Source organism: Lactuca serriola, chromosome 4, assembly GCF_051521515.1.
Source record: "Lactuca serriola cultivar US96UC23 chromosome 4, Lser_US96UC23_V15, whole genome shotgun sequence".
NCBI lineage: Eukaryota > Viridiplantae > Streptophyta > Magnoliopsida > Asterales > Asteraceae > Lactuca > Lactuca serriola.
The window spans coordinates 318,122,411-318,266,589 of record NC_136411.1 but is presented as its reverse complement, the minus strand read 5'-3'; the positions used below and the strand labels follow the sequence as shown (position 1 = coordinate 318,266,589).

General features: G+C 37.5%; 2 protein-coding genes and 1 pseudogene across 2 annotated transcripts; 2 read left to right on the top strand and 1 right to left on the bottom strand.

Moving 5' to 3' along the window:
* Positions 1 to 65,347: 65,347 nt before the first annotated feature.
* On the top strand, positions 65,348 to 88,857 carry LOC145099533 (E3 ubiquitin-protein ligase SINAT3-like; annotated as a pseudogene).
* A 30,564-nt stretch (positions 88,858 to 119,421) lies between these two features.
* Positions 119,422 to 120,632, top strand: LOC145097322 (GATA transcription factor 19-like). The gene is made up of 2 exons (XM_079034860.1): positions 119,422 to 119,988; positions 120,074 to 120,632. The coding sequence occupies exons 1-2, from the start codon at positions 119,638 to 119,640 to the stop codon at positions 120,374 to 120,376; spliced, it is 654 nt and encodes a 217-aa protein (XP_078890986.1). The 5' UTR covers positions 119,422 to 119,637; the 3' UTR covers positions 120,377 to 120,632.
* Positions 120,633 to 120,658: 26 nt separating this feature from the next.
* On the bottom strand, positions 120,659 to 124,482 carry LOC145097321 (sugar transporter ERD6-like 4). Its single transcript, XM_079034859.1, has 18 exons — positions 124,136 to 124,482; positions 123,987 to 124,049; positions 123,802 to 123,891; positions 123,641 to 123,700; positions 123,480 to 123,545; positions 123,319 to 123,384; positions 123,096 to 123,236; positions 122,920 to 123,012; positions 122,756 to 122,836; positions 122,564 to 122,648; positions 122,404 to 122,450; positions 122,252 to 122,314; positions 122,100 to 122,159; positions 121,708 to 121,773; positions 121,402 to 121,461; positions 121,191 to 121,305; positions 120,958 to 121,075; positions 120,659 to 120,885 (listed from the first exon to the last, which is right to left on the bottom strand). The coding sequence occupies exons 1-17, from the start codon at positions 124,346 to 124,348 to the stop codon at positions 120,963 to 120,965; spliced, it is 1,482 nt and encodes a 493-aa protein (XP_078890985.1). The 5' UTR covers positions 124,349 to 124,482; the 3' UTR covers positions 120,659 to 120,885; positions 120,958 to 120,962.
* Between the last annotated feature and the right edge of the window lie 19,697 nt (positions 124,483 to 144,179).

Genomic DNA, 144,179 nt, shown 5'->3' with positions numbered 1-144,179 from the left:
AGTGTTTGGAAAATATTGTTTAACGCTTATATAATAATAATAATACTAAGACTAATAGTTGGTCACGGTAAATATTAAACTAAAATTTAGCGATAATAATGCTAGGTTTCGTCAAAGGAAAATAGAATCGTTAGAAGCAAGCGCTGCCCGATTTTGGAATCATCATCTTATCAAGTGAGTGCATAGTTACTTTCAACTTACACATAGATATGAAGTATTTTATATAAATTACGTGCTATGTGTGCATATTATCTGAATACTTGCTATCTATGCTAGATGAACGTTGTTATACATGTTTTCAATGATTTAAACTGTATATGTATTTTATATCTACGAAAATGTTGGGGTAAATCATGGGTAGATGCAATAGGTGATGTGTGATAAAATGATGAGAGGCCTCGATGTTGATGTTGTTGATTCTGTCATCTAGCGGAGTATGGATGACGACCACGGACTCTTCTAGACAGTCCAGTGGAACACTAGCAGGCTCGCAACCTGTAGGTGTTTGTGAACGATATGTTCACCGGTGTACTCCATCCCCTACATGGTTGCCTTTAGGACATTTATTGCTGAGGAATCCCCTTAGCAGTAGTGTCCGTCCCGATGATGATCCTTAGGCTAGGTCCCTTATGATAGGTGTTTAGGGACGTAAAGTGAGGATAACGGGAACGGGTAATCGGGTTATTGTTGATCGATGAAATTAATAAACTTATTTATTGTGGGTTGAAAACCCTATGTGCTCACCAGGCTCCCAAGCCTGACCCACTCAGTTTTATGTATTACAGGTAGTGGCGCATGAGCATAGGTGTGATGTTTTGGACGAGGGATTACGGATATAGGCCTGTAGATATGAAATAATGTAGTAAGGCTTATATTGTACTGTTTATGCTTTTGATCTGTACGAACATGACATCCCGAGTCTTTTAATGAAATACATTTCTATGGAAATGCTTTTGATAAATCTTTATCATATTTTTGTTTTGGGACAAATTCCGCAATACTTTCATTTAAAATGTAACTCTGATTTTTAAACAAAGCATAAACAAACCGGTCTTTTCTGGCCGTGATTTTGGGGATGTCACAATATATCACAAAAAGGGTCGGCCTAGGTGCCTTCGACCCATTGGTATGGTGAGGAGACTCACCTCTCAAAAATGCTAAGCTGATGAGACAAGATTAGATAAATCCCAATACACAGCTCCAACTCAGCTGCCTACAATCATCATGTGACTAGTCTTATCAAAATCCCAAAATACCAAAAATACCGTTAAGGTCAAACTTGGTCAACCCTGGTCAAAGTCAAGGTCAACCGTCCATGTTGACCCTACTCGTCGAGTGCATCTAGCAAATCGTCGAGTTCCTACAATGTTTAGAAAACCGGGGGAAAACCCTAACCAACACGCCGAGTTATCTCATCAACTCGCCAAGTTACCCGTCAGATCGAAAATGGGAAAAAACCCCGATCCAACTCATCGAGCTATTTTATTAACTGGACGAGTTTACTCTGCAGACCGAATACGAGAAAACCCGCTCCAACTCGCCGAGTCGCCAGGGCAACTCGTCGAGTTTTCCCTTGTCTTAACATAATCAGTCCTTCCAGTCGAATCCAAACCTCCAAACTACAGATCTAGTCCCTTAAGTCCAAAATACCACGTAAAGTTGCAAACTTTACGTGCATGCATGGCCTCAAATGGCTAAAACACTCAAACTAGGATTCATACAATGTTTAGGACATGGAAAATGGCCTAGACTAGGTAAAGGGAGCAACTTTATGTCCATGAAGACCTAGAGGTGTCCATATTTGGAACCATGTCCTCATGACAAGTCCAAATCAGAGTATGACACCCTTTTGCACCAAAAGTGACCATATTCTTTCATAAGATGAGATCTAAGCAAATAGAGATCAAGGTAACAATTTTTTACCTCCAACTGTATGCTAACACCAGGTAGATGTCGGATCTAAAGCCCTCTCCTCACTTCAATCTCTTCAACCTTCAAGTTTACTTCCAAAAAGCACAAGATTCACTCTCCAAAGCTCACACACACTCATGAAGACACTAAAATGCGTCTAGGGTTTTTCTCTGGACAGATAGGACGATGAGGGAGGCCACAAATGACCCATAAGTTCCTTAAATAGGGGTGACAACTCTCGGCCCAACCTATAACCCGACACTGACCCAACCTGAAAATAAACAAGTGTGGGTTGAGATTTTTGAACCGCCAACCCACCAACCTGTTTATTTTATGGGTTGGGTTGGGTTATCTGTTTGGATTCGCGGGTCAACCTGCCAACCCGTATATATATATATATATATATATATATATATATATTACATTTAAAAATGATATATTTAATTATTAACGAACCCATATACTTAAACGGGTTATATGGGTTGGGTTGGGTTGAGGTTTCCAACCCATCAACGCGTGACCAGCCAACCCGTCAACCCATATATTATATGGGTTGGGTTGAGTTTATGTTTTCTGACCCGCCAACCCGAACCTAACACAATTACCAGGCCTAGTACAAACCCTTGAAAATTAGGGTTTCTCTCTACAGTACCTACTCGTCGAGTAGACCCTAGTCCTGCATCCAAAATCGATCTCTACTCGTCGAGTTGGGCTCCCCAACTTGTCGAGTCCCGATACAAAATCTTAAAAAAACTTAGAAAATAAAATGGTATGTGAAACAGGCGTTACAAATTTACAACCTCTTGAGAAGAATCAAAGTCTTCAAAGGTTGTAACATTTTTTCTTTCTGTGGTTGTTAAACTTTCCATGCTTTAAAATATGATCATTGGTGGGTTAAAAATAGTTTTAACTTTATTACTTTTTTAAGATTTCGTTGTCATTTCTAGTGTTTTTGGGAAAACGATTTTGAATAAAACCCAACAAGAGATTCACCAACTTATTAACTATATTTGACATATATTGCATATCGAGTTGCATACCAAACTAAAACGGTGAACCCTCTACCGTCTCATCCTCAATGGAACTACTAAAGATATATATATGTCGTGTCACCACCTCTATTACTTAAATATATACATATCTTAAGTGTATGTAATGTTATATGGTTCCACTAGTATGTGTCATGATCCACTAATATAGTATCTACTTAATGTGACCTCCAACAAACAATCGTTCAAGAAAGACCAAAAATCACAAACATCATAATTTGGAGCTTAGAAAATACGATTTCCTGATATCTAAATATTGAATGAGATATTTCCGTAGATAGCTCCTATTACAAAGTATACAATGAAAAAAAATCAACTCAAATGTAGTTTGTATGTGAAATTTATGAATGATCAAAGTTGGGTTTTTTATATATAATTTGTACTGTGTATCCTACTTTTGAGTTAAAATATATGATTTTCTGACCTCCACTTTAAGAGTTTATCATGTCATTGGTTGTCTTTGTAACTAAAAACACAACGATAAAAAAATCAATTCAGACGAACTTCGTATAAAAGAGTTATAAAATTTCAAAGTTCATGAAAATAAATAGCAAACCAAATGGATTTTCATAGATGGTTGCATGCATAAATTATTGCTATTTTTGGTATTTTCAGCTTTTTTGTTATTTGGTGAAAAAACATTGTGAAAAGTGGCTATTTTTATCATTTTCTTATATTATAAATGAATTTTCAAATTTTAAAATTAAGTTTTTGATTTTTTTTTTCTATTGCGACATTAAATATCAAACATCAAAGTAGTGAAATTTGTGGGTTTGGAATATTGAGATATAATAATAATAATAATAATAATAATAATAATAAAACAATGAATGGAGTTGGTCAGTTTTATGCAGAGGGTGTCAAATCGGTTTCAGTTAGGCTCCTTCTCTACAAAACAACAAGCGGTTGGAGGAGCCCAACCCCAGTCTCTCTGTACCATTCCTCCCCATCACGTGAAACACTAATGGTTGGCGCATGAACCCTCACAGCCCTTATATGCCCTTCTTGTCAAAATAACGGCTATTCCACTTCCAACGATAACCACAACAAATATGATAAAACAATTTAAATGTTTTATTATAATATAAGTTAGATCTCTTGTTTGTTTTGAGGTTCTTCTATTATTATACCGGTTATCAAATAAATTACTATGTATATTATATTTATCTCATTAGACAAAATTCATCAACCAGTTTAAAAAGCTAAAACGGGGTTTGTAAGACCAACTCTAATGACACCATTTTAGAGGTTATTTTCACTCCAATCAACCTTCAAATATCATATTATTTTTGTGTTGATTCATTTTTTACACCAAATATAAAGGCTAAAAATAAAAACCTCTAAAAAACATCATTTTAAAGGTTGGTTAGAGTGAAATCATCATTTTTGTGTTAAACCATCACCATTTTTGTGTTTATGGTTGAAGAAACTCTAAACCAAACAAGCTAAACTACTCTACTAAGAAAGAAAAAAAATTGGGTAACAATGTTATGAAAAAGCTCATCATTCTTTTGCTTTAAAACCCCCAAAAGCAACTTGTTTTATAACATCCAAAAATGCAATAAGGTTATCCGGAGTGGGGAGGGCTCCACGCGTGAGCTGCTTACGTGGAAGCCCTCTCCATGCGTGAACACCGCCCCTGGCTTTGGTGGGTTGGTCGTGGCTTGGCGATGATGACGGAAAAAGATGAAATATCTGATTGGTTGGTCAATTTTTGACCGTTGAGCATTTAATAAAAAAATATATGTTTTTTTAATTTAATTTCTCTATATATACATCAATTTTACACATATTTTTCAAAACAAAACTCACAAACTCTTTCAAATCAAACACATACATTCAACAAAAAAAATGGATGATGATTCTGATGACGAGTTGGTATTGCACACACTATTGTCTGCGGCACAAGACACGGTTCGTGATAGAGTCGAGTTCACATAGCGAGAAGAAACATAGAAAATGGATCAACTGGGATCGAGAGGCGACAAATGAACTTTTGGTACATGATTATTTTGCCCCTGATAGTTTATATGATCTATCGAAATTTGAATAACGTTTTCGTATTAGTAGAAATTTGTTATTACGTATAGCTAGAGATTTTGAACGTAATTATGAATTTTTCCAATTAAGATGAGATGCTAAAGGTAAACGTGGTTTTACTACAATACAAAAATGTACGACCGCTCTTAGACAATTGGGATATGCCATAGCCGTAGACGCCTCTGATGAGTATTTGAAAATGTCTGAGAGGCCGCTCTTAGACAATTGGGATATGTCATAGCCGTGACATATACTTGTGACATCCGGCTAAAAGTGATGTTGAACAGTTATATGTCGCGCATCAAGCTAAACATGGTTTTGTAGAGATGTTTGGTAGTATTAATTGTACACATTGGGAGTGGGCAAATTGTCCCAATGTGTGTGTAAGTCCCTAAATTCGCCTGTGTATCAATCAGATCCGTTTGATGGTGCGGAATCCCAATCAAACGGATGATGCCAGATCACAATAAGAAGAGAAGGAGAAGAAGAATAATATGAATCTTTGTAAGTATTGATATGAATGAAGATCCGGATACAAAAGATTCACACACACATAAAAGCTCCTGTTTCTCTCTGGCCATAAACTCTCTAGGGTTCATCAATCTCTACTCCTCACCCTAACACCTATATTTATACTTGGAGAACATGGGCCGGATAACATGGGCCGTAAATGGGTTTACGGCCGTAAGGTGTTTACGGCTGTAAACTCAACCGTAAACTCCAAATATATTACAGAAAAATATAATTGCCCAGAAAAGCAAAGTATAAACCATATTTTGACCCACCAATCTCCCCATTGGTTTATAGCTTTCTTTTCTTAAATGACCCAACAAGCTCCCCCTAAAAAGTAGCTGGCTCTTCTTGTTGATCTTCATTGGGAGATTGGCTTCAGCTTTTAACTTCAATGAATGACTTCATCTTGGGCACTTGGGCAATTCTTTAGGATTTGGAATTGAACGCACATTGGGTGAGGATGCTTGATGTACTGATTCTTGAAAGATGACGCCTTCAGCTTGAGAATCTTTAGAGAGAACAAATCTTCTGGATCACTTCAGCAGATACAAAGATAACAACAGACTGATTGAGGAGGCTTCAATGCAATCTGTCACATAATCTTCAATTTTAGCTTCACCTTGCTTCTGGGGTTGAAAGATTGAATGTCGAAAGAATAATCTTCATTTCTTGCTCCTTAGAATGAGAATTCTTCGATGCTCGCGGACGAGGCTTTGGCTCAGAAATCTTCAACACAAACTCCATGAGTCTCATCTATACCTGAAATCACTTTTCACGACAAAACAAAACTAAAAGAAAACTTAGCATACAAATTAAAACAGAAACAAAAATATTTTTGGATTTTTGATTTTTCTGAACAAGAAATAAAACAGAAATAACACTATTTTTGGATTTTTAATTTTTCTTTGATTTTTGATTTTTTTTATTATCCCCTAATATTTAAATTAGAAGAAACTATGAACAAATTTAACAAAAATAAAATGATATCTAACTTTAAGAATGATTCGGGATCAAAGTTGTTAGACAGCCTTTATCCATTTATCGGTACATTTCATATTCACATCTTTGTCTGGTCGATCGTCAGTATTGTTGTCCACTTAAACACGAAAAATTGTGACAAATTTAGGACATACTATTTGTTACAAGACAAGGTGAACTTAAGTTCCTAGTAATTATATATGATCATAATTCCTTAAATACTATATCTTAAGGACCATTCATCTGACGACGACCAGGGATATTGTAGTCCACCTAAATTGAGCAGCGAGATCTATAGACAATCTTTGAGTGTTCAATTTTAATTATACTGGAACATGTTTCCCGCTTCCTGATATGCCCCAGCCATCAAGAACTTCCAGAGTACTCCTTACACCGGGTGAGCAAACAACCATTCAGAGAGATGATAGATTCAGAATTCTATAACTTATTACTTCAGAGGGGTTGAGAAGAAGAAGGTTGCATATGCTGTGTACCAGGTCGGATTAGAAGTCACGCAAAGGAGACAGCATATGGCTAACAGATAAGAAGTATTTCACATATATAACATGCAGAGAAATAGAGTTGCATATGTTGTGTACCAGGTCGGATTGGAAGTCACACAAAGGAGACAACATATGACTAACAGACGGAAAGAAAGAAAATGATATTCTACAGACCTAATTTATTGGAATTTACCAGTCGCCCCATCCAACCGGAATTAAGGACAGAATCCGCACATCGAGGAAAAGTTAAACCACGGTTCCAAGTACGGGTTCATTTAACGTGACGATTAGATTCCCATATATATCTCCCTACTCAACCTATCCGAGAGTCGTATTGTCAGGCTGAATGAATCTAACTAGGTCAAGATTTGTCAAGTTTATAAATTTCCTAAGTTCAGCTTTGCCTAGTCATGTCCATTTAAAATTTTTCGTGCCTACTAACGCATCAAACCAAAGCATAAACCCTTCAACTTCGGGTACGTTACGCGGACTCAGGTTTCCTGCTATCACTTGATAATATCACTTCCCAAAACATCTCCCTCAAGCACACTTCATAACCAACATTTTTGTTTTTTTTTTATTTTCTGATTTTCTAATGTTTTTGGATTTTTTTTAAATTTTCTAATTTTTGTTTTCTTTTTATTTCTCCCCCTAAATTTGTGCATAGGAGAGAAACGAAAATAAATGCGCAAATTTAAACTATCCTAAAACAAAAATTAGTCTTTAAAGCGAATTAGCTTAAGAAAAACTCAGGAGTATAGAGAAGAAAACTCAAACCGTAAGTCACCGATTGAATTTGCATCCAGAAGGTCTGAGAACAACACGCGTAATCTCAGAACAGATCCAAAAATTCTTCATGTCATTAAGCACTAACTCCATGTGATCCCTTCTTTCCTTTCCCGCAAAGGACACAAACTCTCGAACAAAGTTAAGAGTGATGTATATTTGAGAGATATCCCCTATCATATGCCAGGAGCAGCCACTACCAACAAACTGAAGTCTGATGATATGCCTCCATAGCTGCTCTGACACAGAGCGGGATTAATTGGTCTTTGGAAACCAATCCATTTTGAAACTGGGTCGACCTTTGTCATCAATGCAGGGTACTCTCTCCCATGACATATCTTGCTTATCACAAACAGAAGACAATGAAATATTAGAGTCATTATAAGATTTGGGAGTTTTCACTTTTGGTACCCATCTATATTCGGGTTTAACCCATTTCTTGTTCGATCCGATGGGTGCCTCGGCACTTGCTTTGGAACTTGAAGTCGGCTGCCGAGATGACTTTGACCTAGCCAGTCTTGGTTTTACAGGAGCATCTCTTGAACTAGACTTCTGGGCCAGCATTCCCTTCTTGTTCTTGGGAGTTGGATGCTTGGCCTTGTGAGTTTGATTCTTGGCCTTGGGAGTTGAATTCTTGGCCTTCTTGGCATTCCAGTCGGCGTTATCTGAACGTGAATTGAGGTGTTTCTTTTGAAAAATCTCCGTCTTGGCGCCGTCTGCCAGCCTTGTGCATAGTAGGGAACATATGCGCGATTAGGACAATTTCTGGCAATGTGTCCAGGTGTTCCACAATGAAAACAAGTCTTTTTCTTCACTGTGAAGTTATCTCTTCCTGCCCCTGGTGGTGTATCTTTGCCTCGTTTCTTGTTGTTCCCACATGCACAATTGCAACAGGCACTTTTTTGCGTTGGAATTGGAGGCCTGTATTTCTCAACATCAGGTTTGTTAGGAGTAACAGATTTAGAGTTCAAGGGGTCGTTTGTTTGATCAGAAGAACTCTCATTATTCTCATCCTCTACTACTTTACCTGCACATCTAACAGAAACATCAGTATTTTCAATATTAATAACTCCTCCTGACACAAATCCAGCTCGTTTGCCATATCAAAGATGTGGCTCCCTGTCAGTTTTGTCTTGTGTCATAGGGATGGATGTGTAGTTATGATTATAAGGAGGAGGTACACTATCATACCCTAGACCCTTGTTTTGATTTTCTTTGAATTTTAATTGGGTTTCATATAAGGACTCGACTATCTGACTTGACGCAGTATAATTTTTAAAGCTGACATCTGTTTTTCCACACTTAATTTTTAAAGCGTCAAGTTCTTCGGTTACAACAGCAAGTTGTCTCTTAATATAATCATAATTTTCACACTTGTTGCTATACTCTTCCTGAAGCTTCCTAAAGTCCTTGGTTTTGCTTCTAATTTAGCCTTCAGGGGTTTGTGTCCTTTCCTGAGTTGATATCCTTCATATCTCAAGTCCTCAACTTCTCTTTTAAATAAATCAATTTGTTCCCGAAGAAATTTAATCGTGGCTTCACAAGCTGGAGTACATGTAACCTCAGTGACCGGAATGTTTTCAGAACTCATTGTTTCTTTACACTTCAAAACATCAAGTTCTTGAATTACATCAGCAAGACTAACATGATTGAGATCTTTTGTCTTCTTGATGATAGCCACGTTCATATCCCACAATTTCGGAAGTGAATTCAATAGATTTTTGTTTATCTCAGATTTAGACAACAAGATCCCAGCTATATTCATCTCAGTAGTAAGTGTGGTAAATCGCTGCAACTGAGTTTCGAAGGTTTCTCCAGGAATATAATCGAACATGTTGAAGTTTTGTCTTAACATCTCTTGACGACTCTCTTTCATGTCTTTAAATCCCTCGTAAACTTCAAAAACTGTTAAAAGCACAACTAGAAGTCAAATTTAAAAATGCCCTTTGACTAAAAACTTCAAAAGTCAACCTTAAAAGTCAAATTTAAAAAGTCAAACTCAAAAGTCAAACCGAAAAAATAAATTTGAAAATTTAAAAGTTAAACGAAAAAGTCAAAGCTTAAAATCAAAGGTCAAACCTGAAAGTCAAAATCAAAATATTAAATAAAAAAAATCAAAAATAAAAGTTAAAAACAATTTTTTTTATATTTTAATTTATTTTATTTTTTTATTATTTTTTTTTATATATTTTTATTATTGAAAATGAGGTTTTACAAATAAAAGAAATTGATTTTGGGGGTTAAAAGTGTCAAAATTCGAAATTTGGTGCGAAAAGGAGTCTTTATGAATTAAATTCGGAAGGAAGGTAACAAAGGATCACGTAGCCGAGTTGGATAAGGCGCGAGGTTTCGTTGGCAGGAGACCCGGGTTCGATCACCTGCGCCTCCAAAGTCGCGTCCTAATTTTTTTTAAATGCGAAGCGAAGGGTGTTCTTGCGAGGCTGCGCTTGCGAGGCTGAGTAAACTGGTGCGAGGCCGTAAACCACCGAGGCCGAGTCCAACGCCATAAACTCCGAGCCGCAAGCTTGGACCTTGAACCTCGGGCCGCAAGCTCGGACCGTGAACCTTCGGAACCCTAGCCGCCGGCCGCAAACTCCTCGCAAAAAACACCGATTTTTCGACTTTTTTGCTCCAAAACTCGATCAAAAACCCTTTTTTATGAAAAACACGAAGAACAAACCCCCTTTATTTTTGCGAGATCTATCCAAAAACGCAAAAATATTTCGAAAATAAGATCAATAATGCTCCAAATCTGATAAAATTGATTGATACAACTTAGCTCTAATACCAATTGTAAGTCCCTAAATTCGCCTGTGTATCAATCAGATTTGTTTGATGGTGCGGAATCCCAATCAAACGAATGATGCCAGATCACAATAAGAATAGAAGGAGAAGAAGAATAATATGAATCTTTGTATGTATTGATATGAATGAAGATCCGGATACAAAAGATTCACACACACATAAAAGCTCCTGTTTCTCTCTGGCCGTAAACTCTCTAGGGTTCATCAATCTCTACTCCTCACCCTAACACCTATATTTATACTTGGAGAACATGGGCCGGATAACATGGGCCGTAAATGGGTTTACGTCCGTAAGGTGTTTACGGCCGTAAACTCAACCGTAAACTCCAAAAATATTACAGAAAAATATAGTTGCCCAGAAAAGCAAAGTATAAACCATATTTTGACCCAACAGTGTGGCGTGGTCAATTCACGCAATGTGATAATGGGGTCCCTACTGTTATATTTAAGGTGGTTGTTTTCACATGACTTATGGTTTTGGCATGCATTCTTTGGTATGACGGGGTCCAACAATGACCTGAATGTGCTTCAAGCGTCTTCGTTATTTAACAATATTTTGCAGGGTAAAGCACCAGACATGTCATACATTGTGAATGGAAATGAATATAAGTATGGGTATTACCTAGATGATGGGATATATCCATATTATGCTGCAATTGTCAAGTCATATTCATTTCCAGCCGATGAAAAACGAAAATTGCTCAAGTTAGCACAACAATATGCACGGAAGGATGTGGAATGAGTGTTTGGAGTCCTAAAACAAAAGTGAAACATATTCAAACATCCGGCACGAACATAGGATAGGGAAAAACTAATGACGGTGCTGACTGCTTGTGTTATTTCACATAACATGATAATAGAAGAAGAGGGCATGGCTATTGTTCATATACCGGGAATGATATACTTAATCCACCTGCAATAATACAAGTTGGTAGCCCGACATACTTCTTGTAACATCCTAAGTCCAGGTATACCTTGCAACCCTTGATCTTTTGAGTACTTTTCCATTTTAGCCCCCTTATTGAGAAGAAGTGGTGAATGAGTACGCGGGGCGTACGTGAGTGTACGCTCAGCGTACTCGTATGCGTGCTTTTCACGCGGAAGCCACCTAGTACGTTGGGCATACCAGAGGATACGCTGGGCGTACTAGGCCCAGAGTGAAAATCCTAATTTAGGGTGAGTCCCCTATATAAAGGATATGACGGCCTCATTCTTGGCCACCATTCTCAGACAATAAACCCTCTTGTTCCTTAAACCTTTTGTTCTTGAGCTTGTAAGTGCACTTGAGAGCCTTTAAGAGTCTTTATGTGTTCTTGAAGTGAAGGAGAAGCTTTGGAGAAGAAGGAGTGAGAGTCCATGCCCTTGGATATGAGCATATCTGTGTTGGGAGCTTCACATAGAGGTATAAAGCTTCAAGCTTTCTTACTCTTTTGATTTGTGCATCATAGTAGAGTATTTTAGGGTTTTTGTCCCAAAAGTTGGAGACTTTATGAGATATTGATCTCCAAAGACTATGATCAACCCTTTTGAGTGTATTTAGTGGTGTAATGTCATAAAAAATCCAATCTTTGACGTTGGAATCAAGCCATGCATGAGTTATGAGCTTTTTGAGATAAGAGAGTGACTGTTTTGTGTGTTTGTGACCATATCAACCATGCAAAGGCTTAAAGTCACTGACTTTATGGAGTAAGAGCTATTAGGGAGTCCAGATCTGAGATATGAGCCAAGGTCTTAACTGATTAAGACCAAATGAGTCAGAAGAGTGATACTGGGACGTATGCTGGGCATAATCCCAGTACACGCAGCGTAGGGGTCGAGCATCCTTGATGCCTGCATGGCAGATGAGTACGCCCAGTGTAGAGAGCCGGTACGCGCAGCGTACTCCCTGTCATTGACTTTTTGGTTGACTTTTAGGGTTTGGTCAATTTGTGCACTATTAAGCCCATGAAGGGGTAAAATGATCTTTTACCCTTCTGTGAGTTATAGAAGAGTTAGTCTAGCTTCATTAGAGTCGTTACTAATTAGGGATAATTATCGTATGTGTTAGGCAGAGGCTAGACCAGTGATTCGAGTTCGAGATTATCTAAGTTCTTATGAGGTGAGTATTCTCACTATACTTTACCATGAGTGGTATATGTGTGTGACCGTAGGGTCTTATGTGCTTATTGAGTTATGTGATATTATGCATTTTTTCTGTGTGATATGTATGCTATATTTTGTGTTTACTAAGATCAGACTGGAGGGTCCAACCCGAGTTGTGGGACCGGAGGGTTTCCACCAAGACAGGACCGGAGGGTCCAAACCGAGCTGTGAGACCAGAGGGTCCCACTGAGACACATTGATCGTAAGGTATTACTAAGTTATAGCCTCGAGTGGCTAAGGATCTATGTGTGGTATTTTGGGGAACTCAGTAAGCTTCGTGCTTACCGTGTTATGTGTTATGTGTTTCAGGTACTTTCGAGGATCGCAGGAAGGCACCGGTTTGATTGTACACACACCTGAGCTAGAGATATATTTTTGGAGAATCCTGGATTTGTGAAAATGTGACATGTGTTTTATTGTTTTTGAAAATGAAAATTTTGGTTTAAAAGTTTACGTTGTTACACTTCTCTCGGGTTTTGGAAATACAAAACTGTGAAACACATCACAATCTACGTCACGATTTAACCGATAACATATAGGAAATACAATTCCTAAGGGGCAAATGACGATGAAGACGAAGAGTATGAGGGCATTGAAGACGAGGCGAGTGAGGACATTGACGACAGAGAGCAGGGGACTTTCGACTCTAGGGACCTCACAACGTCCAGATCTGATGTCCAACTCTAAGAAGGTGTTCAAAACCCTCAAGGTCCCCCATAAAAGATGGAAAGGAAACCCTAACTCTAAGACCATGATATCTTCACAATCCTTGCTTGGAATCCTCCTTTCCTCTAACAAAATGCACCCAAAAATCTCAAGTAAAGCTCAAAACTTTCTCGAAAGCTCAAGGGGAGCGATTAGGGTTTCTTCTCAGTGAGGTGTGGCCACAAATGAGGCTATAAGTGCCTTTAAATAGGCCCCAAGCCCGGGGATCTAGGGTTTCCATTTACAGCGCCTACTCGGTGAGTCTACTCTTGGACTCGTCGAGTAGGTTATTAAACTCACGTGGCCATACCTGCTTCTACTCGGCGAGTTATAGCGCCAACTCGTCAAGTAGATCAATGAACCTCAAAAATAAATAGTTAAAATGATATACTTGGGAATCCGGATGTAACAAATCAAAAACATCCATTTGAATCCAAACTCCTGAGTGAGTCCAAAACCTAATTCAATACAACTCAGATACTCAATTGTGGGTTTGAAACCCTAATTGATGGGTTTTGGTCATAAGACATCCTATGTGCTCATACAAACCCTAATTCTTGGATCTAGGTTTCTCTATTGTACATGCTTTGAATCCAAGACTATAAACCCTAATTCTAGCATATGGAAATCGATATTAACATATAATTAGGTTTATGATATTACCTTGATTGTTATGTAGCAATAACAATCCTAATTCCTCCTTGAATTGACCTTGGAAGGCTTAGAGTCACAAGTGTCACTCCTCTAATGGCTTACAAACACCAAGAGCAAATGGAGAAGGTATAAGGAGAGAGGGGAGGTATTGAATTCGTTTCTAGGACCTCCTGGGAAGGCATGAACGAATTCATTAGCCTTGGGGGGTCTTTATATAGGTGTAGAGATTAGGGTTTTAGTCCTTATCCTTATCTAGTTGTTTGCCCACCAATTTATTGGGCCTGGGATACTTATTGGGCCTGTAATAGTATACATGTTAAATGGACCTTAGTTGTCCTTTTACATATATATTGGGCCCGGGATAGATACTCTCATTCCTTTTGAGCCTAGAAATAGTTACATGCTTAGTGGGCCTTACTTGACCACTTACATGTTTATTGGGCCTGGAATATTCTCTGTATGTTTCTTTTCGTGTAAATTTGATTAAGGATCTAGTGAGACATTTCAGTTGACACCCAATGAGTGTACGATCGTAGCCTATAGTTATAATCAGGGTCTCTTGGAGGGAGAGCGGGAGTTTGTGTATAGATCTATATGGGGGTGACACCCCACACCTGAGTTGTTCGCTACAGTTAGACTAGACCAGTCTAGGGTGACAAACCTTACCTTAAACAATTTGGCGTCTAATAGACGTCATGACAGGAGAAATTGTCATTATCAAGTATGGTTATAACGGCTCACTTAGAGGAATTAAATTTATAAAATTTACGGGAAAACTGTTCTCTTTTCTCTCTAGTTTACTTGGTAACATACTCGCGCTGGTACTCAACCTCGGGTGTTGAGATTCCAGTATTCTCTTACGCAGACAACATCGGGTTGTCTGGGGATCATGCTCTTTACATTCAGAAACCTTCTCTTGTGGATAACACTGTATTATACTCGCGTTGGTACTCAAACATGGGTGTTGAGATTCCAGCATTCTCATAAGCAGACAACATCGGGTTGTCTAGGATTATTCTCTCTATACTCTCACAAACGTTAACACACATGCATTAATACAAGATCGGACACAAACATATCAAACTGTTTTTTAGCAAATATCGGATTTTCTAGTATACAAAGTAATACAAATCATTTTTCTCAAACATGCTTATGAACTCACCAACATTTTTATGTTGTCCTTTTTAAATTAACTTGTATTCTCAGGAAACGTTGAGTAGGTTGGGCAGAAAGAATCCATGGATATTTTGTTATATTTTGTTTCATCATACTTTGACTATTTTGGCATGTAATATTCAAATACAATACTCGATGTAAACTATGAATGTTGTTATGTTACATGTGTGATGATGATGATGTTATGTTTCAATTATATGCTATATGATGATACTACAACAATGAAGTCACCCAAAGCCCCCGGAGGTTTCCGCCGTCTGGTTCGGGGGTGTGACAAAAGATCACCAAAAATGGAGTTGAGACAAAGAAGTTATGATTGTTTGAAGTTGGAATGGAATTGGGTGAAAACCTGTTCTCACGAGGTAAGAAACATATTTTCACGACGTAAAGGTTCTCATGAGGTGAGAAGCAGGCTGTCACAAGGTAAGAACTGTGTATCCCAAGCCCACAAATATTTTTAGGGTTTTCAAGGTATTTAAAGGTAAGGGTTCATATTTTAGGTTATTTTCTTAGCCTCCATCACCTCTAGAACCCCTTGGGAAACCCTAGCCTCTACCTTTAAGATTTGATCTTATCCCCTCTTTTCTCTCCTTTTTTGGATGCTTTTTATGTTATTTTAATGAAATTTAAAGATCAAGAAGGTTCTTTTGGTTGCAAGGAATGATGCTTCAAGTTTGGATCCATCAAAGACACTTTATTTTCTAGACTGTTGTAAGTATAAGGTTCCAATCTAGCTATCTAGTTCTTTAGATATTGTCATTTGGGGTTTTTGTAACTTTTGGTCTGTTTTATGGATGAACTTGGAGTTGAGTGGACTCCAACATATTTTAATCAGTTTGGAATGTTTCTTGGACCTCATGGACTAGGAATGTTGTGATCTTTTGCCTTCCCTTGTAACTATGCAAGTTATATTGGTCCTTTAGGCCATTTTGGTGTATTAAAGTTTAGATCTTGAAAGATTGTGGCATTATTGTGGATAAAGTTGGAAACTTTATCCATCTAGACATCTTGTTGATTCGAATCTAAAAGTTGGATACTGAGACTTAATGGATTAAGTTAAGATAGATGCATTTTTGGGTCCCTTTGAGAGTTAAAGTCTACATCTTGGCAGTTTTGGACCTTCCTAATGGATAAATTAGGAAACTTTATCCATTAAGACCTTGGAAAGGATCAAATCTAAGCTTTGGAGCTTTTGAAATCAGAAGGAAATGGATTTAGCTTGTTTGAGTTGCTCATACCAGTCCCCACGATGTGGCCTTAGGCTGACTTGGTGTGGCGACTGGGGAATCAACGATTGTTTTCGCATTTTGTGCCCACGACGTGGCCAAGGAAGGCCACGACATAGAGGGCTGTTGTTGGCAATTCTTACCTTAGCCTTGACGTTGACTTTTGACCAGTTTGACTTTTGGTCAAACTTGAGTAGAATTGAGCATTTCACTATGGATTGGTTTCAGTTTGGCTTTAGGAACCTTGGGTTGGCTGTTCTATTGTTGAGGTAGCTGTTGGGCTTCTTTTGAATAGTTCAAGTGAGTCTCTTCATTGTGCATGTTGGTCGAAGCCACCAATGTCAGCCCGTTAGATTACATTTGTAGGGTGCTAGTTGTCTTTATGACTCTTGCATGTGTTTTTATGTACGTTGGGCGGGGCCCATTATGAATATCAGGTGGGGCCCGATATATGTATGGTATGTGGTATTTTGGGTAACTCACAAATCTTTATGCTTACAGTTTATGTTTAAAAATTTTCCAGGTACTTCTGGTTTCAAAATGAAGGGTCCGACTTGATCGCACTGCATCCCCTAGAGATTTATTTCACATTAACTGTTTATGATTTTACTCTGATTTTTTTTAGAATACTTTTACTCTGATCGTTGATATTGCCATATTTATACCTATTTTTAGGCAATATTTAAGTACATTTTTATATATAAGTTGGTAATTTGTTTAGAATAATGATACTTATGGGCTTAAATGTTATTTGCAGACAAAAAGAAGACATTTTGAAGAAAAGGGACTAAAAACGTTAAAGGAAGAAACTTTGGGAGTTAAAAGATTAAAGGACAAGAAAATTAGGAAAAAGCGTCTTCACGTCATGAGAACTGGAAGATTCACGACGTGAGAATAAGTTCTAGAAGATATGTACACGGGTGAAGGAATCCTTGACGGGCACGGTTATCTGGAACCACGACGTGAATTATTAAAATCAGCAGATATATATATCCTTAACCATTACGAATAGAAGAGACTTTTGGCTTGAAAAAGGGATTCCAGAAGGCGATTTTCAGCAGAAGAAAGGTTCTGGAAAGAGGTTTTCAACACCAAAAGAGTGACGGTCCATAATTTAGTTTACTTATTTCTTATCTAGAAACATGTTTCACTATACTTTGATTTGTGTTAGTGTGTTAGTTGCTATTATGAGAAGTTGAATTTAGCTACTCTTGTTTAGCTAGATGAAGCTTCCAACTTATGAATAGCTTAATTTTTATGGATTTATTTAGTTGGTAAATTGTTTGTGTTTGATTTATAGTCACCTAACATGCTTGTGTTTGTTTCTCTAGTTGCTTAATGTCATGTTCTGTGTAGTTTAGTGACCATTAATTGCATGAACTTGTTTACCTAATGATTTAGTGAACATTAAATTGTTAGAGCTGGGATTGACCAATAGTTAGTAATTAGAGTAAATAAACTTAGTTGTGCTAGAGAATGTGGATTGTGACTATAATTGCGTTTACATAATAAATCTTACATAGCATATTCATATTCATAATTGGTTCTGTGTTTAATTGTGTGGACCATACATAGTTTGACATGAATTAGTTAATTATTGGTAAAGTTAGACTTAAATTACTAATAAAATTAAAACCAACTTGATAATCCATAATCATTAGCAAGCCATAAGGACGAAGTGGATTCGAACTAGACAAGAGTGTTTTTACTTATTGATTGAATTTGAGTTAAGTTCGTCTGATCTTGTAAAATCAGATAAAACCCTTTCTAAACTTGTTAATAATTAGGTTAATTTGATAGCAAGTAGATTAATTAGTAACACCGTTCCCTGTGATCGACACCCGACTTACCCAAGTTATACTATAATCTGACTAGGTACACTGCCTATAAGTGCATAGTTAGTTTAAGTTTGTTAGGTTATAAATAATAAAATTAGTGGGTACTTTCGTGCACATCAATCGTCTTTTAGAACAATGAATGAATGGTTTTGACTTATTTAAAATTGAAATTTTTACGTAGTATTTTTGGGATATTACATGGTAGAAAATGTGGTTCTTGGGGGAATCAACATGATCTCTTCACTTACACAGGCAGTGGCATCTCGAGGTTGGCTTATGGATTATTGAGCGACATTTCATGTGTTTGGAAGCGAGTAGATCAATACTTATGGTCATGTACATGAAGGAATTATGGTGGTGTGTGTTGATGGCCATAAAGTGAGTGTTTGCGGAATTGACACGGTGGTCTTGAAATTCTTGAATAGTCAAACAGTTTCCCTTCGAGATGTGTCATGTTCTTGGAATCTCGAAGGGACTCGTATTTTTTGATAAGTTTGAAAATAATGGCTACAAGTTGGTGAATGAGGATGGTAGCATGGAGCTTACCCAAAATGGCCTCATTGTTGGTCAAGCCATCAACTCGTGGAATGTATCGACTTTACCTAATTGAATATAGTGGGGATCATGGAGGATTTTGGCCTGGTGTTTCTATTTTAGATGTTGATTTTAGTGATAATAATAATAATATTGGGGTTATTGTCGGTAATAGTGCAGCACCGATAACAATGATGTAATTGGTTTTAAAGCGAATTAAATAATGTTTTATGATTATATCCATTGTTCAGTTTCTTTATGACACAAATGTTTAGCAAAAATAAATATTGAAAAAATTAAAAAAAAAACAAACTAAAGGTATGATAAAAGTAAACAATAAAGATTTTGGTAAATATAAAACGTGTGTAAAATCTAAGTTTACTAAGAATTTTGTTTAGTATTAAACGTGTTAGTGATAGGTTTTGTATATACTTTCTAGATTAATTATCATGGAAGTAGAAACATATAGTTTTTAACCCAAGGTAAGCAAACACTAAAACCTACAAGGATCTTAAACCTAATTGTTATTAAAAACTACATGAGGGATAAAATTTTCTAAACTTTAGCAAAACCAGTTTTGCTTGAATACCTTTGATATAGATCGAATTCAACAAGCCAGGGAAGGGTAAGCAAAGTTGATTGTCTCTATTGGTTCACACACGATAATACCAAACTATTCGATGTAAGAAAATAACCCTTGAAATTATAGAGATTTACCAAAAAGTTATAGAGAGAATAGAAACTCTAAGAACTCTTTAGAGTGGGTAGCAAATAATGAGGTGCATGGGAGGGGTATTTATAGCTTTCAATTGCTTGCAAGTAAAGCAAACTTAAATACTTAAATAATCCAATTTAATCCAAATTCAACTTCCTAGCTTATCTCAAGCTATGGACAAAAATTATAGGGTTTATCCCTTAGAATCTCGTTCCCCCTCTTTAGAGTTTTCGAATGTTCCAACTTATTTAACTATTGAATAATTAACATTCAGTCCCTACACTTTTAATTAGTACAAATTCATTTCAGATTAATTCTAATTAAATCCAGTTAACTCCAAACTAGTTTCTAGATAATTAATCATCACATGAATAATTAATAAACTATTTGTATCTCTCTTACAACATTCAAATACTATTTGGTTCATTGAGGGCAACCCAAAAAGGACCCTAGTATTAATGGATAGTCTTACCAATTTAGTTATGGCATTGAACTTTATTCCAACATTCTCCTACTTGGACAATTCATAAACTACAATTAGTCACAAGGCTCCCATTCAATCAACAAAATGTGCTTCTTTAGAAACTATCAAACTCTGAATCGTATTTTGAGAGATAACCCTTTAGATAAGTGATTGGTCAATCCTTTGTTCTATAAGATATCGTATGGACATGAGACATGGATATGAATTAATCTCATGGTCCAAGATTATGTTTCCCGATATCTGATTTTTGATGACCTTAGTAGACTTACACAATTGAACACATCAATATAGTCCAGGTTGGCCCAACACTATAATGTCAACATCAAATCACCGAGGTCCCCAGAGATATTGCTTTTCCTATTAAGGCAAAAGGAACGAATAAACTTTGACTACATAATCATAATCGACTCATCATGTCATACACGGACATACATTTTATAACATCCATTTACAGTAGCGTTTATTTAATACCAATGCATAACAAAATGGTAAATTATAACTTATGCAACTCTGCTCGAAGAATAGAAGATATTATCATCTTAGAATTACTCGTGATTGAATACATGAAGTAATCTCTAAGTGCGGGTTTTCCAATACTTAAAATCTCTATTTAAGTGCTCATGAGTGTTAATCGCAATCTCTATGCTATGTCAAATTACCATAGAGTATGAATGACTATGGAGGTTTTAAGTAACTTAATACCTTGGAAATGGATTATAAGCATGAAAAAATGAAACAAAATAATAAACAATTGAATATGGTAGTTCAGTAAGTCGTATCAAATCTCCATTGTTTAATCACCAATATCAATTACAATTTATTATTCTTACATTGTTTTAAAATATCAACTAACTACTAAAGCTAATATCATCTCTAATATATATTCTCTTAGCATGCTCCAAGTGCTTGGTTTTACTCAATTCCTTCGTGAATGGATCAGCCCGATTATCCTCTAACAATACCATATTCACTAAGATGTTACTATCCTCCACTCTATATCTAACATAGTGGTATTTCCTGAGTATGTGCCTTGACCTCCCATGATTCTTAGGTTCTTTAGTCAATTTGGTTACACCTTCGTTATCACAAAAGATATTCCATGGCATCTTGGATTGATGGAACAAACTCAAAGTCACAAATGAAATTCTTTAACCATGTCGCTTCCTTTTGAAACTTCACTAGCTGCAATATACTCGGACTCACAGGTTGATTCTGCCACTATCTTTTTCTTAAAATTTTTCCAAGTCACTGCTCCACCATTCAATAAGAATACCAACCAAATTGTGAAAAATTCTTATTTATATCAGTTTGGAAACTAGCATCACAATAAACAATCACTCTAAGTTCATATTTGCCACCAAAAACCAAGAACATGTCCTTTGTATTTCTCAAATACTGAATAAGGTTATTCACCGTTGTCCAATGAATTCCTCCAGGGTTTTCTTGATATCTACTCACGATGCTTAAAGCATATGAGACATCAAGACAAGTACACGTCATAGTGTAAATGATCGGTCCTACAGTCAAATCATATAAGACTCGACTCATTATGTCCATTTCGTCATCATTACCGGTACATTGAGTCTTACATTATGATGCATTGGCAGATCCCCTTTCTTGGAATTTTCCATATTAAAACTCTTAAATATTTTATCCAATAAGTACTCTAGCTAAGTCTTATTATACTTCTTGCTCTATATTTGTAAATCCATGTTCCAAGAATGTATGTCGCGTTTCTTAGATCCTTCATAATGAAACATTTCCCAAGCCAAGAGTTCACTTCTTGCAAAGTTGGGATATCATTTCCTATTAGGAGTATGTCATCCACATACAACATTAGAAAGTTTACAACACTCCTATTAGCTTTGACGTACATGCATGACTCATCTTCACTTTTATAAAATCCAAACTCTTTTACCTTTTCATGGAAGCAAAGACTCCAGCTACGAGATGCTTATTTAAGTCCATAAATCGACTTTTCAAGCTTGCACACCTTATCAGGATACTTGGCATGCTCAAAACCCTATGGCTAAGTAATAATACGCCCCCCAGTAAGCTTCACATTAAGGAAAGTAGTTTTGACATCCATTTACCATATCTCATAATCATAAAAGGCAGTTATGGAAAGCATAATCTTAATTGACTTGATCTTAGCGACTAGTGAAAAGGTTTCATTATAGTCAATATCTTGGGTTTGAGTATATCCCTCCACCACCAACCTAGCTTTAGACGTGTGTACATTCCCTTCCATGTCGGTCTTCTTCTTGAAGATCCATTTACAACCCACTATCTTCAAATTGGGTGTATGGTCAACCAAATTATAAACTTGGTTATCGTACATGGATTAAATTTCGCTATACATGGCCTCTTTCTTTTGGGAAGCCTCATAGGCTGCCATCGATTCCTTGTAGTCAACTGGCTCATTCAAATTTACAAGTGTTTTATCACTAATAAATGTGTCCCCATCCGTAATAATATGAAAACTATAGAACTCAGGATGCATACTAACTCTACTAGATCAGCGAGAGGTAATGAATTATCAACTGGCTCAACAAGGTGTCACGGCCTCAGGTTGAGTACTAGTGTCAACTAAAGTCTCCTCATTGGTTGATTCTTAAATTTTATAGGATCAATTGCACTCCTACAATCATCTTTGGAAATTAGTTCTTATTCTCAAAAGACTCCTCTTTGAGCTATAAATACCACATTTTCACTAGGTATGTAAACCAAGTAACCAAATAAATTATGCCGGTAACCAATGATAATACACTTCTTGGCTCTGTCTTCAAGTTTATTGTCACACCCCCGAACCGTCAGAAAAACAACGACGGAAACGTCCGGGGGCGGGTGACGTCATGCGTAGTATCACAACAATCGTATCATAACAATCAAAGTAAACACAACCATTACATTACGATATGAATATTTACATCTGTTTTGAGAACATAGTTTGTACATATTAGTATATAGCAAAAGATAAAGACGAGACTCCAAAAATGTTCCGTCTTCTCCAAAAGCTGGCAAAGTACTTGTTTATCGTTGCCCTGAGAATACAAACGGTTTTGAAAACGTATCAGCATAAATCTGGTGAGTTCATAAGCATGTTTTTGTATTGAAAACTAGTCACTAAGTTTGTGCAATTAGTTTCTTTCCATTATAAGTAAAATGTCGATTATATCGAAAACCATTGTTATCAAGTTCTGAAATATGTATGCATGCTTGCCAAAAAAATCCAATATTTTCTAACATGTTTGTTGGTTTCTATATGAAAAGTATGTTCTATTTGAAAACCCTGGATACCACCAGTATGTAGTGTAATATCTATTTGAAAACCCTGGTTACCACCAGTATGTAACGTAAGTTCTGTTCGAAAATCCTGGTTACCACGAGTATGTATAGTAGTTTTATTACTTAAAATAAAACCAAAGGTTGTGTCCCTGGAATTCCCTCCAGTAAGTAGATAGGTAGTTTTATTAATTAAAATAAAACTATAGAAGAAAGAAATCCCGTAAACAAAGGTTAGTTTATACTTATTGTGAGTTGTATAACCATACTAATATGACCGGTGACCTCCTTGACGTTTCTTCAGGCGTCGTACGATTACAAAATTTGTCACCCCATGCGTGCCCACCTAACTGTAGCTAGCAGTTCAGGTGTGGGATTGTCGGTCCCGAATAGATCTACTCACAAATTTCATGCTCTCCCTCCAGGAGACTCTGGTTATACGACCGATGAGGATTTATTAGTACCCCGAGGAGCATAACGAAGATAAGTCTCACAATCATGTATTAACTAGTTTACGTGTCGTTCGGTTGTTCTAAAATTCGAAATCGTTCGTAACGGTGTAGATTATAAAAAATTATTTAGCAAGATACTTTAGTTTTGTATTTGTAGTAATGGATAAACTAAATCTGACATAGTTTATATGTTTGACTTTGCATGAAGTTTGAATCTGCAAGACTAGTAATGAAATCCCAAACTATACCCATTATAGTTTGAATGGTTTGTTGCGTTTAGGTACTGTTTTGAAAACTATGCAATTATGATTAGAAAACGTCCCTTATGCTCCACATATTACAAAAGGGATAATTATATCTAAATGTTTGATAGAAAACCGTTGTAATTGCATCAATTTTTAAGTTATGAAAACCTTTATGTTTAGCTTGTATTCCCCCCTGAAAACATGAAAAACTCAGAAAAGTGTAGGGGTATGAACTCATTGTTTCATGTAGGATTCGAGTGTACAATCGATATGGATGCTAAGTGTTAACTGATGTTTCGTATGCAAGTGGACCCTATTAACATATGGTAACACATATACGTATTAGATTAGGGTATTTCATGACTAAACATGATGGGAAAACCACCCTAAGGTCTTGGAAATGCTTGTACTAAGTGTTCTAGGTCCCACACTTAGTGATTTTTGCAAGTTTAAGGCCAGATATGAGCATTAAAGTGGGTGTAAGGCCATAAAGATGGGTGTACGGCCGGAGTGTGCGATCAGGACGTGTGTACGGCTGCACATAGGAGTGTGCGGCCGTACAGAGGGTGTGTGCGGCCAAAGTGTACGGCCAGGGTGTGTGTGCAGCCGTACAAAGGGTGTGTGCGGTTGTACACCTTCAAGTGACGAAGAACACGAAGAATATGAAGAGTTTCAGGCTTAGATTTAGGTGTTTTACCTGTATAACAAGCTAAATGATGGAGTTCTTCACGTTTTGAGGCCTTTGGAGTGTTCTTGGATGAGATATTTAGAGAGAGAAAGTAGAGTGCAGCCAAAAGAAATGAATGAATGGAGGGGTCACCCACTATATATAGGGATGAGTGTGCGGCTAGGGCATGAGTGTGTGGCCGCACACCCATGTGTTGACTCATTCCAGATCTCATTTCCGACTGTACTTAAGCTTAGAACGCCTAATCGAACCCTTAATCGGAGTTAAAAGGTGACGGAATCGAATTTAACATTGATAAAAATATGACCAATCGTACAGAATGAAAGTTTCGGGTTGTCACATTTATCTTGAGTCTCACGCCTAACGAGGGCCTCATAACCCCATACCTCGATATATGTAAGTGAAGGAGATTTTCCACTCCACATTTCATGTGGTGTTCTTGATACTTTCTTGGTTGGAACAACACTTAGGATATTGGCAGTCGTCCTTAAGGCATATCCCCGTAATGATATTGGGAGTGAAGATTGACTCATCATGGAATGAACCACGCCTAGCAAGGTTCAATTTCCCCTCTCAGCCAAACTATTGAGTTGTGGTGTCCTGGGAGGATTCGATTGTGAAACTATTTCTCATTCCTTGAGATAGTCGTTGAACTTGATAATAAGATATTCTGTTCCCCCTATCGGATTCTTTCCCAATTTATACTCTACTTTTTGTTTGAACTCTTTGAACTTTTCAAAAGTTTTTTACTTATATTTAATCAAAGAAACATAACCATATCGATTGTAATCATTAGTAAATGCCACACAGTAGCGATTACCATCCCTTGTGATGGATGTGAAAGCTCCACATACATCGTTATAACCAATAGTTCTGATACTAATCTGTCACACCCCTATCCGCCAGTGGAAATGCCGAGGTGCACGACATGAATCAGTGATCACAATTATTGAACATACATCGGATAGTACAAAAAGAATCTTGTGTAATAACCAAAATAGAAATTACATCGACAATGGCTATTGCTTAGTCACTACACACACCTAACAATTTGGCGTCTATAAATGTATGCTACAATAACGAAAAGTATTCTATGCAAACTCTTCAGACCTGTCAATAAACCTAAGAATACATGTATTAAGATACATCAACAAAAAATTTTGGTGAGTTCAACAGGTTTTAACACAAAGTACTTTTATAAACAAAAGTGTTTTATAAAATTTATCTAGTTGTCCAGCTTTTATAAACCTGTACTTTTCTATCAAAAGTATAAAAAAGTTGAGTATTAAAAGTGTATTTGACTCGTTTAGAAATATCGTTTCTTCAAATCCAAAAGTACAAAATTTAACAAATACTTCAAGCTTATATCAAAATTTACGATTCTCATTAACAAAATGTCTTTTATATAAAGAGTTTTAATACCAATTTATATAAAACAAAGACATTTCATCCTTTGTGAAAACGTAAAATAACCAGCCTTACTCTTAAATTTTCATACAATAAATTTTATAGTTTATATTTAAAAGTCCTAGATTTTGAGTTTACAAAACTAGTAAGGTCGTGTTGTGGTAGTTATTAAATGTTTTCTTACTTAATTTATGGTATTGACACTACTCGTTTTTATTCTCAAATTATCCCGCTACATACAACCACTTTCAACTAATATAAGTGAACAAAAACCATGTATAATTCCAATATCAATTATATACGGTAACAAAACAAATTTGTGATCTATAATGAGCTCATAACCGAACTATGACACTATATGTAACGACCAAAAATTTCAACCAATTTAAAATTTTCGAAAACAACCCGATTCCATTAAACTTATTACAAAAAGGTTTTCAATACAATTTATTTTAACTATTCCCAGAATCTCATCACAATATAAACACGAGGAGCGGTACGATCACGCCTTCGCCTTGCCACGGTCTCCTGAAGAACCTGAAAAACATTAAACCACAACTGTAATCCCGAAAGCTTAGTGAGATATCCCCAAAATACCAACCACATATAACATACACGCATAACATGCCATAACATATCCGATCACAGAACAGCCATGCACTTCGGGTCTACTGTGGGACTGGTCCACCGCACCGGCCAACAGTCCACCTGGTCCACCCTCCGAGTCTAGCCATATACCTCGAGTCTACAGTGTGATTGGTCCGGCCGCACCGGGCCTTCAATCCACCTGATCCACTCTCCGAATCTAACCACATACATCGAGTCTGCAGTGTGATTGGTCCGCCCGCACCGGGCCTTCAATCCACATGGTCCACTCTCTGAGTCTACAGTATGACTGGTCCTCCCGCACCGGGCCTTCAGTCGTCCTGGTCCACTCTCCGAGCCTCGGCACGTCTGGTCCGCCCTCTTGGGGCCTACAGCCTATCCGGACCACTCGCTGGGCCTTCGGGACAACCGGTCCGCCCTGGGTATCTTGGCCTACAGCACAAAGCAGGACTCGCCTCAACCCAACTCCAGTCCAAACAACCATGTGCACATATACATACAATCATATAGCAATTCACAGTCAACAAGCAGATCAAACATATCACATAACATATCATCATCCTAACCAGGATACCGACCTAACCGGTCACTAGCATAGCATCACCCTATCTCTCAGGATACCAATCTCAATCAGGTCTCTAACATATACCATCCTAGCTACTAGGATGCAAACATATCAAAGCAACAACATAACAACAACTACCCGGATCTCAATCCGATAAGGGCTGGCCTTGGTGTCGTAGACCCTGTTGATATAGTGAGGATAACTCACCTCGAAACTGCCGGCTGAAAGGATAAGATCCCGCTGCTCCAAACTCTGACACGAACTCCTCCACTGAACACCAAAACACTCAACTCAATAAATACCCTGAATTACCAAAATATGTCACACCCCAAAACCAAGAACGGCGGAAATGTTCTGGGGCGGAGGACGTCATGTATAGTATCACAACACAGTAAATGTAAATAAGCAAACAACATCATCCATTGCATTAAATAAATAATTTTAATACAAGTGTGTTATGTACAGTTATAGACACCAAAATAATGAAACACAAAATAATATGAGATGAGTCTTGAATGCACTCCATCTTCTCAAAAGCTGGCCTCTGTACCTGTCTACTGATGACCTGAGAATACAAGTTATTTTGAAAGAGTTTATCAGCATTAAGCTGGTGAGTTCATAAGTATTTTAGTGTCAATGTTTCTTGTAAAAACGTTTGAATCTGTCTCAATGTATAAGTTTGTAAAAATGTAAGCAAATGTTTGAAAGTGTTTGTAAAAGTTTGAATCCCTCAGAAAATCCTATATTTTCTATAAAAGTAACCTTCTACCGAGGCTAAACTGTTTTGTGAACCTGTCTGTTGTAAAAGTATGTAATTACCCAAGTATAACTATCATTTGATAAAAATATAGTTTGTACATTAATGCTTAAGTGAGGTTATCACTAAATTATGTAATGGGTAATTCATTATAGTACTGTAGCTTTGTATAATAAGACTACTGCTGTACTAATTATTACTACCTTAAACCGGATTTATATTAAGGTATATTGTGATAAATTGCACCATGCTATCGACTGGTAACAACGACATAATGAATGGTCGTAATAAAATAATGACGTTTGGCACCCGCAGACCTGCAGGTCCGGCTGTAGCTAGCAGCAAGGTGTAGGATAGTCAATCCAGTATAGATCTATACGCAAACTCACGCCCTCTCTCCAAGAGGATTCTGGCTACAACTCGGGACATGACATTTAAGGCATGCACCGATACAGTGGATCACAATTGATATCGTATTCATGTATATGTATTGTTTCTCGTATATCTGTATATGTATTGTTTCTCGTATATCTGTATATGTATTGTTTCTCGTATCTCTGTATATGTATTGTTTCTAGTATATCTGTATATGTATTGTTTCTAGTATATCTGTATATGTATTGTTTCTAGTATATCTGTATATGTATTGTTTCTAGTATATCTGTATATGTATTGTTTCTAGTATATCTGTATATGTATTGCTCCTGCGTTACCCCGATGGTAACCAGCTAATGATGTACTGATGAGTATGAATATGGAAGTACTTTTATGTCTATACATGTATATGTGATATATAAGTAATATGGAAACGACCTTCGGATGGTCACCCGAAATCCCACCAGACCACATCCAAATCGAGGAAAAGGAAATAGGGCGGATGGCATTCCTAAGCCTTTTGAACATTATTTATATATCTATACATATATGGGCATGCAATTGTATATATAAAGCATAATTAAGTTTTCATAAAACATTTTGAAGCATAAATATAATTTCAAGAGAAGATTGACTTGATGTCGATCTATAAATCATTTTGAAAGCATAAGCTGATAAAGCAGTTTAAGTATAAGAAGCATTTGATTGAATCACAGTCTATAAGTAAGTTTGGATAGTAAAACAGTTTGTAAAACATTTCAATAGTAAAACAGTTTGAAAAGCAGTTTGAACAGTGGTGAAAATCGTTGTTTTCCTAGTTATTAATCACATGTGATTAAACACAATCACATGTGATTGAAGCAATAACTTATAAGTATTAGACTTGTATCCCCCCCATAACGTGTTTTAAAACATTTAAAATCATTTCAAAGGTTGATTCAAGGGGTATGAACTCACTTGTGGTGAGTCGTTTGAATTGCAGTGTCGGCTACCGTGCTAGGTGGCAAACGGAGACTGGTTTACACGCACGAGCCTAGTTATCATATAATAAGCATATATATAACTAATTAGACAATTAATAACTTAATAAATAAGTTAATACACATAGGAAACATTTAAACACTTTTATGAGTGTTTATGGTCCAAATGGTTGCATCTAAGTTGCTACGGGACAAGGCAAAAGGGTTTGAAACATCAAATAGCCTTGTATAGGAGTTCACCACCCAACAAACCCCACACCTTGGAGTTTACGGCCGTAAACTCATGGGTTTATGGCCGTGAACTCCTCAAAGGGTGGTTTTGGGTGTTTTGTGGTGTTATCTTGCATCTAGAACACTCCTAGCTTTGTTGGAATAATACATGAAGTAGTTTAAGGCTCTTAGAACACTCCATATGGGAGTTTACGGCCTAAAGTCATTCACCCTAGAGTTTACGGCCGTAAACTCTTGGATTTTAATTGTTTTGAGGCACTTAAACATCAAGGATGGCTTCCGTGAATTTATCTAAGGCTAATGGGGACAAGAGGCACACTTTAGTGCCTTCACTTGGAGTTTACGGCCCAAGATATGTTCCTTGGCCGTAAACTCCTTTCAAGGAGTGGTTTTTATGTGTTCTACTCTCCATTCTAGTCCCAAGGGTTAAAGGTAAATTGTCTTAAGGCTTAAGGGTTGCTTGGAATGATTTTTACCCTACAAAAAGGGGTTTACGGCCCAAGAGGAGTTCTTGGCCGTAAACTCCTACTAACTTGTGATTTTGATGAGATTTTGATGTTCTAAACAAGCACAAGTACTAGTAGTTAAAGTCCTTAAGCATTTGGGGAAGTTTTAGGGCACATTAAGCCCTTGAAAAGGGGTTTACGGCCCAAGGAAGTTCCTTGGCTGTAAACTCCTAGAACTTGTGTTTCTTTGAAGCTTTTTGGTCTATAAAGATCATACCCTATCTCCTAAACAAGTCTTCTAACAAGGAATCGGGACTAGGAAGCATTTATGTTCCATTTTGGAGTTTACTCCCCAAGAACGTTCTTGGGCGGTAAACTCTCGGATCTTGATATCTAGATATGTAATTTGTGTTAATAAGCATCTAACAAGTATTGAAACACATTTAGAAAAGTAAACTCACAATATGGGATGAAAACCCGAAGATCCGTCAGAGAGAATATGGCTTTTCTCTATTTGGAATTGTGAATAATGAATTAATTTCATTCAGAAACTATTTATAGTCCTGGAATATTTTGGCAGAAAATATTTTTATTCCTGATATTGGACTGTAACATTATGAAACTTGAAATGCCCAAGTTTCACAAAACCAGGAGTATCCACTCTCCTGATATCATCTAAAATATAAACCCTAAAGTACACGAACTTGTTCGGAAAAGCTTGAAAATCACAGAAACTGAACTAGCTTCTATTGAATAGATGAGGTTCGTACAATTGGAAATTTCAGGTTGTCACATCATCCCCCTGTTAGAGGGAATTTCGTCCCGAAATTAGAATTTAAGCAAATAAAAGTTACAAACAATTAAGCGAAAAGATGAGGGTATTTCAACTTCATCTGATCCTCGTGTTCCCAAGTGAATTCCGGTCCTCGCTTGGCGTTCCAGCGAACCTTCACGATAGGGGTACGGCTTTGTTTCGTCTGCTTGACTTCACGGTCCATGATCTCTACAGGTTCTTCCACGAAGTTGAGGCTCTCGTTGATCTCGATCTCGTCGAGTGGGATTACGAGAGTCTCGTCGGACAGACACTTTTTCAAGTTAGATACGTGGAATGTAGAATGTACGTTACGCAGTGTGTCGGGTAGATCTAGTTTGTAAGCTACGGGGCCGACTCTGGCAAGAATCTCGAAAGGCCCTATGTACCTCGGATTAAGCTTCCCACGCTTGCCGAAGCGTATCAAGCCTTTCCAGGGTGAGACTTTGAGAAGGACTCGGTCTCCCACCTGAAATTCCAAAGGTTTTCTTCGTTTATCAGCGTAGCTCTTCTGTCGGTCACTAGAGGCTTTCAATCGTTCACGGATCTGAACGATTTGCTCTGTCGTTTCCCGAATGATTTCCGGACCGGTGAGTGTACTGTCGGAAGCTTGCCCTCTTGCTAATTGGGTATCACCAACCTCAGCCCAGCACAGAGGGGATCTGTACTTGCGGCCGTAGAGAGCTTCGAATGGAGCAGCCTTGATGCTTGTGTGATAACTGTTATTATAGGAAAATTCGACAAGGGGTAAATGAGTATCCCATGCCTTCCCAAAATCAATCACACAGGCTCGCAACATATCTTCCAATGTTTGAATGGTTCTCTCACTTTGTCCGTCGGTCTGTGGATGGTAGGCTGTGCTCATGTCCAGCCTTGTTCCTAGGGAATGTTGTAGGGATTGCCAAAACCTTGAGGTGAACCTACTATCTCTATCGGAGATAATGGAAATAGGTACACCATGCAACCGTACAATTTCCCTGATGTATGTTCTCGTAAGTTTCTCCATCTTGTCGGTTTCTTTGATAGGTAGGAAGTGTGCAGACTTGGTCAATCTATCAACGATGACCCATATGGTGTCAAGTCCACCCGTCGTCTTGGGCAACTTGGTTATGAAATCCATAGTGATCCGCTCCCACTTCCATTCCGGGATCTCTGGTTGTTGCAGTAAACCAGCCACTGGCGCCGCTTCATATTTAGATTCGACTGATTCATCAAGTACCTCAGGCTCTTCTGATCTGTGTAAATAGTACAACAGACCCCATAGAGGTAATGCCGCCAAATATTAAGGGCGAAAACCATGACTCCCAACTCTAAATCATGTGTCGGATAATTCACCTCATGAGGCTTCAGCTGCCTCAAAGCGTGCGCGATCACGCGACCCCTCTGCATCAAATTTCCCCCAATCTTATGATCAAAGCATCACAATAAACCTTAAAATCATCAACACCCTCTGACAGGGTCAGATTCGGCGCCTCGAACAACCGCTGTCTCAAAGTTTCAAAAAATGCCTATTGCTTAGGCCCCATCAAAATGTAACCATCTTCTTTGTCAATTGGGTCAATGGAACGTCTATCTTGAAGAAATCTTGGATGAATCTTTGATAATAACCCGTTAAACCAAGAAAACTCCGAATCTCATACGGATACCACGGAACCTCTCACTGCATCACGACCTCAACCTTGGCCAGATCGAGCAGAATACCATTCTGGTTGACAAGGTGCCCCAAAAACTGCACCTCGCGCAACCAGAACTCGCACTTGGAGAACTTTGCGTAAAGTCTCTCCCTCCTCAAACTCTCCAGAACTTCCCTCAAGTGGTCCTCCTGCTTCTCTTGAGTCTTGGAATAAACCAAGATATCAATGATGAATAAAATTACAGACCGATCCAACATTGGCCTGCACACACGGTTTATGAGAACCATGAACGCGGATGGAGCATTGGTAAGCCCAAAAGTCATCACCACGAACGCGTAATGACCATAACGAGTCCGGAAGGCAATCTTCTACACATTCTCATCCCTGAACCGCATCTGATGATAACCCGATCGCAAATCAGTCTTTGAGAACCAAGATGCACCCTGAAACTAGTCAAAAAGATAATCAATCCTCGTGAGTGGATAATGGTTCTTCACCATTACTATATTTAGCTCCGGGTATTCGATGCACATACGGTGGGACCGATCCTCTTCTTTACAAACAAGATCGGTGCTCCCCAAGGAGAACTGATCGGTCGAATGAACCCCTTGTCAAACAGCTCTTGCAACTATGTAGACAACTCCTGCATCTCTGGAAGAGCCAACCGATATGGTGCTTTTGCTATCGGAGCCGCACCAGGAAGCAGATCAATCCTGAACTCAACCTATCTCTCTGGAGGCACCCCGGGCAAATCCTTCAGAAATCCTCTGGGAACACATTTGGGTAGTCCCGCACAATCGGCAGATCATCCACAATCGCCTTACCCTTATGTTGGGTATCCATGACATAGGCAACATAACCGGAATATCCCTGCTAAAAATAGCTTACGGACCTCGCTGTTGAACTCAAAATCGGCCCATACTACGATCTTCCCCATGAACCAGTAACTCTCCCCCACTCGAGATCTGCACCCGTACCAATTTCTGTTCACAATCAATCGCTATCCCATTAGGGTTCAACCAATCCATGCCCATGATAACCTTGTTTCCACATAACGGATTGTGAACCAAATCCACCAAATACTGCTCAGTAAACAACTGAAGAGTACAACCCCGATGAACTCTCGCAACATGAACAGACCTCTCATCAGCAATCTCAACATGAAGAGGACAATCCAACTCCCTAGAAGCTCCAACAAATCTATTGCAAAGCGCAAGCGGTACAAAAGATCGTGTAGCCCCCGAATCAAAAAATATGAATGCAGAAATATCATTCACAAGGAACAATCCTAAAATAAAACACATAAACAAACGCAAGCGATTCAATATAAATAAAGAGATAAAGAGAAGATACATACCCTTTACCACATCAGGAGATACATACACCTCCTCGGTCGTCAACTGGAAAGCCTTAATCTTCTCCACAGGTGCATCTGCCTGACCCTGGCGGCCACCAGTAATCTGAAGAGTTGTAGGAGTGGGTGCTGAAACCAGTCCTGCGGCAGCTAAACTTGGAAAAGGGCCTTCTTGTAGCCCCTATGATCGCAATGAAAGAAAATTTGATCAGATACGAGGGTCGTGGTAGCAATACAATCCCTACTATAATGACCCGTCTGGCCGCACTTGAAGCAGCCAGAACTACCAACCCTACATGGTCCCTCGTGCGCCTTACCACACTTGCTACAGCAGCTCTGACCCTAATGGCCTCTCATTCTAGACTCAGATACCTTGGCCTCTTGCCTGAACCCTCAGAATTCGGCACAAAATGTGGCTTCCTCTTCTTCTCCATCACCAGATCAATCTCCCTCTCCCTAGCTCGCACTATCATATCGTCTAGCGTCTTGCAGTTAGATCGGCTCACAAACTACCAAATGTCATTCCTCAATATCTCATGATATCGGGCCTCCTTCGTCTCCTTATCCGCCACATACTAGAGGTGGAAATCGTGTCGTGTCGTGCCGGGTTTGTGTCGTGTCGAAACACTAAACGGGTTGAAAGTGCTTGACCCTAACCCGACCCATTTAATTAACGTGTCGTGTCGTGTCAACTCGTTTATTTTCGTGTCGAGTTCGTGTCGGGTTTCGGGTTAGGGCTATACCTTGAAATATATCGTGTCATGTGAGGTTCAAAGATTGAGCATGTTGAAAGAGTAGGAGTTGGGTAGGCGAAGAGGAAAAACTAATAGTTTGGAGGCAGAATAGATGAAGTCATAGCAAGTTTAGATGAAAAAATTAAAAGAGTGGGAGTTGGGGAGGCGGATGAAAAGGTCGCGAGGATGTGAGAGTGGTGAAAGAGACTGGGTAGTTTGGAAGAGAATGGAAAAAGTGAAATTAAGTCTTAATCTAGACGACCAAGTCATTTCAACATTACAAAACGACTCAATTCGAAGGTTTTCTTTTACTTATGGTCTTGGTTTTGTATCTTTCTATTTTATTTAAATAATTCAAAATTTTGTATATAAATAAACGGGTCATTTTCGAGTCATATTCGAGTTGAAATTCTCAACCCAAACCTTACCCGCTAAATTTTCGTGTCGTGTCGTGTCAACCCGTTTATTTAAACGGGTTGAAATATCTTACCCAAACCCGTTTATTTCATGTCGGGTTCATGTCGTGTCAATTTTTGCCACCTCTACCACATACTACGGAACCAGAAGCGCCCTACCCTGAAACATCACAGTAATCTTACCCACCATCTCCGTAGTTTGGCAGAGATCCTGAAACTCTCACGCCAACTGTTGCACCTCGATCACTGATATGTGTATTTATATATATATTTTTATTCATTATATCTTAATATTTTGGCGTTTATTATTCTCTTTTAGAAATAAAACGTACTCATAAATGCTTTGAATTATGATTTGCAGCTATTATGTTGTCGATAAAGCACAAAAGAAAAGACTGAAGCGGAAATCGGGCTTAGATCTAAAAGAAAGGAAAATGCTGGATGAACGACTACGCCCCGCTTAATTCACAAGTACGCTAAGCGTAATGGCTAAATTCAAAGTACGCCCCGTGTAATATAAGTGTACGCCCCGCGTAACGACTGGAATCAGATAACTCTAATCGCGTATAAATCTTTACTCCGCCCAGTGTACGTAAGTCGGTTACAAGGGTTATAAAAGTCGATTATCAGCTAACCAGACTGGGGGATTCGACTACCAACCTAATTTAGTCGATATTAAACTTCTGTAAAGCCGTTTTGAGGGTCTAGAAGGCGGCCGGAAGGCCGTTAAGCTAACAGAAGCGAAGATCGGAAGGATTGGAGAGAAGATACATATCGGTAATCATATGGGTTGTTAACGTGACCATGTTTAGCATTCCATTGTGTTACTATTTTGTATTTAGTTTATGATTTAGGTGTAAAAAACCTTTTACTTTGCGTTTATGATTGAATGAAACTTTGATTATTAGACTAATTGCTATATTGAATTGTTTGTTTATGTTTAATTTATCTTGTCAAGCTTGTTAAAAGATCCTTACGTATTAATGATAATTATTTGCTGTTAATTGTTAAGTAAATTGAGTTGTATGAACATCTGCTAGATTGCTTGTCTCTTATGATTTTGATGACCATCAAGATTATAAGTCTAGGAATAACGAATGTGAAACTAGGATCAACTTGGGAATAAGTAAGTTAATGTGTGAGCCTTGTTTGATGACCATCAACAAAAGGTTAATTAAATGACTAATTTGATTAACTATATTTACAAGTCTTGCTTGATACGAGCTGAACACTAGGAAGCATGTTAGTTTAATCAATTGATCACTGTTTGAATTGACTTGTTTGCTAAAGGATTAGTTATAGTGAACGCGAATCTAATCATTTTAGGAATCGGTGAACATGAATAAATGAATTTGTGTATGCAATTATCTATGTTTTTTAAGGTGTAATTTATCTAAACCAAAGTACCTGAAGAGATTTGCTTTCCTGTTAGTTTATCGAAAGTTGTTAATTAATTGATAGTTCGAGATTTATTAAACTATTTCTTTATTCTTTTCGTGTGACCTGTAACCTATAATCAAATATTTTAAATTAATTCACCACCGTTCCCTGTGATTGACACCCGACTTACCTAAGCTATATTGTAATCTGACTAGGTACACTGCCTATAAGTGCATAGTTAGTCTAAGTTTGTTAGGTTATAAATATTAAAATTAGTGGGTACTTTTGTGCACATCAAGTTTTTGGCGCCGTTGCCGGGGAACGGCTTGTCATTAATTTAGTTTATTTGATTATTCCTGTAACGTCCCAAAATTCAATACCAAAGATTTCTTTTAATAAAACCTTACTTCAAGCAAAGACATCATTCCAAAACATAATCCGAGTATAAGTTTTCAAAGCACATGCTCATTATCAGAGTAGACATTCCCAGGCTGACTAGTCTATGGTGTGTGCCATGCGATCACCTCGAGCTCCTCCCTCCGCTACCGGAAGTACCTGAAAACAAAACTGAAAACCGTAAGCACGAAGCTTAGTGAGTTCCCCACCTTACCACATACCATGCATAACCACATACTGCACATACTGGGCCACGCCCGCTATCCGGGGCCTCGCCCCCTACTTCGGGCCTCGCCCGCTACAACAGCTCCGCCGCTCCAGGCCCCGCCTGGCTTCAAGCCCCGCTCGGATACAGATCTGTTTCACTTAGGCCTCGCCTGTCACAGGGCCTCGCCCACTAACATATAATAGCACATAAACATATCGCATAACATCACATAAGCTAAACATATACTAACAGCTCTTGCTCTAAGGCCTCGCCTATCTCTGGGCCCCGCCTGTGTCCTGCTACTGATGAGTCATGGAACCTCGTCCATACTCCTGCTGATAGTGAGATACGGGCCCAACCCACCCTCACTCCTTTCCTAACTTGGGCCTCGCCCCTGGACTGCTGCTACTGAGATGTGGAACACCATCCACACTCTGCTATTGGTGAGATACGGGACCTCGCCCACCCTCACCTCCCTACCAGGCACATACAAGCATCACACAGACAACAAGTATAAACTATCGCATAAACCATTCCTTGGGCACCCGCCCTCTATCATTGGACCTCGTCCGAATATCATACTAGCATACTATGCCTAGGGCTAACCCTGGGTCTTCTACTCATAACTACATGGGCCGGCATTGTGGCCGTAGACCCATTCATACAAAGGGAAACTCACCTGATACTGCTGAACTGCTGCTGCTAACCCTTTGACTGCTACCTGACCACTGACTCCGACTGCTGCTCCACTAGCTCCCCGAGCTACCAATATCAATACCACACTTAGATAAACTGACCCCCGACAGACAACCAAGTCAACTCTGGTCTAAGTCAAAGTCTTGGTCAAAGTCAACCTTCCAGGTCAACCCTACTTGCCGAGTCCACCTACTGACTCGCCGAGTTCACATACTCATGGTCCTTCCATTCGCGACATGACTTGCCGAGTTAGCCCCTGACTCGCCGAGTCCACTGATTCCCGATTCCTGTCCTGTCCAACTCACTGAGTCCTTGCTCGACTCGCTGACTCGAGTCTTAACTCGAAGGGTTTGGGACTCTGCGACCTGACTCGCCGAGCACAAGGCAATCTTCATCCAACTCGCCGAGTTCATGCCCATCTTCATCCGACTCGACGAGCTGTTCATCCCACTCGTCGAGTTCCTCCTCATCTTCATGGTACTTGCCGAGTCCACTCAAAGGACTCGCCGAGTCCATTCAGATCTCCAAACATGCAGAGGGATTTTGAGTCATGCAGGGACTCCACTCCATAGATCCATACTTCCAAAACTCAATCCCTACGTAAAGTTGCAAACTTTACGTATAACTGAAGAGATCTAGGCTCAAAACACATTAGGGTTTGGTTTAAGGACACAAGGGCTTCACCAACTACTCATCTCCTGATGCTTTATGACATATTGGACCATCCCAACAATAGATCTGAAGTGACAACAACATATCTAATCCCCTAACCCAATTTGGGTCTCAAACAACCATAAAACCCCCAAATCTCATGACAAAATAGATCTAGATGCAAAGAAGGGAAAAAGGCAGCTTAATACCTCCAAGATGAACACAAGCTGAAGTAGATCTTGAGCACACACCTCTCCTTTGAAGCAGCCTTCTTGATCTTCAAGTTCCTTCCCAAAGTTCCTTCCTCTCAAAGCTATTTCTCTCAATGATGGAAGCTCACACGATTTATAGGGTTTACAGGTCCTCTGGAATGATATGGGGGCTGAGGGAGGGACATAACACCCTTTATATAGCATATAACTCCCAGAATTAGGGTTTTCCTCGCACATACCAGACTCACCGAGTCACCTTGGCCGACTCGCCGAGTCAGTCACTAACTCCTCGACCCGGATCCCGCTCTGACTCGCCGAGTCGTCCCTTAACATTAATGTTTTCTTTCCTTTCTTGGCCTCCAAAACTTGGGTGTTACAACTCTCCCCCACTTAAACTAAACTTCGTCCTCGAAGTTTGCCATGGCCCACCGCCTGCGATCTACCTCCAATACCCCACCAATTAATCCAACACCAGTTGCCTACCTTCGCTAGTCTTCCTCCTGGTTACTCTGACTAGCGTCAATCCTTGCGGATAATCATCTCGGGTCAACCCTAACCCTGAGCATTCTGGAAACACAACTTACTCAACCGACAATCCTTTTGGAACTTTTCGAGTACCGCAACTGAACCTGTAGGGGTTCACCCCTTCTTTCCTCACGCGATTCCCTTGCCTTCCCAAGGCGATGCTCCAAAAACAACTATCTCCTCAGTCACTGTGAAGATCCTATCTTCACCATTCCATTATTCCTGCTAAATGCAGTACGGGTCACCACTGCCAGTAACCACTGACACTCCTCTCTTGTCATAACTTGGTGTCGAGCATCCCTCGACTCAACTAACTGAATTCCACCATAACCCGCCTTCCCGCGCTACTACTGACTGGATATTCCTGCCATTCCTCATCTGCCTTCCGGATGAACTGAGACCACTCTGGTCCCTACCAACCTATCAATATCTGGATTACCGGCTCCCACCGGTAGCTAGTCCCAACACCATCACTGGTCGCTCTCAGCGACTTCCAAAGAAACCTCGACCACCTATAACTGCTCAGTCAATTCTGCCATTCAGGCACTACAAACCTGGGATCCCCGATCCCCTAACTTTATACTAAGGTCCTTACCAGGTCCCACCTGTGCTGCTAAACTCACGGGCCTCGCCCACGGGTCTCACCCAACCATACTACTGAGCAACCCAACTCCCAGGTCTCACCTACACTGCTAATCTCATACGGGCCTCGCCCACGGGTCCCACCCGACTGAATCCTGGAGCGGCCTCTCCCGACGTCTCACTTTTCTACGGCTATACAGGCAAGCTCCCTTTCAATCTCATCCACTACCCATTCCTGATCCCTACCAGATCACTAGGAGATAAGGGCCTCGCCCCAACTCCGCTGACGAATCTACTAAGGGATGCTACGGCTTACCCATAGTCTTACATCACCTCCTACCACTGACTGCTAATACAAAGGCACCCATGTGCCATCAGCTCTCAAGATCCTCACTCCGACTCCCTCGAGTCCTTCGGGCGATCCACAACCCGAATTCCCAATCACCCATTAACCATTACCAACACACGCAACAACTGATGGGGAGTTTCTCAAACTCCCAACCCTTAATCCTCAAACCATCAAACGCTGAACTACTTCTTCTCCATCACGGAGGTCACACACTCAATCTGGGTCTGCGTGCTCCTCCCCTGTCTTGCTCGAAGGATTCTCCCCCACTTCGATCCTGCTTACCCCTTGCTGCTCAAAACTCAAAAGAGACCCTGATCCTTGCTACCATTCCATAATCCATCTACTGAGGAACCCAAGCCAGCCATAGCTAGAGATTTCACCAATCCATCTCTATCACTGAACCACTCCGAACTAATAAGACGCACCAAATCCCTTCCACGCATGCTACAACTACTGCTTCCTTTGAAACCTTCTTCAATAAGGCACATCCCCTACTAAAATACGAATATCCAAGGTATGCAGATGGCATATAACTCGATCACAATCAACCACTCAAAACAAAATATTCATACCAAAAATGATGCGGAACCATAACAACATAATCATGCACAAATAAAAGAACTGAAAATGGAAATTGCATACCTGCAACGTCCGGTGATGCTCGCGTCTGCAAGGTCGTCATCTGAAAAGCCATGCTCCCTGCTGCAGGTGCCTCTACCCGGCCCTGACGACCGTCCGCGATCCTCAAGGTTGCAGGGGCGGGTGCCATCACCCGTCCTGCCGAAGACAAACTGGGGCACTGGGCCTTCTTGTGGCCCCGCTGGTTGCAATGAAAACATATCAAGTATGATCCCTGCGCGGCGGTAACAGTACAATCCCTACTGAAATGACCAGTCCGACCGCACTTGAAACAGCCAGACTCACCAACGCTACAACTCCTGCATGCGCCCCCATGCGCCCTGCCACGCTTTCCGCACCGACTGCGGTCCTGATGATCCCTCGATCTCGTATCCGATCCCTTGGGCCTTTTGCCCGAACCCACAGCTACCTGAACCTCATCCGGCTTCCTCCTTCGGATTTGCTCCAAATCAATTTCCCTTTCTCTAGCCCGAGAAATCATATCTTCCAGCGTCTTACAGCTGGATCTGCTCACGAATTCCCTGATGTCATCCCTCAACATCTCATGGTACCGAGCCTTCTTCATCTCCTCATCCGCGACATACTGCGGTACAAGAAGAGCCCTCTCCCTGAACTTGGCGGTGATCTCCGCCACCGTCTCAGTAGTCTGCGTCAAATCCTGAAACTCTCGTGCCAGCTGCTGCACCTCAATCATCGGCGAAAACTCCGCCCTGAACCTGGCCGAGAAATCGCTCCAAGTCATCGCGTCCAACGCGGCATCATCCCCCAAAGCATGACCAATCTCTTCGCACCAATCCCTCGCTCTGTCCTTCAGAAGACAGGAAGCGAGTCTAACCTTGTCCCCCTCGGGACACTTGCTCGTACGAAAAGCGTTGGCTACATCCGCCAACCATCTGCTGCTAGCAATGGGGTCCCTAGCCCCATGATAATCTGGTGCCCCGCAGGCTCTGAACTCTCGAAATGTCAAGGTACGCGCTCCTATCAATGCCATCATCTCAGTACGGAAGGCTCCCAGCCTCTCATCCAAGATCTCCAGTATACCCTCCTTGACCGTGCCAAAGATCACAGGAGTCTGAGCTAGAATACTGCGCGTAACCTCAGCTGATATCAACTCTCTCATCCGCTCCTCGAGCTGCTCGGCCCCTGAACCCGAGCCCGATCCCTCTCCGGTGCCTGATCCGCCCGATGGTCTCTCTCGCAATGTCACCATGCTGAAATATACCACAACCACTATCAGAATACTCATCACTGATGCGAGACCAAACATGCCCTACCAGGTTCCCGGTCTTGTCTCTGCCTTTCCCGAATCGAGTACGGATCCTCTGCTTTTAGTAGTACGGGCCCATACTACCTTCCACATCTATCCGTACTTTCCTCAGGAATTGCTTTGACTCCACCAGGTCCCTTATCCAATAATACTGCTCCCAACACTATCTCATCCTAGGCTTACCCTAGGGAAACCTCTAACTCAACTCAAACCAGTCCTCAGCTGCTGAAGGTCTCCTTGTGATGCCAATTAGCCATCACCTGGATACCGTCACATGTGATGAGGTTCAGATAATCCTTCAAGTAAAAGACTCGTTCCTACAACGGTTGGACTCAGACAAGAGTTACGCAATAGGACCAAATCCAACACTCTGAGATTATTCAACCCTGATCACATGTGGCGTGTCGTATCCACCTAATGGCTAACTCCCATCGCTCAGAGTCCCACGATGCACAAATCAAGCAGCATTCGGACAAGGGAAAATCTAACCATAACATACTCAAGCAATCATATTCACATAGCAAGAATCTGAACTAGCATGCAACAGAACTCATAAACGCAGGCATAACCTAAACAGGCTATCCTACTACTGTATAAACAGCACTATCATGCAGCTCAAAAGCACAAATAACAGGCACATAAGGCATCATCCCTAGATCCTTAGTCCTATTCTAGCATGTTGTTCTATCAACTGATAATCATGACATAAACTTGTATGGGTATTTTGGGGTACTTACTTGAGCTCGGGTGATTGCATGCACCACACCTCTTTTCTGTTTTCAAAGTTCTTTTCTTTCTGAATTCTTTTTGCTTTTCTAAAACTGTTTTTCGCTCTAAAAATTCTTTTTACAAAACTGTCTTTTCATTTTTTTTTTGAAAACTGTCTATCCGACTCCTCAGTTTGAGTTCAGGCACACCCGAGAGTATGCCCGAATCCCTCAAACCAAGGCTCTGATACCAACTTGTAACGTCCCAAAATTCAATACCAAAAATTTCTTTTAATAAAACATTACTTCAAGCAAAGACATCATTCCAAAACATAATCCGAGTATAAGTTTTCAAAGCACATGTTTATTATCAGAGTAAACATTCCCAGGCTGACTAGTCTATGGTGTGTGCCATGCGATCACCCCGAGCTCCTCCCTCCGCTACCGGAAGTACCTGAAAACAAAACTAAAAACCGTAAGCACGAAGCTTAGTTAGTTGCCCACCTTACCACATACCATGCATAACCACATACTGCACATACTGGGCCACGCCCGCTATCTGGGGCCTCGCCCCCTACTTCGGGCCTCGCCCGCTACAACGGCCCCGCTGCTCCAGGCCCCACTTGGCTTCGAGCCCCGCTCGGATACAGATCTGTTTCACTTAGGCCTCGCCTGTCACAGGGCCTCGCCCACTAACATATAATAGCACATAAACATATCGCATAACATCACATAAGCTAAACATATACTAACAGCTCTTGCTCTAAGGCCTCGCCTATCTCTAGGCCCCGCCCGTGTCCTGTTACTGATGAGTCATGGAACCTCGTCCATACTACTGCTGATAGTGAGATATGGGCCCAGCCCACCCTCACTCCTTTCCTAACTTGGGCCTCGCCCCTGGACTGCTACTACTGAGATGTGGAACACCATCCACACTCTGTTATTGGTGAGATACGGGACCTCGCCCACCCTCACCTCCCTACCAGGCACATACAAGCATCACACAGACAACAAGTATAAACTATCGCATAAACCATTCCTTGGGCACCCGCCCTCTATCATTGGACCTCGTCCGAATATCATACTAGCATACTATGCCTAGGGCTAACCCCCGGGTCTTCTACTCATAACTACATGGGCCGGCATTGTGGCCATAGACCCATTCATACAAAGGGAAACTCACCTGATACTGCTGAACTGCTGCTGCTAACCCTTTGACCGCTACCTGACCACTGACTCCGACTGCTGCTCCACTAGCTCCCCGAGCTACTAATATCAATACCACACTTAGATAAACTGACCCCCGACAGACAACCAAGTCAACTCTGGTCTAAGTCAAAGTCTTGGTCAAAGTCAACCTTCCAGGTCAACCCTACTCGCCGAGTCCACCTACTGACTCGCTGAGTTCACATACTCAGGGTCCTTCCATTCGCGACATGACTCGCCGAGTCAGCCCCCGACTCGCCGAGTCCACTGATTCCCGATTCCTGTCCTGTCCAACTCACTGAGTCCTTGCTCGACTCGCTGACTCGAGTCTTAACTCGAAGGGTTTGGGACTCTGCGACCTGACTCGCCGAGTCTAAGAACAGACTCGCCGAGCACAAGGCAATCTTCATGCAACTCGCCGAGTTCGTGCCCATCTTCATCCGACTCAATGAGCTGTTCATCCCGCTTGTCGAGTTCCTCCTCATCTTCATGGTACTCGCCGAGTCCACTCAAAGGAGTCGCCGAGTCCATTCAGATCTCCAAACATGCAGAGGGCTTTTGAGTCATGCAGGGACTCCAATCCATAGATCCATACTTCCAAAACTCAATCCCTACGTAAAGTTGCAAACTTTACGTATTACTGAAGAGATCTAGGCTCAAAACACATTAGGGTTTGGTTTAAGGACACAAGGGCTTCACCAACTACTCATCTCCTGATGCTTTATGACATATTGGACCATCCCAACAATAGATCTGAAGTGGCAACAACATATCTAATCCCCTAACCCAATTTGGGTCTCAAACAACCATAAAACCCCCAAATCTCATGACAAAATAGATCTAGATGCAAAGAAGGGAAAAAGGCAGCTTAATACCTCCAAGATGAACACAAACTGAAGTAGATCTTGAGCACACACCTCTCCTTTGAAGCAGCCTTCTTGATCTTCAAGTTCCTTCCCAAAGTTCCTTCCTCTCAAAGCTATTTCTCTCAATGATGGAATCTCACACGATTTATAGGGTTTACAGGTCCTCTGGAATGATATGGGGGCTGAGGGAGGGACATAACACCCTTTATATAGGATACAACTCCCGGAATTAGGGTTTTCCTCGCACATACCAGACTCGCCGAGTCACCTTGGCCGACTCGCCGAGTCAGTCACTAACTCCTCGACACGGATCCCGCTCTGACTCGCCGAGTTCCTCCTTGGACTCGCCAAGTCGTCCCTTAACATTAAGGTTTTCTTTCCTTTCTTGGCCTCCAAAACTTGGGTGTTACAATTCGTTTTTGTTTTTAGTTAGTTTTTATTTTTAGTTTGATTTTCGTTGATATCATTTCACTTGTCGGGAAGGTTCTTGTTGTTAACTGCAGGAATTTGGGATCATACATATTGTTTGACTTTACTTTTTGCATGGGTTTCGAGAATGCAAGCGATTAGGGAATTTTTTGACCTTCTTAGCCTACTACTTTGTTGAATTTTCCAACTCAATCCACGAGGCGTAGAATAGCAAGGCGTATTGTGGTGGTTAAGTGGAAGACCGAGCTCTTGCTGTTCTTGACTAGTTAGGTCACTTCTTGTTCCGCTTTTAGTCAAAGGTGCAAAGAAAACAAAGGAAATATTCTAACGGGTCCCAAAAGTGGTTGTTTTCGCAAACCAATTCTTGCGTGCAAAGGTTTTTGATCAACAGTTGTTGTTTGATCTCGACAAAGATAAGTGATTATGACGTCTCATTTTTTTATGTCACTCATCGGAAAGTCATCAATTGTTGAAGCAATTAAAAAGAAAAATAATTAATTATAATAAGTCCCTAAATTAATTAGTTAAAAGAAAAGAATTTCAAATAAAGAAAAGGGAATATTTCAGTTTTAGTTACGCCCAACATAATTTTAATTACGCCAAGCGTAATAAACCACTAATCGCGGATAGACTTTTCATGGAGTTGGGGTTACGCCCAACGTAAATCGACAACCAGGTTTTATCTGTTTACCCTTTGACTTCTCTGTTATTCTTTCAAACACTTCTATTTCGCCGCATAAGCTGTGACGGACGAACCCTCTCAAACAATCTCGATTGTGCTTCTTTTCTTGTAAAATTCGACACACAGGTATGTTTTTCGGGTACTCAATGGCTTGGATTTATGTTTCAATCAATGAAATTGGCTGCATACTGCCTTTGTTCGAAATCTAGGGTTTGTACATTTCTTGAATTAGGGCCGATTTCACAAATGTATGTTTTGATTAGGGCTTGAATGGACCGATTTCCATCAATGGACTAAACCCTAGGACTTAATTTGTCCTTAACCCCGTGATAGACCCATCGATATTGCACTCAGGGACGGACGCCAAGCGTAACCCCTATTGACTTCGATTCTTGACTGCCCTATGCAGTTTCTCTATTAAGTGTTTGCTAATTTTGAATAGACAAGGAGATTACAGGGGATTGATTTTTAAGGGAGGTCCTATTTTTTTTTCTACTGTCTTGGACCACGCAAGCTGTATGCTCGATATGCCCCATGTGTTTGCCCTGTTGTGTTTATTGCTTGCAGTTGCTTAATTTGAAGATTTTGATATGGGTTATGACTTTAGCACAAGCAAAGGAAGCAGAACACAGATTTGTGAAACCTAGACGTACGCCCAGCGTACGCTGGATGTACGCTCAACGTACTGTCCATATCCAGCACCATTTTTTGGTTTAAAAAAAAATTGTTAATGCTGCTATATTTTGTTTGGTTTTGTGCAGATTATGGCCCGAAGAACTCAAAGGACCAACCCACCCGAGGACGTGACCGATCACCGTTTCTTACAATTTCCGCAAACTCTGAACGATGCAACCTGGGAAAGATATGTTACCAATCTGAGTCTACTTCTCACCAAGGAGATCGATATAGCACCCTCATTTGACTGGGAATTGCCGACCAAGACTGGACTTGCTGCACTGATCCATGATTTTTTGCAATACACGCACTTGGACGCGAGGGGAGTGGATTTGTTTGTATGTCAAGGATGGGCACGATTGTTCAGGATCCAGGAGCATGTTTATCGGGAATTTTTGCTGGAGTTTTACGCTACAGTTTCCTATGATCCTAGGAAGGCACCCGATGATAGGACAACTTTTGCCTTCAGACTGGGGGGAGTGAGCCGAGAGTGCAGTGTCATAGAGCTTGCGACTTGAGTGGGTATATACACAACAGATGAGACGAGGAGTGTCCACTTCCCAGCATTCCTTGCTGGTTGTCTCACGGACCGGCCAGATGACTCTAACGAAAACACTTTTTGGGCCGAGATTACAGGGGGAGTATACACGCCATCTACTGCACGGCGGAGGATGATTCGGTCTACTAAATACAGACTGTTGCACCGTTTGATTTCTATGTCTCTCACGCATCATAAGTACAGTGAGAGAGTGCCTTCGATAGACTTGTATTTCTTGTGGACGCTTGTTACTCCAGGGAGGAACCTGAACCTTCCAGTTGCTTTAGCCGCATATTTAGGACAGAGGGCCAAGGGACTTCGGGTGGATAGCCCGATTTGCAGAGGGAATTTTATCACGCGATTAGCCCGATCATATCAGTTGTTAACGCGTGAGATCACGAGATCGATGGTATTCCATGATTTGAGGCCGATGAGCCTTCAGTTGTTAGAGTCGATGCGTGTAATCGAGCGGGGCGGAGATGATGTCTTGCGAGTACGAGCAGATGACGTGGCGGACGAGGATGGTGCCGCCGAGCCACAGCCGAGACGGGTCCAGCGGCGTAGACCTGCTTCTCGGGGAGCGCAGCAGGGACCTGAGCTGGAGATTGATATGCGCTACCTAGCTTACGGCATTGACCGTCTTGACATGAGGGTTCAAAACCTTAGTGAGTATGTTGCACATGTGGACGGGCAACAGCAGTGGTATGGGGATGCGTTGACCGCATTCTTTGCCCACCTGTGGTTTCAGTACTCGGTTCCCTACCCACCACCCTTCTAGCCACGACATGATGGGGCCGGTACTTCTGAGACACAGCAGCATGATGACGGAGATGATGAGTGATTTAGTTATCCTTTTTATTTATTTTTTAGTTTAGTATTAGTTTTTTTATTTTTTTTTTGGTATGTAATTAAAGTTTAATTTAGGGTTTTTTATTTTTGTTTTCCATGTTGGTGCTCTTTGGTTGTTTAGATCTCTGCAGAATTTTCTCTCTTAGAAAGCTGGCAGTAAGTTCAGCAGCTAGGTCCGACTGTTGCTAGAGAGAGCCGTGTGAGAGTTCGAAGATTATAGTCAAGACCCACAATCTGTCATAAGTGTGGGGTGCATTTTGATTTCGTGAGCAATTGTTTAGAAGATTGGCATTTTTACGATATCTTGACTCTTATGATATGGATGAGGTGTTCCCACACCATAGAGTTTTATTTTTACGCGAGGAAGAAGTATCATCCCGGCTGCCACGACATGGTTGACACTTTCCTATGTTGTGGGGGATTTTTCATCGCGAGAAGAGGATGTCATTCTTGACGAGACGACGAGGTCGACACTTTCCCACGTCATGGTTATTACACATTGCATTTGTTTGCAATCTTGTGCACCACATTTTTGAAGTCGGCAGTCTTGATTTTATTTTTCAGCAAATTCTGAAGCAGCAGTTCAAGTTTTCAGTCTTTCAGCAATATTTGAAGCAACTTGTAGCAGCCCCATTCGATCTCGCCACAACTACCCAGGGGAGTCTATTCCTTTTTCTCCTTTTTATGTTCTCAATTCGTTTTAGCATACAATGAGGGCATTGTATGAAATAAGTGTGGGGGTAGGGGGTCGGTAAAAGTGAATTAAAAAAAATATAATAGTTAGGAAATTGCTAGATTTAGGAAATTTAAAAAATTTTAAAACTTGAAATAATAGTTTAATTTAGAAAAATCTAGTGATAATTTAAATTTTGCTAATATTGTATGAGATGATCCGATGAGAACTCAAATGTTTAGTTGAGCCAATATACGTTATAGTGCATTTGTGGCCTCCCTTATTTTAGTGAAATCATGGAACAAAAACATAACCCCGCTTGGTTTGAGGGATGCAATATGTTTAGCACCCTAAACCTGTAATGTATGCAGGAAAATTATTATCGTTAGCCAATAAAGGTTGAGGTTGAGCGCCTCTGCTTAAGCATGTAGGTTTTGAGTGAAAAAAGTGAGGTACATGTAAAAGAGAGAGAGAGAGAGAATTACGAGAAAAGTTTGAAGAATTTTGGAGCAAATAAAGTGAAGATCAAAAGATCCAAATTCCAAGAAACTCAAAAAGTTGAAGATACCAGAGATCAAATCAAACAAAGATGGTGAATTCAAAGAAATCAAAGATCAAATTATCAAGGAAGTGAAGAATTCCAAAAAAAAAAAAAAGAGCTCCATAGTGGTATCATAAATTGTAATTCTAGATTATGTATGTTTAGGTTGCTCAACTAAAAATACCTTGAGGATAAGGAGCTTTTCTGCGGATGGATTCGGAGGGTTGCATAAAATGAGCATTGTTCGGAAAAAGTGGGCGAGTGTTTATGAAGATTGTGAGTATTTAAAGTATGGGGGGTACTTTAGGAAAATTTTAGACACAAATGCATGCGTTGCAGTCTTGACATAATGGCTGAGTTTTAAATGGATTGTTTAGTGCAATATTGGTAAAATAAAAGTAAATTTGCTTGAGGGCAAGCAAAGGCTAAGTGTGGGGTATTTTGATATGTGTATTTTTATATATATTTTTATGCATTATATCTTAATATTTTGGCCTTTATTATTCTCTTTTAGAACTAAAAAGTACTCATAAATGCTTTGAATTATGATTTGCAGCTATTCGTTGTCGATAAAGCACAAAAGAAAAGACTAAAGCGGAAATCGGGCTTAAAAGCTAAAAGAAAGGAAAATGCTGGAGGAACGACTACGCCCCGCATAATTCACAAGTACGCTAAGCGTAATGGCTAAATTCAAAGTACACCCCACGTAATATAAGTGTATGCCCCGCGTAACGACTGGAATCAGATAACTCTAATCGCGTATAAATCGTTACTCCGCCCAGCGTAATTCGACTTACGCCTAGCGTACGTAAGTCGGTTACAAGAGTTATAAAAGTTGATTATCAGCTAACCAGACGGGGGGATTCGACTTCCAACCTAATTTAGTCGATATTAAACTTCTGTAAATCCGTTTTGAGGGTCTAAAAGGCGGCCGGAAGGCCGTTAAGCTAACGGAAGCGAAGATCGGAAGGATTGGAGAGCGGATACATGTCGGTAATCATATGGGTTGTTAACGTGACCATGTTTAGCATTCCATTGTGTTACTATTCTGTATTTAGTTTCTGATTTGGGTGTAAAAACCTTTTACTTTGCGTTCATGATTGAATGAAACTTTGATTATTAGACTAATTGTTATATTGAATTGTTTGTTTATGTTTAATTTATCTTGCCAAGCTTGTTAAAAGATCCTTACGTATTAATGATAATTATTTGCTGTTAATTGTTAAGTAAATTGAGTTGTATGAACATCTGCTTGATTGCTTGTCTCTTATGATTTTGATGACCATCGAGATTATAAGTTTAGGACTAACGAATGTGACACTAGGATTAACTTGGGAATAAGTAAGTTAATGTGTGAGCCTTGTTTGATGACCATCAACAAGAGGTTAATTGAATGAATAATTTGATTAACTATATTTACAAGTCTTGCTTGATACGAGCTGAACACGAGGAAGCATGTTAGTTTAATCAACTGATCACTGTTTGAATTGACTTGTTTGCTAAAGGATTAGTTATAGTGAACGCGAATCTAATCATTTTAGGAATCGGTGAACATGAATAAATGAATTTGTGTATGCAATTATCTATGTTTTTTAAGGTGTAATTTATCTAAGCCAAAGTACCTGAAGAGATTTGATTTCCTGTTAGTTTATCGAAAGTTGTTAATTAATTGATAGTTCGAGATTTATTAAACTATTTCTTTATTCTTTTCGTGTGACCTGTAACCTATAATCAAATATTTTAAATTAATTCACCACCGTTCCCTGTGATCAACACCCGACTTACCTAAGCTATACTGTAATCTGACTAGGTACACTGCCTATAAGTGCATAGTTAGTCTAAGTTTGTTAGGTTATAAATATTAAAACTAGTGGGTACTTTTGTGCACATCAATCACCGGTGCAAACTCACCTTGGAACCTGGTCGAGAAATCATCCCACGTTATCATAGAAACAATATCATCACCCACCGCACGTCCTACCTCCTCGCACCAGTCTTGTGTCATGTCCTTCAAAAGATATGAGGCAAGCCTAACCTTTGCCTCATCAGGGCAACTACTGGTAAGGAAGGCGTTAGCAACGTCTGCTAACCACCTACGCCTCGCTATCGGGTCCTTCTCCCCGTGGTAGTCCAGAGCCCCACATGCCCAGAACTCCTTGAATGTCAAAGAATGTGCTCCCACTAGTGCCACCACCTCAGAACGAAACGAGCTCAACCTCTTGTAACACTGAAAATTTTCATATAAATTTTTCATTTTAAAAATCACATAAATATCATCAACACATCTCACAGAATCTCAGTATATCAATTATCAAAAACATGTGTTCATAATTATTTGAATAAAATCCAGGATCCTCAAACACAACTCCATATCATGTGTACAATCAAGTCGACGCCTTCCCGTGATCCTGAGAAGTACCTAAAACACATAACACATAACACGGTAAGCACGAAGCTTAGTAAGTTCCTCAAAATACCACATACAACGCATTAGACACTCGAGGTTATAACTCTGTAAGACCCTCCGGTCAATGTGTCTTAGTGGGACCCTCTAGTCCCACAACTCTGATGAACCCTCCGGTCCTAAATCTGTGGACCCTCTGGTCCTGACTTTGTAAACTCAGAATAATACATAGCATAAAGCACATAATGCATGATATCACAGTACTTAAATAAACACATAAGATCAACATATATATATATATATATATATATATATATATATATATATAAAGTACTATAATAGCATAAGTCACAAAGACAGTATGCACGATAACACATAACACATTATAAACAAGCAAGACCCTCTGGTCGATAATGTACTAAGACCCTGCAGTCTATATGTATTGAGACCCTCCGGTCAATAATGTACTAAGACCCTTCGGTCTATATGTACCGAGACCCTCCGGTCAATAATGTACTAAGACCGTCCGGTCTATATGTACTCAGACCCTCCAAGCAATTATGTACTAAGACCCTCCGGTCTATTTGTACCAAGACCCTCAGGTCAATAATGTACTAAGATCCACCGGTCAATAGTGTAAATAATACCCTCCGTTTGCACGCAAATCACCACACAGGTAAGTATAGTAAGATGACTCACCTCGGATGGCGAACATATCCTATAAATGCTGCTGCTGTACTTCGACTTCTAACACTGAACCTAACCCACAATTAACCCCATTATGATCTAAGACCATCCTTCACATATTAGGTCTAAATATGGTCCACCAATTCGGTCCATAAATAACCCAAGCCCAATGGACCCACTAAGGCCTAATACCAAATGGGTCCACAAAAGCCCACTAATGGCCCAATTTTCCAAATTGGGCCCAAACCCTTATATGGGCCTTAACCTAAAGCCCATGTAAATACTCCAGTCCACATGGTTGTTTTTGGATGGCCTATCAATATCCCAATCACCAAAACCCAATAGAAAGGCCCAACTCAAAGCCCAAGCATAATTAGGGTTTTCACATAAAATGACAATTAGGGTTAAGTGTTTCTCACTTATCCCATTAAGTCCACCACTCCACTAAGTTATTCACACAATGAAGTCATACATAATTCACAATATCAGTTTAACAGTACAGTCGCAGGTCCCGGTAAAATCCAAACTAACAAAACCAATATTAGGGTTTTCTAAACCCTAATTAGGGTTTCTAGCCCATTCATAAAGCAGCCCAGTCCAAGATTAAGTGTTTAGGTCCATTAGAGTTCCACCAGGTCGGGCACCACCCACTGCCACCTCGGCGGTGGTGATCGGCGGCGGCTCATGGCGGCAGGCGGTAGCGGCCACCATTTCTAGTGATGGTGGTGGTGGTTCCTGCCCAAAAAGTGCTTAAACATCCTCACACATAAAATATACACGCATACAACCACCATCCATGGTGGCTGGTGGTGGCAGAAAGCGGCAATGGGTGGCAGCCACCACCTTGAGGTGGTGATGGTGGATTTTCTGGTTCATTACATCAGATATAACACATCAAACACCAAGAATAGCCAAAATAATCGATCATACACTTGCTCAGCCACCTCACAGGCGGCTGCCATAACCGGAATGGGCAGGAACAGTGGCCATAAGGTCACTGGCGGCAGGCTGTGACGTCCCACGGTGTCCGAACAGTAGAAACAAAGAAGAAGAAAGAAGATGGGCGGCTAGCAGTCTTAACAAGAGCTTTCCCTTCACGTACTAATAGCACAGCGACGTACACGATCTCTTCCTACTTTTCTCAGCGGTTCTTCGACTACTATAACGTCTCCGACATTAAAGTGCGTTCTCGGCGGCGAATTAGTTGCCGACGGTGGGTGGTGCTAGGACATGACAAGGGTGGTGGCTGGAGGTGCTACAATGGGATGGTGGCGGCCATAAACAATGGTGTAGGGTTAGGGTTTCATTATCCAATGGAAATGGAAGGAAAAGAAGGATACGGGGTTAAACCCGTGTCCATCCCAAACTATGTTGCAAGATAAACACTTTTGGTCCCTCCCCGCTAAATTATTTTCAAAGCAAATCCCAAAAGTTACCCTTTAGCCGTTGATTGTAAAAATTCCTCTCAATTTAAATCCAAAACTTACTCTTTTAACCCTCAAAATCCAAAATTATATCAATTAGCTCCCCAACACCCACACCCTGCAAAATATTATTTACTTTAGGATTATTATTCACATTAACCCTTATAAATTTATTTATTTAATACACGAGATGTTACACCGCTCATCCAAAATCTCCAAAATTCCCTCCTTGACCGTACCAAAGATCATAGGAGTCTGCTCAAGAATGTCACGAGTAATATCAGACGAGATGAACTCCCTAGTCTAATCATCTAGTTGCTCGAGTCCAGATCCTAAGCTCGTGCCCTCTCCAGCATTAGAACTTCCAACAGGTCTACCTCGCAATGTCACCACGCTGAAAATAGACCATATAAACCATCAAAATACGCATCAAAATATATATCGAGGGATCACAAACTCAACAAGCTTCCTTGTTTCATCACAACTCTCATTGAATCAAGTACGGATCCCTGCTTCCAGTCGTACGGGCCTATACTACCTTCCACATCTATCTATATTTTCCTCAAGAACTGCCTTAACTCTACCAAGTCACTTTATATCCATACAACTTCCCCTCACAGGCAAGGCTCTCAGCACTAGATCTCATCCTAGGTTTTCCTAGGGGAAAACTCCATACCACTCTCCGCCATCAGTTGCAGAAGCAACTCCTAGTAACTCCCTCTAACTAGCTCACGGATACAATTACATACCATTAAAACCAGATAATTATTCGAATGAATGGTCTCACACTACAACGGTTCGACTCAAACAAGAGTTGTACAATAGAGTTAAACCTAAGCTTCTAAAATTATTTAGTTCCCATAATATGTAACTTAGCATATTCGCTTACTAGTTAGCTGAAGTTAGTAGGAACTCCTAGAAGCACAAAGCATGCAGCATTTAGACATCAAGTAACCAAAATCAATCATCACCTAATCATGCCACCCTATCACTGACTAATCAGTATTAGCATGCAAGTCTACAAGATCATACAATAGGCATACAAAGGCATCTCTTCTATCATTCTATCAAGAAAAAATGAGCATATCCTTAGCCAAACTAGCATGCAATTAACAGATTCACATATCAAATCGTATCAGATAACATGTATGGATAATTTGGGAAAACTTACTTGAGCTCGGCTGATTGCATGCATCACACTCTTTCTTGTCATAGAAAACTCTTTTCTAAGAAAAAAAATATTTCTTTTTGAAAAACTTTACCAAATCCTCATATTGAGTTCAGACACACCCGAGAGTATGTCAGAATCCCTCAAACTAAGGCTCTAATACCAACTTGAAACATCCCAAAAATACGACCCAAAATTTTCATTTTTAGTTTAATAAAAAAACAGTATTCTAAAGACAATATCAATATAATCCCAATAAAATAAGTGTATTAAACATCATCTTGAATCAAAGTTAAACACAAAAGGCAGAACTAGATGGTGTGTGCCCAGCAATCATCCTGAGCCCTTCCTTTTGGAATTGGAAGTACCTGAAACATAAACTGAAAACCGTAAGCACAAAGCTTAGTGACTTCCCCAAACTACCGCATACCATACATAATAAATCACATATTCCCCCCCCCCCTCCCCCCCGCTGTCCATTGGGCCCCGCCTGGTATCGAGTCCCACTCGGCTTTGGGCCCCGCTCGGTATACAGAACTGTTATTTATAGGCCCTGTCTGATATCAGGCCTCGCCCGCTATACACATATACATATATCACATAATCATACTAACATATACAATGATCATAAAAAATAGCATACGATACACTAATTGGGCCTCGCCCAACATCGAGCTAAACCCAGTATACATAACAATACATATCACATGCAAGGGTCATGCAGACTCCTACCATCCTAACTGAAATAACAAGGGTCAGTATTGGTGCCTTAGACCCGCTAAACCTAGTGAGGAAACTCACTTCGACTGTTGAATCACACGATTGAATCTTTGGCTACTATCCGAAGAATCCCCAAGCTATCAATACCAAATATCATTCAATTAACAATTGGATTCCAATATATAACCATCAATCCATTCTTAGGGTAAGAAGACCGTTTTACCCCTTACCTAGTTTTGTCCAAAACTAAAGCCCAAACTCACAATTTAAAGGCCTAAAAATCAACTAACCATCCAAGGCCCAAACATGGCCTAATTATCCAAATTGGGCCTAAACCCTTACATGGGCCTTACCTTAAGGCCCCCCAATTTTTCCTAGTCCAAACACTTGCATTCAAATGGCCCAACAAGACCCCAAGAACCTAAGCCCAATAGAATGATCCAAACTCAAAGCCTAAAATGCAAAGCCCATCAGACTGAGTATATGGAACGTACTCAGTTGTACACTACGCATACATGCTTTAGGGCTTTTACGCTATGCGTACAGGCTTGTATGCCGAGCGTACTCCTTGTATTGATCCACCTTTCGCATTTAGCCCTTAATCCCTTAAGACATTGCTCCAAAACATAGATCTAACTTCCCTGAGCTAGATTATCACGTAAAGTTGCTAACTTTACAGTCATGCATGGTTAAATGAAGCTCTTAAAGCGAAAGAGGACTTTATAAGTGACTTAATGCATGCATGTGACCAAAAATCCCTTCAAGTTTGCATTTGTATGCTTAAGGAGTCCATAATAAGCTTAGATCTAAAAGAATAAGTCCTTAAAACGATCCAACTCCTGAAACCAGCACAAAAAGGGACCAAAAGCATAAAAACTAAGAAATCAGGAGATCTAATAAGGGAGAAGATAAGGTTTGAACTTGATACCTTAATAAGCTTGCAACAAGGGTGATGATTCTGATCTATAACCTTCTCACCAATCAAAGCACCTTCAATCTTCTATACTTCCTTCACAAGGAGCAAAACACCCACCGAATACATCTTAAGCATTCAAAAGGACAACAATGGAGGCTAAGGGGCGATTTCTAGGGTTTTGGAGGCTTAGATACTGGTAAAGAGGCCAATTCTAAAGACTTAAGGTGCTTATATAGGATGTATCGCCCTAAATTAGGGTTTCATTAAATCTAGGTACGCCCCACGCACGTGTACGGAGTCCCGATCAAGCCTCGCATCAATACGCTAAGCGTACTGGCTTCTCAGCTAGTACGCTAAGTGTGCCATGTGGTACGCCCCACCTACTACCCAAGGAACAAAATTGAAACTTTTAAATAACAAAAGGAAATAATGAAACATTCCTAGATTCAAGTGTTCCACAACAATTCCAAAAAGAGACAAGAACTAGTATTTCCTACCTTGAAGCAGACGTAAGAGATATAGTTATATCCTTAAGCAAGTTGGAGTCCCATGGAAAACTACTTTCTCAAACTGAAAAGAACCCAAATGTCAATGTGGTAACTTTGAGAAATGGTAAACAAACCGGAGAGAGTATCTCAAAGAACAATTCAAGGGAATATGAGGAAGAAATAAACATCACTCCTATTGAAGATCATATTTTCATGAATGATGAACAAACCAGAGTACCAAAAAAGACTACCCTTCTACTGACTCCAATAGCCACTCAACCACCATTTCCCTCCCGACTTGGAACTTCAAAGAAGAATGTGGAGGAGAAAGAGATTTTGGCCACCTTCCGAAAGGTGGAGGTAAACATTCCTTTGCTTGATGTAATCAAACAAATCCCTATATATGAATTTTTTTAAAGGACTTTGCACAAACAAAAGATTGAAAGGGAATGAACAGATTTCAATGAATGAAAATGCATACATGGTTTTATAAAGAAAACTTCCACCTAAAAGCAAAGGCTTCGGAATGTTTATGATTCATTGCAATATAGGGGATGTTACTTTTAGTAGTGTCATGCTTGATCTTGGTGCTTCTAATAATGTCATGCCCTATTTGGTATATGAATCGCAAAATGTTGGTCCTTTAAATGGAACAAGTGTCATACTTTTACTTGCGGATAAATCGAGTATTTTTCCTGGAGGTGTCTTAGAAGATGTTTTGATGCAAGTAAATCAATTGATTTTTCAGGCGGATTTCTATGTGATTGATTTAGAGGAACAAGTTTCCTCCAAATCGGATCTATTTTTTCTTGGAAAACCATTTTTATAAACGTCTAGGAAAAAGATTGATGTGGATGCGGGTAACTTAACAATGGAATTTGATGTGGGAAACAATAAGATTTAATATTTAAGATGCTATGAGATACGCTAGTGATGTCTCATCTTTATATTTTTTGATATTGTTGAAACACTAAACCAAGAGTTGTTTGAGTTGAAAAATGGTGACATGTTGGAGATGATTTTAAGCAAATGTTTAGATTGCAGGAAGCTAGCCAAGAAATTGAAGCTCATTCTCTAGATCCGGAAGTTGAAAACTTGGTTAACAATTTGGAGGTCAAAACAACTACACAATTCTATGTCAAGTAAATTGAGTTGCCTCAAACTCACACAAAGTTGCTACCTTCCCTCGTTCAACCACCAGAATTGGAATTGAAGGTCCTACCTCAACACTTGAAATATGCTTATTTGGGAAATAATGTGACTCTTTCGGTTATCATTTCTACTCACTCAACCAAATATGAAAAAAGAGAACTACTCAAAGTGTTGAAGGAACACAAAGAAGCCATGGGTTGGACGATTGTGGATATCAAAGGATTGAGCCCCTCCACTTGTATGCATAAAATTTTGATTGAGGATGAATGCAAGCGAAGCTAGGAAGCACAAAGAAGATTGAATCCGCCTATAATGGAAATTGTGATGAAAGAAATATTGAAGCTTCTTGATATGGGGATGATCTATCTAATCGCGGATAATAAGTGGGTGATCTTAGTGCAAGTGGTACAAAAGAATATGGGAATCACGGTGGTCAATAACAAGAAGGGTATTATGGTCCCCACCCGTATGCAAAACGGGTGGAGAGTATGTATTGTCTACCCAAAGCTTAATGCAAGCACGAGAAAAGACCATTTCCCATTGCTTTTCATTGATCAAATGTTAGAAAGGTTGGCCAGAAAATCTCATTATTGTTGTTTAGAGGGTTATTCCGGTTTTCACCAAATCCCGGTGGCACCGGAACACCAAAAAAAGACAACCTTTACATGTCCATTTGACACTTTTGTATACCAGAAAATGCCATTTGGATTGTGTAATGCCCCATCCACTTTCCAACATTTTATGGTTAGTATTTTCTCGGAATATGTCGAAAACATAATTGATGTTTTTATAGATGATTTTACATTATACAAAAACTCCTTTGAAGAATGTTTGACTAATCTCACCAAGGTCTTGAAAAGCTGCATTGAAACAAATTTGGTTTTGAATTTTGAAAAATGTCATTTTATGGTGAGTCAAAGTCACATTCTAGGCCACATTGTGTCAAAGAAAGGAATCGAGGTAGATAAAGCTAGAATTGATGTTATTCAAAGCTTACCTAACCTGACTTGTGTTCAGAAGTTCGTTCCTTTTTAGGTCATGCGGGTTTCTACCGAATATTCATCAAATCTTTTCAAAGATAACAAGACCAATGTCCCAACTCTTGCAAAATGAAGTTGATTTTTTTGAGTTCAATAAGTCCTGCAAAGAGCCTTTTGACAAGCTTAAGGAGTTGGTTACATCCACTCCTATCATACAAGCACCAAATTGGGATCTCCCCCTTGAGATCATGTATGATGCAATAAACTATGTTGTAGGCGCCGTTTTGGGTCAAGTAATGGAAGAGCTTCTCATGTGATCTACTATGAATGAAGAACACCATACAATGCTCAAAGCAACTACTCTACGACGGAGAAGGCGCTATTGGCCATAATGTTTGCTTTGGAGAAATTTATGCAATATATACTCGGCACCAAAGTCATTGTATATTTGGATCACGCGGCTCTCAAGTAATTGATGAAAAATAAAGATGCAAAGAAAAGACTCATCCGGTGGATCATACTTCTGCATGAATTTGATTTGAGATTCGGAACAAGAGTGGGTGCGAAAACCTTGCTGCCGACCACCTAGGCCAGATAACTTCAAATGAAACTCCCCTCCCAATGCAGGACGAATTTCTGGATGAGCATCTCTTTACCCTTGCTCAATCTATTCCTTGGTATGCCGATATATTTAACATTTTGGTCATGAAAAGGTATCCCGACTCATTCACACTTGCTCAAAAAGATAAATTGAAAAGTGATGCAATATACTATGTGTAGGATGAACCTTATTTGTGGAAACATTGTCCCGATCAAATCATTAGGAGATGTGTACCGCAACAAGAGCATCAATCCATTTTGTAATTTTGTCACGAACTTGATTATGGGGGACACTTCAGACCCAATCGAACTTTAAGAAAATTTCTTGAATGTGGATTATTTTGACCAACCATGACACGCGATTGCTATTTGTTTTGTAAAAGTTGTGAGTAGTACCAAAGAATGGGAAATATTTCTTAAAAGCATCAAATGCCACAGAATCTAATCCTCGTTTGTGAAGTTTTTGAGATATGGGGGATTGATTTTATAGGCCCGTTTCTTATTTCATTTGGTTACGTTTACATCTTACTCGCGACTGATTATGTTTCTAAATATGTTGAGTCGAAAGCCACAAGGTCGGATGATGCCAAAATGGTTATCGAGTTTTTAAATTCTAATATTTTTGTGAGATTTGGTGTGCCTAGGGAATTGATTAGTGATAGAGGGACACATTTTGGTAATAAGATGATGGAGGCTTTATTGAAGAAATATAATGTAACTCATCGTGTCTCTACCCCCTATCACCCACAAACGAATGGTCAAACGGAGGTTTCGAATCGGGAAGTCAAGTCCATCCTTGAGAAAACGGCGCCAAAATTTGGTGTTTGTCGAGGCCAACAAAATAAATACCCTTAATATTGCACACTAGAATAGTGGATAGTGGTAAAGGGATCGTATCCACGGAGATTGGTTCAATTTATTACTTCTATGAAAATCTTGTTATAGAAATACTTGTAAAACTAAAATAAAATAAAATTAGGAGATTTTGATCTTTTGAGACGTTTAAAAGAAAACTAAAATTACTCTTAGATTAAAAAAAACAAACTCAATTCAAAACAATAGTTTGATGTAAAATCAGTAAGAGAAAGATGGTTTACCTTGGACTTTCATTACTTGAACATTTAGTTAAATAATCATGAGAATGAGAAATGATTGGAGTTTAAGGCTTGATGATGCCTGGTGGACCTACCGAACCACTTACAAGACCCCCATAGGCATGTCTCCATTTAGATTTTTTTTGGAAAGCCATGTCATCTTCCTGCGGAACTAGAGCACCGTGCATTTTGGGTGGTCAAGCAATGTAATTTCAACATTGATGATGAGGGAAGGCATAGAAAACTTCAATTCCAAGAGTTAGAAGAGTCAAGGAATGGCTCTTATGAGAATACAAGGATATACAAAGAGAAACCCAAGGCCTTCCATGATAATTCCATCGCACGAAAACATTTCAAGATGGGACACAAAGTCTTATTCTATCATTCTTGTTTGAAGTTATTTCCCAAGAAATTGAGGTCAATATGGATAGGTCCATTCATAGTGATAAAAGTCTTTGAACATGGAGCAGTGGCGATCCAAAGCAAACAAACAGGACAGATTTTTAAAGTCAACGGACACCGGTTAAAGCCTTTCTATGAAGGTTTCGATGCAAATGTCCTAGAAATCATCCACTTAGATGTCCCAGGATACTAAAGTGAAAGTCGTTAGAAGTCGTCTCGCCAATGTCGTTAAAGAAGGAAACTTTTGGAAAACACTGTGATTCCGTGTCTTTTAAAACAAAACAAAATGATTTTTTAATGTTTTGAAATTTTGATTTTTTTTCATAGTCTAGTTTTTCCCATGTTCGGGATCCCATTTTTGTTGAAAATTTTCAAACCGGGACTTCACAGGTGTGACATCCCCAAAATCACGGCCAGAAAAGACCGGTTTGTTTATGCTTTATAAAAATCAGAGTACTTCATTTCATAAAAATGTTGCGGAATTTGTTCCCAGAAAAACATGGTAAATACGTTATTAAAACATTTTCGAAGAAACGTATTTATTTCATTTTAAAACGTTTGGGATGTCATCGTTAATACAGAAACATAAGCATAAACAGAACTTACAATTATTTACACTAGTGATCTACATCTCTTTAAATCTCTCAGTGTAATGTGACTTCATATCAACACCTGTGATATAAATAAACTGAGTGGGTCAGGTTGGGAAACCTGGTGAGTACATAGGGTTTTCAACCCACAATAATATAATTATTATGTTTTAACAATCAAACAATCAACCCAATTACCCATCCTCATTAACTTCTTTATTCTTAAGGATCTACCCTAAGAACCAGCTACTTCTCATTCATTCATTCCTAAGGATCATCCTAAGGAAACAACATGAAGTCCATTGTTGCCAATGACACTTTGGTCAAGCGCAGCTGCTAATCTTGTCACTTAGGCCCAACTGCCAGAATTGGGACATTTTCTATGAGGCGCTTCTGCCGGTATTGACCTTTAAACGCTACTGTCATGGTCATAAGGCTCCCTATAAGGCGCAGCTGCCGATACTGTCCTTAGAGCGCAGCTGCTAGGACGTTTACCGTAGATCTAAAACATCTACGGGTTGTGGCACAGCTGCCAGTGCTCATCCATGGGGTACTAGGTCCACTACTGCCAATGTATACCTATAGGGCACTAGGTCCATGCTACTAATGTTCCTCTATTTCAGCTTTTATCCCTCATCATTCATCTACCCATGTTTTACCCAACATATTTTGTAGATATAAAATACTTTATACAGTATGTGTAAGATGAAAGGGACCATGCACTCACTTGAAAAGTGGTGACTCAGCTCTCGGACAGCGCTTCGATACTCTCAAAACGATATTCCTTCGATAAAACCTAGTACCAATACCACTAGGGTTTAGTCTAACGATAACCGCGACAAATTAATTAGTCTGGCTATAATTAAGCATTAATAACACTCAATAATAGCCCAAATAATTATTTTAAGGACCTAATAACATTCCTATAATTATTTGAAAGCTATATAAAAATTTGCGTAAGCGTAGCACACTTACAGCGAATTTTATCGAAAACCAGGACTTAATTGGAGCAGCGTTTCGAAACCGAAAAACTCCTTTTTCTCGGGACTCCGAGAGCCTCGGGGGCTTCCCTAGGGTGCTAAGGGGTTTTTCCTAGGGTTTAGGGGGTTAAAATGGGCTAGAGAGAGAAAGTAATTTAGAGAGAGAGTGGAAAATGTGCAAGAAAGTCGGAAGCCTTCGCTGCCTTTTATAGTGCGAGACCTCAGACTACTCTGGGCGTAGCCCTTGGTTACGCAGGGCGTAGACTTCGGATAGGATCGCCACCTCGGTTCCAGCTGTCTCGCATACCGGTCGGATAGGAAGCGAAGGTACGCTGGGCGTACTAATCTCGGACGCGGGGCGTAGTGCGAGGCTACGTGGATCTTCCGAAGCCAAGCGATTCCGAACGCGGGGCGTTCCTTTCTTGTACGCGCTGTGTAGCGAGCTAGCTGTCATCCATCCGAAGCAAGTCGTGGGCAACAAGGAACGGCCTAGATCATGCCACGTCATCATTTTTGCATTAGACTTCGCAAATTCAAGATTAATCTTTAAAAATTCGTAACTTTCTCATACGAACTCTGTTTTTGACGTTATTTATATCCATGCGAAGGTGGGAACGTACTCTACAACTTTCGTTTAGACTCCGTCGGCTAATTTTGGCTCGATTTTAAATTTTATATTATCAACGGGCCGGGACAGGATTGGTCCGTTAAATCCTCATAACTTCTTCATCCGACATCCGTTTTCGCCCATCTTTTTCTCGTTACACTACTCTTAACGAGATCTTCGATTCTCTTTCAGTTTGTGTCGGCTAAAAATCGCTCGATCTAAATTCGAATTTCGGGCTGTACACTGCTAATCCGAAACTTCGAAAAATCATAACTTCTTCATACGAAGTCAGATTTGGGCATTCTTTTTATCGATGTTCTTAGTTTAACATTTCTACGACTTTCGTTTAGATCGCTAAGGCTAAATCTCGCTCTATCGTAAATTCACTATTTACGCTTCCCGGTGTCGTGCCGGTTCTGTCGCGAAACTTCAACGGGTCATAACTTCTTCGTTATAACTCGGATTTCGGCGTTCTTTATATGTACGGAAACCTTGTAACATACTCTACAACTTGGTTAAGATCATTTATTCTAAATAATGTTTTGTCGAAAATTCGTTTTCGACCCCTATTGCCTCTAATTTGACTAGCCCGGATTTGCGGGCGTTACAACAGGATTCATCCTGGGGTTAAAATAATTTTTGAACACCCAATTTTTGAGTTAGTGTGTTCAGTTCACAAGGTCGTGCCTCAATTTTCACTTGACCCTGCATGAAACAAACAGAGAGTCGAGAAGAATTTTTTTAACTATCTAGCCCTCGTGGAAAACCGTCGAGACCGCATGGGGTCCCATCGAGGCCGCGCCTTGACTTCTTCTTTACCCCGCGTAAATCAAACAAAAGCCTAAAAAACTCTTCAACCTAGTTTACGCGGCCATGCAAAATCCTCCAGTAAACCATTGAGACTGTGTAGAGCCCATCGAGACCGTTTGCTGATCGACGAGACCACGCAGAGCTTCACTCGGCTGCATCCTATACCTCGAGCCCACGTTGACCCTCTATTAACTAATTGCTGACTCCCTGACTTGTTGTTCACTTCACCAACCCAGCTTCACTCAAACCTACATGCAGTCGACCCTACCCTTCTTCCCCATTCTCTCTCACAACTCCACCCCCATAACCCAACTTCAGCAGAAAAATGTGTATTGTCGGAGTTCTACCGATCGGATTTTCACAAAATCACCGCCAATCTTATCATTTTCTTCTCCTCTACAAACGCCACAAAAACTCCCCCGATTCGTGGTCGGAGCTGCCATCGCGGACGACCACCCTTCGCCACCTTCTCGACCACTTTCCGGCCATCTCCAGCCAACATTTCTAATTCCAAAACCGACGTTGTAATCCACCCACATTCCTCTACAAGCCTCACTGGAAAGTTCTCAAAAAACTCACCGAAAGTGAAACATCCAAAAAACTAGATAAAATTTTTCATTTTAAAAATAGGAATTACAATTGTAATTTATTCCCAAAAATCCATTACATCATATCATGTCAAAATATCAGAGTATAAATATCAATAGACGCGGAAAATGATGGAGAGTGAATGTTGTGCCATCAAGTCAGGCCCTTCCCTTTAGTACCAGAAGTACCTGTAAACACCCAAATAAACTGTAAGCAAAATCTTAGTGAACTCCCAAAATATCACATAACATACAACCATAGAATACCATGCAGCTTACATATAGTTGCCATGGGCTACCCCCATGGTCTTTACCTTGAATGCCATGGGCTCCCCCATGGTCTGACATCCAAGTGTCATGGGCTACCCCATGGTCTTTACCTGGAATGTCATGGGCTCCCCCCATGGCCTAACATCCAAGTGCCATGAGCTACCCCCATGGTCTTCATATAAGTGCTCCGGGCTACCCCCGGGGTCTTCAGAAAATTAAATACATAACAATTGTCAATCCACATGTCACATAATGGGCCGGAATTGGTTCCTTCGACCCATTGATTTAGTGAGAAAACTCACCTCATACTGCTGATAAAGAATAACTGCATGGCTACCAGTTCAGAAATCTAGATGTGGGATCTAGAAGCTAAACCACTTCCAAGGCTTGCACAACAAGCTCCTCTTCTTGAAAAATCACTAAAATGGCCACCAAAGGTACTTTAAAGCTCAAGGATCACACTCACTAGCAAACTAGGGTTTATGGGACGAAAACAAGCAATGTAGGCTGATAAGGGTGAGGTCCAAAAGCCATAAGTGAGCTTAAATAGGGCTCGTGCCCTAATATTAAGGTTTTGTCTCTGGCCACGTATGCCTTGTGTACACCTTAGTATGCGTAGTGTACATGGTTGAAGTCTGTGTCCAAAACTCCCATGTACACTAAGCGTACACATATGTACGCCCAGCATGCGGAGGTGTCTCCCATGCAAAAATAAATTTATTCCAAGGTTTAAAAGGTAACATACCAAATTTCGAGTGTTACAAATCTCCCCCACTTGAATTAGACTTCGTCCTCGAAGTCTGCCATCGCGAATAATTTTGGGTAGTGTTCTCTCATCTCGTTTGTCGGTTCCCACGACCACTAGGAGCCCTTCAATGCTACCATTGCACCGTTACCATATTCACCACCTTATTACACTGAGTCTTAGTCTTCTTATCAAGAATCATGATGGTCTTCTCCACATAATTCAGGCGCTCATCCACCTGAATATCATCTAACGAGACCACTACAGAATCAACGGCTACACATTCCCGCAACTAAGATGTGTGGAAAGTGTTATGGATCTAAATGAGCTCATCCGAAATATCCAGCCGATATGAAACCATGCCAACCTGGGAAAAAATCTTGAATGGACCAATGAATCAGGGGACTAGCTTGCCCCTCCTCCTAAATCGGATGACACCTTTCCAAGGTGACACCTTTAGCAACACCAGGTCTCCCACCTGAAACTCGCGATCCTAACAGCGCTGGTCTCCATAAATCTTTTGCAACTCTGTACGACCTGCAGCCTGTCATGCACCTGCTAAATCAACTCAGTGGTCTTAAGCACTACCTTCGTGCTTCCCATGAACCGATGCCCTACCTCTCCCCAACAAACTGGGGTCCTACACCTCCTTCCATACAACATCTTGAAAGGACATCGATAAATACTAGCATGATAACTGTTGGTGTAGGAGAATCTGCCAATGGAAGGCAGGTATCCCAATTCCCTCCAAAATCCAGCACACAAGGCCTAAGCATATCCTCAAGTGTTTGGGTTGTCCGCTCGCTCTGATCGTCAGTCTGGGGGTAGTATGTTGTACTAAAATGAAACTGAGTGCCTAACTCCTCATGGAACTTCCTGAAAATCACGATCCGAGACCACATAAACTGGCACCCCATGCTGAATACCACCTCCCGAACATAAATATCTGCTAACTTTTTTGTGGATATGCTCTCGGCAATCAGAATGAAATGCGTACTCTTAGTCAGTCTATCCACAATAACCCATATAGAATCAACACCATGTGCCATCTTGGGTAACTTAGTGATGAAGTGCATAGTGATCTCCTCCCATTTCCACATAGGGATGGGTAACGGCTGCACCTTGTCGTGAGGTCTCTGATGTTCGGCTTTGACCTTCCGGCAAGTCAAACACCGCTCAACAAACCAAGAAACCTCCCTCTTCATAAAGGGCCATGTGCCTCCTCCAAAATCATATGTCTCACCCTACCTGATGCTGGAACATAAACTCTACCACACTGGGTCAATAATCCCAGACTGTCTCTAACAAACAACAAAATCTGCCCCCTAATCCACTCAGTCTTCCAATTTTCCTTCTTCAACCCTTTTACCTAAGCTTCCTTGATCAAATCTATCAAGGGTAAAGTTATAGTCATTCTCAAGAAAATATCCCAAAGCGGTGAGCACACCACCTTACGGCGCAAAGCTTCGGCCATGACATTGGCCTTCTCGGGGTGGTACAAAATCTTGCAATCGTAGTCTTTCACCACATCTACCGCCTCCGTTGTCGCATATTTAAATTCGGCCGATCCATCAAATACTTCAAGCTTTTGTGATCGGTGTAGATAGTGCATCGGACCCCGTACAAGTAATGCCTCCAGATTTTGAGGGCAAACACCACTGCCCCCAACTCCAAATAATGCATGGGGTAATTCACCTCATGAGGCTTCAGCTGCCTCGAGGCATAAGAAATCACATGCCTTCTCTACATAAGGACAACTCCCTAACCCAAAATAGAAGCATCACAATAAACCACGAAATAATCCAATCCCTCGATTAACCCAAGAATCAGGGCCTCGCACAATCTCTACCTCAAGGTCTCGAAAGCCAACTGCTAATCTGAACCCCATCGAAAGGTCACATTCTTCTTGGTCGAGTGGGTCAAAGGTATTGTAATCTTAGAGGAGTCCTGAATAAATCTCAGATAATACCTCGCAAGACCTAAGAAACTCCAAATCTCGAATGTATGTTTCAGGACCTCACGCATCATAGCCTTGATCTTGGCCGGATCCACCAAGATACCAACCTAATTGAGGATGTGCCACAAAAATTGCACCTCACACAACCAAAACTCGCATTTAGAGAAATTGGCCACCAAGGTCTCCAACACCTTTCCCAAATGTTGCTCATGCTGCTCCTTGGTCTTGGAGTAGACCAGAATATCATCAATGAAAACAATCACAGACCGATCCAACATCGGCCTGGAAACCCGTTTCATGAGATCCATGAACATTGCTGGTGCATTGGTGAGCCCGAATGGCATCACCACAAACTTGTAAGGCCCATAACGAGTTCTAAAGGTTGTCTTCTGCACATCCTCATCCCTGATCTTCGTCTGATGGTATCCTGACCAAAGATCAATCTTGGAGAACCAAGATGCACTCTAAAGCTAATCAAATAAATCATCGATCCTCAGCAGTGGGTAATGGTTCTTCACCGTCAGCTTGTTTAATTTCTGATAATCGATACACATCCTGTGTGACCCATCCTTCTTTTTCACGAACAGGATTAGTGCTCCCCATAGGGAACTGTGCGGGTAAATAATACCCTTTTCTAGCAGGTCCTACAGCTGCATAGACAACTCCTGCATCTCAGGCAGGGCTAGGCGATATGGCACCTTTGCGATAGGAGTCGAACCAGGCATTGAATCAGTGCGGAACTCAACATTCCTCTCGGGAGGCACTCCCAGAAACTCCTCTGGAAAAACATCAGGAAAGTCCCGCACAATGGCTACCCTAATCAACTATCTCATGGTGTCAACCTGTGTATCCGAAACATAAGAAAAAAACCCAGAACAACCTTGATGAAGAAGCATCCTAGCCCTTGCAGTTGAACAGAGAGCTGGCCCATGTGAAGCTCTCTCACTAGGAATAACGAAATCTCCCCCACTTGGGGAAAAATCTCACCAACTGCCAGTCATAATCAATCATAGCTCCATTGGGCCCGAACCAGTCCATCTCGATGATCACCTTCAATCCCCTCAAAGGAATTGGTAGCAAGTCGATCGGAAACCTATCACTGAACATGTTCAGAACACATACTTGGAATACCCTCACGACGCTCACAATACGATCATCCGCAATCTCTAACTCCAGAGGGGAATCCATAGTCCCCGAAGCGTCTCGAAACTTCTTGTTGGGCGCAAGAGATACAAAGGATCAGGTAGCCCTCTAATAAATTAAAACATGATTCGATAACCCATTGAACAAAAAGGTCCCTATATAAAATCACAACAAACATAAGCGTAACAAGAAAACAATAAAGAAAGAGATAAATTGCATACCAGCAACGACATATGGTGCTACTCGAGCCTCATCAGTGGTTAACTGAAACGCGCAGCTCTTAACTGTAGTAGCCTCTGCCTTACCCTAACGGCCATTATTAATCCTCAAGGTGGTTGGTGCATGCGTCACCACTGCTCCACCGGACAACCTCGGACAATCAGCATTTTTATGGCGGGTCTAGTTGTTGTGGATACAAATCAAGCCCTTATTGGGGCACTTCTGCTCATGGGGCCTGATTGGCCACAACCATAACATACAGGGCCTTCTACTCAACATGAAACACTGTGTAGCTTGCCGCACTTGGCACAACGACCCTAGCCCTGCTGGCCTCTGTTGGAAGTATCGGGGGTCTTGGGCTTCTTAGCCTGTCCCACTGTTGTCTGAACCTGTTGGGTTTTGAGCACTATAACACTCTTATGGTGCACATGCAACCCTAAATGATTTGGATCTATGTTTTCTCTAATTTACCATTCATTTTCAAATTTTTACAAAGCACTCTCCCTAGTTAGCATATAATAAAAGCTATACAATATAAACTTAGTTTGGATGCTTACCTCTTGAGTAGGGTATAGTTCTTGACCTTTGAAAGCTTGAGCACCCCAAGTGTGATGCCTCTAATGGTTCACAATCACCAAATGCAAGAGGAGTCTTGAGAGAATATGTTACATAGCACAAAATCAACTTCATACTCTTGGAAAGTTAGTGTCAACCGATTTTGGCTGTAGAGGGGTTTATTTATAGTGTAGCAAATGGGAGGGTTACACCTTGTAAACCCTAATGACCCATGACTTTCCACATTCCTATGCTCCATGGGTTTAACCGCCATGGACTATCCATGGATTAGTTTAGCCCGTCTACATAATTATGGATCATTGTCCCACACTATAAGATCATTGATTTACATAATCAATCCCCATATATTTAATTAGTCTCTTTTGACCACTAAATTAATTCCAATTTAATTCTTGATCAATACTAATTAAATAATATGATTTCATATTAATATATTATACTTATAATATATTAATAAATCATAAATAACCTTATTCTCAAAAATCTATCCTATCAAATTGCACTGATGAAGGCAACCCAAAATGACCATGCTACAATTGGGTCAAGTACATCTCAGTTATAGTTATGGGCTTAGACACCAAATCTGACAGTCTCTCACTTGGATAAGTCTAGTAACTATAGTTTTCAATGTAACTTCAGGATCCGACTTAGCAATCGTAAGCTTTCAAAAGTCGTTGTCAACTCTGGCCCATTGAGTGACACATCCTTTAGATAAGGGATCTTATACTCCTCCGTTCTCAAGATATCAGTTGGACAAATACATGGAACAATGTCATACTTATTGTCCAACAGTTTGTTTCTTGATATTTGATTCGTCTGACATAGAACATAACTGAAAACATCAATTTAGTTCTGACTGGCCCGACACATAAGTCAAAACAGAATCATCAAAGGGCCCAAGATATCGCTTTTAATCCTCTTAGGATAAAAGGAAACACATAAACATCGACATTATATGCTTGTACTAACTACTCATAAAATCATGCACAACGACACGTTTATAACATCAAGTTATTGATGTGTTTTCGTGCCATCAATGCACAATCAACTCGTAGTCAACAAATCATATATCTTGGTTTGAAGACTATATGATATTATCGTTTAACAATTACTCGTGATAAATTCCATGAAGTAATTCAGGTGAGTGCGGGTTGATCCAATACTTAAATCTTATTTCAGAAGCACTCATGAATGGTGTAGCAACTGTTGCTATGCGTAACACCTTAGACAATCTACAAGCCAACTCATGACAATCTTCTTTCATACCTACTTCCAATGTATGATCGATTGTGGATGGTTTGAATAAATCTTAATATTCTGGAAGTCAAAACATGCAAAGTGAAACAATAGTAAATAATTAACACAAGACAGTAACTCTACTTATAAATAAAACTCCATTTATTCATCATCAAATGTCAATTACAATTTAGCTATTACAATTTTAGATTTATCTAATCACTAAAAATAATATCATCCCTTAGCCCAATACCCCTTGCATGCTGCAAGTGCTTAACCCTAGTTAGTCCCTTTGTAAGGGGATCTGCTGGGTTGTCCTCTGACAATATCTTCTTCACCACGAGGTGTCCTTCTTCTACTTGATGTCTTATGAAGTGGTACTTTCTGTTGATATTCCTGGATCTTCCATGATCTCTCGGTTCCTTGGTTAAGGAAACCACCCCTTCATTATCACAGAAAATTTCCACAGGCTCCTTTATGGATGGAATTACTCTAAGGTCTCTGATGAAGTTTTTCAACCATATCGCCTCCTTCGATGCTTCTCTTGCTAATATGTACTCTAATTCTCACGTTGAATCAGCTATAGTTTCCTACTTGGAACTTTCCCATGTCACTGCTCCTCCATTCAGGGTAAACACCCAGCCCGAATGAGAGCGGAAATTATCTCTGTCGGTTTGGAAGTTGGCGTAACTATACCTTGTCACTCTTACGTCATCACTCCCACTGAGGGTAAGGACCCTGTCCTTAGTCCTCCACAAGTACTTAAGAATGTTCTTAACCGCAGTCTATTGAGCTTTACCAGGGTTCCCTTGATATCTGCTGACCATGCTCAAAGCAAAGGCCACATCAGGGCGAGCACAAGTCATAGCATATATGATGGAGCCAACTGCGGAAGCATATGGTATTCGACTCAACTCTGCTATCTCAGCCTCTATACTCAGACTCTGAGTCTTACTCAGTTTTGTATTGCTTTGGATAGGTAAGTCACCTTTCTTGGACTCCTCCATCCCGAAACGTTTCAACACCTTGTCCCAGTAGGTATTTTGACTAAGTCCTATTAGTCTTTTACTTATGCTTTTCAATATCCTTATACCTAGGATATAGGTGTTGGGTTTTGAGCATTCTAACACTCCTATGGTGTACATGCAACCCTATAAACCTTGGATCTATGTTTTCTCTATTATACATGCAAATAAGAACTTTCCAAGGCTTTAATCCTAACTAGCATACTATGAGGTAACTATACTACAAAGACTAGTTAGATGACATACCTTTTGGTGTAGTTTGATGTCTTCAAGCTTTAAGAGCTTAGCCCCAATAGTGTGGAAGCCTCAAATGGAATCACAAATCACCAAAACACCTTGGAAGACTCTAGAGAATATGGATACTTGGTTCTCTCTAGTAAAATTGGCTATCCCTCTTAGTGTACCCACACTAGTGCCCATTTTACCAACCAATGACATCTTTCTATAGTGTGGAGGATTAGGGTTAAACCCTAATACCCATGACCTTTCATTTCCTAGGATCCATGGGTTAAAGCTCCATGGACTATCCATGAAGACTTAGCCCAACCTAAATGAACTTGGCCCACTACACATATATATCTAAGAGTCCATATTTAATTAGTTCATTTTGATCACTTAATTAATTATAAATTAATTCTTGATCAATACTAATTAAATAATATAATTATATTAATATATTAGAACTTATAATATATTAATATAAATCATAAATATACTATTCTCAAAATACTATCCATATAAATTGTGTCGGTGAAGTGCAACCCAAATGGATCATGTCGGGTCGGGTCAAGTACATACCAAATATAGTTATGGACTTGGACATTAATCCAACAGTCTCCCACTTGGATAAGTCTAAAACTATTATTGAGTATGACTTCAAAACCTAACTGGCAATCGTAGCTCTTAAAGCCGCTATCGAACTCTGATCTTGTCAACGAACTTGTCCATTAGATAAGGGATCATATATTCCTCCATTCTAAATATCATATGGACTGAGACATGGATTATAATCATTTTCTCTGTCTATTTGTTGTTTCCTGATTTCCGATTCATGATGACTGACTGATTGAACAAATCAAATCAGTCCTGGCTTGGCCAAGCACTCACATGTATCATCATTAAATCATCGAGGAGCCCACAGATATCGCTTTTATCCCGAAGGTAAAAGGAATGGATAAAATTCGACTCATATGGCTTGTTCTACTACTTGTTGAATCATACACAAAGGCACGTTTTATAACACCGAGTTACCGAATGCGTTTTTGTGCATTCAATATACAACCAACTCATAGTAACAACTCATATCTCTAGGTTTGAAAAATATAAGATATTATCATCTCATGATCACTCGTGATAAAATCCATGAAGTGATTCCGATGAGCTCGGGTTGAATCCAATACTCAGAACTTATGAGCACTCATGAGTGTTGTATCCCTTTGTACACCATCTTAGACCTCTACAAGCCAACCCATGACAGTCTTAATTCATATCTACTTCCAACATATGACCGACTGTGGATGGTTTGAATAACTTAGTCATTCCAGAAGAATAACCTAGTTTATTCTGGAAGTCAAAACATGCAAAGTGAAACACAAGAATAAATGAATAAAATATGGTATCAAACCCTATGAATATAAATAAACACTTTTATTTATCACCATACTAATTACTCATTATTTAGTGTTTCGGTTTTATCAACTTTATACTTGAATTTAAAACAATAGTTGTCCCATGCTCCAAGCATGTACACTATGTTTTCTAAACACTAGTCATGCCATACACAAAGTATGCATACTATGTTTGTCTATGATCTTTACTTTGTGAAATAGATCAATTGAGCATAACTCCAATGATCATCTTTTCACAGTCCCAAACCCTTACTGCAAATGCAAGAATTCCAAATTCATGCCATTTACTGAAATCTGCTAGATTCTAAACTTATATGCATTGATTCTCTTGTAATGATTATGCACAAATTCAACCAGACTTGGCAACAATCATTACAGAGTATTCCAACGGAGATCAACTCCTTGGAAACATCCTTCTTGCATTAAGTTTCCTAATCTTACAGATTGAATACTTTCTAACTTTGAACCATTTCCATATTCCATTTTGACTATCACTTCCGAACAAGAGTTGCCTCTTTTCAGACTATGTCAATATGGTCCTTCCAAAGTCAAAACTATACTTCCAACTGTCCTTGAGCAACCAATCCTTGGTAAACCTTAGATTGTCCTCAAAAATTGCTTAATCATTTTAGTCATATCCAATTCTATACCTTTTCCCTTCTTAATGTCCCAGGCATTTGGAAAATTTTAGAAAGGATGAATATAGTACATGTAATCGATCCTATATCTGAAGCATATGGGACACGATTCATGATGTCTCACATAAAGACTAAACCAGTCTTTTGCTATAATATTTCCATTTCTATTTGCCAAGTTCTCATAATTCAGATTATGAAAAGGGATGTCGTAATCATAATCAAATTTTAGAACGCAAACAATGAACCCATATATAGAATTTCCTTATGTTGAGCCATTCCAACATGAAATTCATATATATTCTTGACTAAATACGATTAAGACCTCAAGCTAAGCTTTTAGATTTGAGATGAAGTATAATATCCTCTCCCTTAATTATAGCAAAAACAACTTTTTTCCCAATTGAGACCTTTTGTTTTTCTATAATTAACATTGCTAACTTGCAACCTTTATCATAATTATCATGCTCCCACTAACATGATGATTAATAGCATAACACTTATGCTCCCACTAGCTTTGACATGTACCCAGAAATCAACTGGACTTCTAGAAATCAATACTTTATTGACTTTCTTACCAAAGTTCAGATTTCTGATACTAGATTGCCTTGATAAGACTTTATCAAAATCACACACCTCTCTTAGATAGCTCACAAGTGTGTCTAAACAATTTCAGAACTATGAAAAGGGATGCCGTAATCATAGTCTAAATTGTTTAGACCTTTTGCCATTTCTCATAAGTCAATGTTAGTGTGTCAGTTAACCACACACCCTCCACTAACGACTTTGAGAACAACAAAAGTCACAATTGCTATCTACTTAGTGAAAGAGTTTCCTTACCATCATTTTCATGAATCAAATAGAAACCTTATGACACTTAGATTTTATGGTGTAAGCATTCCTATCCATGTGAATTTGTCAAAACCATAACCACATGACTAGGTTAGTGACAAATCCTAACTCATATGGATTGAACTTGTGCAATCTTAACTTCTTGCCACCTGGCAGCTCAAGGGCCTGCCATTGCTTCCAAGTAGTTATCCAAATAATTGAGAACATGTAGAACTCAAATGTATAGCCAATTTAACTGGAATGGGCACAGAAATGTCAACACGATAGGTTATAAACCTCTAGTTGTGTGCTAGTGATGAAATACAGGTTTTTGTTCTTGATTACTTCTTGAAACCCTTTCAGGATCTTTTAGACTCCCACTATCTCCTTGACCTATAAGACTTTCTTGCCAAATATTCAAGAGATAGTGTGTGGATTCTAATCAAGACAGACACTTAACACAATTAGCCTTAGTTGATCTTTGTTTTATCCAAAATATCACAACTTACCAATTTCAATTGTACAAGAGTAGAAAACTTTTACTCTTACATTTGACAAGTGTTTTAAACCTTCTTTAAGACATGTCACTTAAGTTACAATCTTAGAGTATAACTCTATGAACTGTTTTCGAATGAAATATGAATCATCTTCTTGATTTAACCACTTCAACAATTCATAACTCCTCTTCTTAACTCTCAGAATGTACTTAGAGGATGAATTGTGATAAGGTCTCAAAATCATTAAGATGATCTTAAAACATGATACTAAAAGGACTCTCCTATCTTTTCAGATTTGAGAAACTTTTATCCTTCTGCCTAATTTGATTCTTCTTATTCGTTCTGTCATACATTGAAAATTTTTCCAATGCTTCAGAATTATACTTAAGCTTGTAAATATAATCATATTTACTAAACCTTAGTAAATCATGACGAATAGTCTTATCCATATTTTGTGGTGGACTTTGACAAGTGCACAAGAAAGTGTACTTGATCCCTTAGTCCTTCTCTTGACTCACACATCCATGTGAACAAGTAGTTAGTCTTAATTTTCCAATGCTCGAAAGTTCTCATTCATCATACTATACAACTTGCATGATTCCAAGTTTCTATCCAACTGAAACTTGGGTGATGAGAATTTTTCCTTATTTGGTAAATTTAGACACTACCACAAATGAAAGACTCAAATTCATATTTCCAATATTGCTATCAATGGAATCATATAAACAACATCTTTTTTTCCAAATGCCATTGTAAGGGTATTTTTTTAAAATAAATAAAATTAAAAACTTTTATTTTATTTTAAAACTTTGCGGAAAAACTAATCCTTACAATGCAGATGTATATGAAAACTTATTGTCATCTATTCCTAGGCAATCTATCATAACTCTTAAGCACGTGCTCAAAATTCTTATCACCGAACCATGCGATCGTAATCCATCTACGCGATCAGAATCAACATATACTTCCTTTAAGTTTCTTTACTTTTCTTTGATTCTTAAAACATCAACATGTGACCCAGCCACATCATGTAATAAGAATCTCCAAGTAGGAACTTAATAGAGTTAGACCATGGACTTTAGCTGAAATAAAGTCAAACTTATTGACTTTATCATCCTTAGGTAAGTTTGGCAGCTTCATAACCAAAGCCCCTTCCTTTGGCAATAGAAATATATGGATCCTTAGGTAATAGTACATGGGGCTATCTCAGACTTAGCCTTTCTCTTTACCATTTGGTCAACCAAGTTGACTATGGCCAATCCCTTTCCATTGGGAAGACAATGCATTTCTGGATTTCCTGTGTCACTATTGTCCCTGTCCATAAAGTTTTGGGAAGTTGATCTCCTAATCAAATTTGCTTTACTAGTACACTAAATCATTTCTGATTTAGCAGAACCAAGCAAATAGATAGGATCATTAAGGGTCTTGTCATAGTCTATCTCATAGGAGTCCAAAAGGAACTCACTATGTGACTTAGAAAGTGATTGAACCACTAACTTTCTCAAGACTTTGACACCCAACTCTCCCGGCTTGTCAGCATGTGACTTCATCTCCAAGATGTGATCACACCTAGACCTTGCCTTGCCAATAGGGCTTGAGTGACCTTGAACTTGTGGGTTAGGGAGAATAATTGGAGGAGGTGGACGAAGTGAGGTTCCAAGATATTTGGGAAGATCATAGATGTCTGAACTTGACATCTTTTGGGAGATATTCAAGATAGTTGATTTAAAGTCCTTAATATAACACCCAATATGAAATATTAAGGCTAGGTCCCAACAAACTATTTTATAACTTGGAAGAGGGATGCCATAATCCAATCTATAGAATATTTGAAGGTAGGCGAATGACGATTCACCAATTTCCACCATGAAAAACGAAATAATTAATTAGGTTTTAATTGGATTTGAAATTCCTAGATCTTTGAGATTCATTGAACTTTCAATGGCATGTTTCAATCTCGAGTGTTCCCTTCAGGTTTTGTGACTGGGATGCCGAGGATCACAAAAAAAGGTGTGAAGTAACAATGCAAATTACTTGGTACCCTTAAGTGTTTACCCCTCAATCGATGTGCTAGTTAACCACACACGCTCCATCGATACTATGATAAGCATTAAGTTACCCTTTGCCTACCTTGTTAAATACGAGTTAGTGTGCCGGTTAACCACACACGCTCCACTAACCGACATAAACAAAGTGCAAAGTGTAATTTCATGGATTAGCACCTTATTCACATTTTCCTAAGTAACTAAGATTGGGTATTATTAAGAGTTTAGTTACTTAGTATTTATCATTAATACTTTTAATGAATGGAGAATTATAGTCCTGTCAAACCCGTTCGGCTAACAACCCTCCACCAATCAAGGAAGCGGTGGGTGAGAGTGGACACCCATTAAACTGCCATTTTATAGGCAGTAACCTTATACCCCCCCCCCCCCTTATAGACCGACTTCGTGAATGAGGCCTACTAACGGTAAGAATGACTTTACTCTTATACATATATATATATATATATATATATATATATATATATATATATATATATATATATATATTATTAACTTATAATATTATAAAGTATAAGGGTTGAATTTTAACTCTTTAAAATTCTAAGGGCTTAACTTGGAATTAAAGTATTCATAAAAGAAAACTTTTCAAATTCCAAAACTTGAGGGAAAGTTTTGAAACTATTCAAAACTCTTTTATTTTCATAACTTATGAGTTTTAATTAAAGTATTAAAACTTTTAATGAAGAGACTCTTGGACATCCATAACTTGAGGACAAGTTATGGAGCCATAAAAACTATTTATAAGAAAAGACTCTTCATTTTTTTATAACCTAAGGCATTTTTATGAGTTTTTAAGATTCATAATTGTGACTTTTCATTTAACTTGAGGACAAGTTACAAAAACACATTTTATGAACAACTTTTAGATTAATTTGGATTGAAAACATCTAACACATATTTTTCATTGATCTAAAAAATAACTCATAAAACAAGGAAACATAAAACTTTTGGTAATCCATAACTTATGGAGTTAAATGTTTGTTTTATGATGAAACTTTTCATATTCCATAACTTAAGAATAAGTTATGGAATTCTTTAAAACATTAACACCAAATTTTGTAACTCCATAAAAACTTTGAATCAATTTTTTTAAAACCTTTTCATATCCATAACTTATGGATGTTTCAAAAAACTCTTTAGGTTAAACTTTTAAAAATAATAAAATAATCATATCATTTTATCCTTTACTAAATTTGACCTAATTCAACTCATATAGCAAATGATTCAAATTATACAAATAATTAGTTTTTCACAAAAAAAAAAGTAATTATCTTAAAATTTGACAAACGTCATGTTTTTTTTCAACTTTGAAAATAAAACATTTGCATCAATATAACAGAAAACAACCCATGGCTCTGATACCACTGTTGGGTTTTGAGCATTCTAACACTCCTATGGTGTACATGCAACCCTATAAACCTTGGATCTATGTTTTCTCTATTATACATGCAAATAAGAACTTTCCAAGGCTTTAATCCTAACTAGCATACTATGAGGTAACTATACTACAAAGACTAGTTAGATGACATACCTTTTGGTGTAGTTTGATGTCTTCAAGCTTTGAGAGCTTAGCCCCAATAGTGTGGAAGCCTCAAATGGAATCACAAATCACCAAAACACCTTGGAAGACTTTAGAGAATATGGATACTTGGTTCTCTCTAGTGAAATTGGCTAGCCCTATTAGTGTACCCACACTAGTGCCCATTTTCCCAACCAAGGACATCTTTATATAGTGTGGAGGATTAGGGTTAAACCCTAATACCCATGACCTTTCATTTCCTAGGAATCCATGGGTTAAAGCTCCATGGACTATCCATGAAGACTTAGCCCAACCTAAATGAACTTGGCCCACTACACATATATATCTAAGAGTCCATATTTAATTAGTTCATTTTGATCACTTAATTAATTATAAATTAATTCTTGATCAATACTAATTAAATAATATAATTATATTAATATATTAGAACTTATAATATATTAATATAAATCATAAATATACTATTCTCAAAATACTATCCATATAAATTGTGTCGGTGAAGTGCAACCCAAATGGACCATGTCGGGTCGGGTCAAGTACATACCAAATATAGTTATGGACTTAGACATTAATCCAACAATAGGCAGCTTCTCTCAGGTCCTTCATAGTGAAACACTTCCCAAGCTAGGACTTGACCTCTTGCAAGGTTGGGATGTCATTTCCTATCAGAAGTATATCATCTACATACAATACCAGAAAGCTGACTATACTCCCACTAGTTTTGACATATACACATGACTCATCCTTGTTTCTCAAAAATCCAAACTCTTTGACTTTCTCATCAAAACAAAGATTCCATCTATAAGATGCTTGTTTTAATCCATAAATGGATTTCTCAAGCTTACACACCCTACTAGGGTACTTTTCATTGACAAAACCCTCTGATTGACTCATGTAAACATCTTCAGCCAACTTTCCATTAAGGAAAGCAGCTTTGACATCCATTTTCCATATTTCATAATCATGAAATGCAAATATAGCCAACATAACCCTTATAGATTTAATATTTGCTACTCGTGAGAAGGTCTCATTATAGTCAACTCTTGGAGTTTCAATAAATCCCTTCTCAACTAATCGCGCTTTATATGTCTCTCTCTCTCTCTCTCTCTCCCAAATCTCTCTCAAAACCCTCTCTTAACTTCTTTATAATCACTCGGGGCATCCCGACCTTTAACATAGTCAAAAACCACTCGAAACAGGAAGATTAGTTGAAAAACAGCAAAATAGGGTTGAAGCCCCTTAGGACCGAAGCCCCCTCAGAACCAAAGCCTATACAGTCAAACCCTCCTTTAGACCGAACCTACATTCGATTCGAGACCCACCTTCGATTCGGGTCCATCTTCGCTCCGAAACCCATTTTCGGTTCGTTTCACTCTCGGTTCCAACTACTTCCGGATCGGTTCGGTTCAAGCCCCTTCGGCCGAAGCTACTTTCGGTTCTATCTGAGAACCTTGGCCTTTTAGCCTCATGGACCGAGACCTTCAGTTCTGACCCTCAGAACTTCGCAGATTCGCCTCTTGGTCCCGGTTTTTTACCTCTTTCGCGTTTTAAGCCCATTTTTTGATGATTTTGACCGGGGATTTTCACCCAAACTCATATTTTGACATATAAGACCCCATAAATTCATATTTTAATCATATTTTGGGGAAATCTTTACTATAGATAATATCTTTTGTACAAGACATTTCTAAGGGTTAGTTGACTTTTTCAAGAAGTTATGACACCATACCCACTTTATGTCACTATTCACACCTTACCATATCAAATCATTGTCCTTTTTATGCATTTCCAACACTCCATCATATTTACTTCCACAAAATCCACTCAAGACCCTATATTCTTCACCTTTTCTCAAAAGTTTCATTCATCACATTCAAAGATCACACACTCTCTCTCTTTCTTTCTCAACTATTTCTTCCTGGAACCAAGAACTTCAGGAGGTCATGCGTTCTCCCCCCCCCCCCACATTAGTTAATCTCTTCATTCCCACTCTTGAATATTCTACACACCCTCACTCAAATCATGGATTTTCTTATGCAAATATAGTCATATTAGTTCTTAGATCTTCAAATCCTCAAGCATTCGCCAAGTGTTCTTGACTTCGAAACCCCTCTTATTCAACCATCCATCTCAAGAAAACACTCAAGGTGAGTTCATAACCCCTTTCTTTTCATGTTTTCATCCAGATTTATGGGGGAGAATACAAGTTACAACACCAAAACATGCTTAAATTCAAATGACAACTTTCAACAGAAAAGTGATGACTCAATCACGAACTGTTTTTGACAATTTTAACTCCATAACTTTCAAAACTGTTCAATATAAAAATATTTCAGATCTATACCTTTAAAATGACTACTTGCACATGTTCATAAGATTTTTCTACAATTTACGGTGATTTTTACAAAACTGTCTATCACTGTAGCAAAGATTTTGGACGAGTCAATGAAAATGGTCATTTTGACACTAGTTAGGAATCACTAAAATCATAATATAAATTGTGAATATACTAGACAAATTTTGTGAGCTTTTGGTGTTTACAGATTTAGATTTCGAATTATGATGATTTTTCTGTGAGTTTTACCAAAACAGTGACATCATGGTAAAACTAGACGCAAACAGTTTACAAGTTATTAAACGTTGTAATGTGTTGAGCAAAGTGTTTATCTATGATGACTACATATTTATTTGTGTTTTCTGTTAATATACACTTAAACAACAGAAATACTCTTTCATTAGAAGGATTTTTGGTCATCACAAACATACATGATGAACTATAATAAGTATAGTTTAATATTTTGCTATATTACCATTCACTACGAAAAGGTTCAATTCTCACTACAAACGGGTTTTTCATTACTAAGTAAATTCATGATAAGCTATAATTGGTATAGTTTATGCTACATCAACTCTATGAACTTACGAGGGTTATACTCCTACTACAAAAAGGTTTTTCAATTACACTACACGTAAACTCGTTAAATCCGCTTGTGAGACACTACTTCATTGTACTCTTAGAGTACTGGTTAAAATCATGTAGTTATAACCAGAGTCTCTTGTAGGGAGAGCGTGATACTTGTATATAGATCTATATTGGGATTGACAACCCACACCTTAGTTGCATGTAACAGCTAGACTGGCAGGTCTGGGGTGACAAATGTCATAACATTCTGACACCTGAAGAACGTCGTCACAGGCTATTATGTCAAACAGTATGGTTATAATAACTCACATAGGGAAATAACAATACACATAGTTTACAGGGATCTATAAGTCGAAAAGGGGTTTTATTTTTATAAAACTGCATACACTATTATAAGTATGGTAAAATACTTGTACAATTTGGGTCTTGAGTCTTAAGATTGCAACACATTTTATGAGGAAAATATTGGGATTTTTTTGTGCATACTTTACATTTACAAAGAAAGGATTTCTACTCTATATACAAAATCTTATGCACTCACCAACGTAATCCTTGACACACTTTCAAAATTTTCTTGTATTATTAGGTAATCAATAAATACAGGTGACTACTAGCTTTTGAGGATGGAACACTTCAGCATTAATCAAAACATTTTGTGATTATATTGTAATTGATTTTGAAACATGTACTCATATAAAACCATGTAACCTTCTCGATTATATTTATTATGGTTGTATTTACTTTGAGCACTATTATACTCATTGTTGTGATACTATACATGAAGTCCTCCACCCCCAGACGTTTCCGCCATCCTTGGTTTGGGGGTGTGACACTCGTCAATCGGTTCAACCAGAGTTTTGTCCTCGGGTTGAGTGCTAGTGTTTGAGGTTCCTTCATCACTTAAATCTTGAATCTCTTCATGGTTAATTTGCCTCCCACTATCCTATTGGCGTATGAGTTCTCTCTCGCGAAAGACTCCTCTCCTCGCAATGAACGCAACATTGTCACTCGGTCTATAGAAGAGATATCCAAAGGACTTCTTTGGGTGGCCGATGAAAATACATTGCTCACTTCGAGGTTCGAGCTTGTCGTCAGTCTCGCATCTCACGAAAGCCTTGCAGCCCCAAACCTTGATGTGGTCTAACGAGGGAACCTTTTTAGTAGGGACTAGATTAAGGATATGGGCGGCAGTCTCTAAGGCATACCCCCAGAATGAGATAGGTAACGAAGCTCGACTCATCATGGAAAGAACCATGTCTAGCAAGGTTCTATTGCGCCTCTCATCTAAACCATTAAGCTGTTGTGTCCTCGTTTGCGTCAATTGTGAAACAATTCCACATTCCTTAAGATAGTCAAGGAACTCGATACTAAGATACTTTCCTCCACGATTGGGTCGCAACATCTTTATCTTCCTGCCCAATTGATTCTCCACTTCTTTCTTAAACTCTTTGAACTTTTCAAAGGTTTCTGACTTATGCTTGATTAAGTACATATAGCCATACCTACTATAATCATCAGTAAAAGTCACATAGAAGCGGTTAGCATCCCTTGTGGCGGTTCTGAATGGTCCACACACATCAGTGTGTATAAGATCTAACAGACCTTCACCCCTTTCAAAAGTACCAGTAAATGGCGACTTGGTCATCTTTCCAAGTAAATAAGATTTGCAAGTGTCATTCGACTTTAAGTCGGATGACTCCAACATCCTTATGGAATTGGGCTATGCACTTCTTGTTGACATGTCCAAGACGACAATGCCACAAGCATTCCTTGTCCAAAACAATGGACGAATCAATATTTAACACATTATTTCCTAAGTTATCTACAACCATCACAGTTTCATATATACCATTAAAAGGTAATGCTTCAAAATAAAATACACCATTGTAATAAGCATTAATAGTACCAACTTCATTATCAAAGGAAAAGGTAAAAGCTTGTTTATACAAACAGTGAAAGGAAATAATATTTCTCGCCATATTGGCTAAGTAACAACAATTATTCAAATCTAAATTTAAACCATTTCTAAGCAATAAAGAATAAACTCCAATCTTGGTCACATGCAACGTTTTCCTATTTCCCATGATTAAGTCTATCTTCCCGTGCTCCACGTCCCTGCTTCTTTTTGGTCCCTGCAAATCAGAACAAATGTGAAATCCACAACCTGTATCAAGGACCCAAGAATTAACATCTGATGTGTTATTAGATTGAATAGTGTAAATACCTGCAAAGGAGGGCTTTATCTTCCCATCCTTTATGTCCTACAAGTACTTGGAGCAGCTTCGTTTCTAATGCCCTTTTTCAGGGCAATGGAAGCAATCAGCATCCTTCAGATTGGAAGAGGAATTAGCAAAACCAACTTTGGTCCCACTATAAGAGGATCCATCAAGAGACGTTCCCTTGCGGCTCTTGGATGGAGCCTTCCTCTTATTTCCCTTCCCATGTCTGATTGCCGGAACAAGGGCAGAAGTAGGAGTAGGAGTAAACACAACCGAATTGCCTTTCAGGTTGCTTTCTGCAGTCCTTAGAAGGCCTTGAAGCTTGCTAAGAGTGACCTCCTCCTTGTTCATATGATAAGTCATACGAAACTGATAATAACATGAAGGTAAATAGTGTAGAATTATATATATATATATATATATATATATATATATATATATGTGTGTGTGTGTGTGTGTGTGTGTGTCCAACTCTTCATCAAAATTGACATTCAATTTAAGCAAGCGGTCCACATATCTTTGCATCTTTTGCAAATAGGCTATGATGAACTCTCCATCCTTCATTATGGTTATGATCATGGAGGCAATGATCTCCTTACTCTCCTGCCGAACAATTTGATGGTATCTTTCCATCAAATCCTGATACATTTCATAGGGATTATAGTCCTCATAGGACTTCTGTAGCTCAGCAGTCATGGAAGCAATCATTAGACACGACACATTTGTTGCATCCCTCTCATGAATAGTGTGTTCAGCGATTTGTTTGGGAGTGGCCGTTGTTACATCAATCTCCTTAAGCTCTTTGTCTAGGAAATATTCTTTGTTCTCATAATGAATAGCCATTCTGATGTTACGAATCCAGTCACTGAAGCTCAAGCCTTTGAAAATGACCCTCCCACATAGGTCCATGAGGGAGAAAGAGCTGAAGGAATTGGTGTAGAAGCATTGTTTGGCATAGACGTCTGAAAAAGAAGAAGAATAAAGTTTAGTTTAGATGATAATCCTTAATATTACACCCAATATGAAATATTAAGGCTAGGACCAACACAATATTCTACGATTGCAAAGAGGGATGTCGTAATCCAATTGTAAAATATTTGAAGGTAGGTAAATGACGATTTACCAATTTCCACAATGAAAAACAAAATAGATTATTAAGTTTTAATTGGATTTGAAATTCCTAGATCTTTTGAGATTCATTGAACTTTTCAATGACATGTTTAAATCTCGATTGTGCCCTTCAACTTTGTGACTGGGATGCCAAGGATCACAAACAAGGTGTGAATAATCATGCAAATTAACTTGGTACACCCAATGTTACAAAGCACCTAATCAATGTGTCGGTTAACCACACACGCTCCATTGATCTATGATTAACACCAAGCTACCCTTTGCCACACATTGTCAGTCCCAGATTAGTATGTTGGTGAACCACACACACTCCACTAACGAATTAACAAGGTGTAAATTGTAAATTCATGGATTAGCACCATTTTCACATTTTTCCTAAAGTAACTAAGATTGGTATTTTAATAAAAGTTTAGTTACTTTATATTTATCATTATACTTTTAATGAGGGAGAACTAGTGTCCTATCCTACCCGTTCGGATAACGACCCTCCACCAGTCAAAGAAGTGGTGGATGAGAGTGGACACCCATTAGACCACCATTTCATAGGCAGTAACCTTACACCCCCTTATAGACCGGCTTCGTGAATGAGGCCTACTAACGGTAAGACTGACTAGTCTTATATATATATATATATATATATATATATATATATATATATATATATATATATATATATATATATATATATATATTAAACTTATAATATTATAAAGTATAAGGGTTGAATTTTAACTTATAAAACTCTAGGGTTTGGAATTAAATTTTCATTGATGAGACTCTACAAATTCCAAAACTTGAGGGCAAGTTTTGAAACTTATCAAAACTCTTCACATTCATAACTTAGGAGTTTAATTGGATTTTCATGAATGAGACCTTTCATTTTCCATAACTTGAAGACAAGTTATGGAGGTCATTAGGTCATTAAAAAATCATTTAGATCATTTTCTAACATCTAAAATTATCACATAATTTATGATCTAACTAAACTCAAAATCAAGATAATTTTCAAGTCGACAACTTGAAAGCAATTTTGTTTATCATATAAAACAACAATTATTTTAAAACTTTAACAATTATCTTGCAGTTGAATGAGTACAAACACTACCATATTGTAAAAAAACATTCCAATGAACCAAAACAGTTTGTGGTAGTGTTCCCAATCCAAACCAGACCAAGAAACACAGAGCATTCAACTCGTTGAGTGCATGAACTGGACTCGACGAGTTGCTCTGTTACTGAGTGGACTTGTCGAGTCAGTTCATGGACTCGGCGAGTTCATCAGTCAGAGGCCAGAATTTCGACTTTTTCAGCTTTGAAAAACTAGTAGGCATCAAATATAATAGAAAACCAACCTGGCTTTGCTACCATTGTTGGGTTTTAAGCACTATAACACTCCTATGGTGCACATGCAACCCTAAATGCTTTGGATCTATGTTTTCTCTAATTATACATGCATTTTTAATTTTTCCAAAGCATTCTCCCTAGCTAGCATATAATAGAAGCTATACAATATAAACTTAGTTTGGATGCTTACCTCTTGAGTAGGGTAGAGTTCTTGACCTTTGAAAGCTTTAGCACCCCAAGTGGGATGCCTCTAATGGTTCATAAACACTAAATGCAAGAGGAGGCTTGAGAGAATAGGTTACTTAGCACAACATCAACTTTACCCTCTTGGAAAGTAAGTGGCAACCGATTTTGGCTCTAGAGGGGGTTTATTTATAGTATAGCAAATGCTAAGGTTACACCTTGTAAACCCTAATGACCCATGATATGCTCCATGGGTTTAACCTCCATGGACTATCCATGGATTAGTTTAGCCCATCTACATAATCATGGATCATTGGCTCATACTATAAGAATCATTGATTTACAAGTATAATATATTAATATGAAATCATATTATTTATCAGTCTCTTTTGACCACAAAATTAATTCCAAATTAATTCTTAATCAATACTAGTTAAATAATATTATTTCATATTAATATATTATACTTTTAATATATTAATAAATCATAAATAACCTTATTCTCAAAAGTCCATCCTATCAAATTGCACTGGTGAAGGCAACCCAAAAGGACCATGTTATAATCAAGTCAAGTACATCCCAGTTATAATTATGGGCTTAGACACCAAATCCAACATAACCTGCTCCAACTCCCACTTCGTACGGAACTCTAACTCAATTTCCCGCTCACATGACTTCTCAATCATGTCATTTAGGGTTTTGCACCCTGAAAAAATCACAAACTCCCAGTTAACATCCCTCGGCATGGCATGATATGTGACATCCCCAATTTCTCGGCCAGAAAATACCGATTTGTTTATGCTTTGTTTTTAAAATCAGAGTAATCTTTTAAAGAAAATAGTTGCGGAATTTGTTCCCAAAATATGATAAAGATTTATCAAAGCATTTCTTTAAAGAAATGTATTTTCATTATATAACAAAATCTCAGGATGTCATGTTTCGATACAGACACATAAGCATAAACAAAAGTTACATTATTTACACTAAAGATTTTACATCTCCTTTAATCTCTTCGTGAAATATATCTTCGTATTGATACATGTGATACAAATAAAACTGAGTGGATCAAGCTTGGGAGTCTGATGAGCATATAGGGTTTTCAACCCACAATAATATAAGACAAAACTTCAAAAATGATCCCTGTGGTTTTCGAAAATATCAAGTTTAATCCCTAAGTTCAAAAAACCTCACAGATGGCCCCTGTGGTTTCAAAACTTTTAACATTTGGTCCTTCCAACTCACTCCGTTAGCATTTCACCGTTAAGTAAAGGGCATTTTTGTCTTTTCACTACCACATGGACCATTTATGAAGTTTTGCCTTATTTTTAAAAATATATATATTTAATATTAAAAGACTCTCTCTCTCTCTCTCTCGTATTTCTTTGGGATGTCCAAAAATCTTCCCATATTTACAGCAAACTCAAGCATGAGGCTTTATGTAACTTCAGACTCTACAACTCCCCATACGCCGAATCAAAATGTTCAGTCACCGGAGACATTCCTTTTCTAGTTACCCATCTCAGAGACAACCACAAAGTCGACATGCACACAGGCGGTACTTTTAACCATAGTTATGTCAAATCCAACCCCCGTGAAGTTGAAAACACTACCTGGATGCTAACAGTGAGTTCCCTTAACTTTTCCCCTGATTTCTGATTTCCAATTTTAGGGTTTTTTTCCTTTTTCTTTATCGGAGTAATGTTTTATGTTTGGCAGGTGTTCCATTGTTTTGGGCAGTACTTCTGTCTTCACTTTGAGGCGTTTCAACTAGGGATGACACTTGTTTACATGGCATTTCTTCGATTCATGGGGGATGAAAAAGACGCAAGGATTACAGCTATAGTTTAGAGGTCGGAACCAACGGGAGGAAGCTGATTTGGGAAGGAACACTGAGGAGTATCAGAGATAGACATAAGAATGTAAGAGAGTCATGATGGGTTGATTATACAGAGAAAGAGAGAATAAGGCCGATTTTAGGATTTTTGTTTTTCTTCCCCTCGTATCTTTCATTTTCCAGAATTTGTCATATTCAAGTTTGTTTAAATCATTTGGATCTTGAATAATGGATTTCAATTTGTTGTCAGTCTCTATGGTAGTATCGATTTGGATGTTGGACTTCAGTGTAGTTCATTTTGAGAAAAAATTTAGAACGACATGATACTTTGATACCCAGTGTTTGATCTGAAGTTCTTGTTTGTGTTTAATGGGTTGAATCGAAGAGGCCATGTTGCTGGAACAAATTTCAGTATGTTGATTCGATGATGTTTTGAAACATGGTAAATGAATTTGCAGGTCAAGGAATAATAAGTTGAATTTGTAAGAGAGAGAGAGAGAGAGAGAGAGAGAGAGACTTTTAATATTAAATAATTATTATTATTTTTTTACTAAAGAAAAACTTCATAAATGGTCCCTGTGGTAGTGAAAAGACAGAAATGCCCTTTACTTAACGGCTAAAAGCTAACGGAGTTAGCAAAAAGGACCATATGTTAAAAGTTTTGAAACCACAGGGACGATCCGTGAGGTTTTTGTAAATTAAGGACTAAACTTGATATTTTCGAAAACCACAGGGACTAAACTTGATATTACTATATTCAACCATCAAACAATCAACCCAATTACTCATCCCCATTATCTTCTTTATTTCTTAGGATTTTACCCTAAGAATTCAACTACCCGTCATTCATTCATTCCTAAGGATTGACCTAAGGAATTAGCACAAAATCTATTACTACATAAGGCGCATCTACCAACATCATCCTTTAAGCGCATCTGCCAGGATTACGTCATACACTATGAGGCGCGACTGCCAGGTTTATGACATTCTCTTTTAGGCGCATCTTCCGACATTATCCTATAAGCGTATCTGTCAGGATTATCCTATAAGCGCATCTGCTAGTATTATGACATTCTCTATTTGGCGCATCTTCCGACATTATCCTATAAGTGCATCTGCCAGGATTACGACATTCACTACTTGGTGCATCTACCGATATTATTCTTAAGCGCATCTGCTAGTATTATGACATTCTCTAATGGGTGCATCTGCCAATATCATTCTTAATCATCTTTCATACCTCATCATTTTATCACATACCAACTATCTCATCTACCCATGTTCTACCCAACATATTTGTAGATATAAAATACATATACAGTTTAACTCATTTAAAAACTATATAAAACATCCATTCCACACTCATCTCAAATAAACAACAATATATATACACATGGCACGTATTTTATAACAAATACTTCATATTTATGTGTTAGAAGAAAATATCCACACATTCACCCAAACATATACTTAATACATTCAAACAATACTTGTATTATACCCGTGTTTATGAAAGGGACTATACACCCACACATATAAACAATTTTATATTATACACATAGCACGTATTTCATAGCAAATACTTAATATTTATGCGTTAGAAGAGAGTAACTACACACTCACCCAAAACACATACTTAATATATTCAAACAATACTTGTATTAAAATTGTGTTTATGAAAGGGACTATACACTCACACATATAAAAAACAATATATATATATATATATATATATATATATATATATATATATATATATATATATATATATATATAACACATAACATGTATTTCATAGCAAATACTTAATATTTATGTGTTAGAAGAAAGTAACTATACACTCACACAAACATATACTTAATACATTCAAACAATACTTGTATTATACTCATGTTTATGAAAGAGACTATACACCCACACATATAAACAACTTTATATTATACACATAGCACGTATTTCATAGAAAATACTTAATATTTATGCGTTAGAAGAAAGTAACTACACACTCACTTGATCAGAAGATGATCGAACAACACTACGGCTTCTAGAAGTAGTATTCTTTGGTAGATCTGGAAGATCTTCACAAAAATTGGCTTCTCGCGGGTAGAGCTTCGTTTCGGGAATCGCACTTCTCGAGATCTTCGGGGCTTCGAGACTTGATTCGGGGTTCGGTAATGATACCAGGGCTTCGGGATATTTCTTGCACGAAAAACGATGCAAAAACGCGAGAGAAAGGGAAGAAATGAGCAAACAAGGAACAGGAAATAAAGCGAAATCCATCATTCCAAGGCTATGCAATCCTAATCATATATAACTTAGAAAGCATACACTTAGCAAATAACAGAGTCAAATTTGATTCCAAGAACTATATAGCATCGAATTTTCCTAGGCTACGAGGCATCACACAAATCAGATAATTTTATCACATAACTCCTGGGGGTATCCTTAGCCCTACTCTATCATGCACTTCATATATTAACATACTAGTTGCAATTAATAAGCATGGTTTAATTTTGGGAAACACTTACTTGGTCTCGGCCGATCGCACACATTGCACTCTCCCTTTTTACTTAAGAAAGCTGGTTTTAGGAAAAACTTGAATTTTGTTCTTTTTAAAAGATTGCCATTTCCTCAGTTTGAGTTCTGACACACCTGAGGGTGTGCCCGAATCCCTAAAAACCAAGGCTCTAATACCAACTTGAAACAACCCAAAAACCAGATAAATTTTTTTGTTTTAAAAATATGAATTACAATCATAATTTGTTACCAAAAATCCATTACATCATATCATGTCAAAATATCCGAGTATCAATATCAATATATGCAGAAAATGTTGGAGACACCATCAAGTTGGATCCTTCCCTATAGTACCGGAAAAGCACCCAAATAAATTGTAAGCAAAAGCTTAGTGAATTCCCAAAATATCACATAACATACAACCACAGAATACCATGCAACATACATATAGTTGCCATGGGCTACCCCCCATGGTCTTTACCCAGAATGTTATGGGCTCCCCCATGGTCTGACATCCAAGTTCCATGAACTAACCCCATGGTCGTTACCTGAAATGCCACGTGCTCCCACCATGGTCTAATATCCAAGTGCCATAGGTTAACCCTATGGTCTTCCAAAAAGTGCTCAGGGCTACCCTCGGGGTCTTTAGAAAATTAAATACATAACAATTGCCAATCCACATGTCACATAATGGGTTGATATTGGTACCTTCGACCCATTGATATAGTGAGAAAACTCACCTCAGACTGCTGATAAATAATAACTGCTCGGCTACCGGTCCGAAAATCTCACACTCCAAAAGCTTTCCAAGATGAAGTAGATGCGGGATCTAGAAGCTCAATCACGTCCAAGGCTTGCACACCAAGCTCCTCTTCTTGTAAACTAACTAAAAGGGCCACCAAAGACAACTTAAAGCTCAAAGATCACACTCTCTAGTAAACTAGGGTTTATGGGATGAAAATAAGCAATGAAGTCTGATAAGGTGAGGTCTAAAATCCATAAGTGAGCATAAATAGGGCTCATGCACTAACATTAGGGTTTTGTCTCTGGCCACATATGCCCCGTGTACACCTTAGTATGTCCAATGTACGTGGTTGAAGTCCACATCCAAAACTCCAATGTATACTAAGCATACACATATGTATGCCCAGCATATGGAGGGGATTCACATGTAAAATAAATTTAATACAAGGGTTAAAATGTAACATACCGAATTCCGAGTGTATTAGAAAGTTTTACCGAAAAACGAAACCGCCACCAGAAATCTCAACTTTTAATGGAGAAATCGTTGTGATGCACCCTTAGGCAAGAATCAATCTTGGGGTTGTTGATTTCAAAGAATTTTTTGGATTTCGAGTGACCCAACAGTTCCCACCATTTCCAATTCCGAATTTGAGCTCTCAATGGAATGGGTATATTCATTCATTTTCATGCTCTTATCTTGAATTTGCATTTTATTGTTCAAACACATAGGAATTCAGTGTACCTTGTCTATTGCATTGGTGATTTGTGAATTGTTTGTCTTGAATCATATATAAGATTGTTTTGGATGGTATAAATCGCTTGTAGATACCCTTTGCATATGTCGACATCACGCAAGCGTCCCACACCGAACACGAATAAAGGGTCGGGAAAAGAACCTAGTGGCTCAAAATTTTCTAATAGGCAACACCATGAAGCCTATCAAGCCCTTTTGGAAAGAAAGATCAGACAATCTATATTCATTTTCCATGACACATTTGATGGGTTATGAGCATATCTACATTCCTATGTGATCATGCAACCCTAATTTCTTTGGATCTAAGTTTTTGTCTATTGAACATGCAAATTGAATACCAAAGCAATAACCCTAGAAACTAGCATACAAATTCGAAATTCACATGAAAATAGGGGTAGAATGTAACCTCACTTGTTATATACTAATAACAATACAATCCTTGAAGATCCTTGACTCTTAAAATCTTAGTGCCCAAAGTGTTGCACCTCTAATGGAGTCACAAACACGCAATGCAAAAGATGAAAAGGAGAGACACTAGAAAAGTCGGTTAGGGTTCTTCAAAGAAGCGTTGACCAAAATACTGAAATAATAATGCATGGGGGTTCCTTATATATTTGTGGGCTGCTAGGGTTTCTAGAGGAAACCCTAATTACTGCTTAAGGCCTAAGCAACCCATGGACTCCTCCTTATGAGGCCTTAGACGAAATCTATAGGGCCTCTTTATAGGATTTTGTCTGCTCCTAATTAAGGAGTCCAATAGCCTAGTTTTGCAACTATCAATGATTTGTAAAACAACCCTTCCATTATTAATTAGTTCCTTTAATCCCAAAATTAATATCAAATTAATTTATGATATATTACTAATTAATAATATGATTTCGAAATAATATATTAATCTTGTAATATATTAATAAAATCATTTTGAGTACCAATTTATTATTTCACATAGTAAATTTTACTCTCTCTCCACTAGTCATCATGTCAAGTTGCATGAGTGAAGGCAACCCAAAAGGACCATGCTACTATCAAATCAAGTACATACCAATTACAGTTATGGGCTTAGACACCTAATCCAACAATCTCCCACTTGGAAAAATCTAATAATTATTATTTCAAGTTTCACTTCAAAATTTGACCAGCAATCCTAGCTTTCAAAAGCCATTGTCGAACTCTGATCTAATCAATGACGCGTCCTTTAGATAAGTGATCAAATATTCCTCCATTCTACAAGATATAGTATGGACATGAGACATGGACCATAATCATTCTCTCTGTCCAATGTTTATTTCCCGATTTCTGATTTATGACGACTGACTAATTGAACAAATCAAATCAGTTCAGGCTTAGCCAAGAGCTTCAGGTGTCATCACTAAATCATCAGGGAGGCCCATAGATATCTTTTTTTATCCCATTTAGAGTAAAAGGAATGGATAAACTTTGACTCATATGCTTCCATAATTTACTCATCAAATCACACACAATAATACATTTTGTAACATCAAGTTAGTGATGCGTTCACGTATTATCAATGTACAACTGACTCGTAAACAACAACCCATATGTCTCCGTTTCAACAATATAAAATATTATCATCTCAAAATTACTCGTGATAAAATCAATGAAGTAATACTTGAGCGTGGGTTAATCCAATACTCAAATTCTTATTTCAGGAGTACTCATTAACACTACAGCAAACATTTGCTATGTCTAAGCACTTAGACAATCTACAGTCGGATTGATGATAGTCTTAATTCACCACTTACTTCCAAAAGTATGAATGACTATGGATGTTTGAATAATCCTATTATTTGGGAAGTAAAACATGCGAAGTGAAACACAAGAATAACCTAATCCAATATGATCTCAAAACTTTTGAATATAAATAAAACACTTATTATTTAATCACCATATTAATTATACCTTATTCATTGTATAATGTTTCGACCAATCAACTAAATACTTGAATTAAAACATTAGTCATGCCACGCACAAAACATTCACACTATGTTTATCTATGGCCCTTTCTTTGTGAAATAGATCAATTCAATACATTTCCAATGATGCTCATTTTACAATTCCAAATCATTATCACAAGTGTAAGAATACTAAATTCCTGCCACTACTAGAATCTGTTAGAGTCTAAACTTACATGCAATGATCCTTTTGTAATTTCTAGGCACCAAAGTCACAGAGACTTGGCCAATGAAACTACAAAACATTCTATTGGAGATTTGTTACAAAATAATTCCATGGAAATGAAGTCTCACATTCAAAATTCATTGCTTGAACATCCTTCTTGCATTAAAGTTTCTAACTCGCACATATATCTCAATATCCAACTCCCATGATGGTAACACTTCCGTATTTCCGTATTTCCATATGACTATCAATTCTGAACAAGAGTTACCTCTACTCAGAAAAATTCAATATGGTTCTTCCAAAAATATACTATACTTCCAACTTTCCACAAGCAACCAATCTTTAGCGAACCTCAGATTGTCCTTGACAGTTGTTATCAACTTTAGTCATATCCAGTTCTAGTCCTTTTTCCCTCTTACTACGCTAGGCATTTGGAAAAATCAGAACAAGCGAATATTATAACATATGCAATCGATCTTATACCCAAAGCATATGGGATACGATTCATAATGTCTTACATAAAGACCTGACAGTCTCTTGCTATAATATTTCCATATATCGAATCTTCCTATGTTGAATCACTTTAACATGATATTCATACATGTTCTTGAGTAAGTTCCATTAAAATTTCAATCTAAGCTTTTAGATTCGAAATAAAGTATTAATGTCCTCTTTCCCTTAATCCTTACTATAGCAAAACAATTTCCAAATTCAACTTTGCAAATAGGGATGGCAAAAAAACCCGAACCCGATGGGGAAACCCGAAACCCGACTATTTCGGGTCGGGTAACGGGTCGTTATCGGGTTTTTTATCGGGTTCGGGGCAGGGAGTGGGTTATCCTCGCCCCGACCCAACCCGCCCTGATTATATGTATATGTGTGTGTGTGTGTATATATATATATATATATATGTTAATGGCACGCATCAAAGATAAAATACTTACTGTGGAAAATATTTTTAGTTATTAACAATCCGGTGTGAACGATCATTTTGTATGTTTTGACGTATTACACTAAAATTAAATAAAATAATTTTTAATATAACGTCGATTTAATTTTATTAAAGTGATTCATCATATTTTTAATTTAAAAGGGAGACTAGAACACATATTTTTTATAAGACATCGGGATACCATAAAACGGAATAAAGATTTCGTTATGAATTGTTGTAAACCCGATAAGAAACCCGAAACCCGACTGGAAAACCCGAACCCATTGGGGCGCCCCGATAAGAAACCCGAAAGATATCGGGGCGGGTTTGGGAAACCATGCCCCGCCCCGAACCCGCCCCGTTGCCATTCCTATTTGCAAATTTAGAACTTTGTTTCCTATAAATAGCATTCCTACCTTGCAACACCTTACATAATAATCATGTTCCCACCAGCATAACAATTATGATCGTACCAACATAACAATTATGCTCCAACTAGGCTTGACATGTACTCAGAAATCAGCTGGACTTCAAGAAATCAATACCTATTGCCTTTCTTACCATAGTTCAGATTTCTATGCGTGGTGCTTCGATAAGTCTTTACCTAGACTTTTTAAGCTCATACACCTTTCATTAGATAGCTTATGTGAGTGTCTAAACCCTTTCAGAACTTATAGCAATAAGTCATGAATGTTCAAACTATTTGCCATTTCTCACAATTCGAACTATGAAAAGAGATGCGGTAATCATACTCGAATATGAGAACGCAATTATCACAACTGTTGACTCTAATCCTTTAAAATCTATTAGTAAAAGTGTCTCCTCACAATCATTTTCATGAAGTAGAGAGAAACCTCTTGTCACCTAGATTTTATGGTGTATGTGTTCCTATCCATACAAAATTTTCATTTCCAACCACTATCACAAGACAAGGTTCATGACAAATTCAAACTCATACAGACTAAACTTACTTAATCTTAATTGCTTCCCATCTGGCAGCACAAGAGGCTTACCGGTGCTTCAAGGTTATTGTGCAGCTCACCCATACAGATCAATGTACCTTCATTGATCAAGGTGCTTTGCCTTATGCAATCAATTGAGAACTCATAGAACTCACATGCATAGTCAACTTAACTGGAATGGGCACAGAAACAAGAATATGCTAACACAATAGGTTGTAAACCTTAGGTCGCGTGCTAGTGATAAATAAAAGGTTTATTCATTATTAGTTCCTGAAGCTATTCAAGAGCATTTATACTCCCACTGACCATTTGACATGTAAGATTCTCTGTTAAGGAACATTCCTTGACAAACAAATATTCAAGAGTTAGTGTGGGTTCTTATCAAGAAACACTTCATATAATTGGTCTTAGTTGGTCTTTGTTTTAACCAAAAAAATCACAACTATCAATTTCAAATGTGCAAGAGTAAGAAAACATTTCTAAAAGATATTTCATGAGGTGTTATAAACCTACCTAGAACATGTTACTCAAGGTGCAACTTGGAGTCACTAGAGTATGACTCTAAAATTTGATTTTGGAATGAAGTATGACTCATCCTTTGATCTAACCATTTCAACAATACATGATTCCTCTTCCTAGTCATATAAATGCACTAAGGTGTCCTTAGAAGATCAATTGAGGATGATCAAAAAACATGATATTAAAGTACTCTCCTTTCATTTCAGATTGGAGAAACTCTTATCTTTCTGCCCAATAGATTCTTCTTATTTGTTCTGCTAAACCTTGAAACTTTTTTTAAGATATCAAAATTATTCTTAATCTTGTAAGCATAATCATATTTACCGAGTCAACAGTAAATCATGATGAATAGAGTTTATCGTCATTTGTGGTGGATCTGACCAGTTCACATCAATGTGTACTAGATCCTTTAATCCTTCACTTGACCCACATATACATTTGAATAAGGAATTAGTCTTAATTACCCAAAGATCAAGATTCTCATACATCACACAATACAAATTGCATGATTCAAAGTTTTTGTCCAAATGAAACTTGGGTGATGAGAATCCTTCGTCACTTGGTAAATTATGACACTACCACAAGCGATATAACTAAGAATCAAATCCATTTTCAACATTGCAAACAATAGAAATATAAACACCAATTTTCATAAATGCCATTGCAAGGAAACGTAAAATAAGATAAAATCAAATTTTATTTAATTGATATAATGCGGAAAACTTGTCCTTACAATGCAAATACATATGAAAACTATGTTTCTAAATATTCCTAAGCAATCTATCATAACTCCTAAGTAGCAGCTCCAAATTCCGATCTTTTGAACCATGTGACAAAAATCCATTTCTTTAGATCATAATTAACCTTTACTTCCTCTTAAACTTCCTTTATTTTCTTTGATCCTACAAAACATCAAAATGTGATTAACACATCATGTAATAAGAATCTATCAACGGGGACTTAATAGAGTTAGATAGTGGATGTACCTAAAGTAGAGTTATACAATTTGACTTTACCATCTCTAAGATCTCTCAGGTAGTCAGGGCAGCTTAATTCACTTCTAATTTCCTTTTACTTGGCAATAGAAACACATGGAATCTTCAGGAACAACACATTAGACTATCTCAGAACTGTCATTTCTCTTTACCATATGGTCAAACGGTTTGATCTTGGACGATCCCCTTCCATTAGGAAAAGAAACCTTTTTTGGACTAACAATGTTACCATTGTTAAGGTCCATGGAAATTTGGGAGGTAGATCTTCCAAACAAATTTTCTTGACCAGTGCGCCAAAGCACTGCTGCTTCAGCAGCAATTAGCAAATATGTCAGATCAATAAGGGTCACGTCGTGATCTATCATATAGTAGTCTCTAAGGAAGTGACTATATAACTCAGGAAGCGATTGAAGAACCATGTCAACAGCTAGCTTCCTTGGGAAAATGACACCCAACATTCCATGTCTGTCAATGTGCGACTTCATCTTCATGTTGTGTGCACACACAGAACTTCCATCTTGGTGTTTGCATGCCAATAGGGATTGAGCGACCTTGAACTTTTCAAGTCGACGAAAATGTGGATCAGCGAGAATCACTGTAGGAGGTGGAGGAAGAGAATTATGATTTCCAGTTCCACCAATGCACGAAAAAGGGAATGACCTTTCACCTTGATCGACACATGGAAGATCTTTTTCAGATGGAAAGCTTTTTCCAAAAGAATGAGGAAGACCATAGTTTTCTGAACTAGACATCTACAAAAGGGAGAAATTCAAGTTAGTTGATTTAATCCTTAATATAAGACCCAAATAATATATTAAGGCTAGGACCCAACACAATAATTCACAATTCGGAAGAGGGATGCCGTAATCCAATTGTAAATTATTTGAAGGTAAGTAAATGGCGATTTACCAATTCCACCATGAAAATGAAATTTTAACGAATTAGGTTTTAAAGTAAATTCCTAGATCTTTTGAGATTCATTGAAATTTTCAATGGCATGTTTAATCTCGATTATGCTCATCAAGTTTGTTACTGGGATACCGAGGATCATAAACAATGTGTGAATAACCATGCAAATTAGTTTGGTACTCTCAATGTCATTTATCATTTAAGAAATGTGTCGCTTAACCACACATGCTCCATTGATTAACGATAATTTACCCATTGTCATCCTTCATTAATCCCATATTAGTGTGGCGGTTAACCACACACGCTCCACTAACAACCAATAAGGTGCAATGTGCAATTTCATAGGTTAGCATCAAATTCACATTTTCCTAAAGTAACTAAGATTGGGAATTTATAAAAGCGTTTAGTTACTTTATAATTCATTATACTTTTAATGAGGATTTAGAGTCCTATCCTACTCGTTCGGCTAACGACCCTCCACTAGTCAAGAGTGCGGTGGGTAAGAGTGGATACCCAATGGCGGTCATTTTATAGGCCACTTTCTTAAACACCCCTTTTAGACCAGCTTTGTGAATGAGGCATACTAACGGTAAGACTGACTTTTCTTATACATATATATAATATACTAGACTTTTAATTTTATATAGTATAAGGGTGTATTTTAAACTTTTAAAATACGATAGTTTAATCTTTTAATAAATTAAACCATTAATTTAATTAAATCTGAACCATATTATGGATTTATTAATTCTCTCTTTTAATTAAACACTTAATTAATTTAATAAAATCCATGAGGGTGTATTTTTTTTTTAAACAATCCAAAAATACCAGGGTTTAACCATTTAAATTTCTAAAATTAAAACCTTTTAATTTCAGATTTAAACTATAAAACCAAAGGGTGTATTTTAAAACTTTTCAAAAACACTAGGTTAAATTTCAAGTCAAAATAATCTTATATTATCCAAATTTAACCAAATCCTTCAATTTTGATAAGGATATCACATTGCCATTTAAAAAATTTGATTTTAAGCAGTAAAAACGAAATATGGTAATTATTGTAATCAAAACGAAATCTGAAAATCAAAAATTTAGGGGACAGACGAGTCAACTCGTCGAGTTTATGTTCCAGACAGCAAGTTTCGACTTTCTTGTTCTTTGGAAAATTCATTATTGCATCATTTCAATTGAAAAAGATCCTAGGCTCTGATACCATTGATGGGTTATGAGCATATATACATTCCTATGTGATCATGCAACCCTAATTGCTTTGGATCTAAGTTTTTCTCTATTGAACATGCAAATTAAATACCATAGCAATAACCCTAGAAACTAGCATATAAATTCAAAATTCACATGAAATAGGGCTAGAATGTAACCTCACTTGTTATATAGTAATAACAAGACAATCTTTGAAGATCCTTGACTCTTGAAAGCTTAGTGCCCCAAGTGTTGCACCTCTAATGGAGTCAAAAACACTCAATGCAAAGGATGAGAATGAGAGACACTAGAAAAGTCGATTAGGGTTCTTCAAAAAAGCATCAGCCGAAATTCTAATGCCTGGGGGGTTCCTTATATAGTTGTGGGTTGCTAGGGTTTCTGGAGGAAACCTTAATTCCTGCTTAAGGCCTAAGCAGCCCATGGACTCCTCCTTATGAGGCCTTTGACGAAATCTATTGGGCCTCCCTATAGGATTTCATCCACTCCTAATCAAGGAGTCCAATAGCCCAGTTCTGCAACTATCAATGATTTGCAAAACAGCCCCTCCATTATTAATCAGTTCCTTTAATCCCAAAATTAATATCAAATTAATTTCTGATTAAATACTAATTAATAATTTGATTTCCAAATAATATATTAATATTGTAATATATTAATAAAATCATTTTGAGTACCAGTTTATTATTTCACATAATAAATTCTACTCTCTCTCCACTAGTCATCATGTCAAGCTGCATGAGTGAAGGCAACCCAAAAGGACTATGCTACTATCAAATCAAGTACATACCAATTATAGTTATGGGCTTAGACACCTAATCTAACAACATTTACGTCATTGTGGGTATTGAATTGTGTCACCTCTTTGTTTGAAAACATTTGTTGGGGAAACTTCCTGTTTCTCTATGCCAAGACCTTTGAGCGCCCTACACGTGATTTCCTGCCTCCATGAGCCCTGACAACAATGAGAAAACAATCGAATTTTAAATTCCTGGCCAATTATTCAATGTCTCTTTTGAAAACTTGAATACCATCATGCAAACTCCTAGAAAGGGTACTTTGTTTTACACCATGCCATACTCGAATGAGTTTGAAGAGGATATCTTTTGGGGTGAAATAACGAGTGAGTCATCTTTCACATTGGGTCGAGATCGAGTCAACCATATCATTCATCCATGCATCCATCTCGGTAATCGCATTTTGGTTTGCTTGATTTTTTCCAGAAAGGAGGTCAGCCAAATTACGAAAACCGAACTTTTTTCCTTTGGTGTATGACCCGTAGAAATGGTCCTCGGCCCGATTTCTCGTCTTATTTCTTCCAAAAATGCTTTGAGACCAGGGCACGACCTACCGGCGATATCAACATCGGTGGTTTGATCACCATTATAGCAAATGGTCTCAAACGTGGCATTACTTCTCCACCCCATTCTCCACTCCATGGCTCTGGTTTGTTAGACATACCTTGTTTAATCAACATGTGTCAGATTAGTACACATTCCCAAATAGTTATTATTGGGCCACCACCATATCCAAAACACGTTGTGTGCTTATGGAGCGTCTTATGGATGCTTTCTACATTCATGATAGTGACATGTGACTACCAGTTTGTGACACGACTTGCAATCCATCCATCTCCGCTCCTGATACCAACACCAATGACGAACATGTACCCATGGACGCCAAACCTTCAACCTCGCAGCTTCCACAATATTTCCCATCCGATTTTTTTGAAAACTTTAATAAGCTTTGTCTTCAAAACCAGAAGATGTGGGGCTAGCACAATAAGGGGGCACTTTGATCTACAATCCTCTTTTCCTCCCAACTCTCTGATATGGGTTCTTTCTACCCTTGCCTTAAGCATTGAGGACAATGTTTGTTCTTAAGCTTGGGATGGGGTATTCCCTTTTCTTTTTGCATTAGCATGCATTTTAGTTAGGTTGCACAACATTTTAGCCTTTAATTTGCATTCATTTTTTGTTTTATTTTATAAAAAATCCAAAAATATTTTATTTATTTATTTATTTTTGAATTAAATTTAGTTTAGGACATTAGCATTCATGCATTTTTGTTACCACTTTATTTTCATCCCCGAACATATTTACTTGAAAGACTCGACACACCGTAACTACAATTCTTTTGGAAACTCACATAACATCTAAGAATCGCTCATAGAGACCTTCTTTTGGCCTTTTGTTTGATCATAACCAAACCTATATGTATATATGTACGTGCCATTTCTAAAGATATATGACGTGTTCAACATTAAGTTTTTAATAGCTTTTAAGAAATTTTAGGTAAAACCTCAAATAATAAGACGAACAAAATTCAGTTATAGAAACTTTTAGTTTTTATTTTAAACAAAAACATTTATAATCTAAAAGTTTCTTTAATTAATGTTATATACACACACACACACACACACACATATATATATATATATATATATATATATATATATATATATATATATATAGTCAAGATCAAATAAGAAGGAAAATTTTGGTAGGAATGTAAGAAATTTTTTATATGCATATTTTCTTAGCAAAAAAATGAAACGAGTCATTAGATGATTTAAAAGTAATATGATTCACAAGAAAAAATTCCGAAAAAAACACATTTATGATTCATTTTTAGGTAAATCAAGAAAAAAAATCACTTTTTTTGAAAATTTTAGTGAATATCAACAAAAATCATCATAAAAATTAATCATCGAAATGTTTTTTCGAGATTTTTTTTGGTGAATCATGTTATTATTGATTCATTTAGTGATTCATTTTTTTGTTCGCAAAAAAAATAAGTCGAAAAAAATATTTCTTACCTTCCTACCAAAAACAATTTCTTACCGGATTTATATCCTATATATATATATATATATATATATATATATATATATATATATATATATATATATATATATATAACGAGTCATGTGAGACCATCATATTTTGTGAGACATGGAGACGCAATTCTAGCCATTCATTTTGGAGATACGAAAATATTTTTAAAATACAAAATAAATAAAAGTATTCGAATTTTTTTAAATATTATTTTCGTCATTTTTTTTATCCAAAAAAAATTACTGCTACTTCAAAAAAAAATACATGAAAAATTCTAATAAAAAATATTCAAATCGAAATTTTAGAATGTCAGAATATTCTACTAGAATATTAAACTATAAATATTCAAAAAGTTTTAATAGAATATTAGAATATTCTAACAAATCTAAAAATTCAAACAGAATATTATAATATTTTAACATATCCATCAATTTTAGTAGAATAATAGAATAATATTATATTCTAAAATTTTGATTTGATTATTTACAATGTAATATTCTATTAGAATATTTCACTCATATTTCGAAAAAATGATGATTTTTTTATTATTTTATTTATTTATTTTAATTCTTTTTGGATAAACTAAATAATGAAAAAAATATTTTTTAAAAAAAAGAATTTTTGGATTTTTCCTATTATTTTGCATTTTATAACTTTTTTTATCGTTAGGATCACGTCTCATGTCTCATAAAATTAGTTTGGTCTAAAATCATATATATATATATATATATATATATATATATATATATATATATATATATATATATATATATATATATATATATATATATAAGGAAAGGATCAAATGAGAACGCCTAAAAGGTTGAGAACGCGAGAACAAATCTTGTACATTAAATATTTGTAATCTAAGGATGTCATTAATCATTAATTTAAACAAAATATTAAATGAATTTAATTTTTTTTAATTAAAATATATATATAAAAGGGTATTCAAGTAATTTTATGATGGCATCCATTTTGAATATATCAGGTAAGTTTTGAAAATTAAAAGAAACCGTTCCTATGTTTTAGTAATCACAGCTAACTTCTAATCTTTTGGATGATTCGATCGTATCTTGAATGCAAAATATCGTCACAGGTAAACCTTATTACGAGACTCAATTAATACTGTTCATCCGTAAAGTCATATTTTGCATTCAGAAGTCGGTGAAGGGTTGAAGGTGGAGGAATGTCTTCGCTGATCAACCGAAGTGGAAGAAGTAAGCTTTCTAATCTTTCTTGAATGTCGATTGACTGGAAAACGGGTGTAGTTGTGTGTGTATTTTTTGATAATGTGTACATTTTAACGATTCTTAAAACCCTAGAAGTTGGGTTTTTCGTTTTTGCTTTATATCATCGATTATGAACTGTTTTGACTCTTCATTGTTGATGATCGTTGATTTAAAAGGTTGTATTTTACAAATAACATGTTGGTGTATGTGAATGTTTAAATGAAATAGGTAATTGTAGATGACTTTCGAAGTTACGGTATTCTGTGATTGAATGTGTTTAAAAATTAATCGTTGATGATTGTCTTTGAAAGTTCTAAGACGCAAATAAATGTGTAGTCGTAGTCGACTACGTTGAACTGAAGTAAGGTTAGGAAAACCCAAAAATTAGGGCTTTTTTTTACTTTTGTTTTAACAGTCGTATTGTTGATCAATGGCAAAAGAAGTACATTATCAGTAGGACAAGATGAGTAATCGATGTTAGTATTCAATTGTGAATGGTGTTTAGTACGAAGATAATAACGAAGGGTATAAATGTCATTCATTACTATTGATTACTTGTAAAATCCGATTGTTTGTGCGATAAAAGTACTTTTCTAGTATTAATCCTTGTTGTTGGTTGTATATTATGTATATTGTTAAAGTCATATTCAGTTGTGAATGGGTACTTTATTGAGTATGTATGTGGTTTTGATCATGTACATGATGTACTAAGTAAAGAATAAAGGTGTAGGAGTCCCTACTGTTTTTTGTGAGTAAGTTAATTACACTGTTTGTTTAGTGATGATTATTGTAAACATTACTCTGTTTATGGGTATGTGTTTAATTGTGTTTGTGTTTAGTAGGTATAATTTATGATTATTTGAGTTGTTAATGATTCAATTCTGAGTTATAAATGATTAAGGTATTTTAATTCTAATATCAGGTAGAAAGAAAAGCGAGAGGATAGTACTAAAGACGGCATTCAGCAAATTCACTAACGAAGAATTCAATCCATTGCTTATTGATATTGAAGATGAAGACAATGAAGGAAACAAAATAGTACAACCTCGGATTAGAAGAGAATGACAAAAGAAGGGTTCAACACCTAATAAGAAAACTAAAAAACAAACTGGTGGTGATGATGATTATATTAAATTTAAAATGTTAAATATCAATTGGAATCTATAGTGATTATGGGTCTTATTTTTTGGACAGGTGTGGAGGAACGTGGTAATCGCACACCAGCTCATTCAATGTGAAGGGATCTTAAAGTTGTAGTTTTGAGCTCAGATTCAAGTAATGTACTTATTTAAAAATAAATTTATTTAGAGTTTGATGTTGTAGTTAGTTTTAATAACGTGTGTTTTTTTTGTATTTATTAATAGAAAAGAACATGAAACCCAAAGTCAAAGTGAAGAAGTTTGATGGAGGAAATTCAAGGTTTTCAAAATCTAAAAAAAATATATAGAAACAAAGAGGTATCAATGATGATTTCATGTAATGTAAGTTGTATATTAAAGTGTCTTCAGTTATGAATATGTTGTCTTCTTATTGGCAGGTTTGATTGAGTTATGACATGACAGAAGATAGTGGAATACATAGGGAAAATGAATTGAGAACAAAAAGACGGTTTGATAGATGTAAAATAAAAGGTGATGAAGTTGTTGTTATAAACTCATGTTCAGGTAGTGGCTTTTTTTAATAAATTTAGTATAGTATTATTTTGGTAATTTATTTATAATCATTTATTGTGTTAAATGTGTCTTAACAGGAAAAGATAATGCTACTGTCAAGAAGCTTGATGAAGATGAAGACTCTGATTTTGAAGATGACAAACCTGTGGTAACAAGGAAAAAGAGAAGGCATTATAATTCATTCAAAAATGATGACAAAGAAAATGTTAAGAAATTTAAAAGACAAAAGAATAAAGAGGGAAATGTAGTGAAGGCAAGAAAACTGCCTAAAGTTGTAGCAAGTGATGCAGAACAAGCAAGGAGAATACAAGTATGGACATCTCCAAATGTTTTGTACAGTTGTATGCATAACCTTAGCAAGGAACAGGAAGCTTATATTTATTCTATTGGTCTGGGGCATTTGTTGAATATGAAAGTGGATGGGTGTGCATCAATTATGGGGCATTATATTGTAAGGAATTTTGATGCAGATAGGATGGTACTCAAACTTCATCATGGAGATATACCAATCAATCGGTAAGTTATTCACGAAATGTTGGGTCTGCCTCTGGGACATGTTACAATAAAGTCCATGCCTTATAGAGAAGTCACAGACGACACGATAACTGTTTGGAGGAAACAGTTCGAAGATGAAGATAATATTAAACCAAGGGCAGTTCAACAAGTTATTATGCAATCAACACGTGCAGATTTAATCTTTAAAGTAAACATCATTGTCCTGCTGTGTAATACACTAGGTCAGTCGATGAGCATGGGAACATGTGACTTGTCTATGTTATCAAAAGTCACGAAAGACCTGGATCTAAATGATATTGATTGGTGTGGATATGTTTTTGATTGCCTTAAGGAGACAAAAAGTGCATGGAATCCAAACAGCAAAAAAGGATTTTATGTTGGGCCAATTATATTACTGCTGGTAAGATTTGTTTTAAATTCAGTTGTCATTCAATATTAGTAGACTTATGTGTGCAGATTCATTAAAGTGTATTAAAGTAATACATTTTTTATTTGTCTTTGTTGTAGTTGCTATACGTAGAAAGTGTTCGATGCGATTCAGTGAAGATTGTACGATGCAGACCAGCAATCTGTTGTCGGAATGTTGATAAACTACGTGAGCGAGAAAGAGTAGAGTGTAGGACAATTGGTGTGGGTATGGGTGAATTGCAAGATCCATTTCAAGTCATCAATGAAGCATCGGGGAATAGTAATGTAGGGCAAGAAAAAGTTCAGGTAATATTTTATTGTATTGAATAATGCATATGAAATTTATTATTTGTTATTTTGGTATAATCTAAATTAATTATATTCATACGTTATTTACAGGGAAATGATGCAGTAGGTGTTAAAAGTAATGGTAGAAGGTGTAAGGTATTAATATAATATAATCATTACTAAATAATAAGTTATTAGTACAACAACTAATATTGTATTAATTTTCGTAGGGAAATCAGGGAGAGGAGATTTTTAGTGGAAGTGTGGAAAGTGTTGAGGTAGTTTACTACCTATTCACATTTGAATAATTAGTTACTATAGTATTAATTAATACTAACTGACATTTTAATGTTTTTATTTGGTTTGTAACGTAATTCTATTGTGGTGACCTAATTAGACAACTATTTCAACAATAAAGGAGATGTACGACATGATATTGCAGCAAAAGAAAGTGTTGGAAGACAAAATAGATGATGTTGTCAAGAAATATCCTGATAACCAGTTGGTCAATGAATGGAAAAACAAAGTAATTGATTTGTTTACAAGATGTTGACAGGCCTTATTCATCATATACAAAAATTCAATAATTATTGTAATACACGATCTGTATTTACAAGATGTTGATATTGTTTTCATTTTTTACCTTCACTCGCATAATCAGATAATTGATTTATTCCGCTGTATTGATCATCCGAATGATAGAAATCGTCGTCTTTTGTATTTACAAGATGTTGATATTCGTTACAGTTGAATGCTTCGTCGCCATATTGATCATCATCTTCTGTATCATCGCTACTGTAATCAAAATAGTCCGACATCGATCTTGATTGGAATCACGAATGGTAAACTGCGTTGTTATCTTCAACCGTAAATGATGAACCATATACAAAAGTCGATTGAATGAAATCCCGAACTGGAAATCGTATCTTCAATTCCATATCTCCTTGAACGATAACTATGGAATATCCCTTAATTATAGGTAAATATTAATGGATAATATATTGATTATTAATTGTATTATATTAATTAAAAATTAGATTAAATACGAATTTACTTAAATACCCTAATAAAATAATTGGCTGATAAGTGTTCTCGCATTCTCAACCTTTTAAGCGTTCTTATTTGATCTTCCTCTTATATATATATATATATATATATATATATATATATATATATATATATATATATATATATATATATATATATATATATATATATATATATATATATATATATATATATATATATATATATATATATATAAAAGTACCTCGTGATCGGCGAAGAGTAGATCACTGAGAGACTGTTTCCCCTGGTCACGTGCCTCTTTTGACCATTCCCTACCACTCTTACCTTTTTCCCAATTCACTGTGTTAATTTTCATTGTAAATTGTTTAAATATAATTTTCTTTTCTTATGTTATAGAAATACTGCTAGTTGTAAAATGCTTCTAGACTCGTCTTTGCCAAATAGGCATTTAAAATTATTTTGCAGTTTCATTTTGTAAAAACCTGACGCTTCACAAGCTCTCATTCTTCTCTAGAAACTCTTTATTTAGCCATATTAAACTTTATTTCTGGATATTCTCATAAACTGGAATCTTTAGCCAACGTATAGAGTTTTAAAGCTAAGAATATGATATCTAAACTTGAATCATATGCCTCAATTATGGACTTTATTTCTAAATACTACTAAAACAACTTTTAGGACCACTAAAATTTAAAGAAAAAAAAAATTCAAGGCAAAAATATCTCGATCACGCCATGTGGTATAGGGGACATGCACTTTTACGTCAGTTTCCCTCCATCCCACCACCATTTGCTTCCACTCAACACCATCTTCTTCAATGGTATACCTGCAACAAAGAGAGAGGAAGTGAGGTGGAGAGAAAAAGAGAGGAAGAGAAGAAAAGTTGTATCACGACTGTGTCCAAGATGCCACCTAAGCCAAAAACTATACTCCCTTTTTTGCAAAACCAAGATTTGAATGATCTAGATATTATTTTATCATGTTACTAAAAATACAAAATAATATACGTAGATTATATCCGTCGGATACCACACATAAAAAAAAATCTATATATTGACATCTTTTGCAATCTTGTACTCTCGAAATTTTCTTCAATTTCTATTACTAAAAATGACATCCTTAATTACAAGCTTTTACTTCCACCTATGTTGGTAGTATCGACGTAACCTCAGAAAAGTATACGAATGAAAAGTTCGTCCATGTATTTGAAACCTGACAATTTTATGTAATTTCGAAGTATGCATTATGAATGAATAAGAGAAAGAGAAAGAGCCTTGATAAAAATGTCGTAATTAAGTTTTATAACTTTACTGGATATTGAAAAATCATTTGTGAGCCTGCTTGCGAAATGATCAAAGAAGGTTCTTCCCACCCAATGTGAACGAATATCGGACCATATTTCGGAGTAACCACAAAAAATTGTATGAATGACAATATGGCGGAAGTTTGTCCATATTCTTGAAACCCATACAATTTGATGTAATTTTGATTTGTGTATATCAAAAAAAATGTGGTCAAATTTATGCAGGGAAAATATTTCGGTAGTACGAAAGAAAATACAAAATTTACGAGGCATTTAACATAGCATTCTTAAAATAAATCTGTTCACAACCGGACGTCTGTTTTCCATCATACAACAGTGTCAAGCGGTTCTTCAAGATCGCTCACTAAGCATGGTGTTACATTATTAATAGCAAGAAAATATAGTAGAAGTAGAAGAAGAGCTATTATACAACAAAACCATAATCGACTCTTAGTGACACCATTTATTAAAGAGTCATAACCAACAAAAACATTAGCGATACAACACAAATTGTAACGGATAACTAAATGGAAGATTTTAATATGGTTATTAATCAATTTTAGATATAGATCATTCAACCCATCAACTTTAGTGATTAATTTTATATACATGCCTAGTTTTATATACCCTTACTTTTTTCAACTTCAGTGATTAGTTTTATATATCCTTATTTTTTTCAACAATTCTCTACATGAATGGAAATTGATTTATATATTATCAAGTTACACATATAAAATCCCGTAGTTGAAACAAACATAAATAAGTGTTATCCTTTGATTTTTCATATGATATGCTTCTAAAATTCCAGAAGATACACCTATATTTCATTGTAAAAGAAGAGCATTAAAGAATTCAATATATTCTTATGTTTGTAATCCAACAAATATGCCATTGATATTACTTCCCATTTGTAATTCCATTGAACCTTAGTGAAAACTCACCGGTACGAAATAATGATAGAATCATTATTAGCTTTTATAACTTAACTAGGTGTAAGGCCCGTGTAATACACGGGTTTATTAAAAATAAAAATTTAATATCAATATTTAAACATTAAATTTAATATCAATATCAATTTTAGAGCTCTCATTAATTATGACATTTATTACATTATAAATATATCAATTTTTTTTCAAGGAAACATTTATTTCTCTCAATATTATAACCGAAATAAGTTATGATATGTGAACAAATCAGAAAATTACATGTGGAAATAAATAAATTCTAAAAATCTATTAAAATGCCATGTGTCCAAATCAATGAGGACATGACATGTGGCAGAAAATGGGTTTTATTTATTAGTATAGATCCATGGTGTTATGATAAGAGAACATTAAACTATATCTTAAATTTAAAATTTAGAATACTCATCTTAAATTTAAAATTTAGAATACTCCATAGTTTGAAGCCCTAATTTTCCCAATTGAAGCTTCGATTAGATAAGCACTTCCCCAAAATTGGATGAAGACGTGATGAGGGCTAGAAAAAGCTCAATTGGAGCTTTCTTCCTTGCATTTGCTATTGTGTTCATCATTACTAAACGTTGAAGGTAATGTTATCCTTTCCTCAATCTCTCTTCTCTCCTTGCTCGCTAATTGCTCAAGGACGACATCCTCTACCTACTTTTCTGGTTCTCGAATCTGTTCTGATTCATGTTTACAGTCACACACTTACACAAGCACATATGAACACATAATCAAAAACACATAGAAATACGCAATCACTTATGAATGGAGTCGGATTTTCTTTAATTTTGTTGTAAGTTTCCGATTGAGGACTGTGGTGGTGCCGTTTGTTCCCCACTTTTAGTTTTAAGGTTTTATGATCGTTTTGTTGTGTATCTCTGAGGAATGATGGATTTTTTTGTGATTTTCTGTTATTTATCTTCTGAATTCAAGAAATTTTGTTGATTTGATAGAGTGGAGGCGTAGATGTTTCTTAGAGGCTTTGTTTGATTTTCCTTTTGCAATGAATTGATCTAGGATCAATTGCCTTAAGTATATGTGTTTGATTGGTTGACCAGAGGATTCCCTCTTTGGTTACACTTCATTCCTGGAATCCAATTCCCGACCACAAATGGCCTTACCAGTTACTCCATTACTACACACAATGCTAATTATAGTTTCATAATGTTTTTCATCCTATACATTTTAAGTGTCTTTTAGTAACTAAATGGCATCAATCAAATCTATACAAGTATTTAGGACTTAACAGACCTAAATGAATAAATGTTCACTTTTTAAGTTCTATCTCTCTTGTGCACGTGAGAATACGAAAGATTAACTTTTTTCAAGTATATTTCTCATTGTGTTGTCATATATAACAGGTTAAGAATGAATATGGAGATGCTTTAATACAACTGTTCCTTGGGTGATGCACAAACAAAGTGATGCACCTGATCTAATTATAAGTAAAATTACCTCAACTTATAATCAGGAATCTGTATCTATGTCAATTATGAACACATACAAACTACTAAATTGAAAGCTCTACAGTAGATCAAGTTTCTGCCTATTTGATACTCAATTAAATGCTCCATTTGTGTGTTGAATCTTATATTAGTTTCACTGTTTCTTCTTCAGTCGGTTCTATAGCATGGAATGTGTCACACCCCAAAACCGGAACGGCGGAAACGTTCTGGGGTGGATGACGTCATGTCAAGTATCACAACACATGCATATAGTAATCAAAGTACAACAAAACATTGCATTAATAGTGATAATTTTACATGGTTACATTACATAGTATCAAAGTAATACAAGCAAAATATATTAAGTGCAGCAAGGTACTAAGCCATCTTCATCAGCAGCTCCGGGGATGTACCTGACTAATTGCTGACCTGAGATTACAAGTTATTTGAAAAGCGAGTATCAGCATTTTTACAAATGCTGGTGAGTTCATAAGTATTTAGTGTCATCTAGTCAAATAGCTTTAATAAGTAGTCTAAGTGTTTTCAGTGCATCAGTGTTCTTTCCAGAAAATCCTATATTTTCTTTAAATAAGCAGCCTTCTACCAAGACTGTTCAGTGTAATGTGGTAAATGGTAGTTTCCCCTTAATTGCTATTATTATCAAAATACTAAATTTGATTATTAAAGAAAGCAAGAGACATCAGGGAATAGCATATGCCTCAGCAGTGAGGACTGCTGACTAAGGCAAAGAATCATAGACCCCAGGAGAGTGTCGAACTAACGACACGCCTGTTTCAGTCTAACAAAGGGGAGACATAGACCCCGGAAGGTACCAAATGAAAGGTACAGCTGGTAAAGTCTAAAACAATAAATATAGACCGAAGACGATGCCAAACGAAAGGTACATCTCACACGGTCAAAACAAAGACTACAGACCGCAGATAGTATCAAATGGAAGATACATCTAGCAAGGTCAAAACAGAGACTACAGACCGCAGACAGTATCAGATGAAAGATACATCTAGCAAGGTCAAAACAGTGTGACTCTGAAAAGTGACATCAGCATACAGTGTAAATTGCTGACGAAATATTGTTACCTTAAAGCCATGAATTATAAGGCAACCCATGATACTAGTAACCATACTGACTAGAGTTCCAGACACCCTACAAGCATCTATATAATGTGACATTTGTCACCCCTTGGCTTGGTGGACCGTGGACTGTAGCTAGCAGTCAGGGTGCGGGGTTGTCAATCCCGTATAGATCTATACACACAATGTCCGCTCTCCCTACAGGAGACTCTAGTTACCAACTAGACGACGGAGAATGCCGCGTCCCGAAGATGCATCCCAAATAGAGGGTAGTGTATTTCTAGAGGGGAGTGAGATTCTAATGCAAGTGACATACTAGAGGTAGAGACTTCCAAACAGTGGGTAGTGTGTTTCTAAAGTAAGTGTAGAATAGAGGTAGAGACTCTTAACTAAAATGACTAGAGAATTCCTATATGTCCATTCTCATTTACATAATATATATATATATATATATATATATATATATATATATATATATATATATATATATATAACTAATGAGTCGAACGACCTTTGGACGGCCATCCAATCCCACCAGACCACATCTCAACGAAGAAAAGGAAATAGGGCAGACGAGCCTTCCTAAGTCTTTCAATCATTACTTATATATACCTATATAAGCCCGAACATACATCTAACTATGACTGAGTGCGTTTCAAGTAGAAGTGATCCTTGTGAAGTAGAAGTGTCTAATCAAGTGAAGTAGAAGCGGTCGCAAGTGAAGTAGAAGTGTCGAACAAGTATAAGCGTATCATGAAGTAGAGGCGACAATAAGTGAAGCAAAAGTGTATCAAGTATAAGTGAAGTAGAGTTGTTATCAAGTATAAGTGAAGAATAATCGTATCATTAAGTAAGAGCGTGAATAAGTATAAGTGTCATCAGGTATAAGCGTCTGCCAGTATAAATGGAAGCGCTACCGAGTAGGAATATGAAATAAGTATAAGCGAATCAGCAATAACTTCAAGTAAAATATATGTAAAAAGGAATCTTAATGAGAAGCCTTCACGAACAGAAAATTTCACACATTGTATTCTTTTGTAAAATATGTTTGAAAATCTTGGAAATCTTTCACAAACCAGTTTAGAATGAATTTAGTTTAAAAGGTATAAGTAAGAGTTTTAAAACAATTGAAAAGCGTTATAGCGTCCTACTTGGTAAAAACAATGTACAGTGGCAAAATCTTGTGCATGCGGGTTATCAATCACATGTGATTGATATGATAACTGGCATGTTTAACTTGTAATCCCCCCTATAAAACATTTAAAAACATTTAAAAGGTTCATTCAGGGGTATGAACTCACCTGGTGTAAGTAGGTCTGACGGAGGTGTCGTTTGGGCGTTCGGTGTCACGCAAGGACTTGAACACACACAATGACCTATTTTTATCATATGATAACATATGTTCACATACAATTAGTATATTTAATACTAATTAAACAATTATACACGCTCAAAGGAGCGGAAAACACTTTTGGTTGAGTGTTTGGGGTCCCGGGTAGCGTTTAAGGGCGCTAAGGGCCTCCTATCAGTTGTGGAACTTTGCTAAACTCAAATATCAAGTGTATGAATGGATTTAAAGCATTAATATGGACCAAACTTGGAGTTTACGGCCCAACCTAAGGAGTTTACGGTCGTAAACTCCCAAGGGTACATTCTTGGGTGTTTTATGCTTCTAGCTTGCTTATTGATTTATTCTAAGCACTTTTCCCAAAAGGCATGAGTGGGTTTGAGGCCTCTAAGGGCATGTTCTTTGAGTTTACGGCCAAGGGACCACTCCTAAAGGAGTTTACGGCCGTAAACTCTAATCCTTAGAGTTTTGGGAAGTTTAAAGCCCCTATTGCCTTTCTAGTGATTTCTAATGAAGTGTGATGCTATTTTGGAGGATTAAAACCAACATTTGAGTGGGTTATGGGGAGTTTACAGCCTAGATAATTGCTTGGGCCGTAAACTCCAAGTCATCCCTCAATTCCTTGTGTTTAAGCCCTTAAATCCCCTCCTAGTATTTTATGGTAAGTGTATAAGGCCATTTGGGGAACAAAACAATTATTTTGGGCATGTTTAAGGGTGTTTACGGCCTTGACCCTTGTCTGGCCGTAAACTCCCTTTAATAAATCATTTTGGAGTGTTCCAAGGGTCTAAACTCAAGAGGATAAGTTCCTAAATTATGTATGAAGCCCTAGGATGAGTTTGGAGTGCATTTGGGACCATGACTTGTGGAGTTTACGGCCTAAGCATGTGCTTGGGCCGTAAACTCTTCTTTGAGTCCTAAATCCATGCATTTTGGTGTTTAAACACCCCTAGGCTATATCCCCTAATAGTTTCTAAGCTTATGGTCAAGTTTAAAGGCATGATTGGCACCATTTTAGGGGTTTACGGCCCTAGAATGTTCCTGGGCCGTAAACTCCTTATACCATACCTTCTTGGATGATTTTTGGGCTATAAACATAATTCCATACGTTTAGAATAATCTAGGGTAAGCGGACTTACAATTTGGAAGCGTTTGGTTGCGGATTCGAGACGAAAACGGGTCTAGAGAGAGAGTTTAGAGAGAGAGTGTAAAAAGTCTCTAATGGACTCCACTCACCCTTATATAGGGTTTTGATTCGGGGCTCAGTGGAATTCTATCCATTACTGCCGTTAAACGGGGCTTTTAGTCGCACCCGATCTAGTGGTCGTAATAATAAAACTTGACATTTTCCAATTCAATGGAAATATGTGTCATGTGTTTTTATTCCCTTATATCACGACTTAACGACATATAAATTATAAACAATGGGATGTTTATTAAATTGACTCCTTCTAATTAACGGAACTTTTATACAGTGGAATATTCCGTTAACGGTAACGGGGAAAATGTAACGGGAACACTTGGGTTGTCACAGAATGAAGTTTTTTTAATAGGTTTCTAACATAATGACACACCAAATTGTTGATAACTTCATCATACATTGCCTTACATTGCCTAGAATGAAATGCAAGAACAAATTATCTTATTGGAATTGCAAAGATTCAACTAAGCTATTGTCTATAATCTTTGAACTTACATATTTTACTATTTCTACCCATTATATGAACCTTTCTCAAATTATTACATTGTTGATAATTGAATATTGCAGGAGTGTATACATGGTATGCCAGAAAAAATATGTTGGGGATGTTGATGATGAAAGACTAAAATTAGGGTTTCAACTTGTTACTTTTCAATTTTAGAATTGATACTATTTGTGGCCATTAGAATTTTATAAATCATCTTTCCAGAAAATCATCTTCTGCCAAGGTTGTTCACTTATTCACTGACCCAAAAATATGAAGAACTCTACCAAGAGAATGGAGGTTCTCCCTCTTATTCCCCACCAACACATGCTTAAATCTTTTGTTGACATCATATTTAATTTGTAGGGTGACTCTATAAAAACCTTGGAATCTGGGCCTTATGGAGATGTCATTGGTGTTAAACTTCAAAAATGGATCTACCATCAAAGCAAATTTTCCCTTAATTAGATGAAAGGTAAAAATGTGTGTGTTCCATTTTCCCTTAAGTGCATTAAAGGTTCTGCAAGGGTAGTTTCTAGCACATTAGTTGGAGTCACGTGTATATACCCTGTTTTATACAAAAAAAAAATGTGTTTTGAAGCTTATAAAATATACTCTTGTGAAAAGTAATTGTTATGATACATTGATACACATTTGTTTTTTTTTTTCACATTCAGGTTAAGTGATGGGGGCTTCGTGGTGAGATTAGAGAGGATGGAAATTAAAAGGATGTGATTGTATGGCTACATGTAATATCTGTATGGTTTTTTCTTAAATAAATATTAAACAAAAAGATATTAATATTTGGCTATTTTGTAGATGTTCAAGCGTCATGGATGGTGTTATGTCTGAGTTCCATAGAGGGGTTAAAAGTTTCCAAATTGATGATGACCAAAATATTGGTGATGAAGGAGAAAAGATTTCACTGATACTAGAAAAACCTGCATTTCCAGAAGTTATAATGGTTGAAATGATTTCAGAACAACTCACTTTATTTGCATCTTATCAAGCAAAAATAGAGATAACACCCACCCTCACTCTTTCATGTGCAAAAGACAAGAATGTCCTTCACTTTAAATGAATAAACTTAAATGATCGATGTCATTGTTTTGCAGGCATGTATGAAATTAGAGATGCAAAAGTCAGTTAAAAGGGCCTAAGAAGAAGCTAGTCAAAGTTGTTGGTTTGACTAGTAAAATAACTCACATTCTTTTGTAACAACTATTATTTGTGTACAGTTTTATAAAATGAGTAAGCTAGTTAGATATGGAATACTTACTGTTTTTGGAAATTTGTTGTCTTAATTTTGTTCTAAGGTGAATATATGATGTTTTTAGCCATTTCAGCATTGTAGATTTGTAGGTTTCTTTAAAGTTACTTAAATGGGTTAAATAATAGAAATAGTAACAAAAATCAGTAATTTGGATAAACTAGTGACGACTTTCTGTGGTCACCAAGTGGATAAACCAGTGACGACTTTTTATAGTCACTAATTGGATAAGACAGTGACGACTTTTTATGGTCACTCATTGGATAAAACAGTGACGACTTATTATGGTCACTAATTGGATAAAACAGTGACGACTTTCCTTGATTAGTGACAACATTTAGTGGCGAAACGGGTCGTCATAGATTTAGTGACCAGTATATGTTAGTCACTAATTAGTGACCATTTTTATATTTTTGTCACTAATCAGTTTTTGTGACTGACATATAGTGACGACCAAAAATTTGGTCACTAATTCATTTATTGACGACTCTTTCTATTGTTAGTGACCATTTCGTTTCGTCACTAATTGACATATTTTTGTAGTGTAATGACTTAATAAAATAATATATTTCTCACTTTGTACACATTTAGTCCTTCATATTTTTATTGTTGCAAAATAAGTTATTTTTATTTTTTGCACTTGTTCACTACTTATGAATGATTTTGTTATGTTTTTTTTCACGACATACGTAGTACAATCATTAATGAGGTGTTTGGGGCTTTTGATGCTTATGTTCGTCGCGATCTCAACTATTTGGTTGTTTAGGTCATGTGTTCTGAACGTCATAACTTCTTCATACGATCTCGGATTTAGCGATCTTTATATCCACGCGTTCGTATTTTAGTCTACTACAAATTTCGTTTAGATTACTCCTGTTAAAAAGTAATATATTTTTACTTATGATTTTTATATCCATATGTGTTTTATGAATGCATATACATAATTTTTTTTATAAAATCGTAAGTAAAAATATATATTACATTTTAACGGGAGTGGTCTTAACGAAAGTTGTAGTAGACTCAAAAAACGAACATATAGATATAAAGATCGTTAAAATTTGAGATCGTGTGAAGAAGTTATGGTGTTTAAAACACAAGACCTAAGTCAAACCACAAGACCTACGCAACCAAACAGTCAAGGTCGCAGTGGATATAAACATTAACAACCTCAAATACCTCATCAATGATTATCCTACGTAAGATGTTGTGAGAAACCCTAAAAGAATCATTCATAAGTACAAGTACCGAATGAGTACAAAAAAAACCTCATTTTGAAACAAAAAATATTAAGGACTAAATGTGTACAAAAATATTAAAGACTAAATGTTTACAAAATGAGAAATATATTACCTATTAAATCATTTTTCCCAAATAACCTAGAATAACCGATCATAATGATTGAATATGTACGGTTTAACAAGTTGAAGGGGTAAATATAGACAGAAAAAAAAAAAACCCAGTGACTAAATATATACAATTGAAAAAATATATTACTCATTCAAGTGATTATTCCTTAGTAGTTGATTCATGAGTCGTGACATATGAGCAACATGAAGAAACTTATTTCATGAAAAACGTTACTCCATGGAATTTGCTCCCTGGACCCTGAATGTCGAGCTACATTACTCTCTTGTTTTCTTTTACCCTTTAACGTTCTCAACACCCATGTTTTGAAACAGATCACACTCACGCTAAAAAAAAATAAAAAACAATAATAATAACTGAAACTACACATTGTTTCATGCATGTAAAAGGAAGTATTTATTTGCATAGAGTTGTGTATCACATGTGATGATGAGAAAGAGTACAAGCATAGATTTCTTTCCCCAAAATTGGGGTGTTTTTTGAGTTGGTGGATCCCACTCACTGTCAACCTCTGTGCTATAAATGCAAGTAAAACGTACACCTTTTAAGTAAACCCTTTCACCACAACGTGCTACACTGCCAACTGCTTGACTCTTATTTCATCTTCTTACTACCCACCCCATCCTTATATATCCCCAACTCTTCCTTTCTTTTCAAACTCTTCCATCATTACATTTTCGTACACCCCTTTGCATCCTCCTTATAAACAAACAAACAAAAACATATTTCAACGACAAAGTATCTACATATATACACACATACAACCCTAATATGTATATGTGTGGTGGTTCTAATAATGCCATGGTGTTTTCCTTGCCATACGATGGAGAGTCACCTACTTCCTCCGCCGTTGATTGCACGCTTTCTTTGGGTACGCCGGCCACCCGTTTAGCCGGAGATTACGAGAGGAACACTCACCATGAGAGAAGGCCCTCTTGGTCCGCTAGTTTCTGTTGGGATATTTTACAAAACACGACGGCGGTGGTACCTTCACAGAAAGCTAACCTTGGAGGTGGTAATGGCGGAGCATCCGCCGCCGGTGACCCTTTACTTGCTAGGCGATGCGCTAACTGTGACACCACTTCCACCCCACTTTGGAGGAATGGCCCCCGCGGCCCTAAGGTAGGTTAATTAATTTTTCTGGTGACTCGATTCCATGAAAGGTTTTTTTAACCGTTTTGAAATTTTTATCAATTTCAATCTGCAGTCGCTGTGTAATGCATGTGGAATCAGATTCAAGAAGGAAGAGAGGAGAGCCAACGCGGCGGCGACTGGTGGAGGCGATATGGCGGAGATACAACATTACCAACCGGTGATGAACGGGAACCCGTGGCTTCACCACCCTCAATCTACCCATAAACTATCGTCATACTATTCTCCGGCGGCGGCGGCGGCGAAAGGGAACGAGTTTAGGTTCATAGATGACGTGGACGACAGAGATTCTCCGTTTCTATCATGGCGTCTCAACGTTACTGACAGACCAGGTCTCGTCCACGGGTTTACGAGATGAAGTGGGCCCGTATTAGTTACATGATGACGTAGACTCTAATTTGATTTATTATATTTCCAGAGTAAAATAGTTTTAGTCCAGAGCATTACTTTGGTGATTACTAGTACTTTGTGCATTGGTACTCGTACATCGGTTGTCGATTTCTGCTTTGGAAAAGGACCCCCGCTTTATTTATTTAGTTTAATTAATGGTGTCCTTTTTTGTTTATTCGGTCAAACGTATATGTTTCGGTCTCAAGAAATAACTTTTTCCCAAATGTATCTCATGAGTGAATTTCGTTTTATATTATTAAACTTCCTTTAATAATTTATAATTTTGATATTCCGTATTTTGCTTCGTATTACAATTCAATGCATAATGATAGGATTAATGAGTAGCTAAAAAATCATTTAATTGCTTGTCAAATCCTCATGTTAACTATCAAAACGACTCTTTTATCCAAAAATGTATAGGCAATAACAAAATTCCGTTCTTTCTGTATTAAATATTTCATGAAGCTTTTTACTTCCCTGCCAAGTAAAAGAAACAATCGTGTTTATTAAATAAGTCAAAAAGAAACACTGATACGATATATAACTTACCAGTGTCATCTGAAGGACCATTGTATTTCTTCCAACGTTTTTCCTTTGGTTTCAGGAACCCATAGTTTCACAAAAACTAGAGTAAAAGTTGACACAGCAGCATAGATGATGAAAGTTCCTGTAAAAAAAAAAAAAAAAAAAAAAAAAAAAAAAAAAAAAAACTGTTCACTTCAATAACTTTTTGTCACAAATTTACACACAGTGACACACACACACACAGAAATATATAATACCTCCACTGCTCCAGGTCAAGAGTAGGGGTGCTGTCATTGTAATAATCGATGCAGCCAACCAATTAAAAAGTGTTGCAACACTGCCAGCAAGGCTCTTAATATTTACAGGAAGTATCTGAAACGATCAAAACATTAAGGATTTAAAATGTCTTATTATTTAAATTAACGAGAAAAATAATTCATTATTTTTGTTTCCAAATCAACTATATACCTCGGACATTATAACCCAAGGAATTGGTCCAAGTCCTAGAGAGAAGCCGGTCACCATAATCTGGATGGTCAAAGTAAAAGAGTTATTGTTCCAGCGACTCATGAGCTAACTCACACTGTCTGTCCCAAAAGCATTATGTGAGATGCAAATCACGTATAAATGGCTTATGTCAGAGTGTAGTGTGAAAAAGTAGCCCAATCCGCATTGGAATTGAAACTCTCACACTGCAGCTGCTGAGACTCAAATCTTTGCTTGTTCTGCAAAGAGACCAGTCTAAAAACAACTCGAAGATTTAAGAAAGCATACCACTAGTCCAACGAGTGACAATATTCCCAAGAACCCATAAAGGGACGAATCTTTAGCAACAAGTTGCTGAAATTCAACATAAGTGTTAATATGTATAGTTGAGGGACTGTTTTTGTCATTTATGTATAGTTGAGGGACTACTTTTTCCATTTATGTATACTTCCTATCCTTTTTCTTCCCCTTGGTTTTTGGCTAAAGTCAGTTTCTTACATGCACCCTTTTATTAGCCAAAAAAACTTTAAGGGAGTAGAGAAAATACAAAGTATAAATATAGCTATCAACTACACATAAATGACAAAATGGTCCCTCAACTATACATATTAACAATAGTGAAGCAAAGTAAATAAGTAACTGAAATAGCAAAACATTAAAAAGTAAAAAAAGTAACTAGCCTTCAAAAAGAAACTCATTGAAACAAGAAGGTTGCTTGCAACCATTAGAATTGAAGACAACTGCATCATGAAAAAATGGTTTTTTTTTTTTGTCAGTTTAAACTTTAAATCTGTCATAAAAAGTTTGAGCAAAGTTTTTAGCTATTGATTACCATTAAAAGAACTCTTCGACCACTTTTGTCCACCAAGGATGTTGTAACTGCAGTAGCAACAACCTAAATATATGCCAAATGCTGACCAAATTGATAAGTGTTTTTGCATTAAAAACTTTGAAAAAAAATAGTATTTAGTAAAAGTGAAATACCTGAATTGCACCAAGTCCAAATGTTGCAGCTTTGCTGGATGAAATTCCTGTTCACAATAAAGTTGACTGGTCAATCTCAAAAGGATTATTCTTCCAGCAACCTCTTAAATCAGATACACAGTGGGCCCACTAGGTGACAGTATGTAAAGTGTAAACTAACCAGCTGATTTGAAAATGTCACTAGAGTAGAATAGAACACCATTTATACCACTGAGTTGTTGAAGAAGAAGCAACCCTATTCCTACCTGTATGACATAGTTTAACAATAAAAAAAAAAACAGAAAACTTTTAAATGTTTTTAAAGTTTAAAGAAAGTTAAATTTAAATGTAGAAAAACTGGTGAATTATATACCATTAAAGGATACCAATATCTTCTTCTCTTAAGTTCAGAAAATCGAATTGTAGCTCGTTTTCCTGAGTTTGCTACAGATCTCTGTTGGAATTGCATTATAGATATCAAGTAAATGGGAATTTAGGATAATTTTTAGAAATGTGAAATTGATACTAATTACATACCTTGATCTCATTAAACTCAGAGGAAATGTCTGAATCGAATCCTCGCAAAACTTGCAAAGATGTTTCACAATCTTCAATAAACCCCATCTTGGCCTACATAAAAGAAAAATATAGGTCAAATTACATGAAGTTAAGGTAGTTAATTAATTGATTAAGCTCAAATTTATGAATCTTACCAACCAACGAGGAGATTCAGGAATGAAAAAAAGACCAGGTATCAGAAAGATGCATGGCAAAGTACCAAAAGCTGCCAATGCTCTCCATGGAAGAAAAAGCCCCAAAAGGTATGCCAATAGTATTCCAATAGTAACAGAAAGCTAAACAATAGGAGAATACATGGTAAATTACATTATGTATTTATAATGAAGAAAGAAAAAGAATCATAACTGAGTAACTAACCTGGTTAACAGATCCTAAGCTACCTCTCATGTTTTGAGGTGAGATCTCAGCAATGTATACAGGAACCTATAGATCATATGTGAATTGGAAACTTAATCTTAGTTGAGTTTTATAGCAGATGGAAAAAAGAAAGGTCAAAGTTGAAGAAGCCTAAGATTCACCGCATAAGATATTACACCAACACCAAAGCCTTCCAGTAATCTTCCCATATACAAGAATGAGTAATCCTATGAACATATTACACATAAAGTAATATTGATGACAAAAGTGATATAAGATGATTGCTTTCGAGGATAGAAATGAGGTTAAAATGGTCGCTTACTTTGGAAAATGAAATAGCAAGCCATCCAAGTATGTTGGGAATAGCAGCAATCATCAATGACTGCAACAAATTTACACCATTGATGAGGTTTAATCGTTTTACAGCATCAGGAGCAATATAGATGGAGATTAAATAATACCAAATTGATAAGATTATCTTACCCCTTTTCGTCCAATGTATTCTGCAATTTGACCACTAGCTATTGCACCCACCATAGCACCCACATTTGCTAACGAACCAAACACGGAGAACTGTTCATCAACAAAACTTTACGTTTAAAAAAGCAACTCAAGTTTCACAGGTAAAAGTATTAGAATGGTGGTAGTGGATTTGTTTAAGATCAAACCTCCGAAATTTTAAGTTTAAGATCGGTTATGATGTCTGCCTGCGTAGGATTTGAATACCCACACTGTAAGAGAAAACAAACACTCGTAAGTCTGAGAACATACACATTTTCAATTTCTGATTATACATCGAAAGAGCGGGAGAGATTACAGTGAACCCAAACTGAATGGGGCCTAAGGCGACGATGAAAACGCAGAGGAAAATGGAGACTGATTCACGAAGGATTTGAGCGGAAGAGGCAAACATGCTAGACTGCCTGGAGCTCATACCAGCCATGCGGTACCAACTTCCGGTGTGGAGGAGCGGCTTCTTGAGGCTGCCGCCTCCGCCCCCTTCTTCGATCTCCGGATCTCGTGACGCCATCGGAAAGATAATAGCTAGAGAGTGTAAGAGAGAAGGAATGTAATGAGTACATAGGGTATATGGTGTTATGAGCTCTTTCTGTTCGACGAAATGCGAAAGTGACGGACAAGCTGAGAAGAGGCCGGAAGACAAAGTCTGTTGCGGACAGGGGTATACGAGTACGATTTTCGCGGGACTTTTCTTGAATACTACAATACATATAGTGAACTACTTGTACCAATTCTGGAATAATTTTTGTTTGGTCACCTTAGTTTGATAAAAGTGACACATTTAGTCCATAATATTTATTTCCAATCATTTTTTGACCTTCTTATGTAGTTTGGTTGTACCTTCGGTCCCTCGCCCTAACTTTCATTAGTGTGGAACCGTTAAGACCCACCAAGGGCCATACACATAAAGGTATTCTTGTTTTTTCAAATAACACTGCTACAAATGTTCATCATAATTAGTTGACAACTCATTAGATCTTAAAAAGGAATCATGGTATTGGTAGCATGACCAATCTGTACATCATGGATCATGCTATTCTTATTGGCCTTATGGATTATGGTGTACTCAAAGGGCTAGAGTGTGATTATGTTTACATCGACAAGTCGTTTATAAACGATGATGATCTCTGACATTGTGTAGACCAAAGCACAAATATATCTACTATTTGTATTTGCTTATGATACTAAAGGTTTAGGGAGAATCACACATGTAAATGGAATGTTGAAAAGCTTTGCACGGTGAATCGGCAAAGTGTTTATTTTTCTAAACTAAAATCATGTATTTACCTAAGACCATTTACAATCTTTTTAGCATACAGTGGCTAGTCATTAAGAAATGTTGTCATTTGAGAAGCTTACATCTTGAGAAGCTTGAACGCTTATCTCATTTTACATAATGTTGCAAAAATTACTAGGCGATCCCAGGTTGGTTGACTAGCGAGTAACGAGTGCTCAACCAAGATGGGAAGTACTTGATGAGTACTCTGATAAGATATATTATAAAGCGATTAATTTTCGAAATTATAAGCAAGTTCGGTGATGAACTATACTTGAGGGAGTGAATCAATGAACTTTTTATCCATAATGAATTTTGACACCAAATTTCACATGAACGTTGTGTTGGATTAAGGTGTCTAAGCTAATAACTAAATTGATATATTCTTATAATTAGAAGCAAAATCATTTTTGGGTTGTCCTCGTGACTAAAAATAGCTAGAAATGATATTAGGAGAAAGAAGTATAATTTATTATATTATTATATAATTAATAAAATAATTGGAAATTATGGAAAATTGATTTCTTAATATATTAGGTGATTAATATATTAATTGGAAATAGACAGTTGATCTGTTAATTTATTATGTGATTAATCTACCCTAATAAATGAAAATGTTATTGTCACTTGTCATTCTCTTATTTAATTGGACACATGTCATTTTGTCATAATTTTGAAATATATTCATTTTCCACTTGTCAATTACTTCATTATTCACTAGTTTATAACTCGTGGAAAACACGGTTATAAAGTTAATTAAACTTTAATAGTGAGAGCTCAAAATTATTAATAAATTATTTTAAATAAATTATTAATTAAGATATATTTTTTAGTTATATAAAATTATAATCTTTAATTTAAATAAATATGTAAAATTATATCACCTTATAATTTTTATTAGTTTTATTCTAATTTTTATTCTAATGTTATTAATTTAATGTAATTAGAGTGAGAAATTTAAAATTTAAAATTGAGAATTAATAGGTTGACAAGTGGCATGCATTAATTAGGGACCTAATAGGATGACACATGACAAAAAAAGAAATAAAATATGGATTAATTAGGAGACCTAATAGGATGACACATGTTAAAAAGAGATTAAAACTATTCTTTTATTAGAATAGGGAGAGGGAGATTTCCACTATATCATTAATTTAGTTTCCATAAATTAAACCTACTATAATAACTGTTAATTTGAAATTCCAATTTCAATTTCAAATAAATTTACACTTTAAACCTTTGTATTTAACATTTTATTATGATAACTCGCTTAGTACACGGGTGTAACAATTAAACACATAATTTTAATTAATTTATTTTTTGCATGTTTTTTTTTTCATAATTTTCACTTATTTTATATTTCAAATCCAAATAAATTTCTCATTTAATCGCTCCTATGTAACATTATGTTTAATTTAACCTGTATAATATAGGGGTTTCACAACTAGTAAATTAATATAAGATCAATTGTTAAATAATTGATTTCTTAATTTATATCATTAATAATCTAATGTGAAATCAATTAAAATTGATTAATTATTAATCAGAATTAATCTGAATTTAATTAGGGATTACTTGGAATTAATTGAAAGTGCGGTTGGTGAATTATAATTGTTTAATAGTTGAACAAAATAGAAAATTCTAGAAGCATCCATATCATGGATGGATTTGTGGAGTTACTTATGGTTTCCAAAAGCCTCCTGGTTGCATAAATGAAAAAGATTTGAATTAGGATTAAATATATTATTTAATCAATCTCTTAATTTGCCTGCAAGTTACCTAAACTATAAATAGGACTCATTGGCTTGTAATTTTCGTTCACCGCATTACCTAAAGGCTTAGGAACAAAATTAGTTTCATATCTCCTCTCTCATCCTTATTCTGGGGTTTCTAGTTTTGGGTGTGAGTCATCGGAGACATCATCCTTTTAGTGCTTGCTTTCCAAGGAACTTCAAGAGGATTTGATCTGATTATTTGCTATAATAATCAAAAGGTGTGTAACCATAATCTTTAAGTTAATTTTGATTTTCATAGTCTCTCTCTGGGATTCTTCATGTTCATAGATTATTACTATCAATAGAGAAACATAGATCATTCTCTAGGTTGGATGTGAACTTAAGGGTTTAAATGTTTTTCCACAACATGAATTTCTTATAACCCACAAAATTCATCAGTGGTATCAGAGCCTTAGTTTTCTAATTGATTGTTCATAATAGTGAACTGATCAATATTAGGGTTTATGGAAATCAAACCCTAACGGCCTTAATTTTTCGAAAAAGGATAAGGTTCTTGAAACCCTAGCCTCCACCCCTATTTTTGAAAATGTTGGGTTTTCCATAGGGTTTCTGGTTTCCTTAATTATAATTTTAAATGCATTTTTAAAACTTGTATAAAGAAAACCTACTAACTCTAATCCCTTTATTTTCGAAAATTATAAGAGTTAATGGATTAGCACTAAATTTGAATTATTTTATTAATTGTTTAATCGAAGATAAATATTTAATCCCTAATGATTTAAATTTGAATTTTTTTTATTAATTGTTTAATTAAAGATAATTATTTAACTTCTTAACGATTTAATTAAAGTATAATTGTTAAATTATTAATTGTTTAAAAATAATTAATTACTAAAATTTTAATTTTAAACCATAATATTGTAACGCTCGCAGATCCGGGCAAGTCAATTTAGAGACAGTAAACATCAAAAATGACTTTTTACTAGAAGATTATTTAGAATAAATAATCTTAACCAAATTATAGTATATGTCACAAGGGAATCGTAAAAAGTGATTTTTTGATAAACTACTTTTTAGCCTTATATATCTGAAAGAAAGTTGTAGTATACATTAAACCGAGAACATACATAAAAAGAACGCTCAAATCTAACTTCGTATGAGGAAGTTATGATTTGTCTAAGATTTGGCATAGTCGTGCACATCCTGAAATTCGAATTTTAGATCGATCGATTTTTGGCCAACACAACCTAAATGAGAATTGAAGATCTCATTAATAAGAGCTCAATGGTAAAATACAGACAAAAACGGAGTCTGTATGTCGAAGTTATGAATTCTACACGGTCATTTAACAGTGTAATCTTCTAATAATGTTAAATTTAAAATCGGCTAAGAATTAGCCAACAGAGTCAAAAGGATAGTTGTAGATCTTGTCAATACCTACGTGTGGATATAAAGAACGTCAAAAACGGAGCTCGTATGCGAAAGTTATAGGGTTTAGAAGTCGGGAGTGTGCTGCTACAAAGGGGGTGACATGGCGCGATCTAAGCCATTGCTTTCTCCCCAAGTCTTGCCACCAAATGGTGACATGTGGCACCCAACTCGACAATTTGGAGGCCTAACTCGACGAGTTCAGCTATATTTTAGCCTATAAATACCATGCGAGAGTGCCTTCATTCTTCACAACAAAACCTCTTTAAGAAACATCCATTTAAATTTATAATCCTTTTGCAGCTCCCTCTCCACCCTTGATTTAGCCCATCAAAAAACAAGTAAAACTTGAAAAAAATAATTCTTAGCATCTGGCATAGAATTGAAATCCATTTTTACTGTTGATCTTGGATTTGATCTTCTAATCTCCTCACTGTATGACCAGTGCTTTGCATAGTGCTCCACTAATGTACCTTTAATCAATTCAGTTGCATACTTCTTTTCTTTTCTACATTGTCCTATACTTATATCAATACTAAATTTCTCTTTAACCTCATCCATAATTATCACCTTTTTTTCTATAAGAATTGTGTTGTGTAATGACTACCTATCCAGGAATAGTTCACAATTGAACCTAACTTGAAGTTTCTTACACATTTATGCTTATTTATGAGACTCTTAATATAGAAAGACTTTTCTTCGCTCATCCAAAAAGCTCTCATTCTAAACTTGCATTACCCAGAAAAAAATTTCACTAATAGTCTCGTACTATCATTTTTTTGTAACATAAGTGATAACCATTTGCTACATAATAGTTACACATCATATGTTTCAGTTGTTTAGGACTCATAGATCTCATACCTAATACATGATTATGCTTCTTCCAATAAACATTCTCATTGTAAATAACTTGGTCAATAGATCTTACCTCATCCCTATATGAATGATCATATGGCTCTTCACGAGGTGGATTGTGGGGTGACTTGCTCCTTTGGGCACAACTTACTCAGAAACTCATCATCTTTTTTCTTGTTCATAGGAATACACTCATCAGGTTTAGTGTCCACTTCCATGTGAATGCCATCATCTTGCTTACCTTGTAAATCCTCCATTGCACCTTGGATATCATCACTACCACCATGTAGATCCTGCATGTGGATTCCATCGTCCGTATCCATACGACTTTGCACTTCTTCATGAACTTCATTTGCACCAGACAATTCGTCTAAAGAATTGCAAACTTCTGCTTGTTCTTCAAGAATCCATTGATGTATATTAACACCAAGATGGTCCATGTATACATCAATTACACAATCAGAAGCATATCTTACTTTGATTAGTTCCATGCAATCCATGTCGGTGGTGATTATCCTCAATTCATCAGGAAAGTCAATATCGGGCATGCAAAAGTACACATTCACACATCTCTCAACAACGAATCCTTGAAGGAACTCCACAAATTCGTTCTTGTCCACTCCAACAAAATCAACATCATCAAACCTTTGTGCGGCTCCATCTGAGTAAGTAATATCGGGGTACCTGGTAAAAATTCTTGCAAAATGTAGATCAATCTTCATGAAAAAGGCCATAGCAATGCCAAATTTTGCCGATTTGAGAAAAAGGTAGGACCGAAGAACAGTTGAACAAATGATTTGGATGAGGATGTTACAGAAGAAAGAGTTCGAAAGAGACAATTGAGGAGTTTAAAATGTATAGTATGTCTCATTAACTCATATGCACGTAGCAATTACGTGGATTTAATTAATCTAGTGGGATATTACGTGGAATTAGAAAAATGCTATGTGGAATGGGTGTCACCAAGTGACCCCTTCATATTTCCAAAAGTGTCATTTTATGTAGCACCCATAAAAATAATGTCAAATTTAAACTTTTCAAAACATATAAAAAAACAGTCATTACAAATTCGTTTTCAAAATAGTCTATATCAGAGTCTCCCAAAAACAAAAGTCATAAAAAGTAAGGAGCGGTACGATCACGCCTTTGCCTTGCCATGGTCCCCTGATGTACCTGGAACAATAAACTGAAACTGTAAGCCTGAGAACTTAGTGAGTTCCCCCAAAATACCCATACACACAATAATACACATATAATCGTAAACAACATACTATGGGCCCAGTCAACCATCGGGTTGGAATACCCCAGGCCCTCAACCATCCGGTTGGAATGCCAACATAATATGGGTCCAATCATCCTCGAGATGGAATACCCCAGACCTATAACCAACATGTTGGAATGCCCAGGTCTATTGGCTTTCGCACAAAGCAGATAAGCCTCAACCGCCAAACAAACTGTTGGAATAGTGTCTAAGGCTGCAACTATATTAGGCAAGTATTTGATCCGGTTGTGCATGGTCCTTTTGGGTTGCCTTCATCATAGCAACTTGATAGGATGATTATTAAGAGAGAGTAAATATTATTAATATATTATGTGAATAATATAATGAATAATATATTTGTTATTTGATTAATATAAGTCATAGAATTAATTTGGTGACTTAAAGAGATTAATTAAATAAAGGGGTATAAACTGTCAATTGTTTGATAGTTAAGCTTTAGACTGTAAATCCATTAGGATATGCTTTGGATGAATTCTAAGAGTATTAGGATAGCCAAAATCGTCCATATGCTTATCTATGGAATAGATTTGGATAGCCTTAAGAGAAGATTATCCAATTAGGGTTTAGGTTGTAACCCTTAAGGAGTCTACAAGTATAAATAGACCCCATGACATAGGGAATTCGACACCTCTGATTAAGTAAGAGAACTCTGGTCGAATTCCTCCCCTCTCCTCTCTCCTAAATCATCTTCATTGCTATTGGTGTTTGTAAGCCATTAGAGGAGTGACATTTGTGACTCTAGAAGCTCCAAGACCTCAAGATCAACAAGGAACTCAAAGGTATGATTCTACATCTGTTTCAATGTTGTTATTTAACCTAATTAGTCATTAGAAGTCTTGGATTCAAAAGCATGTTTAGTAGAAAGCCTAGATCCAAGCATTAGGGTTTTGCATGCGCACATAGGAAAGTTCTTATGGCTAAAACCCATCAGTGGTATCAGAGCCTAGCTTGGTTTTCTTTAAATTGTTGCTTGATTAACTGAAACAAACTTGCAAAATTCGATTTTTTGGTTCCTGAGTCACTGACTCGGCGAGTCCCAAGGTGGACTCGGCGAGTAGGCCTGACTCGGCGAGTCCCCTTGTGCACTCGGCGAGTCCAGGCGTCAGGAATGACCAGATTCGGGATTTCTTTGTGTTTATCTTATGGAAACTTACCTTAATCATAATAGATCAACCTAAATCCGATTTTATGATATATATGACTATTATCTTGATCTAGAAAAAGATATTTATCAACTAATTAAATATTTAATTTCCTTATATGATAATTAATTAATTATTTAACTATTTTGGTAATTATCTTTCAAAGAAATCTTGAATAAATCAAATATAGATAATTAGGATATTAATTGTTAATTGGAATTATTTGTTATTTGATCCTCCATGTTTTAAATGTTTAAAACCTACCCTCATGTTTTGAAATTTACTTTTGTGATTAAAAGCTTTAATTTAGACAACTTAAATTTCAAACCCTAGATTTTAAAAGTTTTAAAATACAACCCTATACTAATATGATATTACTAGAATAATATATATACGTATAACTAAATGCTAGTCTTACCGTTAGTAGGCCTCATTCACGAAGCCGATCTATAAGGTGGGTATAAGGTTGCGGCCTATAAAATGGCGCTTAATGGGTGTACACTCACACCCACCGCTTGCTTGATTGGTGGAGGGTCGTTAGCCGAACGGGTAGGATAGGGCAACCTCATTAAAAGTATAATAAGAAATACAAAGTAACTACACATATTTTTCCAAAATTTCCCAATCCTAGTTACTTTAGGAAAAGTGAATTGATGCAATCCCATGAAATTACACTTTGCACCTTGCTAAGATGTTAGTGGAGCGTGTGTGGTTTACCGGCACACTAATTGGTTCTAAGCGAAGGTGGAAAAGGGTGATTCATTGTTTATCATAGTTCGATGGAGCGTGTGTGGTTTACCGGCACATCGAATAGGTGATTGTTACAATGAAGGCACCATGTGAATTTACATGGTAATTCACACCCGCTTTGTGATCCTCGGCATCCCAGTCACAAACGAGAGGGGCATATCGAGATTTAAACATGCCATTGAATAGTTTCAATGAATCTCATCCGAACCTAGGAATTCTCAAAAACACTTAGGACTAATAGTTTAAGTTTTGTGATGGAGAATTAGTGAATCGTCATTCACTTACCTTCAATTTATTTGCATGTTAGATTACGGCATCCCTTTTCTAGTATGTAAATGTTATTGTTGGATCCTAGCCCTAATTTTCTTATTGGGTGATAATTAGGGATTCTTATTCTAATCTATCTTTGTCCTTTTCTAATTGTAGATGTCGAACGCAAACAACGCTGCTGCTAGTTCCTTCACGTTGATGAGCCTTTGCCAAAAGGTCACCTTCGATGGAACGAACTTTAGCGAATGGATAAGATACATTCGCACCATTGCTCGCTATGAGGATAAGGAGTATGTCCTCGATGAGAAGCTCGAGAAAATCAACCCCGAAGTTGCTACTCCCGCCGAAATCACCGCCTTTGAAACTCATGAGCGAGATGCAACGAAGGTACATTGCATCATGATCGCCACCATGAACTCCGAATTCCAAAAGTCCTACGAGGACATGTACCCGTACGAGATGCATCAAGACTTATTGGAGAGGTACCACCAAAACGCAAGACAAGAAAGGTACGAGATTTTCACTAACATGATTTCCGCGAAGATGGGTCATGGAGAATCTCTTACCGTGCACTTGCAAAAGATGCAAAGGTATGTCGACCGCCTTCGCAAGTTAAATGTTGACTTCGGTGAGGATTTGGCGATCGACATGGTGCTTCACTCTTTGCCTCCGATGTACAACCAATTTAGGATGACCTACCACATGAACAAAGAAGAGATCACCCTAAGCAAGCTCCAAGGTCTCTTGAGGGTTGTTGAGAGCAACTTCAAGGACAAGTCTGTTGCACCCACTCCCAATCCGCCCGCTGCTCCTGTCTTGGCTATTGGACAAGGGAAGGGAAAGAAGAGGAAAGCTTCGTCGAAGAACTATCGCAAGGTGAAAGCCCGAGATGGTGCCTCTTCTAGTGGAACCAAAGTTGATCCCGCTAAGCCCTGCTCTAACCCGAAGGAGGCAGAGTGCCACCACTGCCACAAGATAGGACATTGGAAGAGAAGCTGCCCGGATTACCTGTAAGCAATCAAAGAAGGAAAGATCAAGCCATCTTTCGCAGGTATATATACAATCAAATCTAACGATTCTAATCATGCTATTTCTTGGGTTCTTGATACCGGTTGTGGTTATCACATTTGTTCTAATGTGCAGGGACTAAGAAGAAGTAGGGATGTGGAGCAAGGAAGGATCAATCTAATCATGGGGAACAGAAGATCGTCGCCTGTGACCAAGATTGGAGTGTATTCCTTAGTGCTTAGGAATAGTTTAGTTTTAGATTTGAACAATTGTTGCTATTCGCCATAAATGGCAAGAAACATCATTTCATTTCATGGTTTATATAGACAAGGATTTAGATTTTCTTTTAATAATGAGAATGGTTCTATTTTGGCTTATCTAAATGGTGTCTTTTACTTTGAAGCTATACCATGTAATGGAATATATGAAACCGTTATGATTGTTGATAACTTAGGAAATGATGTTTTGAATATTGATTCTTCCACTAGTATGGATAAAGCATCCTTGTGGCATTGTCGTCTTGGACATGTCAACAAGAAACGCATAGCCCAACTCCAAAAGGATGGAGTGTTGGAGTCATTCGACCTTAGGGAAGATGACACATGCGAGTCTTGTTTGCTTGGAAAGATGACTAAGTCGCCCTTCACGAGTACATGTGAAAGGGGCGAGGGTCTATTGGACCTAATACATACCGATGTGTGTGGACCGTTTAGATCAACCACGAAGGATGGGAACCGCTTCTATGTGACTTTTACCGATGACTATAGTAGATATGGGTATATCTACTTAATCAAGCAAAAGTCAGACACCTTTGAAAAGTTCAAAGAGTTCAAGAATGAAGTGGAGAATCAATTGGGCAGGAAAATCAAGATGCTTCGATCCGATCGAGGAGGAGAGTACCTAAGTCTTGAATTCCACGATTATCTCAAGGAGTGTGGAATAGTTTCACAATTGACGCCTCCTAGGACACCGCAGTTGAATGGTGTGGCAGAAAGGCGTAATCGAACCTTATTGGATATGGTTCGCTCTATGATGAGTCGTGCTTCGCTACCAATCTCTTTTTGGGGGTATGCCTTAGAGACTGCCGCCCATATCCTTAACCGAGTCCCTACTAAGAAGATTGCCAAAACACCTCACGAGATGTGAACGGGGAAAGCTCCCTCGTTGGCACATATCAAGGTTTGGGGTTGCGAGGCTTTCGTAAGACGAGATACTCACGACAAGCTTGAACCTCGAAGTGAGCGATGTATTTTCATCGGCTACCCGCAGACATCCTTTGGATATCTCTTCTATAGACCGAAGGACAATGTTGTCTTCGTTGCGAGGAGAGGAGTTTTCCGAGAGCGAGAACTCATAAGCCAAGGAGACAGTGGGAGGCAAATCGAACTTGAAGAGATTCAAGAATCGATAGATGAAGGAACCTCTACCGCTGGTGTTCAACCCGAGGAGGAAACTCCGGTTGAACCGATTGACGAATCCTTACCTCTTAGACGTTCCGATAGAGTTAGAGTTCATCCCCAGTTTTATGGCTTTCATATTACTACCGAAGGGGACACGTATATTAGTGATGGTACACTAGTAAACCTTGATGAACCTAATAGCTATAAGGAAGCCATGGCAGGCCCGGAGTCTGTAAAGTGGAAAGAGGCAATGGATAGCGAGATCCAATCCATGTATGATAACCAAGTTTGGAATTTGGTTGATCACGTGCCCGGACGCAAGACCGTTGGGTGCAAATGGATCTTCAAGAAGAAGACCGACGTGGATGGGAACGTACACACATATAAAGCGCGATTGGTCGCGAAGGGCTTTACTCAAACTCCTGGAGTTGACTATGATGAGACCTTCTCACCAGTTGCGAAGATTGAATCTATAAGAGTGATGCTAGCAATTGCCGCGTTTCATGATTATGAGATTTGGCAAATGGATGTCAAGACCGCTTTCCTTAATGGAAAGTTGGCTGAGGATGTTTACATGGCTCAGCCAGAGGGGTTTGTGGATCCGAAGCATCCGGATAGAGTGTGTAAGCTTGAGAAGTCCATTTATGGACTTAAGCAAGCGTCTCGCAGATGGAATCTTTGCTTCGATGAGAAAGTCAAAGAGTTTGGATTTGTACGAAGTGAAGATGAATCTTGTGTATATGTCAAAGCCAGTGGGAGTATAGTAAGCTTCCTCGTTCTATATGTCGATGACATTTTACTCATAGGAAACGACATCCCGACTCTGCAGGAAGTTAAGTCCTGGCTCGGGAAGTGCTTCGCTATGAAGGACCTCGGAGAGGCTTCTTACATTTTGGGAATAAGGATAGTAAGAGAAAGAAGTAAGAGACTAATTGGACTTAGTCAGAATACTTACTTAGAGAAAGTACTAAAACGCTTTAGTATGGAAAACTCAAAGAAGGGAGAACTACCGATACAAAGTAATGCCAAATTGAGTAAGACTCAAAGTCCGAGTACCGAAGCTGAAATAGCAGAAATGAGCCGAGTGCCATACGCTTCCGCAGTTGGCTCAATCATGTACGCTATGACTTGTACTCACCCTGATGTAGCCTTCGCTTTGAGCATGGTTAGCAGATATCAAGGGAATCCTGGCAAAGCACATTGGATTGCGGTGAAAAACATCCTTAAGTACCTTCGGAGGACGAAGGAATGGTTCTTAGTCCTCGGAGGGAGTGATGACTTGAAGGTGCGAGGGTATAGTGATGCCAGTTTTCAGACCGACAGGGACAACTACCGTTCGCAGTCGGGCTGGGTCTTTACCCTAAATGGAGGAGCAGTGACATGGAAGAGTTCCAAGCAGGAAACCGTAGTTGATTCAACGTGCGAATCAGAGTACATTGCAGCGAGCGAAGCGTCGAAGGAGGCAATATGGCTAAAGAACTTCATCGGTGATCTTGGAGTTGTACCCGCCATAAAGGAGCCAATGGAGATTTTCTGTGATAACGAAGGCGCGGTTGCCTTAACCAAGGAACCGAGGGATCATGGTAGATCAAGACATATCGACAGAAAGTATCACTTCATTAGACATCGTGTAGAAGAAGGACAAATCGTAGTGAAGAGGATATCATCAGAAGATAACCCAGCAAATCCGCTTACGAAGGGACTGAGTAGGGTTAAGCACTTGCAGCATGCTAGGAGTATTGGGCTGAAGGATGATATTAGCGTAGATTAGATAGAATTTGAAACATGTAATAGATAAATGTAATTGACATTTGATGATTAAATAAAGGAGTTTTATTTATGAGTAATGTTACTATCTTATGTTAATTGTTTAGCTATTGTTTCACTTTGCATGTTTTGACTTCCAGAATAATTGAGGTTATTAGGAATAATCGAATTATTCAAATGGTCCACAATCGTTCATATGTTGGAAGTAGATATGAAAGAAGATTGTCATGAATTGGTGTGTAGAATGTCTAAATGGTGTTAGACATAGCAAAGGGTTGCTGCAACATTCATGAGTGCTTATGAACTAGTTTTGAGCATTGGAATAAACCCGCGCTTGCTGGAATCACCTTATGGAATACGATATAAAAGGTGATCGCAAGACGATAATATCATATAGTCTTAAAACCTAGATATATGGTTTATTATTTGTTAATTGATTGTACATTGATAATACGAAAACGCATCAGTAACTTGGTGTTATAAAACGTATTGTTGTGAATAGTTGATTAATGAATAAGTAAATGCATATAAGTCGAAGTTTATCTGTAACTCTTATCTAAGAAGGTAAAAGCGATATCTCGGCCGCTCGATGATTTGATTTGACTTATGTGCTGGACCCGGTCAGAACTGAATTGATGTGTTCGATTAAGTTCTATGTCAAATAAATCAGAGATCGAGAAACCTAAATGCTTGACTAACCATTCCATAGGATTGTCAGCATGATATCTAACAGAGGACTGTACGTTCCCTTATCTAAAGGACAAGATTGATTAGATCAGATTTGGCAGCGTCTTTGAGAGCTACGATTGCAAACCGAATTGTACTTGTAAATATAGTTACTAGACTTATCCAAGTGGGAGACTGTTGGAATAGTGTCTAAGGTTGCAACTATATTAGGCAAGTATTTGATCCAGTTGTGCATGGTCCTTTTGGGTTGCCTTCATCATAGCAACTTGATAGGATGATTATTAAGAGAGAGTAAATATTATTAATATATTATGTGAATAATATAATGAATAATATATTTGTTATTTGATTAATATAAGTCATAGAATTAATTAGAATTAATTTGGTGACTTAAAGAGATTAATTAAATAAAGGGGTATAAACTGTCAATTGTTTGATAGTTAAGCTTTAGACTGTAAATCCATTAGGATATGCTTTGGACGAATTCTAAGAGTATTAGGATAGCCAAAATCGTCCATATGCTTATCTATGGAATAGATTTGGATAGCCTTAAGAGAAGATTATCCAATTAGGGTTTAGGTTGTAACCCTTAAGGAGTCTACAAGTATAAATAGACCCCATGACATAGGGAATTCGACACCTCTGATTAAGTAAGAGAACTCTGGTCGAATTCCTCCCCTCTCCTCTCTCCTAAATCATCTTCATTGCTATTGGTGTTTGTAAGCCATTAGAGGAGTGACATTTGTGACTCTAGAAGCTCCAAGACCTCAAGATCAACAAGGAACTCAAAGGTATGATTCTACATCTGTTTCAATGTTGTTATTTAACCTAATTAGTCATTAGAAGTCTTGGATTCAAAAGCATGTTTAGTAGAAAGCCTAGATCCAAGCATTAGGGTTTTGCATGCGCACATAGGAAAGTTCTTATGGCTAAAACCCATCACAAACATGTGCACATATAACAGATAATCACATAACAGTCTATAGACAACAAACCAATCTAACAGATCATACCACAGAACACATAATACCATCATATCTACCAAGATACCGATCTAACATATTATACCACATACCACATAATACCATCCTATCTACCAGGATACGGATCTAACAAATCATACCACATACCACATAATACCATCCTATCCATCAGGATACCAATCTAACAGATCATACTAGCATAACATATCCATATAATAATCAAAAGGGACGGCCTTGGTGCCTTAGACCCTTGATGTAACAATCCGTTATTTCAGGTCAATGTAATGTCTAAAAAATCGAGTCTTGTAATCTATTTGTGAAGTAATAAGAATATCATCAAAAATGAAATGTTCAAAAAGCTCTGTTTGAGTACACTATGTGGTAGATATCGTGATAAGGTTTCCAAAAATATAAAGAACACTAAAATCCGAGTTATAACGAAGGAGTTATGACCAATCAAAGATTCGTAACACTACCGGTAAAGCGTTGCTAAACATAAAACGAGAAATTTCAATAAAATACTTTTTAGCCTTAGGTATCTAAATGAAAGTCATAGATATCATTAAAACGCGAACATACATAAAAAGAACGGCCAAATCTGACTTCGTATGAGGAAGTTATGAAGTTTCTGACCTAGTAGTAGACAACTAAAAACTCGAAATAGAGATCGAGCGGTCTTTAGCCGACACAACCTAAACGAAAGTTGAAGACCCCGGCAATAGGAGTACAACAGTAAAAAGTCTGACGAAAATAGACAACATATAAAGGAGTTATGGGATTTAAACGGACTTTTCCAGGCCCGACGTGTTAAAATAATATAAAAAAATAAGGTTAAAATTAGCCGACGGAGTCTAAACGAGAGCTGTAGAGCCTTTCACACCTACGCGTGCATATAAAGAACTTCGAAATCGGAGCTCGTACGCGAAAGTTACAGATTTTACAAGTTCAGGACACAAAACCCGAGGCTGACTCAGCCTCACGACGTGAGGGAACCATGCTCATGACGTGAGCTCATGACTGATGGGTTCCAGAGTGTCAGACACGTCAACTCGTCGAAGAGGATCATGCTGACTAAGCCTCACGACGTGAGACCCCAAATCAGCCCCTATAAATAGAAGCTTAAGGGTGTCGGGTTTTGTGCTCATCTCTTTCCATCTAAGTGTCGTTACTCTGCGAGATTACCTTGATAAGCCTTCCTGAAGCCTCGGTTTTTCATACTCGAGTTCCGAAGGAAGTTCTACACTCCCGAGATCCTCGAGAATCCCGAGATTTCAACTCTCTCTAGTTGAAGTTCTGCTCGATTCTTCTCTCGACTACTTCAAAACAACCACTTCAATCAAGTGAGTTCGTACCCCTTTTATACATCTTCAAATACTTTATAATGTTCTTTAATACATTTCGGGGGAGAATACAAGTAAACACCCGGTTAATCCCAAGAGAAAACGTGAAAACTCTTGTTATACCTTGCATGCATTAGATTTATACAAAATGCATAGTATCCAGAGTAGCCATCTTTGTTAAACCATTTTATGCATTCAAAGAACTTATGATTTTATGCTTTGTCAAACATTATGAAAGAGGATAAACATTGCATACAAAACTGTCACTTTAAATACAGACTTAGTTGAGAATCCGTGAGACGATTACATCTTCAATGCTACCTTTTTGTTAAAAGGTACTACTTAAAGTCCAGTCTATTATAACCAGAGTCTCCCGTTGGGAGAGCGTGTCAAATGTGTATAGATCTATACGGGAAGTCATGATCTTGCGCCCTGAGTGTTAGCTACAATCCTTTAGGTGACAATTTGTCATAACGTTTCGACGCCTGAAGACCGTCGCCACATGCATATTATGTTTAGTATGGTTATAAAACTCACCGGATAAACAATTATTATGGTAGTTTGATTTTATGAACGAGTAGCTATTAAAACTATTCTTCATCTAACGAGTGCGATCTTCTTATAGCTTTACTATATAAAACTATGCCTCAACCTTTAAGCATGTCAGTTGCTTGCGATTTTCAGTCTTGGACCATAGAGATTGCCGGTTACTTTAGGAAAATAAGGGTTTTTCCTGTATCCAAAACAATCAACTAATAGGAAAATAAGGGATTTTCCTGGTGCAACTATTTACAATTCACAACACGAACATTCATACGCATTCCATACCTTTATAAGAAAATAAGGGATTTTCTTGGAAAACGCACGAACTTTGGAATGACATACATTTTTCTCAAAACCACTTATGAACTCACCAACTTAATTGTTGACATTTTTTCTTTGAAATAACTTGTATTCTCAGGGAACCGCTAAGCAGGTTTGGAAACCAACTTTTGGGGATTAACGCTTTGACGTTAATTACTTCTTTTGAAAGATGTTTATGTATTAATCTTTTGAACATGTAACAAATACAATTATGTGTTGGTGATTTGTTATCATCAATGTTATTTAAGTATAATAGGGATTACTTTGTTGACTACAAATGATCTTGATAAATATTAAACAAGTAAGGAAGGTGTGGAGTACACACTTGTTTAAGTTTGATCAAGTATTAAAGTATACTGTCATTTAAGGGCGAAGCCCCTAAACAAACGGGGGTCCGGGGGCAGTGCCCCTGGGAGCGGGGCTCGCGGGAAAATTTTATTTGGGTTGTATTGCTATATTAAAAATGCATCAAAAAATCCAAATTTTGAATATTTGACCCTGTTTTGACTTTGAATTAATCTTTATACAAAACCGGATTTATGACAGTTTTTACTGTTGAGAAAAACTGTTATATGATAGTTTTGACAGTTTTTCGGATAAGGCATTTTTATAACCAATTTTAGTCACTTTTCTGGTACTCACGAAATTACACCATCTCAATCTCTCTTTCTTTTCTCTTTGATTTTTTATCCGAGTCTTATCCAATTGAGGATTTGGGAGTACCACCTAAATACTTCGATTTGAAAGTGATTATCACGATTCTCAGATTTCCAAGTGCCACTAAACCATATTTCTAACATTATGTAAACATTTTGAAACCTTTATATGTATGGTGGTGTGTACTTTCCTTACTATGAACTGTTATGATATTGAATATGACGTCCTCCGCCCCAAACGTTTCCGTCGTTCTGGTTTGGGGGTGTGACACTTGAGTATAGTGAGGATAACTCACCTCGCAACTGTCGACTCGAAAGATAAGCTCAAACTATCAGATCACTACCACAATCTCCACCACCTATATTTACCATAGAACCATACTCATAAATTTCCAATTTCCCAAAATGCCCCAGAAGTCAATTAGCCAACCCTTGGTCAATGTCAAAGTCAACGGTCAAGGTTAACAGTCCATGTTGACCCGACTCGTCGAGTCCTTCCAGAACTCGAGTAGTCGTGAAATCCCCCCACTGACTCGTCGAGTTTCCTGCAACTCGTCGATTTCAAGTGTGTCCAAATGTCGGGAAAACCCTAGTTGACTTGCCGAGTCACTCCACTGACTCGCCGAGTCCATGCAGAAGTCCTTGCACAACAATCTTCATCGGACTTGCCAAGTTGGCCATGCAACTCGACGAGTCCCTTCAATCCATTATCCATTCAGATGCTTTTTAAACCATTTTAAGGTTCCATATTGCAGATCCAGCTTCCCAAGGCATGTTTATCACTTAAAGTTGCATATTTTACGTGCATGCAAGGCTTATAATGTCAAAACAAGCTTGCAGTGGAGTTTTACACTTAAGGAGAGGTTCATACTTGCTAAAGATGAAAGCTTTATGGACTTAGAGACCAAAGAGAGTTCAGATCTGAAGTTACAACTTCAAATCTTAGCTCATACCCAAGAATAGCTTCTTAATATGCTAGAAAATCTCTAATCTTTAACCAAATAAGATCTAGAAGGAAATGAGGTCAAGGTAATGACTTGATACCTTCAAAAGATGCCAACCGAGGTAGATGTCAGATCCCACACGTTCCTTTCTTCCAGCCACTTGCTCTCCAACCTCTTCTCACTAAGATCCACCTTCCAAAGCTTAAAACACACAAGAATGGATCACACACACGGATTAGGGTTTGTTGGACTCTCAAGAGGCTGTAAGGGGGCCAAAGGAGGCTAATGATCCTTTAAATAGGGTGCAAACCCCCGAAAATTAAGGTTTCATCCTCCAGCTCTTACTCGTCGAGTCCTAACTTGGACTCGGCGAGTAGGTCACTTAAACACGTGCCCCAAATCCGCTGCTATTCGACGAGTCGGGGAATCCAACTCGTCGAGTAGACCTTGCACTTATGAAAAAGATTAAAGCCATAATTTAATACCTGAGAATCGGGACGTTACATTTTAAAACCAAAAAACATAAGTAAATGCCCTTAAAATGCAAAAAAAAAAACCACAAGGGATATTTAAACCATTATACGTGTTTGTAGGGCTACCGTGACAATAACCTGACCCAGAATATATAAAGTTCAAAATTTTATTTTTCTCATTTTGTGTGTGTTTTAAGTCTAATTTTCTCTCAATTGAGCCTTCAAAGAACATGTGTGTCTCCGAATCTAGAATTTTTTTTGTTTATCTTGTTTATTACAGTTGGTAGTATAAGCTTCTATTTTTGGTGGAAAAAAGCGAAAAAAAATGAAACCGTAGGTTCCTAAGAAACCTACGGTGTACAAGGCTTCAATACACAAAACGTGCATTGAATACTTGTAAACCGTAGGTTTCGTTTGCACCTACGGTTTTCATAAAAAAATTTGTTTTGTTTTGTTTTTATTTTTTTTGTTTGTAGCTTGTATGAAACTTCATATATAATGCGTTGTGATTTTTGTTAAAAAAACTAAAAAAACACAAAAATCGTAGGTTTTAAGAGGATTCTGTAGACCATAAAATGGTCTACGATTTTGTTTTCGAAAAATGATTTATAATTTTTTTTATAACAAGGCCGAAACCATAAGCAATATAGGTGAAACAGTAGACGATCTTAGGGGGATACGATTGTAGGTAAGGGTGAACAAACCCAAATCAAGAAACTGAGAAACCGACTAAAACCAACGAAATCGAAACTGAAAAACCCGAAACCGAAGGTTAGGGTTTGAATTTTTTTAAAAATCGAAAAATCAAGTTCGTTTTTGGTTTTTACCCAGAAACCGACCCATCCAACCTGAGAAACCGACCCATACTTAAAACCGACAATCCGCCCTAAGAAATCGACCCATCCAACCCGAGAAACCGACCCATAATTGATTGTGTTTTGAAAACCAGAGGTCCAAGTGGCGGCAACCCCTGGCGAGGTCCAAGGGGTAGAGGCCCTGGCTAGGGTCGAGTTGCCAAGTCAGTACGCAACTTTTTTCTATGAGTTGTATTACTACATAAAAAATGCCTTAGAAATTTGAATTTTCTGAAAACGAACCCAGTTTTTTGACTTCGTTTTGACCTTTGTTAATGATCTGATTTTATAACAGTTTATGATTGTTTATGACAATTGGAGTAGTTTTTTGACAAAGAAAATTGCCTTAACAGTTTTCAGACAAATGAAGTACTTAATCATTTTGGTCATCATTTTCCTGGTACAACAATCACGAAAATCATACTTCATATTCTCTATTTTTGAAACTCTTCTGAGTCTTATCTGATTAAAGGTTTGGAGTACCATCTAAATACTTTAATCTGAAAATGTACACATGATTCTCAAAATTTCCAAACCTTTTACTACCCCGAATTATTAACAAACATGTTAAAACCCAAAACTCATGGGTTTGAACCCAGAACACGTGAGTGTATGGGTTGAACCCAA

Excerpts from the sequence above, each read along its gene's own strand:
- LOC145097322 (XM_079034860.1), top strand. The coding sequence starts at position 119,638 with ATGTATATGTGTGGTGGTTCTAATAATGCCATGGTGTTTTCCTTGCCA. Across the intron at positions 119,989-120,073 it reads ATGGCCCCCGCGGCCCTAAG|TCGCTGTGTAATGCATGTGG; the intron begins GTAGGTTAATTA and ends TTCAATCTGCAG.
- LOC145097321 (XM_079034859.1), bottom strand. The coding sequence starts at position 124,348 with ATGGCGTCACGAGATCCGGAGATCGAAGAAGGGGGCGGAGGCGGCAGC. Across the intron at positions 122,837-122,919 it reads CTGAGTTTAATGAGATCAAG|AGATCTGTAGCAAACTCAGG; the intron begins GTATGTAATTAG and ends CAATTCCAACAG. Across the intron at positions 122,315-122,403 it reads TTGGACTTGGTGCAATTCAG|GTTGTTGCTACTGCAGTTAC; the intron begins GTATTTCACTTT and ends GCATATATTTAG.